This window comes from Sminthopsis crassicaudata, chromosome X, assembly GCF_048593235.1.
Source record: "Sminthopsis crassicaudata isolate SCR6 chromosome X, ASM4859323v1, whole genome shotgun sequence".
Lineage (NCBI taxonomy): Eukaryota > Metazoa > Chordata > Mammalia > Dasyuromorphia > Dasyuridae > Sminthopsis > Sminthopsis crassicaudata.
The window spans coordinates 1,405,122-1,538,662 of NC_133623.1; the positions used below are offsets into that span (position 1 = coordinate 1,405,122).

The window sequence follows — 133,541 nt, forward strand, 5'->3', positions numbered from 1 at the left end:
CTGCACATATATATTGTACCTAGGATATACTATAAGATATTTAATATGTATGGGAATGCCTGCCATCTAGGGGAGGGGGTGGAGGGAAGGAGGGGAAAAATTCAGAACAAAAGGGAGTACAAGGGATAATGTTGTAAAAAATTACCTATGCATATGTACTGTCAAAAAAAAAAAACCAAACAAACATTGAATGTCTGGTTTAAATCGAACTTAATCGTCAAATCCCGTTTGGATTTGACATAATAATAATACTATGACTTGTTATTTTACTTGGATTTTATTGAAAAGTTTTCAATCAGTGACTGAGTTTAGCAGCTGTGTAGTAACTGGCTTATAGAGGAGTAAGAGACTGGAAGGAGAGAGCTCCATTAAGAGGCAAAGGGGTCAAAGGGCTCTCCCAGATCACATCACTGTGGAACTTCTGGATTTCCAGCCATGAGTCTCTGGGATTCCTTCCTCTGAAGCAAAACAACATACACTGGAAAAGGTGGGGAGCTTTCCCAAAGATGAGCCCATCTCTAGCCCATCCACCCCAAACAAGAACAGAAGGACCCACATCATTTAGGAAAGTGAACAAGAAGGAAATAGTCCAGGCTGTTACCACTGGGGAAATGCCTTTTGTGGTCACTGTAGGCAGAGGAGGCTATATACAACCACTCCCCCTCCCGTGTGACCTCCAGATATTTCAAACCGTCTTGGATGAGCGCACTAGTGATGAGCACAAGAGAGAATTCTACCAAAGCTGGCAACAAATACAAGGCAGCAACCTTCGCAGAACACTGCCTTGCTAGACAAAGACTCCCTCTGTCTAAAGAAATCGGACTCACAGGCTCTCTGGTCCTTCATTAGCCAGACCCAGGTGGGCCTGTTCCCCCTGAGGAGATGCAGGCAAATGGCATGTGTGGTTGAAGAACTGGACTAGGCCAAGCAGTGGGTGGATGTCTTTGGGTAGAACAAGAGAGGGACATCACTGACTAAAGGCAAGTGTTCCAAAAAAAGCTATCAGCCACTGACTCCCCTGTGGTCCAGACTGGTCAGAAAGACTCCCACCTAGGCAGCCGATAAAGGTGAAGTGGCCCACCATGTTTCACCACAGTACAGACAAAACACCACACTGGAGAAGGAAGAGTGATTTGGCCATGGCCGATGCCAGAGCTTGGAAGAAAGTGTTCCTGGAGGGTCTGAACTAAGGCGGTGGAAAGAAATGGACTGACAAGAGATGTTAGGGATGCATATTGGGATCGATAGACTTCACAAAATACTGGATGCAGGGAAGGGGGAGAAGATTAAGGAAGATTCAAGTTGTACAATTGGGCTGGCCCCAACAGAAAAGGGCTACTGAGAGTAGAGGCAGACTTAGGAAGATAATGTTGAGTTTGACAGAGCAGTGGGATTTCTGAGAGCTGGCAAAACGAGCATTAAATTTGGAGGCAGATGGGGGCAGCTAGGTGGCGCAGTGGATAGAGCACCAGCCCTGAATTCAGGAGGACCTGAGTTCAAATCTGGTCTCAGACACTTAACACTTCCTAGCTGTGTGACCCTGGGCAAGTCACTTAACCCCAGCCTCGGGGGGGGGGGGGGGGGGAGGAAGATTTAGAGGCAGAGAATCTGGGTTAAAATCCCAGCTTGGCCACTTATCACTTGGGTGCATTTGAGCAAATCATTTTTCTTGGGCAAATTTCTCTAGGCCTGAACATCTAATATATTAAATAAGAAAGTTGAACTAGGGAAGGGAAAAGAAAGATCCAAGCATTTATAGAGGACCTATTATATGCTATCATGATTAGTTTACAAGTACGGTCTCATAACAACGACGAGGTAGGTGCGATGATGATCCCATTTTACAGCTGAGGAAACTGAGGCAAATGGCGATGAAATGACTTGCCCAGAGTCACACATCGAGTAAATATCTGAAGTTGGATTCGAACTCAGTTTTTCTTGACCACGGGCAGCTAGATGGTGCAGTGGACAGAGTGCCAAACCTGGAGGCGGAAAAGCCTCCAGGTCAACTCTGACCTCTGTTTACCTGTTTCCTCAGTTGTAAAATGAGCTGGAGAAGGAAATAGCAAACCACTTGGCAAAGTAGACACTGATCTACTTGGCTACAAGTAAACAACAGCTTTCTTGACTCCAGGCCCAGCACTTTATCTAGCCGGCCACCAAGCTGGCCAGGAGACTTAAGCTCCAAGGTCCTTTCTAGTTTTAAATCTGTGATCCCACGAGAGACATCCAGTAGGCACTGGTGATGCTGTAAGACAGGTCAGGAGAGAAATTCCATTTGGATGTAAGATTTCCCTCATCTATAGGTATGATCCAGAACCCACGGAAGTTCTCTAACTCCCAACTTTCCTCTTTCAGTAGAAGGCATCTTCCCAGTTACACAGCTTGGCAAGCCGAGTCATATTTGCCTTTTCAATCTCTCTCACTCCAGAGAGCTCATCAACGGCTCCACAACATCTTTCTAATCCATTCCCTCTTAACTCAAAGGCTACCACATCGGTTCAGGCTCTTATCCCTTCTCACCTGAAATATTTTGATAAGCTTTCTAACTGATCTCTCCATGGCAGCTAGCCTCTGTTCTCTCTCATCCCCAGACTCCACAGTTGCCAAAATATAAGTCTCATTAAATTACTCTCCTACTTTGGGTCTTCTAGTAGCTCTTTATCAGCTCTAGGACAAAATATGATCTCTTCTGTTTAACATTTTAAACCCTCCATTATCTAGTTGCAACCTATGTTTTCAGAAATAGTAGAGGAAGGACAAGGGGATATTTATATCCTACTATGTGCCTGGCACTGTGCTAAGTGCTTTACAAATATGATCTCAAGGCAAACAGAAGTTAAATGATCATTTGGGCTCATACAGCTAGTGTCTGATGATAGATCTGAACTCGTTTTCTTGACTCCAGGTCCAGTCCACGGTGCACTATGGCCTCCCCTAGCTGCCTTGTACCTCCATGATACTCACTCCATGTTTGGGCCAAATCAGCCTAACGCCTTAATCCCCATAAATATTTGGGTTCCATTTCCTTCTGCCTACATCCTTCCATCCCTAGTGGAATCCCAGTTTCTTTTAAACTACAGCTTAGGTGATACACGTGACAGGTCTCTCCTCACCCCATTTCCCTGAAATGACTCTGTTTTGGGAGACGTATGAGTCCCCTGCCAGAGGAGGGACTGTCTCAGGTTTATCTTTGTATCCCTAGTGCCTGGCACAAAGAATCCCTCAAAAAGTGCTTGTTGACTCAGATTGAGAAAACACATAGAAGAAAAGGAAAGAGGGGGGGGCAAAGACCATACTTATGAAGCCTAAAGGAACAGATGAGGAGAAAGCAAAGGACTCCCATCAGTCAGGTGGGAGGGAAACTAGGGGAGAATAGGGTCACCACTAGCAAGGAAGGAGGGCTTGTACAAGACATCAACAGAGTAAAAAACAGTACAGAGAAATCAAGGCTGAGGACTGAGAAAAGGACACTAACATTTATTGTAGAAAGATCATTGGGGACTGGAGGGGAGAAAGTCTCTTGGAGGGACAGGGAGAGTCAGATTACAAGTGGTTCAAATATGATTTGGGCATGAGAAAGTAGAGCTACTAAGTTACATAGTTACGTAGTTCTTGGAAACAGTTACACCTTGAAGGAACCACAAGCTAAGAAATTGAGACATGTTACAGGCGGCCTGGTGGGAACCCGTAGATATGCAAAAGTTGACAAATGGGGAGAAAGGAGAAAGGGATAATTGAAGGAATGAGTGAGGAAGATCATGAAGGGGGGATAGACATGTGGCTTGCATTAATTTGGAGGGGGCATCTCTCTCAGACACTGGAACCTCCTCCAAGTAAAGTGGGGAGCCTGGAGTCAGCAAATTTGCCGGCTGAGCAGAGGACAGATGGAAGTAGGGAATTCTGTTTTAGACACATTGTTGCGAACAAGTTTATGGGACAGGCAGCTCAAAATGTCCAATAGGCAGTTGGAGGTGGAAGACTAGAGAGGTTCAAGCACTGAGGAATTCACTCTTTCTCCCCAAACTCTTTCCCTAACTCACTTCACTACTACTGCCAAGTGCACCCATAGCCTATTTCTACATGGATGTCATCCCTGCCACTTCCTGCTTTGCCACCCCACCACTGATTGCCAAGGCCTGGTGAGGCTGTCTTGACAACTTCTCCTGATTCAAGTGGCTTCTTAGTACCCACGGCCCCCAAATAGCATCTTCTGCTGTTTTCTCTCTTACTTTTCCTTACTCAAGCCCCCATATGTGGGCAAAGCAGTGACACTATTCCCATTCATTCCAGGGCTTTATCGAAGATTAGCTCTAACTTCTCTCGCCTACATGGACTGGCTCGACATAGATGTATCATCTATGTATCATCTCTCCATTCCACTGGGAGCTCCTTGAAGATGGTATGGTGTCTGCCTTTTGCCTTCCTTTCTACCCCAAGCACTGGGCACACAGCAGGTACTTGCAAAATGCTTGCTACCTTGACTGAGTTGCTCTTTTCCCGTTTGCCAGCTTGAGCTGGGCTAAATTTCTCCTTAATCTGTGGATCCTTCTGCTACTGGTTTGAATCTTTGTTTCTGCAGAGTAAAAACCATTTGGTTTGTTGATTGTTGGAGATGGGATGGACCTTTAGCACATCGTCTAGTTCTCTTACAACAAAAATTAATAAAAAGAGGAAAAAGAAACGAGCGATTGTGGGTTTAAGATCAATCCAAGAGAGCCTAAGGGTGGCCCGCCAGCTCGACTGGCACGCAACTCCTGGCCCTTGGTGGCCTAGAAAAGTGAGAGCAATAGGAGTGGGGAAGGGGCTGTGGGGGAGGGGCCCAACGACCTCCTCTAATCGATAGGCGGAGGGGTAGCTGAAATTTTTCCACCTACTCTGCGCATGCCCCATAGCGCCAGCCGGCCCACCGGCCCGCTCAGCCCGCCCAGGCTTTAATAACGTCATCAAAGTACACGTCACTTCGAACCAGGGTGGATCTGCCGCAGTGGGCAGTGAGCTCTCGGTGAGGCTGGTAGCTCCGCGGCTAGCCGCAGAGTTCCGCGATGCAGAACAGGCCGTCGCGCCCGGACCCCCGCAACGGTCCGCTCCGTGGCAGCGATCAACCATCCCGTGGATACTGGTGTTTCTGGTAGATCCGGAGCCACCGATGATCCACCGCCGCCACGGTACCGCCTTCCACCGCGGCCGCCACCACCGCGATCGGCCACTGCCTAATGTTGCTACAACCCCCCCCCCCAGTTCTTCCCCCCCACTTACCACCTAGCCATGCCGTTTGGGCGATTCTCGGGCTCACGGGCGCGGGAAAGGGTCCGCAATGCCTGGCTAAGCTGCGCCAATCAATGGCGCATCTTCCATGTGCTTGCCGAGCCCCGGCCGCGGGCTAACCCCAACTTCACCTGGGAACGCGCTGGATGGTCGCCGCTGAGCCGCCACAACTACGAGAAAGGAACCAGGTAGGAAGAAAATGAATGGCCTGGAGGTTAGGGGGGGTACTCGGAGACAAAGCGGGAACCTAGAACAATGCCCGGGAAAGGGAGGGAGGGGGAGGGGGGCCGCCCTGCCCAAGGGGAAGGAAGAGGGGGCTACGCAAGGGGCTTTTCCAGCTCGTACAGCCGATCTGTGACTTGGCCCTGGACTACAGATGAGACTCGGGGCAAGGTGAGGTTCGAAAGGGACGGCTGAAGGTCCCCTTCATGGTGGGACTGAGCGGGAGGACAACACCCCAAAATGGCGCCGGCAAGCTGAGGGTCAGATCGTTCTAGAAAAAAAAAACAACTGCGCTGACTGCGGCATTGCTTCCCCTTGTGGTGGTTTGGAGAAGAAAGCATTTTGTGCGCATGCCCATTCTAGCTCTACCTACCCCTCCCTTTGGCCCGCCTCCCCAGGCGGGCCCCGGAGCAGGCCCCACCTTCCTCCTCATCCGTCACTCTCCCCGCCCCTGGCCAGCCTCCCTTGCTCCTCCCCCGCTCCTCCTTTCTCTCTCCCTCCTCCCTCCTCCCAGGAAGGTCCAATCCCTGTCTGGCAAAGGCATTCAAGGCATTCATTCGTTTTCTAGGGCCGGCTTCCCAAGGACTCATCAAATGGGAAGTCCGACAAGGTTTGTAGAAAAGCGAGTCTGAACGTTCAAAAAGAAAAACCGGTCACCTGCATTTCAGTCCGCCGGCTGTCCTGGAATAACATTGCCTTCTTTTTCCTCTCTTTATGGTCACGTGAACAAGTTTCTTGGTGGAGCAGGGGCATTCTTAGTGAGGGCGGCAGTCCGGGACAGACAGCAAACAAGTCCAGAGTCCTCCAGCTAAGTCCTGGGGTTAGGGTAGAAGAGGAGGCGGAACCAAACAAGATGTACCCCGGGGGAGGCAGGGTGCCGGGGGACAGCATGAGGCACACACCTCCAAAATCGAAAGCATATCTTGGATATCTTTGCTATTTAAAGAAGGGGCCCTCCCGGAGAGCGCTGCAAAAAACGCAAACCCTCACCCGGGACCAAGAGTGTCGTCCTCTGAGATGGCTTGGGAAGGAAATGTCCCCGAGGTCATCGGGTGAAGGGGTGGGAATCCTGACCTGCAGCACAAGGCTCCGTTGTGACTAGATTTCCGTGGGTTTGCACTTTCTGTCCCTCTCAAAAGGAGTTCATCTGCCACAAGAAAACGTTCTTTGCAGCACCCCGGGCAAACCCCTCCCATCCCTGCTGCCACTGAAACCTGGGAAAGAACGGAGGTTTCACATCAGACCTGGCAAATTGGCATAAGATTCAGGGGAGGCCTAAATGCACTGGGGGGGGGGGGCGTTCTAAAATGAACTGCTCATTCTAGAAGGCAGTTTAGAATTCTGCCAGAAAAGGGAGGCTTGCGCCCCAGAACAGCCAGGCCCAAAAAAGGTATCCAAAGCTGCAGAACCTTTGTAGCAGCAGCAAAGAGGCCGAGAGTCAGAGGCGGCCAACTGCCTGGGTAAGCTGTGGCCCCTGTAGGCAATGAAATATTCTGTAGTAAAGAGAGCATGCAAGGTGGTGAGGGAGTGTGCAAGCAGTCCATTCATCAGCACCCAGAGAGCACCAGAGGGACCCTGCAATAGAAATGCTAAGCTCACTCAGAGGAGTTTCTATATGAAATGAAGGGGAAATCAGGTCCCCAAAAGACCAAGTCCAGAAACCATTTTTCCTCCCTCAAACAAGGGGGAAAAGGGCATATAATGGGGTGGCTCTACATGGGGTGTTTGTACTCTGGTGAGGGGGGCTGTGAATCGACTGAGGTGAATATTCATGATATTTTTAAGTAAGTTTTTGATAAAAGTAGTTAGAAAATAAGGTGTTTTTTGTTTTGTTTTGCTGAGGCAGTTGGGGTTAAGTGGCTTGCCCAAGGTCACACAGCTAGAGAAAATTAAAGTTTTGAGGCTATTTTTCTTTGCAGAAAAGGAAGAGACTACCCACCACTCCACTGCACTGATCAGCAGGGCCTTCTGCTGAAGGCTCCTTGGTATACCGAGTTTCTCTGACTCTTTTCTCGTTCGCAGTTGTCTACTTAACAATTAAAAGAACTATGTCCATCTGGCTGTGTAACCCAAACAAGGTACCAGAGGAAAAACCGGAATGGTCCACTGAGGTCACAAAGAGCACCCCCCATCAGGCGGACTCCTCGCATCAATTTCTGAACATGGAGCCACAGGGCCAGATGTGCAGCTTCTCATGATCTGCCGTTTGCTTTGTCTCCATGTTTTGAGAGGTACAGCTCTCCCCCCCCATCTAAAGCCATCTTTTGTTTGGGAAGTCGGGGCCAGTATTTGGAGCAATTCTAGCCTTTGTCCTTAGGGGGTGGGGAGTCACAGTCAGGCCTCCACTGCCTTTGGGAGTAGGGAGGTGTATGACCTGGGTCCCCATCTGAAGCCATCTTGGGGTAGCTCCAGGCTGTGCCTCTGGCATGTGCAAATCAGAATCTGCCTTCACCTGGAGTCACCCTTCATTTGAGGAGGTCACCACTTGCGTGTCTGCTCCATTTGGGGAAGCAGCGCCCACGACTCCGTCTGTATGCTCGGGTCAGTATACACTCGTTTGGGAATGTTTGTGCTTTCACCTCTCTGTGCCTCTATCTTTCACTTGGGGAAATCGTGTCTTGGTTTTTCACAGGGGAAATTACTGTACAAGTTTCTGTCTTCTTTTTGCAGGCCGTGCCCACGGGACCTCTGTGGAATCCTACCTGTGCCTGCATCTTGGTTTTGAAGAGCTACCACCTGTGTATCCCATCACATGGAGATCTGTGGTGTATGTCTTCTGCTAATTACTCCCTGAGCCTGGACCCAGAGCCACCTTCTGGGAATTAATGCTTGGGCCTGCATTGCTTTTTGGGAATTACCACCTGTGTTGCCACTTCCTTTGGAATTACCACCCGTGCCTGCACATGGAGCCATCTTTGGGGAGCACTGGCCTGTGCCTCCATCTCTTTAGGGAGCCACAGCCTGTGTATTGGTCCTTGGGGGGGAGGGGAACTACAGTTGAGCCTCTTGTTGCCGAGGGCAAGGAAATCTATATGGCCTGGATTTGCATCTGGAGCCATCTTTGGGGAGCTAAAGCCTGTGCCTCTAGCATTTGGAAATGAGTCTGCCTTCACCTGGAGCCAACTTTGGGGAGCTCCAGCAAGAGCCAGTTTTCATTTGGGAAATTGCCACGTGGACCTCCACTAAATTTGGGGAATCACCATCCATTGTTCCATCTTTTATTTGGGAAATTGCCATTTGTGCTTGTACCTCATTTTGAGAATGACCTCTCCACGCCTCCATTTCTTATTTGAGGAATCACCTGTTCATGCCATCATTTTTCGTTTTGGGAATCAATCTCCTTGAGAATTTGCCACCTCCTTTTGGGAGTTTCCACCCATGCTTGCCTCTGGAGTCATTTTGGGGGAGCTGCAGTCTGTACCTCCAGTTTTGAAAGGGAGTTACAGCTTGTATATTTTTCCTTACGGGGAAGGAAACATAATCTTGAGCTTCTGTGGCCAGAGGCCTGGGTGGCTTTATGGCCTGGGCTTGCATCTGGAGTCATTTGGGGAGCTATAGCCTGGGCCTCTAGAGTCTGAAACCACCATTGGGAATTGCCACCTATCCCCTGAATGTGGAGCCATCTTTGTGGAGTTACAGTCTGTGCTTCCATCTTGGCAGAGGAAACTACAGCCTGTGCATTGGTCCTTCGGGGGAGGAGAGCTATAGTTTGAGGCTCTGTAGCCTTCGAGGGCAAGGAAACCTATGTGGCCTGGCTGTCCATCTGGAGCCACCTTTGGGGGAGCAGCAGCCTGTGCCTCTAGCCTTTGGAAAGGAGTCTGCCTTCACCTGGAGCCAGCTTGGGGGAACTCTAGTTAGAGCCATTTTTCATTTGGAAAATTGCCACATGTATCTCCAACTCATTTGGGGAATCACCACCCATAATTCCATCTGTGCATCTGGGGAATTACCACTGGTCACTCCATCTTTTATTTGGGGAAGCCATTTAGAAAATTGCCATTTGTGCTTTAGCCCATTTTGAGAATTCTATCTCCACGCCTCCATTTCTTATTTGGGGAATCACCTATTTGTGCCTCCATTTTTCATTTGGGAATTGCAATCCACGCTAATGTCTCCTTTTGGAAATTACAGCCTCTGCCTCAATGAGCTTTTGGGAATTATCCTGTGTGCCTCCTTCGTGGCTTTTGGAAATTAGTACCTATGCCCACGTACCATTTTGGGAATTTCTATCATTGCCTCCATCTTGCTTTTTAGGAATCATCTCCTGTACCTCCATCTTGGTCTGGGATATACAGGCTATATGCCCGCTTACCTTCAGGCAATTAGCTACATGTATTACAGGCTCCTTTTGGGAATTAGCAGCTGTACCTGCATGTGGAGCTATTTTGGGGGAGCTACAGTCTGTGCTTCCATTTGTGAAAGGGAGTCACATCCTATATTGGTCCTTGGGGGGAGAGGAGCTAAAGTCTCTGTGGCCTTTGAGGTTTATGGCCTGGGTGTCTATCTGGAGCCATCTTTGGGGAGCTCCAGCCTGTGCTTCTAGCATTTGGAAATGAGTCTGCCTTCACCTGGAGCCAGCTTTGGGGAGCTCCAGTGAGAGCCAGTTTTCATTTGGAAAATTGCCACATGGACTTCACCTCATTTGGGGAATCACCACCCATTGTTCCATCTGGGGAATTGCCATTTGTGCTTGCACCTCATTTTGAGAATGACCTCTCCATGCCTCCATTTTTTATTTGCAGAATCACCTCCATGAGCCTACATTTTCATTTCTGGAATCAATCTCTAGACATCTGCCTCCTTTTGGAAATTAAAGCCTGTGTCTCCATCGTGGCTCTTTGGGAATTTCTACCTGTGCCTTCATCTTGGTTTTTTGGGGAAGATATGTACACCCTGTGCCTCCCATTATGGGGAGATGGACTGTACATCTGTTGCTTTCTGGGAATTACCACCTCTGCTGCTGCCTCCTTTGGGAATTACCACCTGTGCCTGCATCTGGAACCAGCTTTGGGGAGCACCAACCTGTGCCTCTCTCTTTTCAAAGGGAGATGCCGCCTTTATATTGGTCCTTGGGGGGAGGGGAGTTAAGAGCTACAATTGGGCCTCTTGTTGCAATCGAGGGCAGGAAAGTTTGTGGCCTGGGTCTACATCTGGAGTCATTTGAGAAGCCAGCTTGCAGGAATCATCACCTGTACCTGCATTGCCTTCCTGGGAATTACCACCTCTGCAGCTGCCTCCTTTGGGAATTACTACCTGTGCTTGCCCCAAGTGGAGCCATCTTGGGGGAAAACCAGCCTATGCATTGGTCCTTGCGGGGAGGGGAGCTATAATTTGAGCCTCTTGTTGCCATTGAAGGCATGGAGGGTTATGGTCTGGGTCTCCATCTAGAACCATCTTTGAGGAGCTACAGCCTATGCCTCTAGAATCTGGAGCCATCTCTGGGAATTACCAGCTGTCTTACACCTTCTTTAAGGAATTACCACCTGTGCCTCCATCTTTTTGGAGGGAGCCACAGCCTGTGTATTGCTCCTTGGGGGGAGGGAGCTACAGTGGGGCCTCTTTTGCCATTGTGTTCATCTGGGGAATTGTCACTGATCACTCCATCTTTTATTTGGGAAATTACCATTTGTGCTTGTACCTCATTTTGAGAATTACATCTCCATGCCTCCATATTTTATTTGGGGAATCACCTATTTGTGCCTCCATTTTTAATTTGGGAATCAATCTCCATGCTTCTGCCTCCTTTTGGAAATTATAGCCTGTGCCTCTGTGCCCTTCTGAGAACTACTGCCTGTGTCTCCATTCTTGCTTTGGGAAATTACTACCACTGGGCCTACACATGCATTTGGAAATAATCTTTTGCCTCCATCTTGGTTTGAGAGGAGCCACTGCCTGTGCCAGTAGGTGGAGATATAGGTTGTATTTTTGTTGCCTTTTGGGAATTACCACCAGAGCCTGCATTGCCTTTTGGGAATTACCACCAGTGTCTTGCATTGCCTTTTGGGAATCACCACCAGAGCCTGCATTGCCTTCTGGGAATCACCACCAGTGTCTGCATTGCCTTTTGGGAATCACCACCAGAGCCTGCATTGCTTTTGGGAATTACCACCAGTGTCTGCATTGCCTTTTGGGAATCACCACCAGAGCCTGCATTGCCTTTTGGGAATTACCACCAGTGTCTGCATTGCCTTTTGGGAATTACCACCAGAGCCAGCATGCATTGCCTTTTGGGAATTACCACCAGTGTCTGCATTGCCTTTTGGGAATACCACTAGAGCCTGCATTGCCTTTTGGGAATTACCACCAGTGTCTTGCATTGCCTTTTGGGAATTACCACCAGAGCTTGCATTGCCTTTTGGGAATTACCACTAATGTCTGCATTGCCTTTTGGGAATTACAACCAGAGCCTGCATTGCCTTTTGGGAATTACCACCAGTGTCTTGCATTGCCTTTTGGGAATTACCACCAGAGCCTGCATTGCCTTTTGGGAATTACCACCAGTGTCTGCATTGCCTTTTGGGAATTACAACCAGAGCCTGCATTGCCTTTTGGGAATTACCACCAGTGTCTTGCATTGCCTTTTGGGAATTACCACCAGAGCCTGCATTGCCTTTTGGGAATTACCACCAGTGTCTGCATTGCCTTTTGGGAATTACCACCAGAGCCTGCATTGCCTTTTGGGAATCACCACCAGAGCCTGCATTGCCTTTTGGGAATTACCACCAGTGTCTTGCATTGCCTTTTGGGAATTACCACCAGTGTCTGCATTGCCTTTTGGGAATTACCACCAGTGTCTGCATTGCCTTTTGGGAATTACCACCAGAGCCTGCATTACCTTTTGGGAATTACCACCAGTGTCTTGCATTGCCTTTTGGGAATTACCACCAGAGCCTGCATTGCCTTTTGGGAATTACCACCAGTGTCTGCATTGCCTTTTGGGAATTACAACCAGAGCCTGCATTGCCTTTTGGGAATTACAACAGAGCCTGCATTGCCTTTTGGAATTACCACCAGAGGCTGCATTGCCTTTTGGGAATTACCACCAGAGTCTGCATTGCCTTTTGGGAATTATTCTGTGCCTCTATCTGAAGTCATCTTTTTTTTTTTTTTTTTTTTTTTTCTTTTTTTGGAGGCGGGGAGTAATAGCTTGAGTCTCCTTGCCTTTGGGCCATCACCACTTATGCCATTCTCCTTTTGGAAAGTTAAAGCCTGAGTCTCCCACTTTTAAGAAGGCACAAGCTGTACTTGGGGTGGGGGAAGTACAGCCTGTGCCAGCTTCTTTTGGGGGGTTACAAACTGAGTTTTATTCTTTGGAAAGATGCATCCTGGGCATCCTCTAGCCAGAGGAGGTACAAGTTGCATTTTTGCCTCTGGGGAGGTTCGGCTGTGGCTGCCTCCTTTTAAAAATGCCCCTCTGTGCCTATGTCTCCTTTTAGGAATCTGCACGAGTGGCTGCATTATTTTGGGGGAATCATTACCTGGTGGGGATTACAGCTTATTCCTGTATCTGGAGCCATCTTTGGGAGCTTCAGCCTGTTTGTCCATCTCCTTGTGGAGAATTGGAGTCTGTCTGTGCAGGTCTTTTGGGAGCTCTAGCTTATGCCTTTCTGTTTTGGGGAAGGTACAACCTGTGCTCCAACTGGAGCCGTTTTGGCAGAGTTACAGTATGAATCTCTCCATCCTCGGGGTGGTACAGCCTGAGTCTCTCCTTGTTTGGGGAGAAACAGCCTGTACTTCAGGATTTGGGGGGGGGAAATAAGATGCCTGCAACACCTTTTAGGGAGGGGGAAGTTTGTGAGGATACAACTTATTCTTCTCTTCTTAGACCTTAGTCTTCGTCTGGGCTATTGGGAAATATTGTCTGTGCCTCCATCTGGCCTTCTGGAAATACTACCTGTGCCTCCATTTTGTTTTTTGGAAGATATCACCAGTGCCTCCGTCTGGCCCTTTGGGGAAATATCACCTGTGCGTCCGGCTGGCCGTTTGGGAAATATCACCAATGTTTCCATCTGGGTTATTGGGAAATATCACCTGTGCCTCCGTCTGGCCTTTTGGGGAAGTATCACCTATGCGTCCGTCTGGCCATTTGGGAAATATCACCTGTGCGTCCGTCTGGCCTTTTGGGAAATATCACCTGTGCGTCCATCTGGCCTTTTGGGAAATATCACCTGTGCCTCCGTCTGGCCTTTTGGGGAAGTATCACCTATGCGTCCGTCTGGCCGTTTGGGAAATATCACCTGTGTTTCCATCTGGGTTATTGGGAAATATCGCCTGTGTCTCCGTCTGGGCTATTGGAAAGTATCACCTGTGCCTCCGTCTGGCCCTTTTGGGAAATATCACCTGTGCCTCCGTCTGGCCCTTTTGGGAAATATCACCTGTGCCTCCGTCTGGCCCTTTTGGGAAATATCACCTGTGCCTCCGTCTGGCCCTTTTGGGAAATATCACCTGTGCGTCCGTCTGGCCGTTTGGGAAATATCACCTGTGCCTCCGTCTGGCCCTTTGGGGAAGTATCACCAATGTTTCCATCTGGGTTATTGGGAAATATCACCTTTGCCTCCGTCTGGCCTTTTGGGGAATTATCACCTGTGCCTCCGTCTGGCCCTTTGGGGAAATATCACCTGTGCGTCCGTCTGGCCGTTTGGGAAATATCACCTGTGTTTCCATCTGGGTTATTGGGAAATATCACCTGTGCGTCCGTCTGGCCGTTTGGGAAATATCACCTGTGCCTCCGTCTGGCCCTTTGGGGAAATATCGCCTGTGCCTCCGTCTGGCCCTTTGGGGAAATATCACCTGTGTTTCCATCTAGGTTATTGGGAAATATCGCCTGTGCCTCCGTCTGGCTCTTTTGGGAAATATCACCTATGTTTCCATCTGGGTTATTGGGAAATATCACCTGTGCCTCCGTCTGGCCTTTTGGGGAAGTATCACCTTTGCCTCCGTTTGGTCGTTTGGGAAATATCACCTGTGTTTCCATCTGGGTTATTGGGAAATATCGCCTGTGCCTCCGTCTGGCCCTTTTGGGAAATATCACCTGTGCCTCTGTCTGGCCTTCTGGGAAATACCACTTGTGCCTCCATTTTGTTTTCGGGGAAATATTGCCTGTGCCTCCGTCTGGCCTTTTGGGAAATCTCACCTGTGTCTCTTAAATGGGTTCTTGGGAAGTATCACCTATGCCTCCAGGACTGGCCTTTTGGGAAATACCGCCTATATCACCATTTTGTTTTTTGGGAAATATTGCCTGTGTCTCCGTCTGGGTTATTGGGGAAATATTGCCTTTGCCTCCATTTTGTTTTGGGGGAAATATCACCTGTGCCTCCGACTGGCCTTCTGGGAATTTTACTGCCTGTGGCCCAAAGGAGAGGTCCTTTGGGGAAGGAGAATACAACCTTTGTTTCCAATCTTGTTTACAGCTTTTTGTCTTTTCTTTTTGTTGTGTTTTGGGAGGAGGGGGGTGGTTTATGTATGACTTCTGCCTTCTATATTTTGTGTCTTTTTTGTGGTCTTTACCTTCTGTCTCACTGTGTTTTTTTTTTTTTTTTCTTTTTGCAGTCTCTACCTCCATCTGTTAAGGATAGAAATTACATCTTCCTCGAATCATCTTACCTCCTGGTTAAACACCTTCAACAACCTTTGTTTTCACTAAGATGATTTCAAGTTTTATCTCCATCCTAAGAGACAAGGCATCCTTCCCAAAATGCAGTGCTGAATGAGAACTGAACATCGGATCTCAGATGGGACCTGAGGAAGGTGTGATTACCTTTTGTCAAAAAACATAGATCTGGAAGGAATCTTATGGGGCACCTAGTCCACCATTCCCCAGGCGAGGAAGTAAATCCAGAGAAAAGATTTGCTCCATCATCCCGGTCACTGAGATTCAGACATATCTTTTGACTCCAGGGTGCCCCTTATTTTCTGTGATATAGAAATAGCCATGGAAACAGAGCAAAATTATCAGTAAAGGTCTGGAAGTTCACAGTTTTATGCCACTGAATCACAGGTACCACCTGGGGCTTCCTTTCATTAGTTAATTAAGATTCTAATCTAAATCTAATGATCTGAATGGAAGAGATTATCTACCCCATTTGGAACTAAGTGTGGTTTTTATTCTAGGGGCAGACATGGACCAGAATCCCCCAAAAGAAGGAGGTGTGGAAAGCTGAACTGGGTCCCATTGGAGGGGGTATTCCGTCATGACCTGGGGGCGGGGGGGGAGGACGACGACAACGACTGAAGGACAGGTAAGTGCTGATGGGAGGGAAGGCTTTTGTCTTCTTTCGGTTTGGACAGCTGAGATCAAGTTCCCTTCTTTAGCCTCTAGAATTATTGGGCCAGAGTATTACCTGTGCTACCTCAAGCCAATTGTTTCCTATCTCTGAAACTTGGTTTCTTCACCTGAAAAATATGCTGATGAGTTAACCAGATGATCTTACAAGTTTCTTGTAGTTCTAAATCCTATGACTGTTCCCTGCTCAAAATCCATTAACTTTTTTAAACTCTTTGTTGCCCCAACATTATAAAGAGAACTCTCTTCTCCTTCCAGAGGCTGGGATCAAACACTAACTTTTTCTTTTTCTTTTTAGAAACAACCCAAAAAACGGAGGCGGGAGTACACTTTGCAAAGCCTTAAGACCACAGTGGCCCTCATGGATCAGCTTCCAAAAGACCTCTAGCCCCCACAACCGGACCAGAAGGCCTGGCTGGCTTTCCATCTCTTACTGCTGTTGACTGACTGGACTACCCGCTACCTTCTGGCCATATCCATTAAGTCCCAGTCTTGGAAGACTCAGCCTCTCTCTGGGTCATTCTTTCTGGCAGCATGAGGAGTCTGTTACAGTGATATTCCACAGGCTGGCCCCGTGGAATAGAAGCTTCTGGAAGAGATTAGCCTTCCCTTTCTGTCTTGGTAGCTCTAAAAGTTGGCACTGAATATGTGTAAGAGATACCTGTTTAACTGAATTGCATTATTAAATACATTGTTTTTATCTGACATTTATATAGTATGGCAATAAACTTGCTAATGTGGCCAAAACAAGCTTTTGTCCTGATTTTTAATGCTCTGATCAGCATGAGGATCCAGGCAGGCTACCAGGCTGGCCTCCAAAAGACTAGGCCAGTTCACATTGCTACCAGCAGGCTCAGGTGTCCCTCCCCTCCCCCTGGCCGCTACCACTATCACATGAGGTTTGCCAGTGGAAAGGGTAACAAACAAAAAAAGCCGGGAAGCCCTGGATTCAAGGTTGCCTCTGAGGCACAGCTACTAGGTGATTCTGTACCTGAGACAGCTGAGTCTGGAAGGTCACAGAGATGGTACCAACTTCTTGGCAGAGGGAGCTTCCTCACCAATCTCTTTCTCTTTCTCACACACACGTATCCAGTGATGCTTTTCATTTTCTGGGTGCTGGAGAGATCTACCACAAACATTCCTGGGCCATCTGGAGTCCAAGAAAAGTCTCCTTGGAGGTTCCCAGAGCCATCGTCTCTGCAGCCCAGAGAGCTCTAAACTCAGAGCTGCTGCTGACTAGATGTATATCAGTGTCAAGAGGAAATGGAAGCCCCCCATGGGATACACACACACACACACACTTCTAGTAGCAGAGCTCAGGACTCGCCTGTAGTTTGCCATGCCTCAGCATGGGCCAATGCTAAGGGCTCGCTCAGTGTTCTTTGTTTATATCCCTACCAAGCTGACAGGCTCTGGGAAGACCTCCAGGCTCTCTACCTTGGCTCATTCGCTTCTGAACCCGGGCAATGCTTCCTTCCTTGCCCCTCTCTGCTAGCTGCCTTCAAGGCATCCCAAGTTCCACCTTCCAGAAAACCAAGTTCACCCAGAGTTTCCTAAAACTAGGCCTCAAAGGCCCAAATCTCCTTATTCCCAATAACCCTGGCAGCACACTCTGCCAGGACACCGCACTGCCACCTTCGCATCCCTCTCAGTGCCCCACAACACACATGGCAAGCTTTAGGGGGACCGGTCTCACTACTAAGTTCTCCCCGCAGAAATCACCCCTTCCTGATACAAGAAGCTTTCCAGCTTGTTCTTTCCCCCTCTTCCCCACGGAAATAGAGCGAGGCGGCAGCCTCTACTTACAGTCCCGAGGAGGCAGTCCACAGTCTGTCCTGTCCGTCACAGACCCATTTCCATCTCGGGCTTTGGCCACCCCAGGTGTCTGTAGTTATGAAGAGGGAGGGGGAGGACAACGAGGGGAGGAGGAGTGTCAGATTCTCCACACTGAAGCAACTGTTAATGCATGAGACTTTAAAGTAATAGCAGCCTGTCTAGGGGCGCCTTGTTTGCCAGGAAATGTGACATCAAAACCCCAAGGGGTCAGGGCCAGCCGCCCCCATCACTCCCTTGAGATCCGGAAATAAACGTCTGGTTGGGCCCCTTTGAAAATCATAGCTCCCTCTGCCTCCACATGGGCCAGCGCAAAGAGGGAGGGGGAAACCCCAAGGACCTCAGTGTCTGCAAAGAGACGAGAAAGTGATCCCACGGGCAAAGGGCGACTGGGGTCATGCGAGAGAGCTTCAGAAAGCAGGGGAGCAACGGCAAGATCCCGGGGAAAGAGCCCGAGGCCGGATACGTAGAGGGACTGCTTCCTCAGGAGGCCCCGCCCCTCGCTGCCCTCACGCCACGGCCCCGTCTTTGGCCTAAAACCACGGCCCGGCCCGCCCCTCCCTGGGTAGGACCCCACGGGCCCAGCTTAGTTCTAGGCCTGAATACATGAGGCCTATCCCTTCCTAGGTCCGGGTGTGACGCCACTGGCCCCTTTTAGGCCTAAGCCTGAAACCACAGCGGCCTCCCTGAACCCGGGCCTGACACCACGGGCCCCCCCACATACACCCGGGCCTGACACCACGGGCCCCCCCACATACACCCGGGCCTGACACCAGGGCCCCCCCCCCACATACACCCGGGCCTGACACCACGGCCCCCCCCCACATACACCCGGGCCTGACACCACGGGGCCCTGTTTAGACCTAGGCCCGAAACCAGGGGGCCCGCCCCGCCTTATCCCCGACTCCTCAAGGCCCAGGCCCGACCCCGAGAGCCCACGGGACACGGAGAGGCTGCGGGGCTCGTGGAGAGTGAGGGGAAGGGGGACGAAGGGGGAAGACGGGGTGCTAAGCTTTATACTAACCCCCTCAGCGCCCCCTCACACCCCGGTTTTCTTTCCCCAGCCACACCTTTCCCCCCGCCCTTCGCAGCGCGCCGACTTACCAGGACCGGCCCCAGCAGCCGGGGAGGGCCGGGGGCACGCAGGGCTTCCGACTGCCACGCCCCTAGCTCCCCCTCCCCTTTTTGCCCAGTTTGGCGGGAGCCTGCGCGTCTCGCTACCTCCCGGAGGAACAAAAGGAGGAAGGGGCGGGGGAAGCGAGCGAGGCGGTTTGCCGATCGGATTTTTTGGCCGACAGTGCCATCTAGTGATCGCCTGGCTAACTGCCGCCTGAAAAGAAGTCTCCAGGCTGGCTCAGGCTCCCAAGGGGAAGGCTTCAAGCTTCCAGCCCAAGGCGGCCACAGGCCAGCTGTGCCCCGGCCCCTTCCTCGCCACAGCGGCGCGGCCACCTCCTCCCTGCTGGCTTCCTTCAAGGCCCAGCTCCCAGCTGGCCCTGAGCAGGAGGCTTGCTGGGACGTCCCATAATCCCCTCTCCCCCCTTATTTAAGCCTTACCGGCCTAACTCCCCGGCTCTCCGCCAAAAGAACCTGCCCAAAGCATCCACCAAAGTTGGGGGGGGGTTCCTTTCGATCTGATTTTTCTTGTGCAACACAAATGGCTTGCTGTCTGAGGGAAGGGGCAGGAGGGAGGGGGCGGTCTGGCAAGGATGAATGCTGCAAACTATGCATGTGTTTGGAAAAAGGAAAATGTGTGTGTGTGTGTGTGTGTGTGTGTGTGTGTGTGGTGTGTGTAGTGTGTGTGTCTGTGGTGTGTGTGTGTGTGGTGTATGTGTGGTGTATGTGTGTGTGTATGTTATGTGGTGTGTGTGTGTGGTGTATGTGTGTGTGTGTGTGGTGTGTGTGTGTGTGTGGTGTGTGTGTGTGTGTGTGTGGTGTGTGTGTGGTGTATGTGTGTATGTATGTTGTGTGGTGTGTGTGTGTGTGTGTGTGTGTGTGTGTGGTGTGTGTGTGTGGTGTGTGTGTGTGTGTGTGTAAACAACCCATCAACCAAGTCTCATACTATTTTTATGGACAAGATGGAGTCCTGTGGCTATACACACAGTGTAGAAGTCACTAAGATTTGATGTGAATTTGAAAGGAAGTATCAAGTGGCCAGGTCCAGGACCTGAGCTTGCTCCTGGGCTATTTAACATCTTTGACAACATCATTTGGTGTTGATGTCATTTGCTGTCACCTCACCTAAATTTCCTCCTGTCTCCTGCCCCCTCCCAAGAGAGCCATCCCTTAGAAGAAAGAATTTTGGTAAAGAAAAGGGAAAAAACCTCTCAGTTAGCCAAACCAATCGATACATTTAAAGCTCTTGACCTTGTACACAATATTCCTCACCCCGGGTCTCAGTTCAGCCAAGAATTGGGGGGAAGGTGGCCTTCTCCCCTCTTTCTTTGCCATTTGACAACAGTCTGGGTAGAGGGAGGGAGGTAAAGGGTTCTTTCTATTTACATTGTTGGGGTCATGGAGTCTAGTACATGGCCCTGTTTCTTCCCTTGGCAGCAGTTCAGGTAAGGGTTTCTATATATTTAACACTTTTTATCAGTGATCTGAAGAAAGGCTTCAGAGGCTCTCTCTCCTTACCAGATTGGAGGTGACACAGCTCAGCTTAAAGAAAGCTACCACACAAAAAGTTATCAGGGGCAGCTAGGTGGCGCAGTGGATAGAGCATCAGCTCTGAGTTCAAATCTGGTCTCAGACACTTAACACTTCTTAGCTGTGTGACCCTGGGCAAGTCATTTAACCCCAGCCTCAGGGGAAAAAAAAAAAGTTATCAAACTGCATACCCTTTCATTCAGCAGTCTCACTATTGGGTTTGGATTCCAAAGAGATCTACTCTTTTTAATTTATTTTATTTTATTTCTATTTTTTAAATTTCTTTTTTGCTGAGGCAATTGGGGTTACATGACTTGCCCAGGATCACACAGCTAGGCAGTGTTAAGTGTCTGAGGCCACATTTGAACTCAGGTTCTCCTGACTTCAGGGCTGATACTCTATCCACTGTGCCACCTAGCTGCCCCCCAAAGAGATTTAAAAGGAGGGAAAGGGATTCACATGTGCAAAAATGTTTGTGGCAGCCCTTTATGTAGTGGCTAGAAACTGGAAACTGGGTGCATATCAGTGGGAGAATGGCTGTTATGGTATGCGCATGTTGTGGAATATTATTGTTCAATAAGAAATGACCAGGAGGATGATTCTGGAAAGGTCTGGAGAGACTCACAGGAACTATGCTGAGTAAACTGAGCAAAGAAACAGGAGACCTTTATACACATCAACACGATATGACAATCAGTTGTGAAGACGGGGCTCTCACAGCCTTCTCTTTGGAGACTGGTGTGGATCACAACGTCATATTCTCACTCTTATTGTTGTTGCTCACTTGCACTTTGTTCTTTGATCTGATTTTTCTTGTGCAGCAAGAGGATTGTATAAATACCTATACATATATTGTGTTCAACATATATTTTAACATGTTTAACATATATTGGATTGTTTGCCATCTAGGGGTGGGGGGTGGGGGGCAAGGAGGGGAAAATCTGAAACTGAAGGCTATACAAGAGTCATTGTTGAAAAATGATCCGTGCACATGTTTTGAAAATAAAAAGCTTTACTAATAATTAATGTGCAACAAGAAAATGGGATTTACACACATATATTGTATCTAGGTTATATTGTAACACATGTAAAATGTATGGGATTGCCTGTCATCGGGGGGAGGGAGTGGAGGGAGGGAGGGGATAATTTGGAAAAATGAATAAAAAAAAAAAAAGAAAAGAAAAAGCTTTAAAAATAAGTAAAAAGGGGGGGGGAAGGAGCTAACACGGACAATGGGGAGAAGCTCGTAGCTTAGTTGGGGAGGGGGAAACATATAAAGAAATGAAGGTTAAGTAAGTGTCAAAACCAGCTTCACAAGGCCAAGAAAAATATAATGTATTCAATGGGAGAGATCAGAAAAGCCCCAGGTCAACTACGAAAACAGCCACCAGGGGTCAGTGTTGCCTCAAAAATGCCAAGTAAGGAGGCCTAACAATGGGACCAGTTTTCTGCCACTTGGGATTCAGCAGTACTGTAATGCTGAGGGTTCTGAGGGTGATCTAGGGCAGCTGTCTCCCTAACACGGCCTTCGGCCGCAGTTCCAAATGAACGCATGCGCCCGGATCTCTGCCTCCATCTCCGCCCCAGCTATAGGAAGCCAGAATCTTTCCAAAGTGGAGGTAGTGCTCCCACTCGGCCTTCCTCTTCAAGTGCTGAAGCTCAGACTAGATCAGCCCTGAAAGTGTTTAAGAGGTGGTGGTTCTGGGGTTCTTCTCAAACTGGAGATAGGAAGGAGGAAAAAGCAGGATTGCGCTCAGTCTGGGGGTAGAAGGAACCTCACAGACCAAGGAATTCAACCCCTTTGTTTTATAGACAAGGAAGCTGAAGCTCAGAGAGCAAAGTGCCTGGTCCAAGGTCACGCAAGTCCTGCATTCTCCCCACTACCCAGCTCCCCCCCACACTGTTTGAACCCCATTTGTGTACCAGGCCTCAAATTTGTGACTGCAAGGAATACTCCCTTTAGTGTGGTTTCAGTTTAATTAGATTGTTCTCCACTTGACAACTTACTGAAAACAGCTCCGCTGAGCTAATGAAAGCAACCACATTTGGAGCTATTTGGAAAAGAATTATCCGAGTTCTGTGCCGAAGAGGCAGAGCTTATTAGGGTATAGTCTGCCTGCCTTCTCCAAGGAAGCTTTGGGGATTTCACATAGGAGCATTAGAAATCGCCTAGTGAATCTCCATTTTGCAGAAAGGGAGGTCGAGGCCTAGAGCAGGGAAAGGATTTGCCCAGAGAGGTCTTTGGGTGCCAAATCCAATGACAAACCCCTTGGTACCATGTCCATTTCAAAGGTGCCAGTCACAAGAAGGTCAAGAAAACCAGGGATTCTTCTGGAGGGCCCATCCTTCCTGGCCATTGGATTGTGAGTCGGTGACTTCGCCTGCCCTATAGCTGCAAAACCCAGCTAATGAGGGTACTTCCCTCCTGGGGTTGCTGTGGGGAGTTTGTGGGAGTGAGATCATCTTTGTGAATCGCTTTGCCCCCCAAAAAACCCCAAGTGCTATGTCAAGGTTACTGAGCCCTGTGAAGCTGGGCCTCCCATCTGGCTAGTGAGTCACGTGACTTGCCTACGGTCCCATACTATGAAGTACTTGAACTCAGGCCCCCCCAAACTAAAGCCCAGCAGTTTATCCACTGTGCTTACCTTGTCTTTGTGAAATTTGCCTTGCTCCAGATTCTTAGTTATGTCACTTCAAGTGCCTCATGGGATCGGATTTAAACTTAAAGGAAAGTAAAAATGAACTTAAGAAACTTTCCCTTAGGCTTGTACCCTACCGTGCAGAATACTCTTTGACACAGGCGGTGGCCCTTGTGGGGAAGGAAGGTGTTTTGTCACGTTTCCAGGACTAGGGGGAAATTAGCTGCTGTGATCCTCCTGGGCCAGCACCCCACAGGGCAGCCAGAAAGCAGGAAGGGAAATCAGAAGCAGACTTGCCAGGTCCCCAAAGGGGAGGAAGAAGCTCGGACTTGCGGACTTCGCTGGGACTTGCCCACCAAGCTTCACCCTCACAGTCCCCCCCTCCCCCTTCCCCCCGCGGCATCAGCCTTTGGTTAAAGGTCTCTAGCGCCACGGACGGCTGGCGAGCCTTATGTCTCCGTGGGCTTCCTGGCAGCCTTCCCCTCTCGGGGCACACAGAGCTCGATCCACCCGGAGCGGGGCTCTTTGGGGCTTTGGTCCCATTAAGGGACTACTAAGCGCTGGGCGCTGGGAAACCAGAGAAGTGACTCACAGGAAGAAGACAAAATGTGGGATGGAAGCAGGAGCGGGCACCCACCGGGCCGGCCCAGCTGGCAAGGAGGGCGGCGAGCCGAGGAAAGGAGGCGAGGGGCGATCGGGGCCCTGGGCAGCCCCGCACCCTCTCCCGAGCCGGCAAGGGCCAGAATAGGCGCCCCGAAGTCCACAGAACGGGCCCGAGAAGCGCATCACGCTTCCGCCAGGGAGAACCGGGACCGTTCCGCGCCAAGACACAGTGGCGTCAACGGGGGCGGGGTGGGGCGGGGAGGGGGAGCGTCCCCTCGGCGGCCGCTGGCCAGTAGCCGCTCCGCGCGCTCATCTGAACCAATGGGAGGCGACCTTCGGCTGAGGAGGCGGGCCCAGACGTAATTGGCAGCAGTCGACCCGAGGTGGGGACCGATCAGAGGAAGGGGCGAGTTTAAAGACGACCAATGAGCGCTCGAGAAGCGTAACCGCTGCCGGGGGGAGGGTACGGCTTCCTGCCTCAGCGAATCAGCTCGGCGACGCCTCCTTTAACTTTCAGCTTTCAGGACCGCGGCGCTTTCGAAGCTATGGCGTCTGAGAGTGTTGAGGCTGCAGCTAAAGCCTCGGGCAAGTAAGCGGGCTGGGGGGGCGGGGCTGGCAGTGCCCGGGGCGTGCGAATGGAGGTGGGAGCAGACTGTCCGTCCCGACCGGGGATCCCGGCGGGGGCGGGGTGGATGTTTGTCCGGAGATGAGGGATGGGGGTCTGTCAGGGCCAGGGATCAAGGTGTGTGTGTGAGGGCCTATCAGGGCCGGGGTCCAGGTGTGTGTGTGGGGGGTTCTGCTTGAGCTGGGGATGGAGGTGGAAGGTGGGTGTCTGGGCTGGGGGTTGGATCTGCCAGGGCCGGGGTCGGGAATCTGCCCAGGCCGGAGATTGAGGTGTGTGTGTGTTGGGGGGTCTGTCCCAGCCGGGATTGAGGTTGGGGGGTGGGGGCTGGACTTCAGTTCCCGTACTCCAGGTTTTGTGTTCCCCACTCTAGGGCTCTGGCTTCAGCCTCCGCGGCCTTAGCAGCTCCCATGGCACAGGAGGATGACATATCCTCTGCCATGCTGGCAGACTTCTTGAAGGTGAGCACCCAGAAGGCCCAGCTCGGCCTCTCATGCCCAGAGAGCTCCAAGAGCTGATTCCCCTCCCACAGTGACAGTAAAACTCAGAGAAAACCACTCCCTACCCTTTAAGATTCTGCCTTAGGAGCAGCGCCCCCCCCCCCTCCCAGGGAAAGTGGAAAGGCATTTGTGAACTCTCCCCAGGACTCCAGGAAGAAGGAGAAGCTGCTGTGGAGCCAGCTGCAGGTGGCAGATGCCCTCCAGGGCTTCCTGGAGCACATGGACATGATGGTGGACCCCGAAGAAGAAATCCGTAGGCTCCTTCACAGCTGTAGCCTGAAGAACTTTGGGGGGGGGGGAAGAAGACTGGCAGGGAGAACTCAACTCGGTTTTTCTCTTCCCTGGCGCAGGCGCAGAAGCCACTACAGCCCAACAGCTCTGGAAGGACCTGAAAGCCGAGCATCAGAAGCAGGTGGAAGCCATCGAGACGGCACTGCCAAAGGCCCTACTGCAACTGGAGACTAGCCAGAAGAAGCAGGCTTTATTGGAGCGCGCACTGGGGGAGGCCCAGGCCAAAAGGCAGATTTTAGAGGAGCAGAAAGATTTGGCCCAGGCCTTGCAGAGGCATAAGCAGGTGAGGGCAGGCGAGGGCAGGTGAGGGCAGCCGAGGAAGGGAGGGCACCAGGGCAGCAGTCGGGTGGCGACGAGCTGATTTCTGTCCTCACAGAAAGTTCAAAGGCAGAAGCTAGTGGCTGAAACCCAAGCCCAGAGGGAGCGCCTAGAGAGTGCCAAACGGGAGTGGGAGAAGATGCTGGCCATACAGCGGGAAAGGCAGGAGAGCGCCCAGAGGTGGGAATCTGCGGCTCGGGGTCCAAGGGGGCAGGGGTGGAAGAAGGCCGGGCTGGAGTGGGGCAGGCCCACGAGCGGCAGCCTCTGTTTCTGCAGACTTGACACCTTCCTAGGACTTCTGGAGAAGCTGCATGAAGCTGAGGGAGATGGAGGAAACAGAAATCTTTCTGGAGCTGCGGCAAGCCACCTGCAGTAACCCCCCCCCCCCAAAGATACAGCCAATAAAGGTGTCAGCTATTTGTTCTCTCCCAAGATTCATGAGGGTAGCGCCCCATGTGTCCACTTGGATCACCAGGAAGAGTGGAACCGGACTCTATTAGACCGCCCAGAACTAAGAATTGTGCCAGTAATCACCGAGGTGTCCCTGGGGCCCCCTGGTTCCTATTCCTTCTCTGCTCTTTCTCCTCTGACCTCCCCCAGCCCACATCCCCAAAGCCAGACCCTGGACTACACTCAGAAAACCAGGCCAGCATAAAGCCCATATAGACCACCTGGTTCAGATCACCCCCACGCTTCGGGGACCCCACCTTCTTCCTCCTCCAGGCAGCCCTTCTCAGGCTAGTTGGCAGGATTGCCCTCCTCACTGGGGGCTACCAGGGTGGAGGTCGCCTTGAAGCTACGCTTGCGTTTTTGTACATTCTGCTCGGGATGGAAGATGATGATGTACACCTTGGGCACGTAGAGCATCCCCAGGGAGACCGAGGCACTGAGACTCATCGAAACAGTCAGTGTTGTAGTCTGGATGTATATCTGATCCAAAGAAAGGGATGTCACCTCATTCCCCATCCCATCCCAGGATGGCCCCCCTGGGGGCCAGAAAACAAGAGCTGGGTCTTCAGGAAGGGGTTCAGCCCAGAGGACAGATGGCATCTTAGGGGTCAGAAGGGCCGACTGGGCCGACAGGGCCTAATATGAGTGGAACGGAGAAGAAGGAAGAGGGATGAGCAAGCGAATACGCTCCACAAGCAAACACGGCATAAAATGAATGGTGACAGGACAGGCCGACAGCGAGCCAGACGGACACACGAAGAAACTGTTTGGCGACTACTCGGACGCAGAAGCGCCCAGATTCGAGACTCCACAGCAGAACGCTAGGTGGGCTATGCCAGCTCCTTACCTTCTCAGCAGACTGAGCTGTGCCAAAGAAGATGGGGACGAAGGCGAGCCACACGATGCAGGTGGTGTACATGGTGAAGCCGATGGGCTTGGCCTCGTTGAACGTCTCGGGTACCCCGCGAGCTTTGATCGCGTAGACGGTGCAGGTCACCATGAGCAGCAGGCTGTAGCCGAGGCAGCCGATCAGAGAGAGGTCTGACATATCACACTTCAGGACCCCCCGAGCTTGTTCCGGGTCCGGCGTCCGCTGTTCTTCGTAGTCGATGACACTATGAGGTGGCTGGAACCCCAACCAGGCTACCACACCTATGACCTGAAAAGACAAGTGGCTTTTAGGTGAAAGCTGGCAGGGAGAAGCTGCCTCAAGAAGGGCTGCTGAGCTACAGGGCTCCCTTCTCAGTCCTTAACTGTTGGGAGCGAGACCCTTCTCGGGAACTGAGTTTCCCAAAATGGGATTTTGGTGATGCTGCAAAAGACTCTCACCCCAACCCAGAGCCCCGGGAATTCTGGTCCCGCCCCACCAACTCGTAGGAGGCTCAGGGAACGAACCTGCACCGAAGTCAGGCTAAAGGTGATGACGAGCTGTGACGTGGGACTGATGAAGGGTGGGGGTGTGACAGACCTCTTGCCGCGCTCAAAGATGCGGTAGATGCGGTTGGTCTTGGTGAGCAGGGCAGAGTAGCTCAGGGCGGTGCCCAGCCCCAGAAGAAGACGTCGGGCGGCACAGATGGTAGGGCCCGGCTCGGCCACCATGAGGAAGGTGATGGAGTAGATGAGGAAAATCCCAGTGAGGAGGATGTAGCTGAGCTCTCGGCCAGAGGCCCGGACAATGGGGGTGTTGTGGTGCCTTATGAAGGTGGCCAGCACGGAGGCGGTGGCCGCGATGCCTGCCACGGCTAACAGGAGGGGCAGGATCGCCCAGGGGGAGGCCCAGTCGAGGCGAATGACGGGGGTGGGGCGGCAGCCAGTATGATTCAGCGTGGGCCTGGCTCCCAGGGGGCAGGCCTCACATGTAAACTCGTCCACCTGGTAGCGGTAGCCATCGCAAGGCTCGCAGTGCCAACAGCAGGGGACACCTTTCACCATTTTCTTGCGCTCCCCAGGCCCGCATGGGAGGCTGCACAGGGAAGTCGGCGGCAACAAGGGACTGCCTGACCACTCCAGTTCTTCTACCTGAGGGCAGGAATTAGAAAGGACCATCTGAACACAGGTCCTTTGGCTCTGGTGGGTCTCCTGGACCCCTTCCTAGGACCATGTTTTTAAATAGATCAAAGGAAATGTCCAATTAGAGGTGAGCGAAAATCAAGTGGGTGCATCCTTCCCATGGAGATCCTGACTGTCCACGGAGCCCAGCTGGAGCTGGAATCTCTGAGTTGCTGCATCTTTTCAGTTCCTTCCTCCTCAACCTAGGTCTCCCTTTCTTCTCTTTTTACTTTCTAACTCCCCCCTCCCCCCAAATCCCACTCCTGTTCATCATTCACAAGGAAAATGTCACCAACATCGTTAGTAGGGAAAGCCCTAACTGTCCGTGAAGCTCCCCCTGGAGCTTATTCCTTGAGAGGCCACAGGGACTGAAGTCATCTGATCATATCTCATATAAAGAGCTAGGCTGGAAGCCATTAGAAGGGACCATCCCCCTTCCCCCTTCCCTCTCCCTCAGCCCCAAACCCACTCACGTTGAGCTTCAAGGATTCAGTCCACTGGCCCACAGCACGGTAGCCTCCACTGCCATTTGTCACTTGGTACTGGAAAATGTCATAGCGCCCAGGAGCATCCCCGTTCTCATTGAACATCACCGGGGTCCCTGCACTGCCTGAAAGCAGAGGAGGAGGAGGAGGAGGAGGGAAAGGGAGGAGGCCCTAAGGCCTTGTCTCCCGGAGGTTTCCCCAGAGCTGTTTAATCTCAAGTCCAATGAAAAGTATCTGTTTTTGACTAATCCATTCCATCAATGATGAACCAGGAAAGGAGCTCAAGGTATAGAGGTCACAGGGTTCTTAGAAGAATCAAATGAGCATGGAAGACTCCATGCAGATCTTTTACAAACTCTATAGATAATATTAGGAGAGAGAGCTCTGGACTTGGAATAAGAAAGATCCAAATTAAAACCTGAGTGGCTGTGTGACCCAAGGCAGGTCACTTCATCTCTGCCTCAGTTTCCTCAGTTGTAAAATGGGGATCAGAATTCTAGCACTTACCTCCCAGGGTCACTGGGAGGAACCTAGAAGGTAACATTTCTATTGTATTTTGCAAATTGTGAAGAGCCATATAAGTATCCCACAATAGATAAGAGTTTTACATGCAGACATTAAACAAACCCAATGATTGGAAAAACCTTCCGTCCCAGGTCCCAACTCCAGACTCGGTTCAAAGAGAACCTAAAGTTCTTTAAAGTCAGCTTTGGCAGCATGGAGGCCTCCTGCACTAAGGCTTCCCAAAAGTAAGACACAGCTCTTGTTTTGTTTAGCAATACAAAAAGGTGCTTGTAAAGTCCTCATGGGCCCTCTAAGAGCAGATATTCCAACTGCCTCATTTAGCAGAAATGAGGCAGCAAATCCAAAACCCCTTCCTAAGATCATCTTTTTAAATAGATCAAAGGAAATGTCCAATTAGAAGTGAGTGAAAATCAAGCTGGTGCATTCTTCTGTGAGGGACACAGCCATCTGCATCCAGACAGAGGCCTCTGGGGACTGAATGTGGACACAAGATAGTTTTTCACCTTTTTTGTTGTCATTTGCTTTGCTCATTTTTTATTTTCTTTTGGATCTGATTTTTTTTCTTGTGCAGCATGATCAGTGTGGAAATAGAGAAAAACTGTACATGTTTAACCTATATTGGATTACTTGCTGTCTAAGGGGGGGGGGGGAGAATCTGGAACACAAGGTTTTGCCAGGGTGAATGTTGCTAACTGCATATGTTTTCAAAGTAAAAAGCTAAAGAAATAAATATTTTAAAAAGAAAGGGGAAAAACAAATGAGACCCAGAAATTCCCAAAGTCTTGGGATGGAGAGAGCCATCTGCACCCAGAGAAAGCACTATGGGGACTGAATGTGGAGCACAACAGAGCATTCGCACCTTTTTGTTGTTGTTTGATTGCTTTTTTTTTCCTCTTTTTTGATCTGATTTTTCTCCTGTGGCACAATCCATGTGGAAATACTTATAGAAGAATTGTATACGTTTAACCTATTTTGAATGACTTGTTGTCTAGGAGAGTGAGAGGAGGATCAGGAGGGAGAAAAATTTGGAATACGAGGTTTTGCAAAGGTGAATGTTGAAACTATCTTTGCATGGATTTTGAAAATAAAAAGCTCTTATTTAAAAAAAAAAAAAGAAAGAAAGAAAGAAAGAAAAAGAAAGCAATGAGACCCAGAGGAGAAAAGAACTTGTTCAAGTTCCTAACCCAAGGGACTTTAAAAGTGAGGACTTGAGGAACAATTCCATGTTCTTTTCACAGAAGGTTCTTGTGAAAATTCGAATAAATAACAAATGATCATCCCATAGTTCTCCTTTCTTGGAGACATGGGCATTCACCGGGAGCTGTGGGCCCAGCTTACCATTGAAGTGAACGGCTCGGATATACTGCAGGAGCGTCCGCCCATCTGTCGGGCTCATGGCAGGACAAAGGCCAGTGTAGCCTGGACACAGAGCCTGATGCATGCTGTGGAGGGCGTGGGCGATGGCATAAACGGCATCGATCACAAACTGCACCTTGCCCTCTTGCTTATAGGCTGAGTCTCGCCCAATCCTCTCTTCACCTGCTCCCAGGGGAAGACGAGCATTTGCATCTGTTCTTCCTAGAGCCACCCTGTGCTTTGGTGCCTGCCCCGCTCTTGGGCCTTCCCCTTACCTGTGCACTTCCGGGTGGCAGCATCATCAGACTGGGCACCAAAGCCTGTTGTCAGCTTGCAGTTAAAATTGTCCTCCCAGAACTCAGCAAACCAGATGTTCCGCCGATTATTCTCCAGGGAGCGGGTAGTGAAGTATTGGTCAAAGCCTGGTTGGCAGAAGAAGGAGGGGAAACTGATCATAGAGTAGCCCCAGACCCCAGGTGAAGGGGAGAGGAAAACTTGAGAAAACGCCCCAGCTGGGCCCATGGGAGGGGCTGCCACGGGCAGGCTTCAGGGTTATTAAGGTTGGTTCACTGCTCTCCTCAGGCTTGTTGGGACGGTGCCTTCTCTGGCTGGGGAGTGAGGGACGGTGTAAATAAATCAAGGGAAGGCAGAGTCCTGGCTGGGGAAACTTTGACTTAGACTGAGCTTAGTACTGAGAAAGGTTAAAATTAGGGAAGGCCCCCAATGGCCTGCTCCTTTGTTTGCTTTGCCAGTTTACTTGTGGGTCCCCTTCAGATGTGGTGAGACTAAGCTGAAGTGCTCTGCGTTATCTGACTTCCGATTTTCAAGGCTTATGCCTAGAGAAGCTGCCCGGGAAAGGCCCTTCCTGATCCCTTGGAGCCGCCTTTTCCAACTTCACCTTCAAAGAGCCCCCTCTCTTTTTCCAAGAGCCATCTTCTATGTTCATGTCCCAACTCCCTCATTTGGAGAATCCCTTTACATTTGAGTTGACTCACCATCAATGGAAGCCCGCTTGGGAAGGATGGTGATGGCCCCCACTGCCACATCCTCCACGTTCAGGATGGGTGAGATCTTGGCCCCCCAACTGTCTGAGCCAACCCACAGGAAGTGGCCTGTCAGGTTGGCCTGTTGGGCAGCTTCCAGGACTCGTCTAGGGAGGTGGGAGTTGAAAGGAAGATGAGACTGGGGGTGAGGGGGACTGCGGGAAACCTGAGGTCTGAATGTGTCGGTTTGTGGCTGTCCACTGGATTGCTCTTCCCCACTGGCTCGCTCGTTCCCTCCCTCCCTCCCTCCCGCACAGCTTTCTCACACCAAGCAGACAGAGCTGAATAATATGACGAGAGTCTCATCTCCTTACTTGATGTCGTCCTCGCTTGCAAATATGATGATGCCGCGGGCGTTGGGCGTCTCCATGAGCCTTTTGATGATTTTGTCAAATTCTCCGGGCCTTGGCTCTCGGGGGATTTTGATGGACTGAGCAATGCAGACGCCTCCTGCCCCCCCAGCAAGCAAGAGATGTGGCCCCATTCATTTCCCGGCTAGCCTTCCCCCACCTCCCGGTGTGCCACTTTCTGCTGTTCCAGTTCCTGTAGCCCCTGGTTCCCAGACACCTTAGCTCAGATATAGCCAGTACTGGGTAGCGATCCCTCGAGCCCAAGAATGAGGACGGTGGGGAGACCCTAGCCTCGAGAACTAGCCCGGCAGAAAAGGGCCAGCCACTTGCCCACTAGGGTCCTGTAGCTGTTAAGCTCCATCTAGTCTATATAGGAGGGCCGGGGATGGTCAAAACATGATCCTTCTGGGAACCAGCAAACCTGGCTGTGGGGGGGGGAGGGTCAAGCAATTCCCGGTTTCTTTGTGGTGCAGCCAGAAGCTACTTAGAGGGCTGTGGATTCGAACCACCTCTCTGCTGCTAGCCTCTCGGCATCCTGAGATGGTTGCTTCACCTCAATTTCATCCTCTGTGGGGGGGGGGGGGCTGGGTGGGTAGGGATTGCCCTAGGTGACCTCTCCAGTGGCTTCTTTTCCATCTCTGGGATGCTGGGATTCCCAGGCAGCTTCTCCCTCCCCCTGGCTCCCTGATGGGCTCACCCGCCTCTCGAGAGATCTGCACAAAGGCTTCCACCCCGCTCTCGCCATAGTTGCCCTCGGAAGCCAGAGTGGACACGTAGTTCCAGCCCAGGGCCCGCACGACGTCCACCATGGCTTGGGCTTGGTAGGAATCTGGCGGGACCACCCGCGAGAAGAAGTCGTAGCGGGCGTTGTCACTGAGTTCAGGGGCCGTAGATGCGTAGCTGATCTGAGGGATCTGGGGGGGAAAGTTCCGTCTCCATCAATAGGTAGGGAGCGATCCCCTCCTCCAACACACACACACACACACACACACACAGAAGCATCCTCCCCTCCCCCCACCCTGCTCCCAGCCCTGGTCACACACAGCGAAGAGTCTCAGCACGTTGGCCACCATGATGGAAACGGAGCTGGCCGAGGCGCCCACGACGGCAGCCACCCGCTGCTCGGGCAGGGCTCCGATGGGCTGGCCGCCGCCCGGGCAGCGGGCCGCAGAGGCTGGCCTCAGCAGCGCCTGCACGAAGGTGAGCGCTTGCTCCAAGGCATACGTGTCCCGGGAGCAGGTGTCTAGTAGCCGGGCTCCTAGGCGCACCCCGGGCAGGAGGCCGGGGTCGGCGTTAATCCGGTCCAGTGCATAGAGCATGGCCTCCAGCCGGTGCACACCCTGCTCCTTTTTCACCGGCCCACAGGTGGCTCCCGCCGCTCCCCGAGCGTGCACCGGGAACAGGCCGCCGAGCGTCACGTCCCCGGGGAGCCTCACTGCTTCCCCGACGGCACCCTGGGCGCCCATGCAGACCAAGGGGCCCAGCAGCAACAGCAGCAGAGGCAGCTGGTTTGGGTCACAGAAGCAGCTGGGTCCTGAGGGGACACAGCGAGACCTGGGATGCTGGGCTGGACCCCGGCGCCAGACTGCTGGCGGGCTGCCTCTCGGGGCCAGCTCTGTTCATCCCCCCCCCCCCCTTTCCCGAAGCTCTCTGCCCGAGGAACACATCTGGCTGGCCGGGTGACCTTGGAAATGGCTCCTGCCTTCTTGGGCCCTTACTTCCCTCCAGCTCCGAGATAGGTGGGGGCACATCTCCCCTGAGCCCGCCCAGCTCCTTATTAACTATCTCCCCATTGCTCCCCCTCCCCTTTTGCCCTTTCTTCCTCTTCGGGACCCCCCTGTGGTTCTTACCCGCCAGGAAAGTCGTGCCGCCTCCCCCGGGGAGCCTGTTCCGCCGGCCGCTTTGGCAGCTGGCTTCCCGACACTCTGCTGGGTTCATTTTTGCCCCCTCCCTGCTTCCAGATTCAGCCAGTTCTGTTTTCCTCTTCTTCCTGGACAGCCCTGGCTGACGGCTCCCGACACCCCCTGGCTCCCTGTCCTTTGAGCTCCCCCTCAAGACTGAGCTGCTTGGGGGGTGGGGGTGGCGGGCATTCTCTGGCCAGCTGGATGGGGAGGGTTCTTCCCTGGCCCCGGGGCTGAGTGCCAGATGTTGAAGAATATAAGGCAATGGGTTTAGGGTTAAAACCAGTAAATCCCCCTGAGATACAACCCGCGAACACTGCTCGTTTTGCAGGCAGGGAGAATGGGAAGTAGAGTAGAACCATTGGCTCCCCAGCCCCCAGCCCAGGTGTCTGGGGCCCGGGTCTCCAAGCCCTTTCCCTTCGGTCTATTTTCTCAGCCCTGGCCATGTTCCAAGGCTAGCTTAGATTCCTAATCTCGCCGGGCCTTCGGGTGAGTTTCACCTCACGCCCGGGGTTCTTGCTTTAACACAGGAGCAAACGGCTACTTGGCTTAGTTTAAGGGCGCTTTGTGATTAAAAACTACAGTTACTCAACTACCAAGCCCATTCAGACTGGCGCTGTGACCCCCAGCAAGTCCTCCGCTGTAAAATCAATTTAGACTGGGCACTTAAGAAATGGATCTCTCCCCCTCCTGGACCTACGTGCGCCGTCGCTCCAAGAACCCATCGTGGTTCCCAGGCATTTCTGAACCGCCCCTCCCCCCCCCATGGGCCAGGAAACGGACCAGGAAAATCTCCAGGAGCTTTGGTGGGAATGGGACAATCCTTTTTCCTCTCTCAGCTTCCGGTCCCGGGGTCAAAGGGCCCAGTGGATCTGAAGACAGCACCACCCTAGCCTTTGCTAGGGAATGTCTTAAACAGAGACTGGATGGGCAAACCCTGAGAAAGTGCCGGAAAGTTCCTCAAAAGCTTTTGGGACCTATCTTGGGACTGAAACCTCTGTCTACTCAGAGACTGCTCCCCCAGGCTATTCAGAGCCACAGGTCCTCGGGGTGCTATAGGAGAAAAAGCCGTGTAAAGCATCCAAGCCTACCAGCTGGAGCTTTCAATGAGATGATTATGTTGGCTCTTTAAAGGATTATCTTCCTAGCTAGAGGGAAGGCTGGGAGAGGATAGAGGCCTAGGATTAACAGGGGGCCTCGAGCCAGCAACCATTACCCCAGATTAAAGGGTGTGGGGAGGGTTAGGGAGGAGACAATGAGGGCCCAGAGGCTAAAGGAAGTGGCTTCTAAAGTGCAGAGAGGGTCTAATGGAGGAAGTTCCTTTTTGTTGTTTGCTTTTAGAGTGGGTGATAGCGATTTTAAAAGTTCAGCAAAAGTGATTAAGGAATACATTTTTAAAAGCCCAACTCACAAACCTAGACGTTATTTGCAAAGTTCTACACCTATTGACCTCCCACCTCCGCGAAAGGGGACTGTAAGTTTGCCTCCCAGATGCAGGCCGAGGCCGCCCCCCCCCCCACTTTTGTCTCTTCTTCTGGACCAATCAAAAACCTTAAGTTCGGACCACGTGCCTAAAACCCAATTTATTGTCCGTAATTTCGTTTATTATTTTGTGGTCCCGTGGTCGTAGCCGCTGGATGTGCCTTTTCCCTCATTTCTCTTATTTTAGTCCTCAGAAGTTCACGCAAACCTTCTCCTTGCCCCGGTGCCGGGGATCACGGGGGCCAGCAGAGGGCACTTGGTGACATCGCGATCGATGGGTGCTGCCTCCAAATGTCCATGTTTTTGCAACCACACCAACTCACGCGATACACTTTGCTTGGGTAAGTGAAATGGCACCCTTGGGATAAAGTCTAAGCTCTGGCAACTGAATCAAAGGGCACGGGAGCTAGTCTGGGTGACTTTCTACTCACGATGGCCAACGAAAGGCTTCCCAGAATGGCTGCGCTCATTCAGAGCTCCGCCAAGGGCGCTTTGCAGCTCCCGGCGCGCTCATCTTTCCGCAGCAACTCCAACAGAGCCACACCCGGCCCATCTCAGGGTAGCCGACCGGGCGGCTCGGGAAGAGCCCGGGAGCCGCTTGCGCGCGAGGCGCCGTCGGGCAAATTTGCGCCTTCGGGGACTCCCGCGAGCCCTGGCGGTCCTCGAGGGGCTAAGGGGGGGCGGTCCTAAGTCCCCGGGGGAGGGAAGGAAGGGAATGCTAGAGGCTGGGGAGAAAGTCGAGATTTTTCCCGCGCAGAGGGCGGGGCTTGACCGCTTACCAGCGCGCCTAAGCACGTGAGTGCTCGCGCACATACGTGAGTACGTCACCGTGCGTGAGCCTCCACAGCCGGCCGGAAGTCAGAGAAAACGGGGCAGTCTTCCGAGGCTCGCGCTTGCGCTCTCGCGGTTGTTATGGCCCTGCTACTCCCGCCCAGCCTCGCCTGATTGGCCGCCCCGCCCCAGCCTTAATGAGGGGGCGGAGCATTAATGGGCCAGACCTTGCCGGTGGGCTTCCTTTCTGGGCGTAGCCGCGGCCGACGCTCGCGGAGGCCCGGATGGCGCTGAGAGCGATGACTCCGGAGCCAGGCTCCGAAGGGCTTAGCGGGAGTTCTCCGCGGGAATTCGAGTCCGAGTCGGAATCGGACTTCGTGTCAGCGTCGTCGGAGGCGGGAGGGGAACTCGGAGCTGACGGGAAGCGGGTAGTGCCCGGCATCATATACCTGGGGCATATCCCGCCGTGCTTCCGGCCCCTGCATGTGCGGAACCTGCTCAGCGTTCACGGCGAAATCGGTCGCGTCTTCTTCCAGCCGGAGGGTGAGCCTCAGCGCACACGCGTGGCGGGAAGGGAGGGCGACCAGTGCGCAGGTGCGGCGGGTGGGGGCGACGGGAAGAGGGGAACGAGAAGGCGGAGCCTGGCCTCCGAACTCCACCCCCGATGCCTGGAGGATCTCCCAGAAAGGACTGGGTAGGTAGGACCCTCAGTGTTTCCAGCTGCAAAATGGGCCAAGGCCCCGCCCTCGCTCCCAGTGCTTGTAGTGGGAAGAGAGGGGCGGGGTGGGTGGGTAGGGTGTGTGTAGGTGTAGGAGGAGGAGGGGGGGGGGGCCGTTCTCCCTTTCCTCCAGGTTTTAGCCTTGACCTCTACCCTTCTGTTCATTTGGCTGACCGGCCCTCCTCCGGGACCCAGACCGATCTGGCCGATTCAGGAAAGTCCGGAGCTCCTCTGCTGGCCGCCGCTTGCGGCAGGACTACACCGAGGGCTGGGTGGAGTTCCGGGATAAGCGGGTGGCCAAGCTGGTGGTGGCCAGCCTGCACAACACGCCCATGGGCACCCAGCGCCGAAGTCCCTACCGATACGATCTGTGGAACCTGAAGGTGAGGCCGGGCAGATGGAAGGGCAGGGCAGAGAGGGCTGGGCTGGGCCACGTGGTGACCTGGTGGCGGCTTTCCTTCACAGTACTTGCACCGATTCAAGTGGAGCCATTTGAGCGAGCGCCTGGCCTACGAGCGGCAGGTCAGGCAGCAGCGCCTCCGGGCCGAGATCTCTCAGGCTAAGCGCGAAACAGACTTTTACCTGCAGAGCGTGGAGAAGAGCAAACGGTTCCTGAAGAAGGCCGAAGCCTCGCCAGCCTCCCGCGGGGAGGATTCTGTGGTGGCCGAGAAGAGCTGGGGCTTCATCCAGCGCCCCACGGAGATGGAGATCAGGAAGCACAGAGAGATTCAGAGCAGCCAGGCCAGAGAGCAGCAACTGCAAGCCCAGATCCACAAGTTTGCCAGGAAGGCTCAGCCAAACGAGCCGCTGCTGGCCAAGATCTTCCGGCCCGGAGCCTGAGTTTCTGGGAAACTGACCTCAGTGACCTCAACCTTACTAGCACATTGGGAATGACCCCGCAAAATGGGATGTGGAAATCTAGTTCACTTCTGGATTTCCTGCCCAGTTGAAGCCTTCCACTTACTAATTTGTTTCGACAAACTTTCAGGATGAAATTTTTAGCTTTCAAACAATAAAATCTTGCCATTGGGACTTGTTTCCCGTAATCCTGTCTTTTAAAGAATGCAGTTATTAAAAAAGTGTCTGGCTGTATATTGGCTTTTGGGGCAAGACCACCCAACTCTGGGCAGCAGCCTGTTTGTCACTGCCCCATTTTTGATTAATGGGTGGTTTGGGGGGGAGGAGGGAACCTTCCAGAGCTGGTGGAAAAGGGATGAGTTGCAGACGAATTTGACTCAGATCCAAGCTGAATCCAGGGAGCAGAACGTGCCGTTCAATCCTGTGGCCAGATGGCTAAAGCTCAGCTTTGCTCAGAGAGCAGGGCAGTCGGTACTCACAGGATGCTGGTGGCCAAGGGGAGCCCAAACCAGGGAGAGAAGGCTTAGCCTGAGAACCTTGGCTTCAGCCTAGATGACAAGGAGCTCCCCCCCCTCCCCGCCCAAATGCTTGTGAACTAAAGGACACCCTCCTTGGACCTGTAAGGGTGTTCTGCCCTCATTTGCTGACCACACCCTGAGGAAACTGGCACTGTTGTCTGTTAAATCATTGTCTCTCCCCAACCCCCCAAAGCCTCAAAGATGAGCCTCTCCCAGAACCCTTTACTGGCTAACCAGGCTTAACTGACCATATCCTCCCAGCCTCCTTCCCCCAGATGTGTGTGTGTGTGTGTGTGTGTGTGTGTGTGTGTGTGTGTATACACATGCGCCTCCCCCCCAAGAGAGTCCACTTTTTTCACAGAACCATCAATCATAGTTTATTTAGAAAAATAAAGGTAAGGCAACAAATACAGACCAGCTAAGCAGGCCACGGGGTACATAAAACCAATAAAGTTCCTTTTGCTTCAGGGATCTCTGTTTTGGGGGGGCACAGCAGAGAAAGGAGTAGCCCTTTGACCCTGCAGGTGCCCCTCCCTAGGGGCTCCACTTCCAGGACAAATCCAAGCATCCAGGCCCCTCACATTTCTATACATGGGCCCAGCCCATATCCCTGAGGTGAGCTCTATGTGTCAGAGGAGGGGTACCAATGGGGACAGGGACAGTGGTGATTCTTTTGGGAGCCACAGAGGGATGAGGCAGGCCAGAAGGGTGGAGATGCTCTGAGAGCAGTCCAGTGGGAGATGGTGAATGCTGGCTTCTGGGGGCACGGGGGGACGGGGGAAGGGGATCTGCTCTCACCTCAAGCCTTTCCAGTGTAGACCGACTCCTTCAGAGGGTAGTAGGGGAGAACTGGGGGAAAGGGGGCCCACACGCCAGCTCAGTGCATGGGGACCCAGGGAAAAGGTGGCTAACTTACTGCCACTCCTTGTGGGGGCAGGGGGCTGGTAGACAGCAGGCCTGGCAGCGCCCCTCATACACTAGGACATCACAGTCTGGAGAACGGGAGCCCTGCCCCCCAATGCCAGGGAAACCTGGGCACAGATGGTAGGCCTCCAGGTTGCAGATAAGCTCTACCACCTCATCCACAGTGGTGAGGCGCAACGGGTGAGCCGTATAGAGCTCATGGTTGGCCGGAACAGGGACGTCTTGTACCACTACGTGAAAGTAGAGGCCCGGCTGGATGTGGATAACGGCAGAGGCCATGGTGGACGAAGGGGAACGCTGGGTGATGCACAGGTCGGGCCCCCTCGGTGGCAGGACCTCCCAGTGAGCGGGCAAGGGCAGCTCATTCAGCTCCGCTAGGAACTCCTGGAGGACACTGTCCAGTACTCCACAGGACCCGGCTCTTGTCGGGGCGGCTCCACTCAGGCTATAAATCTCCATGATCTGGAGGGGAAAAGTCCGATTACAACTCCCCAGCTGCCATTTGTTCACTTCCTCCCTCCTTATGGGCCACCCAAGGCCAGCCCGCAGTCACTCACCACAGGAGTATCTGCATTCATATCCTCCTCTTCCTCACTCCAGGTTTCCTCTTGTTTCACAGCAAGTGGTAGCTGGGCCCGATCAACACCCTAAAAAACACAAACCACTAGTAAAGGACCTATTACGCTTGAAAAACGGGCACAAAATGCAGCGGGCCCGGTCTGGGGGAGATGGCACGACTCCCCCCTCCCGTCCCCCCCTTCCAGGAGTTTCCAGGCTGGAGATTCGGAGCCAGACCAAGGCAGAATCCTGGGTCTTCCGTACACAGTTAGCAAGACCCACAAAGGCGTCATGGCACAAAAGCGACCTTCAAACTTCCATCCGAGAACCGGGAAGGGCGTCAAGCAGCCTTTGTACGTGGGAATCACGAGTGGCGGCAGAGGGTGATGTTTGGGGAGGGCTGCGGGAGATCAAGTTACCTTGATGGGGAAGCCAGGAGGGAATTCTGAAGAGGGAGGAAAGGCGGCTCCAAAAGTGTGGTCCCCATAAGCCTCAACCTCCTGCTTTATCGGGGGGGGCGAGATGAACACCCCAAAGTTTGGACACTCCTTTGCAGGGAAGAGGGAAGACAGAAGCCTTAAGGGCCTCTGGCCAGGAGACCGGCACAAGGCCCCCCGCAGGCTGGCTCCCCACGGTGACAAGAGACTTCTACCCTCCAAAGCTTTGCTTGGCCCAGGACGCCAGCTCCTAAGCCACACTTCTCCAAGATCACCCTTAGAGTCGAACAGCCTCCCTCTAAGTCCAGCCAATCTCAACCCAGCCCGCAGGGGACTCGGCTCCATCGGCCCTCTGACAAAGTGACCGCCGGCTTCGACGCCAGGGAGGCAGTGAAAGGGGCCAGGGAGCCTGGGCGCGTCAACCACTGCTCACCTCTATGACGATGCAGCCGGGAGCGGGAAACAGCGAGCCTCGTGGCTTGCTCCGGGGCACCAGCACAGGGACGCCCTCACGCCCCTCCTGCTCCTGTAGGATGACGAGGTCGGTCCCCGGGGGCATTGCAAAGCCAGGATGGAACTCCTCCATGATCACAGGGACCCCTTTCTGCTGAGGAACACGGGGACTGGGGTCAGCATGAGTAAAAGGGGTGATAGCCTCCAAGGGCTCAGGGTACACAGGACTGAGGCTAAGGAGATCAGAGGAAGGCAGCGATGCTTCCAAAGCTGCCATGCAGGGGTTGGGTCCAGCTCAGGATCCCAGGGCAGTAGGGAGGGATGGAAGCCATGGGGAATTAGGGTTACCTCAAGCCCACTGCTGAGAGCCTCAGTGACCAGCCTCTGGCCCCGGAGGCCCCCAGATTTGGCCCGCTTAACCAAGGTGCCCTTCCTATGGCGTGGCCGGCAGAGGCAGAGCTGCCCCCTCTACGGCAGGGCTGTCCCACCTGGCTGTAGGCAGCAGATGTTTCTGTAGGCAGACACTTGGCTGAGCACCTTAAGGCGCCACTGCCTACCCAGGACCGCCCCACAGCCGGCTGCCACACCCACCATGGCAAACTGCAGGCACTGCCTCCATCGGCACTTCTGGTTACAGCCCCCAAATTTGGGCTTGTCCCGGCAGAAGTCGCACTGGCCACAGCCCACGCAGCGCCGGCACGCCGCACACACCTCACATTTGCGGCTCTGCCGGTGACTAGAAGAGTGCTGGGCGGCAGGTGAGAGAGACGAGATCACCTGGGCTGCCAGCGCTCCCGCTGGGGCTGGACGGCAGCCCTTCCAGAGGCAGGCTGGTGAGCAGTGGGACGGTAGGGCCTTCTAGACGGCTCTTTGGACAGACGTGTCCAAACCGACTCTACCTTGGCCCCCCGTGTGATCCCACGTCTGCCGTAGGAAGCTTCCTTGAGCGTTGCAACCCCAAGCCAGCCTTTCACACTTCTACTGGCCCCCAGGAGTCTCCAGGAAAACCTCTGGCTTTGTAAAGCCCTGGGCTCGGTGGCCCCTTGACTGCACACCTTGGGACAGGCATCGGGCAGGGGGGCGTGGTAGGAAGGGCCTCCAAACTAGCACCAGAAGGGTCAAAGAGCCAAGGAGAACCTTCCTGTCAAGCACCCAGCTTAGAGGGGCAGCAGAGCTACTAATTTATCAGCCACTGAGGCTGTCGGTGGCCAAGTGGGCCGGGGGGGAGGGGAAGAAAAGAGAGACTTGGACACTCACTAGAAAATCAGAGCCTACACAGTAATACAGAAAGCCCTTGGAGAGGAAGGCAGGGACCACAGGCAACTGCAAGGAAAACAGGTGGGAGGGACAAGGGGGGGGGGGGGTGCACAGCGGCCCAAGTGCAAGGGTTCCCTGGGAGGTGAAGGGGCCAGGCGGCAAGACCCCAGCCAGACTCCGAGGCGCCAAGCCTTTCCCCTCACGTCATCCCTCTGTGTCTCCAAGCAACCCCCCAACTCCAAGCGAGGCCCAGACTACCCAGTAGCCCCATGGCCAAGTCAGGGCCTCACCAGCTTGGAAGGTGCCAATTTGGCTCTTTGGCCTTATAACCAACGTGGAGCTGCAAGGATGGGGAAGGGAGCGAACAAGCCGGTGAAGGAGCAGCTGGCAGCTAGAACCTCAAATTCTACCCCCTCCTGCTCTCTCCCTGCAAAGTGACCGGATGACCTGAGCAAAAGGGGCTCCTTCCCCGAGCTGCACGTGAACGCCTGCTTGCGCACACAGCCGACAGGTGGGCATCCCCCTTTTATTTCACTCGCTCTGCTGGGTTCCAGAAGCAACTTCCATTTCTGTGGGACTGGAGGACAACAGCCCTCTAACAGGAAATCACAGGCCTGGCTCGGGGGAGGGGGCCTAAGGCCAGCAAAAGCTTGACCACCAAAGACAGAGCACACTCCTGCCGGGGACACCCTTGGGTGCAAGAGTGGCCCAGAACTGTGCTTAGGAACCCATGGGCCTTCTCAGAAGTATTCCAGGAACGGGTCCAAATGCTTCCCTTTCCCTACAAGGGATGTTCCATGTGCGTGTGCACGCGTGTCTGTGGCGGGGAGAGACGGGAAAGACTGGCGTGGATGGGCCAGAGAAACTCATGAGGTTTCTCTCAAACCTGTTCTATCGTGCCAGTTACCAGACATCTGTTCTCTTCCCCTTCCAGCTGGGATTCCGGCTCCTCATTTGTCAAAGGGGAAGGGGAATAAGGCATCACAGCCACACATGTCCCCATCCTCCCTCATGATACAAGCCAAAGTAGGTGGGGGGTCCAAGGATCTGCCCATTCAGAGCCAGGACTCTATGGTCTTCCCACCACGGTGCCCACGGTGCCCACTTCCCCCCAACTCCTAACAGCTCCGACAGAATAGGGAAGAAACGCATGATCCTCCCCCTCAAAAAAGCAGTGATAGGGGGGCGATTGTGAACATGGGATAGACAAATGACACAGCCAGGTCAGAACAAAGCAAGTGGAGATATCTATACTCACACCGATGCACACGCACGTGCGCGCACACGCACGCAGGCCCCAGCACGGACATGGGGTTGGTCTTCATGAAATAAGGGAGTAGGGTTCGCTTACATGCAGGGGGGGACAAGACAGGATGGGGCAGGGCCCCCCAGGGCCAGGAGGACGCCACCCCCAGTTTTCAAACCAGACACTGAGTTTAAAATGCCCTCGTTGCCGTAGCTGCCACAGTGGGACCTCTCTGCCAACCCCGGAGGCCTTCGCGGGAGCAGCCTCCTGCCAGCCAGGCCAGGGAAGAAGGGGACAGAGGATCATAGGAGATCAGGAAGGGAGAGGAAGGATGATGAGGAAAGGCAGGGAAAGAGATGAACCTCTGGAGATCTTCCTGCCTTCTCTCCTGTTCCCCTCAAGCCCTCCACCCCCTTCTTGGAAATCAGGCCTTCTCCACCAACAAAGTGATGGCATCACAAGGCTCCCATTGGGGCTTGGAACCTGGGCTTGGCAGGCAGGCAAGCAGGCAGGCGGGCGGGCAGATCACAACAGGCAGAGGGGCCACTCCCAGGCTCTGAGGGCCTCCCACTCACTAGGCTAGACAGACAGCCAAGACGGACCTGGCTTGGGGAGCTAACAAGCTCTGTAGGGTGGCCCAACCCCAGGGGTAGGTAGGAAGAAGGAGGCAGCAGAATCTCAGTGACTGGCTCAGTCCTGTCCCCACATGCGCCATGCGTGCCCTCACCCTCAGGCCCCCACTCACTGTCACCACTGTGGGGAGCCTTATCAGACATCAGACTTGGCTCCTGGGTAGCTTTGAAGGTGGCCTGTCCTGAGCGGGGCAGGATGGGGCCCAAGGGGATTGATGGAAAAAACAGAGAGCAAGGGCAGACTGAGACTGTGGAGGAGCAGGACCCCCCAAAGCTCCATGCATTTCTGGATGACGCTGGGAAAGAGACCCTGTAGCCATGCAGGTGCAACCCTCAGTGCCAGGAGAAGTCAGAGGCACAGCAACGGGGCCAAGGAGGAAGAGAGAACAAGCAGAAGAAAGAAACTAGTGGGCACCGTGCCCCCCACTCCTAGTCGGAAGTTTCTTCCTACTGTGCTCAGTGGGGAAGTCAGGGCAGCGTAAGGGAAGCTGGAAGCCAGCCCAGAAGAGTCAAGGCCTCAGGTGCCTTTCTACCTTTCTACCCCACCCCCCATTCCCTAGGTTCCAAGCCCTCAATACCAAAGCAGATGCCCGACCCCTCAGGAACAAAAAGCCCCCAGGACGCAGCCGAGTACCTCCACTGGTATGGCTAACCCAGTCTGACAGCAGAGGCAAAGAGGGAGGAAGAGGATGGAGTGGAGGCAAAGGGGAGAGGAACCAACGACAAGAACTACACGGGGACCGTGGCCTGCTGCGCCCAGGTCAGAGGCCAAGAAGCCCTGCCCCAGCTCTCCCCACACTCATCCGAGCTGCAGTGCTCCCCACCTTAGTAGTGCTGAAAGGGCCATAGGCTTGAGGGGGGGGGCGGCGGCATCAGGACTCGGCGGCGTCTGCCCGGGAGCTTCCTGGTGGCCAATCCTCGGGTTTCTTCTTGATCCGCTTCTGGGAGGCAAGGACTTTGTCAGTTTCGACGAAGTGCTTGGGCACCTGAGGCTTCTTGAGACCCCCACACTAGGGGAAGAGCTAACTCCCCAGCCTCAGACTCAGTGAGGCCACTCTGGGTAGCAGAAGCCCCTGGGGTTCAGCTTTGGGACCTGAGCTCCATTCCAAGACCTGTCAACTGTGGAAGGTGCAAGCCGGTCTGCGACCCCAGGGCCTTTGGGAGTGTTCACCTTGAGGCAGCGCCGCAGAAGGCATTTCCATTGCCTCTTGAGCTCTGGTCTTCCCCGGCGCTCACAAATGCAGCAGGTCCCACAGTCCTCCTTGACTTTACAGCCAGAACAGACACCGCAGCCAAAACTCTGAGAAGCAAGGGGCGTTAAATAGCATCGTGAGGGCCCAGCCCCGGGCCCAGTCCAGCCCCAGGAGTCCCACTCACTTTCTTCACGATCTTCAGGCAGCGGCGCTGGGCACACTGGCTTCCGGGGAGCCGGGGGGGCACCAGGCCGGGAAACCCTCATGGTACAGTCGGGGCACGTGCCACAGTCCACGGTCAGCTGGCAGGCCTTGCACTCACCACAGCCTACTCGCTGCCAAGGAGAAAGGAGATGCCCGGGTCACCCCCCCCCCCAAAAAAAAAAACTCCCCCCAGACTGTCAGCCCCTTGAGGGCAGGGGCGGGGCCCGGGCAGGGAGCTCAACAAGAACTAATACCTTGAACATCCTCTGCTCCCGGTTGAAGGCATTCCTCTGGGCTGGGGGAAGAAAGGAAAACACTGATCCCTGGCCACAAGGGCCCCCAGCCAAGCTCCGCCCCAATTCCTAGAGACAAGCCAGTGGGGGGGTGGGGGTGGGGGTGCGCCAGCCCAGACCCACCTCGGCAGCCTCGACACAGAGTCCGGAGCCGCTGGCGCTGGGCGTCGTCCCCCGAGATGCTGGCGCCGCAGTTTTCACAGCTTCTAAGGGGGAAGGAGAGCCTAGCCAGTGAACCCCAAAGGAGAAGTTACAGCGGGCTGGGGGGGGGTAATTTGGGGGCAAGAAGGGCATTGGTGACTTACTCCCTCACAGATCTCATCCCTTCCCATCCCAGAGGTGCCAAGGGGCCCCGCACTGGAAGTGACCTTAAAGAGCAGGGTGCCGCCCCGACCCCCCCGAAGCCCCATCCCTGCGTAATTCGAAGAAGACTGGGCTGGGGAGCCCCCCGGCGGGATGAACCAGGTAGGTCTCCCACTCACATAGCCAGAGTGGCCGGGGGGGGAGGCTGGCAGAATCTGGGGGCTGACCCCAGAGACTGCTTCTCTTTGAGGGACGGTTCTTTCTTCTTGAGCCAAACTCGTCTCTTCTTCTTCTTCTTCTTCTTCTTCTTTTTTCTTTTGAGAAGCTCCCTGGGAGGGGGGGTGGAACACGAGCAGGACTCCAAAAGGGCCCTCACCTTCTTGGTCCCGTTCCCTCCTCCCGCAGTACAACATACCTTAGCGGGCAAATACTGGAGGACACCCCGTTTGAAGTCAAAGCGGCTAAGGTCACAGTCGGGGCCCAAGAAACGCCTCAGCTCAACCTTACTGCGAATCCGCTCTCCCGTAGGGCTACATTGGGGGGAGGGGCCAGGAGAGGGGGTGAGGCTGGTGGGGGGCCGTTTCCGCAAGCACACCCAGCCCAGGCCCGGGACCAGAGAATACAACAGCTCCCCGGATGCCCAGTTTGCAGCCACTGCCCCGTCCTCCCTTGGGTTCCAACCTCGCTGGGTTCCAAATAAAATAAAAGTTTTCACTCGGAGGCCTCGAGGCCCGTGTCAAATTTGGCCTCGGACACTTGCTGGCTGTTGCGGCCCTAGGCAAGTCACTTCCCGGTCTGCCTCATTTTCCTCAGCCGTAAGTCGGGCAGCACAACAGGACCTACCTCCCGGGGCAGGCGTGAGGATTCGAGAAAAAATATGTGTAAAGTGCTTAGCACAGGGCCTGGCACGTGGTAGGCACTATAAAAATGATCCCCACCCTCCTTCCCCTTCTCTTCCCACCGCTCTCTCAATCCAAATGAGAGGCTGGGGTTGGGGGGGGCCACTTCACTGGAAAGAGGCTGGCAGACTAGACCCAGCCGTCCCTGCCCCACCTAGGGTACCACCCGGGTGGCTTCAACATGTGGGCCCCCGGGGCAATGGCACTGTTGGTGCCCCCCCCTCTGCAGAGTTGAGAATCTCTGTCCACACCTCCCCAGAACCATCACCTGCAGCCCAAAGCTTTCAATCCCTTCCCCACCTCCAGCAGCGCCCCCTCAAGACCTCGGTGCCTGCCTACCTCTGGTAATAGGTGTCTGAACGACCGCAGGTAGCTCCGGATTTCCGGAAGGATTCACGGCGCTTCCAGCCCGGGCCCAACACGGGGCAATCCAGCCAGTCCTCAGCCATGGAGGACGGGGGTCAGGGGAGGGGAGAGAGTGATGGGCGCCAGAGGTGGCCGCCTGCAGGGGGGGGGGGCAGGTCAGTGGGGTGCAGGGAGCCCAGACAGGGCAGGTCAGCAGGCCAAAGGAAGAGGCAAACCGGAGGCTACACACTCCAAGTATAGGCCTGCCCCCCCCACCCTGCAGTGGAGTTGCAGGTTTGATCAGTAAGAATCGCCAAGAGGCCATTTCTCTAAGGAAGGGGCTTTATTGTCCTCAAAGCAGATGGAACCGCACAGCATCGGGGACCTGGGTAGTCAGAGAAGGGGGATGGCAAGATATTTACCGAATGAGACAACGCTTGTCTCCTCCCAGGAGAGAGTGCTGTCCAACCACTGGTTGGGATTAATGAGTCTTTGAAAGTACCGAGGGTCTGTGGAGGCCCCAGCTTTTGAAACGTCCAGTAGGACCCCAAACTTCCTGCACCGAGCCAAGCGGGAAGCTGTGTCCTGCTTACCACATGCCGAGACCCCCGCACTAGGATGCCTGGGCAACCACATCCTGTTTTTCTGTTCCCTGTGGTCAACTGCCCAAGCAGAAACTAACGAAGAAGCCCTGCTGGGGCTTGTTCAAACCTTCAACCCTTAAGTAAAGACCAAGATCTTCCTAGGAGAAGGCAAACCCAGCTTGCCTAGAATCATAGCCTTAGGGAGAATCGTATAAAACTGGGGAAACTGAGGCCAAAGAAGAAGGCAGTCGTTCAAGGTCAAAGGATCAGCCAGTCCAGACATTGGAATAAAACCCAGGTCTGCCTCTCAAGCTACAGCACCAAAGGCTCAATAGGGAAAGAGTGTGCCAAGGGCACTTGGTGTAGGAAAGGAAAAAGGAGAGGAGAGGAGAAAGGAAAAAGAAGAGGAGAAGAAAGGAATGGACAACAGAAAAGGAATGGAATGGAAAGGAATGGGAAGGAAAGGAATCAAATCGAAAGAAAAGGGAAAAGGGAAGGAAAAGAAAGGAATGGAACAGAACAGAATGGTAAAGGAAAGGAATGGAATGCAACGAAATGGAATGGAATGGAACGAAATGGAATGGAAAGGAATGGAATGGAATGAAAAAGGATGGAACAGAAAGAAATGGCTTGGAAGGGAACAGAAAGTAATGGGAAAGAATAGAATGGAAAGGAATGGGAAAGAATGGAATGGAATAGAAAGGAACAGAATGGAATGAAAAAGAATGGAACAGAAAGGAACAGAACAGAAAGGAATGGCTTGGAAGGGAACAGAAAGTAATGGGAAAGAATAGAACGGAAAGGAATGGGAAAGAATGGAAAGGAACAGAATGGAACAGAATAGGCAAAAAATGGAACGGAAAGGAAGGGAATGGAAAGGAATGGAATAGAACAGAAAGGAAGGGAATGGAACAAAAAGGAAAGGGATGGAATGGAATGGAACAAAATGGAAAGGAATGGAATGGAACAGAATGGTATGGAATGGAATGGAACGGAACAGAATGGAATGGAATGGAATGGAAAGGAATGGAATGGAATGGAACAGAACAGAACAGAATAGAATGGAATGGAAAGGAACAGAATGGAAAGGAATGGAATGGAACAGAAAGGAATGGAATGGAATGGAATGGAACAGAACGGAAAGGAATGGAATGGAATGGAAAGGAACAGAATGGAATGGAACGGAACAGAATGGAATGGAATGGAACAGAATGGAATGGAAAGGAATGGAATGGAATGGAATGGAACGGAACGGAACGGAACGGAACAGAATGGAATGGAACAGAACAGAATAGAATGGAATGGAACAGAACGGAAAGGAAAGGAACAGAATGGAATGGAACGGAACAGAATGGAATGGAACAGAATGGAATGGAATGGAATGGAACAGAACAGAATAGAATGGAATGGAACAGAATGGAAAGGAATGGAAAGGAACAGAATGGAAAGGAATGGAATGTAATGGAAAGGAACAGAATGGAATGGAATGGAACAGAACGGAAAGGAACGGAATGGAATGGAATGGAACAGAATGGAAAGGAACAGAATGGAATGGAACGGAACAGAATGGAATGGAATGGAACAGAATGGAATGGAAAGGAATGGAACGGAACAGAACGGAACAGAACAGAACAGAATAGAATGGAATGGAACAGAATGGAAAGGAATGGAATGGAATGGAAAGGAACAGAATGGAATGGAATGGAACAGAACGGAAAGGAATGGAATGGAATGGAAAGGAACAGAATGGAATGGAACGGAACAGAATGGAATGGAATGGAACAGAATGGAAAGGAATGGAATGGAATGGAAAGGAACAGAATGGAAAGGAATGGAATGGAACGGAACAGAATGGAATGGAACGGAACAGAACAGAATAGAATGGAATGGAATGGAAAGGAACAGAATGGAAAGGAATGGAAAGGAACAGAATGGAATGGAACGGAACAGAATGGAATGGAACGGAACAGAATGGAAAGGAACAGAATGGAATGGAACAGAACAGAATGGAAGAGAATGGAATGGAATGGAACGGAACGGAACGGAACAGAACAGAATAGAATGGAATGGAACAGAATGGAAAGGAATGGAATGGAATGGAAAGGAACAGAATGGAACAGAATGGAAAGGAACAGAATAGAATGGAATGGAACAGAATGGAAAGGAATGGAATGGAATGGAAAGGAACAGAATGGAATGGAACGGAACAGAATGGAATGGAATGGAACAGAATGGAAAGGAATGGAATGGAATGGAACGGAACAGAACAGAATAGAATGGAATGGAACAGAATGGAATGGAACGGAACAGAATGGAATGGAATGGAACAGAATGGAACGGAATGGAACGGAATGGAACGGAATGGAAAGGAACGGAACAGAATGGAATGGAACGGAACAGAATGGAATGGAATGGAACAGAATGGAAAGGAATGGAATGGAATGGAAAGGAACAGAATGGAAAGGAACGGAATGGAAAGGAACAGAGTGGAACAGAAAGGAATGGAATAGAATGGAAAGGAACAAAAAGGAAAAGAATGGAATGGAAAGAAATCCTAAAATGGGGCTGTTCCTTTTTAGAACCAGAGGTAAAATGGCTGCCCTGGAAAAGAAATGATAAAGGATCCAAGATGGAAGGGGCTTCCGTTCTCCCAGGAGCCCAACAGGTTGAGGGTCCAGCCCAATCCTGCCCGCTATTCTGGAGTGCTAAGATGCCACCGCTGCTACCGCCACACCTGGAACTTAGCTCAGTGAGCCAGGTAGAGGGAAGGGGTAGACTCTAGGCTGACCTACCCAGGGATGCCTAGCCACACCTGAGGGGCCTGGCCAAAAGCAACAGCAAGCTTGGGCCTTCAGATCCGGGCTCAGCCTTTGGGCCACCTGGGAAAAAGTGTCCTCTTGCTCCTTGTCCTCAATTGTCTCCTGTAAGCCCAGTAAAGCCCCCAGCTAAGCCAGTGCTCTGTAACTGGGCAGAAAGGGGCCCACTGGTTCTTTAATTTCTCATTCCAACCCACCCAAGCCTCCCTGGCTGCGCCACAAGCAAATCTGGTCAGGTATGACTGAGAGTACAGAAGCACAGGCCAGGTAGCAGCCGGGCTTCTTCCTGCTTCTCCATGCCCCCCTTTCCTGGCTCTGATGGGAGCCCTAGGGCTCCCCCTCACCATAAGGCCCTGAAATCAGAAGCTGGAGGCCCGCCCTCTTTGGCTTAACAAGGGCCAAAACCACCCTTCCCTAACAGCTAGAGAAAGCGAAAGCCCCGGGGCGCCCCTCCCCCCTCCCCACGAACCCCTTTTCCTCCTCGCCACACAAGGGGCAGGAAGAGATCTGGCCCAAAATAGCGCCGGATCGGATCTTGCAGGCAACTGAAACCCACCCCCTTATTTTCCAAAGAAGGAAACCGCGGCCGCAAAGGGCTGGCCGGCTTCACCAGTGGGGACCCCCCTCCCCCCGCCCCCGGTCTGCTGTCACCTCAAGGGAGCGCCATCTACTGCCCTCTTAGCCCGCCTTGCAGTTCTGGGCGCTTTTCCCTCCACGTCCCCCTGGGGAGGCAGAAACAAGGCCTGTTCTGGCCAGGCTGGATGGACTGCTGAGGGGGAGGAAAAGGAGAAGGGAAAGCGAAGGAGGCGGTGAAAAAGAAGGGGGGAGGGGAGGAGCTAGCCGCCTCCCCGCCTCAGTCCTCCTCGGAGCCCCGGGGCAGGCTCCGGATCCCTCTCTCGCTCGCCCTCCCCCTCTTCCCCTCCCCTCACGGGCCCAGACCCGAGGGATGCGAGCCAGGCCCGCCGCCTTTCCAAAGCTCGGAGGCCGGGCGCCTCAACTTTCCGTCCCTTCCCCTGAACCGTCGCCATCAGCCCGGCGCGCAGGCTGCCATTTTTTAAAGACTCGCTCTTTCGGTCGCCTCAGCGCCTTTGCCTGAAATGGCCGGGAAGCGACCGCCAGGGGCCCGCGCTTTTGCCTGAAGTGACCGGGGAGCGACAGCCAGGGGCCCGCGCCCCGGCCCCTCCAGCTCGGCCCGCATCCACCCCCGCGGCCCAGCTCCCTCCTACCTGCTCGGCTCCCTCCGGCCCGGCCCGCGGTCCTCGCCAGTCAGCGAAGGCCTGCCTGACTGCCTGCCCACTGCGGTTGCAAGCGTTAGTTCCGTTGAACCCGGAACCGGAAATCCGGCCCGACCACGCCCCGCCCAAACGCGCTGCAGAGACGCGTCCGGCTCCGGGAGAGGGGCGGGGCCTGTCCGGGGGGCGGAGCCAGACCCGCCAGTTAAGCTCGAGGGCGGGGAAAGGCGCACCCGGCCACCCAGCCTTCCTCAAAGGTGGGGTCAGGAGGGGCCTCCAAGGTGGCCACGGGGGAACCTGCGCCTCTGCCTCGGGCACCAGCTACCAGATGGGAGGAGGGAGCCTGGGACGAGCTGGGACTCCGGCCTTTCCCCCCTTCCCAGGTCAAATCCTGATTCAGTCACTGACCTAAGGTTCCTTCAGGCGGTTTCCCCATGGGACCACAGGGGCCAAGAGAAGCACCTGCCTCCTGGGGAGCTAGTGAGGTTGCCCTGGAAAATCCCCGAGTCCCACTCCTGTCAGCCAGTGTGGCGGCCGCAGAGGAAGCACCCCCAAAGTGGGCCCTCCCCTCCTGCTGAGCCAGCAGCCCCCCACCCCCACCCCAGGAAGCCTGGCCATCTTGAACCTCAAGACTACCCTTATACCCCCCACCCAGGGGAGTGTCAGGCCTTGAGGATTAAACAGCAGGTGACGCAGAAGGAAGCCAAGCACTCTTTTTTTCCAAAGTTTATTGTGAATAAGCTTGGAGGCTCAGCCCCAGATCCCCCCAGATGCTTGCCGGACTCCCCTCTGGGGCCTCAGTCACTAGAAAGAGTGTGCTACTGAGGTCAGGAAGGGATGGCTAACAGGAACAGAGCCAAGGCTCAGGGCAGGTGGAACAGGGGCAGACAAAGGGCAGAAGCAAACGAGCAGGGACTCGGTGGGAGGGCAGGTCCACCAGAGGAGAACACTAGCTGCAGGGCCCCACGCGCCAAGGCAGGCACGGGGGCACAATTGAACACTTGAAGAGAGGAAGGCAACAGAGCTGAAAGAAGGGAGGGTTGGTCACCACCCCTCTACCCTTTGGGGCCACGGGGCCGACTCAGCGGTCGGCGTTGGTCCGCAGGTCGGTGGTGAGGGGGTCGTGCTGGATGGTCTGGTGCAGCATCAGCGCCAGCAGGCCGGCCCGGTTGGTCATAGCCATTCGAACATTTCGCTCCTGCTCAAACAGCTCATCCAGCTTGTACCACTACAAGAGAGGGAGCAAGGAAGGCACTCTGGAGCCACAACCCAGGTCTCTCTCAAGTGGAGTTTAGTGGTGGCTGTGGCCGGAGGTGGGGGAACTTTGCCTACACCAATTTGTAGGCAGCTTCTCCAGGTGAAGAGCACCCCTTTCCACCAGCCTTCACCTAGCGCCCCACCTCCCCGGGGGAAGAGTGCATTTTCTTCACCTCCAAATTTGGCCTCTCCACCAGTTCCAAGGGCAAGGCCACATCGCTAGCCCAACCTCACAGCCCTTATGCAGGGGAAAGGCCAGCCTGCCGCCAGAGCTAAAAGAATGGAGAGTACCAATTTCTCTAGAACCTCCAACTGGGACTAGCACTCTGTGCCGGGTACTCGAGCCTGCTCACTGCCTGAAGCCCACGTGGACTCGGGGAGGAAACCTGGGCCAAAGCAGAAAATCCTCACCACTCGCACTCGCTCCAGGTCCACCTCAGCTCTCCGAAGCTTCTCCCAGCAGTAGTGCCGATTGCACTGTCGTTTGGGCAGGCGACAGAAGTCCCCGGTCAGCTCAAACACATCCCGTACCAGGGGGCAGCCACACACTTCATCGGCTGGCACCTGCCCCTCCCCGAAACGGGCACACGAGCCCAAGAGATTATTAGAGCCACGTAAGCGAGCTAAGGGCCCTTCAACCACTGGCACTGGCTTGGACAACTGCCCCCCAGAGAAATGAGGGCAAGGACTGCATCCCCAGGCAGGGTGTGCTTCAAACACCAGTGTCCCCTCCGTCTTTACTCACCTTAGGGTCCCTGGAGTGCTCAGGGCATAATACCTGCAGGCGTTTGCAATATGTCTTACTCTGTGGGTTGTAAACGTCACAGAAGAGTCGAGTGGCCCTAGTAGGGTAGGGGTGAGAAGCAAGAGAACAGGATGGCTATCAGTGACTGAAGAAGAAGAAGATGGTTCGGTCTTCCCCACCCCTCCTCCAAAGTACCCCTTCTCACCCCTCAATTCTGGTGGGGTACATGGATCCGAAGGATGTCTGGCTCTCGTACTGTGGAAGACATGGGGGCCGAGGATGACAGACGTTCCTCACAGAGCCAGCTCGGCCAAGAGCCATCACCTTTGTTAGCAGGCATCTGCTTGCTGTAACCTGGTCAGCTGGGGCCCACTTCCTGCCCTCCCTCCTCCCCCCTGTCCCCCAGGTCAAGAGTCTGTCTGACCTCTGTTGTTCCAAGGACAGCCACCATTCTGCCCTCCGCCAGGTCAGACAGTTCCCATTTCCTTAAGCCGAGCAAGCCTGGAGCCTGGCCTCCGAAGGATAAGTTTACCGCCCATCTTCCAAGGCCTCCTAGGATCAAGCCTCAGCTCCTGCCCGACTAGCCGACACCTCGCTGCCCCCAACTGCCCTCCAATAGACCAGGAGGGACCACCCACCCCCTCCTCTTCCCCAAACGGCTGAGGGGCCACGTACCTTGGCATAGCAACGCTCCATGTGCCTCAATGCTACCTTGGGGTTGATGGGATGGCCACAGGAGACACAAAAGATCTGCAGATCTGTGTCTTCACTGTCTCCCTCATTACTCTAAAACAAACAGAGGCAAACAGGAAGTGAGGCTGAGAATGGTTCCTGTTTCCTAAAGGTTCTCCTCTCTGCCAAGGCTCCTCTCACCTCCTCGTCCTCCCGAACCACCTGCTGCTTGGCCCTGAGAATGACAGCCTCCAGCTCGTGAAAGCGCCGTTCCATATCTTGCAGACGCATCCGAGCCCCCTGCTGCTCCCTTCGGATGCGCTCCAGAAGCTTCTTCCCATGTTCTTCCGCAATACATGGGCTCTGCTGCCACTGCTGAATTCTCTGGGGTAGTATCTCATAGATTCGACTGTCAGGGCAAGAAGGCGGGATGTGTATGTCAAAGGACCCCAGAGGGCTTGTGGCCTCTGGGGTCCCTCCCAGGGGTCACACGGGCTAAAGCCAGGAAGGAACAGAATGGGGAAGGAACTAGGCCATGTGTGAAGTGGGCAAGGAAGGGGGGGAGGGGAGGGGAAGGGGGAAGGGGAAGAAGGGCCACGTGGCTGGGGGGAGGGGAGGGGAGCTGGCTTCCTCACTTGGCAGCCAGCTTCATGCCACAGTCATCAGAGCAGTACTTGGAGCCTGGCTGGGCAGGCTGGACACAGCTGGGGCCCAGGCACTGGGGCAAGGAGGCCGGGTCCTTGACATCTGGGCGTTCAGGATGTTTCCACTTATCTTTGTGCCTCTGTTTCTGCCGATGACGTTTATACTTCTCTTCCTTCTAGGGCGATAGGGCAACCCCGTGAATCTCCTGGACAGCTCCCCGAGGCCCACCATCACCAGCACCTCTCCCGCTGTTCACCTTCTTCTCCGACTTCTTCTCCCGTCGCTTGACATGTTTCACTTTCACTGCGCGTTTCCGAAGAGCTGGGTCCAGGAAAGGGGCATCCTCAGGGTCACTCAACCACGGCTGGGGACAGGAAGGTAGAGGAAACTGAGCCCGTGACCACAGTTCCCAGCAGATGAGGAGGGAGACAGCAGAAAGGCACTGTCTAGGCCTTTGGGGAAAGTGGGGTCTCAGTTAGCTTCTCCTAACCAGCAGAAGCTCCAAGCTATGGAAAGAAGGCCGCTTTTTTCCCCTTTGAAGACATAAAATCCAAGACACAGAGACCGTTAAGGCCATAGAAATCCAACACTCATTTGCCACGGAGGGGGAGATGCGGCCCCAAGACCCTTAGGGGGTGAAGGGTAGAGTGCAGATTACAAACTGCATCCTTCAAGCCTGAGTGTAGCACCTGGTCCACATCCCATGGTGCTCAGGCTAGAGAAGAGGCTCAAAGACTCAGAGCAAATACACAAAGGACCCAACTGGGGATCCCAGGGCCCAGAAGGATCTTTCATCTCCTTACCATAAGAAGGAACCTCACCAAAGTATGGTCATCAAAAGCGCCAGCACAGAAATCCTGATAGAGCTCGGGATCCAGAGGCAGGTCCTCATCAGAGAGTGCCTCAGGTGTGGCCACAGCCTCTGGTGGCTCCTTTAACATCTGGAAATGTTCTTCCCGTGTCCGGAGAAGTTTCTATCAGGAAGACAGCAATGGGCCGAACACTGGCTCACAGAGCCTGGAGCCGGCTTCTAGGATGGGTGAGGAAGAGGAAGGGGCCAGCTTGCAGGTCAGAACTTGAGGTTTTCCCCAGGGGTCCTTTCAGTCTACCGCGGGGAAGGTGGGAGGAAATGGGACAGACAATGGTTCTGAGGCATTAGCAAGGATATCTCCATTCTAGCAACTGGCACCTCAACTTCACAAGGTATTTCAGGCCCAGGCGGCCTCTCCTCTCTAACTCTGCCTAAATGTGGAGCTATGGGGGGGAGGGGGGGTAGCGGGGGGGGGGGGGGGGGGAACCAAACGGGGCCAAGTCCCAAACGCTAACACTCACCACGGCTGATGCCAGACTCACCGAGGAAGGGAAATACTTATAGGATTCCTATGGATAAAGAAAAGCAAAGAATGCAGAAGGTCAGGGGAAGACCCGGGCTGGGCGGACAGCGGGCCCAAGCGGTCCACGGCCAGCTCCGCCTCTCTCACCCGGGCCCGCAGCTGGCACTGACGCAGGCGGCACTTCTGTCGGATTTTGTTGGGGCCCCCAAATTTCTTCATGTCCCGGCAGAAGTCACAGTGGCCGCAGTCCTCAGTCCGTCGGCAGGCCTCGCACTCCCCACACATTCGAGCCGACCGTTTTATCTGCTGTCGGGGGATGAAGCAGGAAAGGAGAGAAGGGGGAGACCCGATCGTGCGATTTAGTGTTTGAGAAGCTCCTTTGTCATCACAAATACCCTACGATAATGACAAACCCTAATGGCCCCGGACCCCCAAATGCCTTTCCAACCCAAAGCTTCCTCCTGCAATAAGCCCTAAGTCCTCCAAGTCTATTTCTGAGGGGCAGGCTTCTAGGTGGCCCTTACCTGACTATGCACCTCCCGGACAGGCCCAGGTGGGGGAGGAGGGGCCTTATGAGGAGAACTGAAGCCCTTGCCCATGGACATGGATCCACTTGGCATGGGATCTACAAGGAGATCGGGACCAGCCTTCCTCCGTGGGGTGCTCGCATCATCCCTGGATTCGCCCTCGTGCTCCCCCTCACGCTCACGGCCCGGTTTTTTGTGGCGGTATCTGATCTCCAACTTCGGGTCCTTTTCTGTCCGGGGAAGGGGCAGAAAGAGACTGAGAGACTCCTCTGGCGCTGTCCAAGCCTCCCCCCGCTCCCGAAGTCCGCCCGCAAGACCTACCGCGGCAATCCATGCAGTACCACTCCCGGATGGCCTTTGCCATCTTCTCTGTGATCTTGATGCAGTCACCATGAAACCACTCATTACAGTTGTCACAGCCGCTGTGCAAGGGACGGAAAGAAATCCAAGTTGAGATCCGTTTGGTCCCCCCGTGTGGAGGCGTGGCAACCAGGGAGCCCCTTCTCCAGTGCATTCAGGCTTCTCCTGAAATCCGTTCCAGTCCTGACCCCACGCTCCTTCCGAGGAGCTCCCGGGCGCCCTGCCTCCTCCGGTAAGGGATATCTTGGGATCTTGGCACGGGCTCTAGTGTGCCTCTGTTCCCCCAAACTCCAGCTGGGACACACTGGGCCTCCTTGGGAGAACCCAGCCCCATCAGACTTCCAAGGGGGAGCCTTGTCATGACGCCAAATCCGAGGTCCTCCCCCCCTTCAGCGCACATCCCCATGTGCTTCCTGGCCCAGCCTTGGTGACCCCAGAGGCCCCCCCCCCCATCTGCTCTCACATCATGAAGCAGTTGATATCAGGCTTCCGGCAAACACAGTAGATGGGTGCATTCTCTCCATTATCCGACTTAGTTTCTTCCTCTGCCTCTCCGGCAGCCTCTGGCTCTGGGTCCGAAAACTCACTCTCCTCCTGTTCAGTCATGAGAGCACAAGGGATCACAGCCTCTTTCTCCCTCCGGGAAACTGGGCCGCCCCCATTTCGAAGCCCCCCCCATTTCTTTCTCCTAAAGGGCATTCCCCAATCTGACTCTTCCCTCCAGGAATGGCCCCTCCCCCCGGCCCCACTCAGGCTCCCCCCCAGGCTCCTGGGTCCCGGGCTGAATTGCCCTTCCCAGGTGGAAGCGGCTCCCGTTTGCCAGCTGAGGGTTCCAGGGGCCGGCCTCAGAGCTTCCACAGTTCCACCACCATTGTCCTCCCTGGAACCTCTCGGTCTCGCGCCGCGCCCCCCCAGCAACTCGGCCCATCCAGCCACCTCCTTCCCGAGGAGGAGGAGGGGTGGCCTCACAGCTTCCCCTTCAGCTTCTGCCTCTTCTACCGGGGGGCAAGCCTTGGGAGCAGTTTCAACTCCTTTCCGCGGGAAACCGGGAGGGTGTCTTGCCCCCGGGCTCCCCCCGTCACTGTCCGGAGGCCTTCAAGACGGCCTTCCCCTTCTAAACTCTGAGGGGAGGGAGGGAGCCCTGGCCTAGCCTCTTTGTTATGGGGCAGGATAGGGAAAGGTCGGCTGGGGAGATGGAGGGGCCCGTCCCCTCAAGCCCCCACCCCGGCTCCGCTGCAAACCCTTCTGTTCACCCCGCCTCTCTCAGCGACAACCTCCCTCCCCCCCCCCCCCCAGACCGGGAGAGCCAAGAGATGCCTCAGCCACTGCGCCGCTCCCCTTCCATGCTCCCCCCTCCCCCCCCCCCCCCCCCGTGCCCCTCCTCCCCGACGGAGACCAAAGCCAACCAAATGGGGCCCCCCAGCCACCTCGTCCAGTAGGAAGGCCCCCAGGCTCGTCCCGGACCCGCTCAGCCTCCTCCCCCGGGCCGCCCCCCGGGATTGCCCCGGGCCGGCTCCGCCCCTCGTTCTCACCATGGCGGCGCCGGGATCTCGAGACTCCTTCGAGACAAAAACGGGAGCTTTCTGAGCGAGAGTTGTCCCCGGATTAACTTCCGCTTCCGGTTCCTTCCAGGCCTTTTAGGCCTTCAATATCCGTGCTCTGCGCAGACTCAATACGGCCTCCGAAGCCAGCGAGTTCCCCCGCTTCATCTAGGTAGTGACCCTAGCAACGCGCAGGCGCACTGGCCAGGAACTACTAAGTAGGGGCCCCGGTGGGTCCAACGCTCCGGGTTCTAGAACGCGTCGCGCCGCCGCCGCCGCCGCCGCCGCGAGGAAGCGCGCGTGCCGGGACGCAGGCGCACTGCCACCTTCCTGCTGAGACCCGGGAACCTGCCGTCTCCGGCGGGACGGGACGGGACGGGACGGGACGGGGCGGGGCGGGGCGGGGCGGGGTGGGCGGGGTGGGGCGGGAGCTTTGGGATTTCCTGGAGCTCTTCCTGCTCTCCCGGAGCCCTTCTCTGGCTGCTTAGGGTCCAGTCCCTTCCCGGGGCAGACAGGGTCATCGAGGTCCTGTCAAATGAAGTGACTAAGCCAAAGCAAAGCAAGTGACGCCAGAGCGAGCCCCAGAGATCATCTTTTAGGAAAATGTAATAGTATTTTGTTTTTCCAGATACATGCCAAGCTAGTGTTCACCATACCCCCTGGCAAAAACCTCAGGCGCCAATTTCCCCTCCCCTAGAGAACTAGGAATCCAATGTGTGTACAATGCTCTGGAACATGGGCAGTTCTTCCTTACGTATTTCCACATTTACCCCGCTGCACCAGAAAAATCCCCCTTCTCGGGGGCACATGGCTCTCTCTGATGAGGTGTAGGAATAAGGGGGAAGATCCCCCCTGCTCCGAGACGCAAACCGGAAAATCTGGGGCAAAAGGGGAATTTTATGGGTCACTAGGAAGGAAGCTTTCTTAGCGGGCAAAACTCCTCATTAGGAATTTGGCAAGACATGGATTGACAAATCATGATTATATGGGATACATCTTGGCCTGGGGCGGGGAGATGTCTGGGCTACCATCTGACAGAGAGCTCCTCTTGATTAAAATCCCTTAACTGGGGGATTTGAAGGCTTTTCCCAGAGTCTGGAAACCTCCTGAAGGGGATCCTGGCCACCCCCAAAAGATCTGCCCAGTGAGGTGGGAAAGCCAGTGGGCCTCTGCATGGGGTAAGCCCACCATTCTCCGTTTCAGCGGAGAAAATGTCCCCGCCAAGTCATTTCTGGCGAATGATTTGATGTCTGCCCAGTTTTCTGATTTGTAGAGAGCAATGATAATTGTGAAGATCGGGTGATTGCAACAGTGCTGCGCATAAAAGCTGCTATAGGAAGGGGAACTGCTTTCTTGGATGTAACTGCTTCACGTTTGATCACTTTCGGGCTTCTTTTTTTGACGTGCCCGACGTCAACATTGGGATTAAGGATTTTTTCCTATGTGTGTGTGAAGTAATTTGGAAATTTGTTGGAGACTTGAGAGTAAAAGCAGTTTGGGGGGCACTCTAATCAAAGCCCACTAGAGGGCTATGGAAATTGGGATCTCTTTGCACCGACTGTGGTAACAGAAGACTTTGGGAACTTTAGGAAAACCGAAAAGCAGTTTGCTGCTACGCTAAAGACTCTGGCTACAAGCAGCCTGCTTCCGAGTTATCTAGAGTCAGACTTCCCAGGGCCCGGCAGGAAAAACTGGCACCTTAACCCTCTCTGGGCTCACAAAAGAGACTGGTTTGTGTGAATTGGACAATAACCAAATGGCAATTCAGTGGGTCCAGAACATTTCATCAGAATCTAGGGAATCTCATTAACTACAGTGGGGACAATTTTTTTTTATTATAGCTTTTTATTGCGTGGGTAATTTTTCAACACTGATGGGTAAATGTTTAAAATCTGTTCTAACTCAATTTTCAAAAATGTCTTGTTTTTGTCCCCTAAAAGAAAAAGGGAAACTTACTTAAGGGAATAGGAATCCTCCCTGAGAAGTTCCAAAACTGCAACAGCTTGGGAACAGAATAAACTGAACAACTAAAAGAAGGTGGAAAATTGACTTAGCCTTGCCAATCCCATTTTATAATATTTTGGGAAAGTAATTTAGGGAATTCGGTATTTTCACCTTTCCTAGAAAACTAAGATGAAATGACAGCTAAAATTATTTGGCTGTTACTTAGGAAAATTCTAAAATTGTGAATTAAGTTATTGGAGTCACTGCCATCACGTTCAACCTAAAATTGGTCATTACTGGGAGTGGAACAAGAGGGAGGAGGTGAAAGCCTTCTCAGTTCACCTCCAAGTATGAGGAGTGCAATGCCTTTTCCCCCTTCACAGAGTGGGGGGAGGTGTCAGCACAAGCCACGAAGAATATTTGGGGTGGGCAACAGCTAGCTCAGCCCCTTCCCTGGGCTCTCTGTCAACTCCCCTTCATTTGTGAGCTTGCTAGTGTTCATGAAACCATGGGGGTAAGCCAGATCATCAGCCCTGAGACCAGAGCCTGTTTAGGATGTGTAGTTCCTAATCTAATCTTTGACAAACCCAAAGATTCCAACATTAGGGATAAAAATTCATTATTCGGAAAAAACTGTTGGGAAAACTGGAAATTAGTATGGCAGAAATTAGATATGGATCCACACTTAACACCATATACCAAGATAAGATCAAAATGGGTCCATGATTTAGGCATAAAGAGGGAGATAATAAATAGATTAGAGGAACAGAGGATAATCTACCTCTCAGACTTGTGGAGGAGGAAGGAATTTATGACCAGAGGAGAACTAGAGATCATTATTGATCACAAAATAGAAGATTTTGATTACATCAAACTAAAAAGTTTCTGTACAAATAATACTAATGCAAACAAGATTAGAAGGGAAGTAACAAATTGGGAAAATATTTTTAAAAACAAAGGTTCTGACAAAGGTCTCATTTCCAAAATATATAGAGAACTGACCATAATTTATAAGAAACCAAACCATTCTCCAATTGATAAATGGTCAAAGGATATGAACAGACAATTCTCAGAGGAAGAAATTAAAACTATTTCCACTCACATGAAAGAGTGTTCCAAATCACTACTGATCAGAGAAATGCAAATTAAGACCACTCTGAGATACCACTACACACCTGTCAGATTGGCTAAGATGACAGGAACAAATAATGACAAATGTTGGAGGGGATGTGGGGAAATTGGGACACTGATACATTGCTGGTGGAGTTGTGAAAGAATCCAGCCATTCTGGAGAGCAATCTGGAATTATGCCCAAAAAGTTATCAAACTGTGCATACCCTTTGACCCAACAGCGCTACTACTGGGATTATATCCCAAAGAAATACTAAAGAGCGGAAAGAGACATATATGTGCCAAAATGTTTGTGGCAGCTCTTTTTGTTGTAGCTAGAAACTGGAAGATGAATGGATGTCCATCAGTTGGAGAATGGTTGGGTAAATTGTGGTATATGAAGGTTATGGAATATTATTGCTCTGTAAGAAATGACCAGCAGGAGGAATACAGAGAGGCCTGGAGAGACTTAGGTCAACTGATGCTGAGTGAAATGAGCACAACCAGAAGATCACTGTATACTTCAACAACAATACTGTATGAGGATGTATTCTATGGAGTGGAAATCTTCAACATAAGAAGATCCAACTCACTTCCAGTTGATCAATGATGGACAGAGGTAGATACACCCAGAGAAGAAACACTGGGAGGGGAATGTAAATTGTTAGCATAATATCTGTCTGCCCAGGTTGCTTGTACCTTCGGATTCTAATGTTTATTGTGCAACAAGAAAATGATATTCACACACATGTATTGTACTTAGACTATATTGTAACACATGTAAAATGTATGGGATTGCCTGTCGTCGGGGGGAGGGAATAAGGGAGGGGGGGTAATTTGGAAAAATGAATACAAGGGATAATATTATAAAATATATATATATAATAAAAAAATTAAAAAAAAAAAATAAGGACTGTGTTTTCTAAGAATCTCTAAGCTTGGTTCATGACTGATCCTTTGCACCAGCATAAGTTTAAACATATAAAACATGTTCAACAAAATCTCTGTGTGTAAGTCCTAGTAAAACATTTACAATAATGGATCTAGCCCTAAGCTGTGGCTTAGTACAATTTGCTATTAGAGATAAAATCTCTTGGGCCTGTAAGTAATATTTTCTTGAGTTTCGAACTTGATTGCAGGGAAATAGAAAGGAGCTGGACTGTGAAAGGTTTATATTTCATCTTGGAGGCTATAGGGACTCCCTGGAGTTTATTAGGTGGCTGGGAGGACAGACCACTTTAGAAAATCACTTTAGGAAAGAACTAATAGGGGGTTGGAGCTAGGATGGAAGAGTATAGGCAGCAACCCAGCTGAACTCTCCCAACATTCTCCTTCAAACAATTTTAAAATAACATCTCAAATAGCTACAATTAGGGTCACCTAAGAGCTGTCACAGGCTACAATAAAAGACTGCCGGTTCTGGAATATCATATATTTACAATCAAAAGAACTAGGGTTGTGGCTGACGATATATCCAGCCAAAATACTGAATGAAAAAAAAATGGACACTCAACTGTCAAGAGTTTCACAGTTTTGTTGCAAACAAATCTGAACTTGATAGAAAATTTAACATAAATAGCAAAATCATCCAGGAAAAGGTAAAGATCGTAATTATGCTATATGATGAGGTGCGAGAGCAAGAACCCATACAGAGGAATTAAATTGGGGAAGAGGGCTGGTAGTTCTGAAACCCTACTCTAATCATGAATGGGTTAGAGGGAACAATAGATCCACACACAAAGAGATCATTAAAAAAGGAAAAGGAACCATGTGTGCAAAAATGTTTGTGGCATAGTGGTAAGGAAGTGAACAATGAATTGAGGAATGGCTGAATAAGTCATGCTATGAATATAATGGAATATTATTGTTCTGTAAGAAATGATCAGTGGGATGATTTCAGAGAGACCTGGAGAGACTTACATCAACTGATGCTGAGTGAAGTGAGCAGAACTAGGAGATCATCGTACACTTCAACAACAATACTATATAAGGATCAATTCTGATGGACTTGGCTCTTGTCAACAATGAGCAGATTCAGGACAATTCCAATAGAAATGAAATGGAGAGAGCCATCTGCACCCAGAGAGAGAACTGGGGGGAACTGAATGAGGATCACAACATGGTATTTTTACCCTTTTTTGTTGTCTGCTTTTTGTTTTCTCATTTTTTCCCCTTTTCATCTGATTTTTCTTGTGCAGCAGGATGTGTAAATACATATAGAATAAGTGAACATGTTTGACACAAGGGTGAATGTTGAAAATTTTCTGTGCAAATGTTTTGAAAATAGCTTTAATAATAATAATAAAAAAGAAGTCTAGCCAGAGCAAGAGAAGATAACAAAGTTTTTTTATTCAGAAGATCATACCATAGGGTCCCCTATGGTTGAGATGGGGCTGAAGGGCCCATCACTGTCTCTCGGTTTGGTTCAGAACAGGCTGAAGTTCCTTCCTTGGGCAACTGTACTCGGTTACTAGCTTCCTGGGAGGTTCTAGGACAAGACTTAGGCTTGCCCATCAGGACGTTTTCCTGAGCTGAAGTCAATATTCTGCTCCTTGTCCTCTGTGTTTGGGGACATCATACACTAAAGATGCAAAACCAGAAAAAGACCCCATTGGAACAAACTTCCAATAACATCCCTGCCCATCTCAGTCCCTTCCTTTCTCTTCTCTCATCCTCAGAGATTTCCTGAATAAACCGGAAAGAAAAGCTCCCGAACCCGTCTTCTTTGGGATCTTTACCTGTCCTGTGGCCCCCTCAGCAATCATAGCACTGGCTCCTTCAGCAGCTGCCTCTACAACATCCCCATCAGCTCCTGTGGGTTCATGTTGGCCAAAAGTTTTCGTCTCCAGATTTGCACTGGCAGGGAAGATATTAGGAAGGTCTGGATTAGGAGGCTGGGCCAGAGAGGGACCCACACTCATACACACATAGAGAGACATACACAGGCACAGAGGCTGGCCCAGAGAAAGACAGGAAAATAAGGGCCAAATGAGAAATAAGAGGGACAAAGATGTATGGAGGAAAAGCACATATAAAAATGGAGAGATACACACACCCCAAAAGAGAGAGATGCATCAATGAAAGAGAAACACAGAAGCAGAGAGGGGGAGAGGGTCACAAACAAAACACATAACAATATCAAAGAACCTAATGAAAAAATAGAAAAGAAGGAGGTTTAGTAATATGGGATCTGAAGAACTCTGTTCTAAAGCATTAATTAGCAAAACTATTTGGTATTGGCTAAGAAATACAAAGAGAGATCAGTAGGACAGAGTGGACATACAATACACAACAGCAAATCATCAGAGTAATCTTAGATTTGACAAATATAAAGCTTTTGGGATACGAATTTATGATTTGGTAAAAATTGTAGGGAAAGCTGGAAGACAATCGGGCAGAAATTCGACATAGACCAATATCTGACAACATTTACCAAAATAAAGTCAAAATGGGTACATGACCTACATATAAAGGGAGATATAACAGGAAAACTGAAACATGGGACATTATTACCTATCAGGCCTATGGAGAGGAGAACAATTTATGAACAAACAAGAGCTAGAGAGCAGTGTGTGTGTGTGTGTGTGTGTGTGTGTGTGTGTGTGTGTGTGTCTAATGGTAGGACAGGGTGAAGTGGGAGGGAGAAAATAAAAAAGGACACAGCAGAGAACAAAAGGAAGCACTGAGAAGCAGGGTAGCTTTGAAAATGTACTTACTACAAAGTTTTTTCAGAAAAAGTAAACTGAAATGGAAACTCCCAGTTTTATATCGAATGCTCTCTATGCTATGCTGTGTACGTGGAAATGTTCTTTTTTGTCTTCATGTATTTAAAGTCAAAATCAAGAAACTTTTCAAAAATAAAAAACGTTGCTTGTAGTCAGGGAGACACAAACATGGGGGGAGAGGGAGAGAGGGAGGAGGAGAAGGGATGGAGAGAGGAAAAGAGAGAGTGCCTTCTTCTTGCTATTCCTCACATAGGACAATCTACTAATCTATTTCTTGGCCCTGTGCCTTTTTGTGGGCTGTCCTCCATGCCTGAAATACTGTTCTCCACCTTCTTCCACTCCCCTCCATTTCTTGGCTTCCCTCCGGTCCTTCATGACTCAGCTCAAATTCTCCCTTCTGCAAAAGGCTTTTTCTGGTCTCCTGCACTGCAAGTATTTTTCCTCCAAGGTTGTCTCCCATCTATGCTTTTTCAGATGGGAATACTTGTCTGTACGTACTGCTTCCCTCCCTACATGGTGGTCAGTTTTGGGCAGGGACCAGGGAGTGCTTAGCCCACTTCCTGGCACATAGGAAGCCCTTGAGGAATGCTTGTCACACTGACACAGGGAGAGAGAGAGGAAACATCCATCTGTACACATTGGTAGCCAAAGGCATATCCCCCCCCCCCCAGGGATATCCAATCACCTACACACCTGCACGTGTCCGGCAACATATGAACACACACGGAGCTAATCAGGGATACCCACATCCACGCAGACACAAACAAATCCCTCCCATCCCCAATCAAAATCCCGTGGGTCCATACACGGAAGTATAAATGCACACCTACCCCTTCGCCACTTCTGGCTGTGTCAACATCAGGCACATTCCCCTTCTTTCCCCAATGAGTGGCTTGCAGTCTCTCTTCCCCAATCCAGCAGCCTCCAGTATATGTAGTTCCCTTCAACATCCTGCCTCCTAATTTCTCAGTTTACTCAGATTTCCCAGCCCTCAGCCCCAGCACTGCTACCCATAGACCGGCATGTCCCAGACCTCACAATCCCTCGCCAAACTCATCTTTTCTCCCAATTCTCCCCTTTCTCCCTTCCCTACTCCTGCCCGAGCCACTAGCAATCTTGGCCCTGCAACTAGATGTCCCCTTTCACTCATTCTCTCACCTCCCAGATGCAATCAGTCACCAAGTCCCACCGTTTGTGGGTTTTGTGACCAAAACTGGATATGGCTCCCTGCTCTCTTCTGGCATTGCCCCAGCCTGGTGCAGGCCCTCACCACTCACACCTGGACCACAGCAGTAGCTGCTGGGGGGGCCACTGAGCTCTAGGTCATCTTCCTAAGTGCTGCTTGGACTACGTCACCCTCGATCCGAAAAACTCCCTACTTGGCTCTCCCTTCCTTACTTGGCCCTTTCTAGCCATTCCCTTGTTCTTGAATGGGACCGCTCCCCATGCAGTCTGCAATTCAGTAATGAGAGCGGGCCCCCATCCCTCATCATCATTCCACTTTCTTAAAAAGAGGCCATTTACACTCTCTAGAGCTTTATTAGGATATGTGTCTCCCCCATTCAACTTGGGGGGGGGACACAACTGGCTTTTGGCTTGCTTTGCATCCTCAGTGCTCAGCACTGCTATTCCCAAGGCTCTTAAGTTCAGGGTCCTGGGCTTTCTCCAGGAAGGGATGTGTGTGTTTTGCCTTGTGGGATGTGCGGTATGGGAAGAAGTCCCACCTTCCTCACCATCGTGAGCAACTGCTAACCAGTTGCCACCTGTAGAAGCCCTAGGAGGGGCAGCACCCCCAGAGTGGTCCACGGCTACTTAAAAACTGCCCCCAAACCAGGCAAAAACAGATGCCCCCCTGCTCTTCCAGGCCTTCTCCTGGCTTACCCGAGGGATTTCTGCAGCAACAGCTGGTAGTTTTGAGAAGCTGCCTCCAGGAATTCCACAGCTTTCTTGTTTTCATCTTCAAAAAGGCGCCTGGGAAAGACGGCCCTCATGTCACACCAGCCGGTACCTTCTTTCCCTGGTACCTTTTTTCCCCTGACCATCCTTTCCCCCTGCGTCACTCACACAGCAGCAGCAGCTTCCTTGCTGCGGAGGAAGGCACTCTCCGTATTCTCAGCCATCATCGCTTCCTTAGTCTTGAAGGAGGGCAGATTAGCAACTTGCTTCCCCAGAGCATCCAGTTTCTCCTGAGCGATCTTTTCTGTTTACCAGGATGTGGATTTCAGACATCTCCTCTTAGATTTCACACCTCTTCCTCTCCCCATTTGCTCTTCAGCTAAGGACCAGCTCCTTATCTCTGGTCTCCAAGAATAGGTGACCACCCAGCCTGAGTCTTGCTTGTCCCCAGAGATGAGCTCACTAATTCACAAAGGCGTCCCCCCTCCACACTCCCTCCGTCCTCTCGCCCAAGGACCCTTACCTTCCTCCAGGAGCTGTTCCTTGGTAATCATCAAATCGTTGATTTCTTTAAGCAGCCTCTGGGGTGTCTAATGGAAGGAAGGGCAGCTGGATCTAAGGCTTCCTCCTTCCTCTGAAATTCCCCCCAACTCCAATTACAGAATCTCAAGAGTTGGAAGGGACCTCAGAGGCCGTCTTATTCTACCCATACCTCAAAACCAGTCTCCACTTGACAAGCCATTTCCTTATATGCAATGAATCTAGGGTTTCTTTGGACCAGCTAGCCCATTCACTTAGTGACCCCATAGGAGCCATATTGCTCCAATTCATCTTCTGCTCCAGCTGGACCGGGTCGTCATTGCCACCCCCCCACTCCCCAGTCACGTTGGTTTGGACCTTTGCCCGCACGTTCCTACACCCACCATGACCTGGAAGGCTTTCCACCCCATTTCAACCCGAGGATCTCCCTCACATGAAATTCCATTAGATCCTTATGCTTTTGCATCAGATCCTCAAGCTGCTGTTCAAATTCCATTCTGGGAAGAGAGAAACAAAGAATTTCCCTGGGCCACCCTCCAAACCTAGTCTCCCCCATAACAATCCCAGTCATTGCAAACCTCCTCGGCCTAGTTCTGCTCTGGCTCTTCCTGGCTCCTTGCCACATGTGGAACTTCACAACTGATCATTTCATGTCACTACATTTCAGGACTGAAAAGGGACTAACCAGCAACGTTCACCCCTCTTGTTTGACAGCTGGGGAAATGGAGGTCAAGGGAAGCAAAGGGAAGGCTTTCTCTTAAGGTTCCATGGGGAGTCAGTGGCAAGACTAGGACAAGACCTCAGGTCTCTTGCCTCTTGATCTAGGGCTCTCTGCGCTATTTATTATCCTCTGAATCTCGGTCTGCACTCTTGAAGGTGAGAGGCCACATAGTACAGTGGAGAGCCCTGAGGTCAGTGCATAGCTTATGTGAACCCCTCCCTCCCTCTCTTACCCAGCCCAGCCCAGTAGTTCAGTTTCTTTAAACAGAAAACAAGGAGTTTGGGCTAGATGAACTCCAAGATCCCTTCTAGTTCCCTATCTTCAGAAGGAAAGGGTAGATCTATTTCTGTTTCATTCCATGCAGGGGCTCCCTGTTGGTTCGGGGGGCGGGACTTGACTGCCCCTTTGATGTCATGGACACCTTCCCAGCTCTGAGATGCTTTGGTTTTAAACACCATTTGCAACTGAATTTAGAGGCTATGGAATACCAGCATAAAATCAGTAAATCCTTTACCTCAGCTTCTTTCTTCGAAGTTTCTCTTCCTGAATCTTAGCATTTAGATTTGCTATATTCCATCTCCCTCCTCCGCACATCCCACCCCTTACAGCTTGGATCTTCTAAGAGTCCCTAAACTAGAGGTATTGTTTTAGGGGGAATCTGTGTCCCTTTCAAACTGGCTTTGAATTGTTCCTCAGATTAGAGATTTCCTTTGTTATTGGACAGGTGACTGGATTCAAAGTTCCCTAACCCTCAGACCCTATAGAAATCCTGCCTTCTAAAGGAAGCCTTTGATTTTTTTCCCCCTGAGGCAATGGCAGTGAAGTGACTTCCCCAGGGTCACACAGCAGAAGCTTCTGATTTCAAAAATGCCTGGAAAGACCAACATGAACTAGCACTGAGTGAAGTGATCAGAGCCAGGAGAACACTTTTCATAGTAACAAGATATTTAACATGTATAGGTCTACCTGCCATCTAGGGGTGGGGGTGGGGAGAAGGAGGGAAAAAGTTGGAACAGAAGGTTTTGCAAGGGTCAATGTTGAAAAATTGCCTGTGCATATGTTTTGTAAATAAAAAGCCATTAAACACACACACACACACACACACACACACACACACACACACACACACACACAAGAGGATGTGATGATCAATTGTGATAGACTTGGCTCTTTTTAACAATGTGGTGATTCAAGTTAATTCCAATAGACTTGGGAGAGAAAATGTCAATCACTTCCAGAGAGAGAACTATGGTGATTGATTATGGATTGATAGTTATTTTCACTCTTTTTTTCCCCATTTGGTCTGATTTTTCTTGTATAACATGACAAATATGGTAATATGTTTAAAAGGATTGCACATATTTAATGTATAGTAGATTGCTGTCTTGGGCACAAGGAAGGGAAGAGAAAGAAAAATTTGGAACACAAAGTTCTACAAAAATGTATGTTGATAAATGTGGCGATACATATAGAAGAATTACACATGTTTAACCTATATTGGATTACTTATTGTCTATTTTTTGTTTGTTTACTTTTTTAAAGCCTTTTATTTTCAAAACATATACATAGATGGTTTTCAAAATTCGCCCTTGCAAAACCTTGTGTTCCAAATTTTTTTTCTCCCTTCCTTCCCCCACCTCCTCCCCTAGATACCAAGCAATCCAATATATGTGAAACATGTTTGCATATATTTTGAAAATAAAATGATCATTTTTAAATGTATGTTCAAAACTATCTTCTTTACATGTATTTGGGAAAATAAAATGCTATTAACAGTATAAAAAAATTAAGGAGTCCTTTCCTAATTCCTCTTAATTCTAGTGTCTCCTCTCTATTCTGTTCACCCTGCACACAACTTATTGCGCATACATGTTTACATGTTGTCTCCCTCATGAGACTAAACTTCTTGAGGGCAGGGACCGTTTTTGCCTCTTTTTGTATCCCCCGTGCTTAGCCACAGTGACCGACATGTGGTAGGTGCTTACACTAAATGCTTACTGCCTGCCTGTGAGCTGCTATAGGTCAATAAGTAGAAGCAGAAGGGAACATTTCTATTTAAGGGTTTATGGCTTCTTGAGTCCCATTCCAAATTATGTCATCTATGAGAGGAGAATTCATTCTCCAAGTCAGGGATGGAAGCCGACACCTTCAAAGTACTGTGACTCCAAGTCTAGAAGCCAAGCTTATCAAGGAACACGGACAGGATTTTAAGATCCTTTGAGAGCCTGGAATTTTTCACTGCTTTTGGTCATGTACCTCTTGAGCTGGCTCCTTTTCAGAATGTTTTAAAATAATTAAATTATAATGCTATATTTCAGTTACAAGTTAGTGAAATTAAGATATCATTTTTTCCCATTCCAATTTACAGACCCCTGGAATCTATCCATGGATCCCAGCTTAAGGGCACTTATTCTCTAGTCAGGCCATTCTGGAAAGCAATTTGGAACTATGGCAAAAAGCTATTAAACTCTGCATGCTGTAACCCAGCAGTTCTGCTACTAGGGATATACACCAATGAGATCAAAGATAAAAGGAAAAAGACACATATGGACAAAAATATTTCTCACAGTTCTATTTGTGGGGGCAAAGAATTGAAAACTGAGGGAATGTGCGTCAACTGGGGAATGGCTGACTGAGTTATGGTATAGGAATGTGAAGAAATACTGTACTGTAGGAAGTAATGATGGGCATGCTTTCAGAGAATTCTGGGAAGACACATATGAACTGATGAGAGCCAGAACAATGTACATCATAACTACAGTGTAAAGGTCAACAATTACTAGGAATGATTTCAGAACTCTGATCAATGCAATGACCAACCATGATTCCAGAGGTATGACAATGAACCCTGTTCCCTGTCTCCTGACAGAAAGGTGCTAGACTCAATTTCAAGTTGAGACATGTTTTTTTTATATGGCCAACGGGGGAAATTTGTTTTCCTTGACAATACATATTTGTAATGGGGGAGGGGGGAAGGGGTTCTTTATCAGCAGGGGAGGTGAGAATTGCAAATGGCAGATTTTTTATCAACTGATTAAAAAAAATTATTTTTAGTTTAACAAGTCAAAAAACCCTGTCCTACAATTTAACTTCCAGAAATGGCTAATGGAGAGAACATTTCAGATCCAGTGGGAGAATTGGGAGACCCCATGCCTTAATCATCACTTTACCAGAAAGCAGATCTAATCCTTGTTTCTGGGTTCCTTCTGCAAAGATCTAAATATCTTACCTTAGGAGTTTCTTCTCCTCCTCTCTGCGGTGCTCTTGAAGGAGCAGCAAAGTTCCTATGGTGAGAAGGAGGTTAATGGGAGGCTAAAGCCACATTCAAAAAGGTACCTGCATGAGACAGCTCACCCTCAACAGTTTCCCCTACAGGGGAAGAAGTTCTCCAGCAAGAGACTTACCCTGCTTCATGCTCAAGGTTTCCTCCAACTGAACTGTTTCCAGGTTCACTGCAAAGGGGTAGAAATTTGAATGATCTTTCTCACCTCCATTTTGTACGGCCTACATTCAATGAGGTGACAGTGACCCCTTCAGTTTATAGATTGGGAAACAGAGAACCAGAAAGGGAAAAGGGAGTAGTTGCCTGAGGTAGTCAATAAGACATCTACTAAGCATGGACTACGTGCCAGGCACTGTGTTGTGTAAAGAGGAGTTCTACTTTACAACTCTAGCATGTTTTTGCCATGTTATCTTAAGTAGGTCCCAAACCTTCCCTGGATTCCAGTTTTCCCCCCATTAATTAAAAAAATAATAATAATAAAAGGGTAGATGAGATGATCTTCAAAGGCTCTTTTTAGCTCTGACATTCTGAGTCTATGAACCAAAAAAGGGCAATGAATAGAGATTACACTTAGGCGGGGCTATTTCTTCAGTTCTTGTATATTTAGAGGGTGTTTTATCAGTCACAGGGTTAGACTAAATGGTTTCAATTACCTTTCCATCTTCACTAGTCTGATGCTATTATAATGAATTGTGTTTTACCTCTCCTCACTACTGTGTCAAATGATTCATTTAATCCCTATTTTATTCCCATCAGTATTCTTCAGTTTAGTGGGCTTCCGTAAGCAGTGATTATTTCTGTCATACTTGTCTATTTCCAGACATTTAGTCAGTTAATATTAGTACATATTTTACATATATCTCATATTTAGGGATTAAGGCAAGGTTACACAGCAAGTTAACTAGAGGACTTCCACCTTTTCTGCCTGGTGAGTAAGTGACCAAGCCCAGCATGGTGGAGATATCCTAACAATATGGAAAGAACCCCAGCTTTCTTTAGTCCCTCTGTCCTTCATCATCCTTCTCTACTGCCCAATGTGGGGAAGTGGTTTTTGGGCACTTAGCCAATGGCTGGGTGACTAAATCTTGTACAGAGAACTGCTATTTGCTGAGCTCAGTTCCTTGAAGTATGTAATTCTCAATGTCTCACTGGCTCTTGCAAACAAAAAGTGGGATAGGCACGCGTGGAGAGCGACACAGCTGCCGCCCGGACAATTCTGGGACCAAAGAAGTGATCGGTTAGCTCCGTTAGGACTTACATTTATCTAATTCTTCCTTCAATGTTTCCATTTCATGTCGGTTTCTCTGAAGCTCCTCATTTGTACATTTTTGAGCTAGAAAAAAACAGAGAGCAAGGAAGAGATTTTGAGTGGAGGTCTTAGCCTAGACTGCCCCCAAATGGTGGGGGGAATGCTAAGACCACTAATTTTACAGAGGAGATGATCAAGACTCAATAAGGGGCAGGGACTTAAGATCCTCCAGCAAATGAGTATTACAGGAGCTAAGTTTAAGAAATGTTTTCCTGAATGAGGATCTAGTAGTGCCTTCTCTTCTGGCCTTTTTGTCCATCTTTTAAAGTCCAGCTCCAGGGTCACCTCCCAGGGGAGGACATTTTCCTCAGATGTCCTACACAACCAGATTTCATCTTCCTCTGATGGAAGAGAAAGGAAGGAGGATGGAAAGAAAATTAGGGTAGAGGGCCACATTTCTAGAGGGAATTAGTTTTACCTGGCATCCTGAGCTCCCCAAAAGGCTTAAATTTGGGCCTTCCTCACTCCCCAGCTCACCTTGTTGCAGCTGGTTAATTACGCTGATCATTTCTTGCATTCTGAAACTATAATCCTCTGTTATGGGAGAGGAGAAAAGTTAGATCTTTGAGTTAATAAAAATAAACATTTACATAGTGCCTTAAGGCCTTCAAAACACTGTACATGCTAACCCAATGGATTTTCACACATACACCCCTAGGAGATAAGATGCTATTTTTATAAGCCCCATTTTACAGAAAGTAACTTGGCAAAGGTTAAAGGGGGAGTAAGTGTCTGAGGCTGAATGTGAACTTGGGAAGATGAATTTTCCCCACAATACCATAAAAAAAAAAAATCAAAATCAAACAAATCCCAAACTCATCAGTGTTGTGCACAGGATTTGGAGTCCCCAAGAGCTGTCCCCAAAGGAGAGGGAGAGATGCGGTTTATGGGAAGGTCTCCCCCCACCTTGCCCCATTTCCTCTTTCTGTTTAAGTAAGAGGCCTTTGTTGATTCCATACACTTTACTCCATGTTAACAGAGAAATGTTCAGGGCAGTCCATGGGCAAAGAAGTTCTAAACCCGGGCTCTGTGAACTTGCTGTCTTTTCAGGGTTTTGGTAACTGTATTTCAGTCTAATTAGTTCTCTTCTTCATTCTATGTTATTTGATTTTGTGCATTTAAACCTTCTGAGAAGGGGTTCAGAGGTTTTACCAGACTACCAAAGGGGTCTATGACACACAAAAAGGCAAAGATCCATGGATCCCAGGGCTATAAGATTTTGATTCCTTGTTCAATTGTTTTTTTTTTTCAATTATGTCCCACTGTTTGTGACCCCATTGGGGTTTTCTTGGCAAGGATGGTAGAAAGGTTAGCCATTTCCTCCTTCAGATTATTTTACAGATTAGAAAACTGAGGCAAATGGTGAAGTGACTTGCCTAGGGTCACAGAGCTAGGAAGTATCTGAGGGTGGACTGGAACCCTGCTCTTCCTGGCTCTAGGTGCTCTATCCAGTATTCCATCTAGCAGCCCATTCCCTGTCACCATGCACAAATCACCGTAGACCTATTTGTTTCCTTCCCTGTAAAATAAATATGTCCAAAATGAAGACCATCATCAGACCCTTGTCTCCATTCCAGGAAGATCTCCTTACTGCTTTAAGGTCACTCACAAGCCAACACTAATTCCTCAGAGGCTTGGGTTGATCTTAGAGGAAGATTTTCTTCTCCTAAGTGTATCACTAGGCCTGTATTCCTACCTATAAAAGGAGAAAGTTGGCTCTAATGATCTCTCTAACATCTTTCTTGTCTCCTGAGGAATCTGTATGTTGATCAAGAAGCAACAGCTGGAACCAAACATGGATCAATTGATTGGTTGAAGAGTGGAAAAGAAGTGTGACAAGGCTATATATTGTCACTTATAAGTAGAGTGCATCATAAGAAATGCCAGGCTGGATGAATCCAAAGCCAGAATTAAGGTTGCTGGGAGAAACATCAACCATCTTAGTTATGCAGCTGATGCCATAGTGAAAAAGAATGAGGAAGTCTCTGATGGTGAAAAAGGAGAGTGTAAAAGTTGGCTTGAAACTTAATATAAAAAATAGTAAACACTAAGATTAGAGCATCTAGTCTCATCATTTCCTAACAAATAAAGGGAGAAGAAGTAGAAGCAGAAGCAGTGTCCATCTTATATTCTTGGACTCAACGATCACTGTGGATGGCAACTGCAGTAATGAGATTAAAAGTTGGCTGTTTCTTGGAAGAAAAGCTCTGGCAAATCTGTGCAGATTAAAAGCAGAGACATCACCTTGCCAGCAAAGGTCGGGCAAGTCAAAACTATGGTTTTTTCAGTAGTGATGTAGGTCTGTGAGAGTTGAACTATAAGGAAAGCTGAGTGCCCTAGAATCGATGCTTCTGAATTGTGATGCTGGAGAAGACTTTTGAGAACCCCTTGGACAACAAGGAGATCAAATCAATCAGTACTTAGAGAAATGAATTTATACTATTCACTGGAAACTGGAAGTATTTTTTGGCCATAAAGTGAAAAGACATGACTCACTGGGAAAGATGCAGCCCTGAAGTTAGGAGGACCCGAGTTCAAATCTGGCCTCAGACACTTAACCCTTTCTAGCTGTGTGACCCTGGGCAAGTCACTTAACCTCAATTGCTTCAGGAAAAAAAAAAGAGAAGGATGTGGCAGAGCTGGATAGAGTACAACTAACATGAGCCTGGCCAGACTTTGGGAGGTAGTGCAGGATAAAAAGGCCATAGATAAGATCACTAAAAGTTATAAACAACCGAACAGCAACAACCAACCTTCCAATTCTGAAATCCTAAGAAATTGTACCTCAATGATCTGATAATGATAAGGTTAGTGGCAGTCAGAGAGTTGTTAAAATCCCCTTTTGGTCGGCACAGGTTCTTTGTGAAGGAATTCACTAAACGGAAATATTATTTGGCAAAAATAGAAATTTATTGTTGGATAGGAAGCCAGTTTTGATAAGAGACTGACTTCTTTAGTGGAAAAGTACTATTAGGGAAATGGAGGCTGGCACTGAGAATTCGATAGGAAGCCAGTTTTGCTAAGAGACTGACTTCTTTAGTGGAAAAGTACTATTAGGGAAATGGAGGCTGGCACTGAGAATGCTTTCTCAGTGGGCAAGGTCCTAGCAGTTTTACCAAAGAGGCAGAGCAAGCTGCTTTGGCCATTCTGCAAAGAAATGAGTAAAAGGAAACTTGTTATATGAGTAGTTCTTAGTAAGGAGGGGGTGCAGTGCTGGGGCAACCTGAGCTGATCAGACTAGAATTTCTCAATTAAATGAGAATTTAGAATTTCCTGAATAAGGATGTGACTTTTCCAAAAGATCAATGGGAGTTGATTTGCCCTTAAATAGTGTTGCTTCTCTCATCCTGGGAGGATGGGCCCTCTCTCTAGACCCCTTAGAGCCTGGGAGAGCCTCATCTCTCAGAGCAAAAGCGGACACAATTTCAGAGTGATAATTTTAAAGAAAACACAATTTCACTTCCCCTTCCATAATAGTTCACATTTTGATAGTGCCATAAGGTCTATAAAGAATTTTACAAATCCAATTCCAATTGATTAATGATGGACAGAATCAGCTACATCCAGAAAAGGAACACTGAGAAATGAGTGTAAACTGTTATTTTTACCTTCTGAATCCAATTCTTCCTGTGCAACAAAAAATTCGGTTCTACACACATATATTGTATCTAGAATATACTGTAATATATTTAACATGTATAAGACTGCCTGCCATCTGGGAGGGGGTTGGGGGAGGAAGGGAAAAAATCTGAACAGAAGTAAGTGCAAGGGATAATGTTGTAAAAAATTACCCATGCATATGTACTGTCAAAAAAAAAGTTATAATTATAAAATAAAATAAAAATTAAATTATAAAAAAAAATAAGATTATGTAACATAAAAAAAAAGAATTTTACACATATTATCTCATTTTATCCTCATCACCCCATGAAGTGGGTGCTATGATTATTCCCTTTTTATAGGCAAGAAAACTAAGACTTAAGAGGAGTTAAAGTGGCGCTTCCCTAGTGTCTGAGGTAAGATTAGAACTCGGTCACTCATTTCCCCAAGCCCAGAAATCTCTCTATTTCCATTACACTGCCTCTGATACGGAAAGGGAGTCCAGTCAGCCTCACTTGCAGCTTGGCTGAGCTCCTCCATTTCCACTGCTCTTTGGCAATGCTTTTTGCCATGCTTCCTCTTTAACTCCCTGTGCTTCCTTTTGACTTGGAATCTCATTTGAGATGAACCCTTTGATTGTCATTCAGGGGCTGTTACTGATTTTCCCCCTTTAGAAAGATCTGAATTGCTCAAAGGAAGAGTGCTTGCCAATGATCTAGTCAAGGGGGTCCAGAGAGGGGTCACTCAGAGTCAGTAACCTGTGGCAAAGCTACAAAATGAGTAGGCATACAATTACCTTCCTCCATCCTGTTGAACAGCCAGAGCAGGTCTTCTGCTATCACCAAATATGTGAATTTCCTAAGGAATAAACAAAATATAGTTACGGAAAAGTAAGGATCAAATCTCACTTTATACTTAGAAAAAGGCCTGCCAGTAAATTGCAGAATTTAAATGGGGGCATAGATTTGTTTATTTCTTTTGTAAAGGGATTTCTTAACTATCTCAGCCCTTTCTAGGGGCCCAAAGACCTGGAGAAAGTAGTTTCTTTCCAGAGTGGTTCTACATTATTTTCCGGATCTTCATCACTTCTTTCAGAGAAATGAAATAGGGAGCAAGAGAAATCCTGATGAAGGGAGTTACCTAGCCAGGACCACAGAAGGGATTAAGGCTAGGCAGTTCCTCAAGTCCATGGATGCTTCTGGAAGACCACAAGAAATGTAATGGAGACTCCCGGTGATCCATGATTAAATTAAGAAGCAACAACAAAGAAGGGGACGCATTTCAGGGACCCCTGAGCAGCATTTAAAGAGATTGGGCCTGGTTTGTTGCCCCTGGGGGCCTGCTCCTCCAGGCCAGGCCTTGGCCCCTCAGGGCCTGCTCCCGCCACACCTCCTGGGGGCGCCTCTGCTCCGGGCCATGCGGCCGCCTCTGCTCCTCCCCCCCTCCTCAGGCTCCCTGACGCGCCACAGCGCCCTCTCTCCGCCTCCCACTCCCGCTCCCCGCCAAGACGCCAACCTCCTTAAGGCCAGCTCCGGGCTACCACCGCCACCTCTGCTCCCCCCCAAGCAGTCACCACCCTGCTGTGGTCCATGCCGCAGGCTACCACCCTGGGGGCGGGGGGGGGGCTCCAGCTCCCGGCTGTGCAACAGCTCAAGGCTGCTCCCACCAACAAGCCACCACCCCTGTTCTCTCTCAGCCATGGGGTCCTGTGGCCCCTCAGGTGGCCCCTCTCCCAACAGCCCCTCCATCCAGGCTCCTGAGCTCAGGATGCACAGCCCTTTGGCCTGCGGATGGCCTGGGGGAATAAAGCATTTGGGGGTTCCCCAAACCCGTTTAACCCGGCCCTGCTCCCTCACTCACCCTTCCGCGTGAAGCTCCCGGTCACAAGTGTGGAGAGCAACCCCCTTTCCCGCTCTTTTTATTGCGGAGAGCGCATGCATGGAGTGAAGTGGTCTTACTGAACCCTGCACAGTGCTGCACCCCGGATGATACTGCGCCTTCCGCCCAAGAAAGAAGTTCGAAGCGCCCAGCCAGAGATGCGCACGCGCACCCCGCCTCACCTCGCCATGCCCTTTCACCCCTTTCTCCCTCCTTTTCCCGCCACCCCCTGCGTCACCTCTTCCCTCCTCAGCCCTCTGCGCCCCCCCAAATCTCCAAGTAGTTACACTTTTATGCTTGGAGAAGGGATGGAGCTGCGCTCCCCTCCCGCCCTAGAGTAGTGGCGGTGCCGCAGCGGAAGGCCCAGAGGAGAGCAGGGCCCTCCCCGCCACCGGGGCATCGAAGACCAGGGTGAGTAGGAAATTCTGGCCCTGGGGGTGTGGAAGCAGCAGGCAGTTGGGCGGCCCGGGTACTACCCCGGACCGGAGCCGAGTGCTGGATTCCCATCCGGTCTCAGGTACTGCCTGGCGGGTGGCAGCCTTAACTTGGGCTTCAGTTTCCTCAATTGTGAAAGGATTTGCCTCCCAGGGTTGGGGGAGGGATCTAGTAATGGCGGAGGAACTGAGCAGGATAGGGATTACAGAGCATTTAATACAGGATTTATTCACTGGACAGATTTACTGGGACCAGTGGATCCAGGGTTGGTCCCGGGGCTCCAAGAATCCAGCCCTGAATGGCCCATACAAGGTAACTAGGAATGGTGGAGGTACAGGATGAGGATGACGTCATGGAGGGAGGTACTGGAGAGGCTCCTGGTATTCTACTGATGTCCAAAATGGATAAAGACCTTTATCCCTTCAAACATGAAGAGGGAATGACTGTAGCCTAAGGCCTAAGATAGAATGAGAGGGAATGGTGCTAACCTGAGGCAGAGTCACTGAATGGGACAATCAGGGAAACCGGGTCAGGACAGTAAAAGGGATTTGTGGCCCAACACTTGGATGAGATGATGCTTTTTTTTTTTTTTTTTTTTTTTTTTTAATTTTTTATTATATATATATTTTTATAACATTATCCCTTGTATTCATTTTTCCAAATTATCCCCTCCCTCCCTCCACTCCCTCCCCCCATGGCAGGTAATCCCATACATTTTACATGTGTTACAATATAACCTAGATACAATATATGTGTGTAAATACCATTTTCTTGTTGCACATTAATTATTAGCTTCCGAAGGTATAAGTAACCTGGGTAGATAGACAGTAGTGCTAACAGTTTACATTCACTTCCCAGTGTTTCTTCTCTGGGTGTAGTTATTTCTGTCCATCATTGATCAACTGGAAGTGAGTTGGATCTTCTTTATGTTGAAGAAATCCACTTCCATTAGAATACATCTTCATACAGCATTGAAGTGTACAGAGATCTTCTGGTTCTGTTCATTTCACTCAGCATCAGTTCCTGTCAGTCTCTCCAGGCCTCTCTGTATTCCTCCTGCTGGTCATTTCTTACAGAGCAATAATATTCCATAACCTTCATATACCACAATTTACCCAACCATTCTCCAACTGATGGACATCCATTCATCTTCCAGTTTCTAGCTACAACAAAAAGAGCCGCCACAAACATTTTGGCACATATATGTCTCTTTCCGCTCTTTAGTATTTCTTTGGGATATAATCCCAGTAGTAGCGCTGTTGGGTCAAAGGGTATGCACAGTTTGATAACAGCATTTATGTAGAGGCAGTTCTGTTAGTGTTTGAGGGGCTATGATAATGGTTTTTTGTTTAAAGTTATTTTTTAAATTTTATAATTATAATTTTTTGACAGTACAGATGCATTCATATTTTTTTTTTAACATTATCCCTTGTACTCCCTTCTATTCCGAATTTTCTGTCCTTCCCTCCGCCCCCTCCCCTAGATAACAGGCAGTCCCATACATGTTAAATGTCTTATAGTATATCCAAGATACAATATATGTGTGTAAATCCAAATTTCTTGTTGCACAGGGAGAATTGGATTTAAAGGTAAAAATAACCTGGGAAGAAAGACAAAAGTGCAAACAGTTTACACTCATTTCCCAGTGTTCCTTCTCTGGGTGTAGCTGATTCTGTCCATCATTGATCAATTGGAACTGAATTAGCTCTTCTCTATGTTGAAGATATCCACTTCAATCAGAATACATCCTCATACAGTATTGTTGTTGAAGTGTACAGTGATCTTCTGGTTCTGCTCATTTCACTCAGCATCAGTTGATTTAAGTCTCTCCAGGCCTTTCTGTATTCCTCCTGCTGGTCATTTCTTACAGAACAATAGTATTCCATAACCTTCATATACCATAATTTACCCAACCATTCTCCATTTGATGGACATCCATTCAGTTTCCAGTTTCTGGCCACTATGAAAAGGGCTGCCACAAACATTTTGGCACCCACAGGTCCCTTTCCCCTCTTTAGTATTTCTTTGGGATATAAGCCCAGTAGTTAACACTGCTGGGTCAAAGGGGATGCACAGTTTGATAACTTTTTGGGCATAATTCCAAATTGCTCTCCAGAATGGTTGGATTCGTTCACAACTCCACCAACAATGCATCAGTGTCCCAGTTTTCCAACATCCCTTGAGGGGCTATAATAGCCTTTCTCTAGTAAGAGGGTAGGGTAGCCAGGTATCAAAATGCAAGACCTGAGTCCCACACCCTGCCTTCAGAAATTTCCTGACTCTGGGCAAGTCCCTTAGCTCTCCTTGCCTCAGTTTCCTCATCTGTCAAATGAGCTGGACAAGGAAATGACTAATCACTAGAGGATCTTTGCCAAGAAAGGCCCCAAATGGGGTCATGGAGAGTTGGACAAACAACAAGGACAATGGCGGGAGTTGAGAGAGGAGGGTGTGAATCTGGGCCTGACCTTATTGATGAAGAATGTTTGCAAAAGCAGGGAGCAGTTCTAGATAATGGCCCCGGAGATTGGGATTAGCTGACCAATTTAAATTGATTGTGAGGGAAGATGCTAGAGAACTCAAGGCAGGAACAGCAGTGGGTATTCTGCCTCCCCAGACTTGACCAGGGAGGTCACAAAGTGCAACCAATCTGCATAAAGGGCAGCCAGAAGCTGGAGTCAGAAAGGTCCAGATGTTCCTTCTGGTACACAGTAGACTAGGTGGGCAGAGTTGACATGGGGCATGGAGTGGCGGAGGCTTCAGAAGTGAAGGTGAGTGAAGACTGTTGGGAGGGAGAATGGGAGTTTGTGGCTGGGGGCACCGAATCATTGGGATGGAGAGAATATGAGGTGGGGGAGAAGCTAACTCCTGAGAAATGAGTTCAAATTTTCCATGAATGGAGCTATATTCAGGATTCATGTTCATAGTCTTCCCTCCCACCTCCTAAGAGACAGGTAGGACCTGGGTGGCTGTGTGAAATGCGTCTGGGCCAGAAATGGCCCCTAGGGCAATGGAGGAAGCTCTGGGTGCAAAGGTGGCTCGTTGGGAAGGCCTTGGAGAAGAGTCTGAAGGCAGGACTCCCTGAGAAATCCCAGCGGGAAAGGGGGGGGTAAGGGGTGAATGAACTCAGAGTTAATATACATCAGGGCTGAGGGACATCCAGCCCAGTAGGGCCCCTAAAATCATTGAGTCTGGCCCTGCCAAGGCAACAGTAGGTGGCAACCACCTCCATCTGATTGCTTTGTGTGGCTCCCAAGTGCTGTTATAAATATCCCAAAGGCTCTTGGCAGAAATAAATCTACCTCACCCCTGGTGGAGGTGGTGGATGAACAGCCCACCAGCTTCCTAAAATAGGGCTCCTTGTGATGCTCAGTGAGCTACATTGGTATCTTTTATGGGCTCAGCCCAAACCCCAGAGTATCCGCATGGGGCTTGACTAAGAAGGCCGGGGTTCACAGCAGATGTTCTGATCACAAATCCCATACTTCCTGCGCCCTAACTGCCTTCCCTCCAACCCAAGGTTTCTCAAGAGACCCAAGGGAACTGTGCCTGAATCTGGGGATGAGGGTGGGACAAGGATTGAAACGTGCGACCAAGAGGAAAGGAGCTGGGAGAGGGCATTGGCCCAAAAGCTCTGCAGGAGGTCACTTGGGTCCATGGCCACTGTGAGCTTAGCATCCAATCCAGATGCTTTGTATTTCCTTTCCTTTGTCGGATTGCATGCCCTATGCCTGGCATCCCCCAGGTCCATCCAAGTGCCACGGCTACTGGCAATCCTTCCCTGCTAAAATGGGGGATGAGCAAGGGGGAGGCCTAGAGCCAGGGCTGCCCTGAGCCTTCCCAGCAGGTGAAAATTCATGTGGTATCTCTCACTCCTTGGTCCAGTGTGGGGAGCAGGAAAGCGGCTGGGACAGAGTCAAGGAAAGGGGATCTTTTTTTAAAATCTTTTTATTTCTGCTCTCATTGAAGTCAAAGCCTTAAGGTGGCGAAAGAGTGCCCCTCGGCAAAGGCCAGGCAGATGGAGGGGGGGTGTGAAAAAAGGGGGGTGACAGGTTGGGCAGGGGCCAGGAGGAACTGTTCAGAACACGGAAGCTATTTCTGGCTGAGCCCAAGGAGAGAGACAGATGACGCCTCTCCGTGACTCACACAAACCGCAGCTTGGGACGACAAAAGGAAGAGGTGCCGATGGACGAGGGGCCCCCCTTCCCCGGGAAAGCCCAGCGTAGCCGGACATAAGGACTCTTCCAGCTACTCCCAGAGCCGCGATCTCCGAGCAACCCACAAAGGCTTGATCCTCCCACACAGCTCTGCCTCCCCACCTCCCCGAGACACATTTAAAGTCACCGACACATGGAAAAAAACTGACTCTCGTGGACATAGACACAGGCCCTCACAGCTTCCTGCTTAGCCTTTAGGGAGGAACAGTAGGGAATAAGCTTCCTCCCCTAAACCCTGCTCAGGGAATAGGGCCCTTCTCAGGTATGTGGTAGCTGCCCCACTCCCATCCCTGATCCCGTCCAACCAAGACAAGCCAGAGAAGGGATCAATAGAGCCACGGCCCTCTCGTTCCCAGGGCCAGCAGATTAAGGTGCAAAGAGGGGCATGGACTTGCAGCAGAATCTCAAAGGCCGTTCTCCAGGGCGGAATCAGTCCTGTTGGGCCCGTGGCGGGCTGGGCCAGGGGCAGTTGAGTACTTTGGAGGGTATCGGATGAAGAGTCGGTCCTCTTCCCTCTTCACCCAACGCAGAAGCTTGGTAACAGCATGGATGGCACCTGATTTTGTCACCAGTGGGTTAAAGCAGGCATAAAGTTCAAATTTTGGTGTCACCTGGGAGGAGAAATCAGGGTTCAGAAGGGCGCTCGCCAGCTCCAGGGGGCCTGGCTGCCCTGCCTGGGCTCACAGAACCAAGGGCTGCAGTTAAAAGCTGCCCTGAGTTCCTAGCCCAGCTACGGCCCCTTTGGAGCGGTGTGAGCCTTGAACCGGGACCCCCAGTTTCTTCCTCCACGAAATAAGGTTGGATTCAGTGACCTCTCAGGTCTCTTCCAGCTCCAGATTGCTGCCAAGAAGCGGGACTCTTGTTGTCTCTCTATGGAGCTTCACCTGACTCCACAAGGAGCTGCCTTCCCCTTGGATGAAGCTCTAGCTCAGATGGCGGGGAGGCACGGGCTCTTCCCACTCGCTGTAGCTCATGAGCGTTGGCTAAGGCCCTGCCCCTCTCTAACACCAGCTATTCTGGGTGTCTGCGCTTTCCCTGGGCCAGGGGTGGAGCACTCTGGTGAACAGAGCATTTGGGGCTCTAAATTTTACTTTAAAACATGACTCAGAAGGTGAAGGTGTGGCATTTTTATTACTAAATACTCTTCCAGTTCTGAGCCCCCTACTACTAGATCGCTGGCGAACCCTCCCCAGTGCCCTAAGCAGCTTAGGGCCCGTAATGGCGGGGTGACCTCCCTTGGAGGGCAGGTTCTCAACCCTCTCTCTCCTCGCTTCCCCTGGAGCGGTCCTTGAACCTGTGCAAAGAGCCTCAAGTGCATATCCTCAGAGTTTGGCATTTGCTTAACTTGAATGCTGTGAACCCCAGAAAAGCCCAGAACGGGGAAACCTTATCCTTCTCAGGGGTCTCTGTCTCAGACTTGCTCCGAACCACGGCAGGAACCCAGCTCACCCAAGCAAGCAGGGTCTCCTTCTCAGCCACGTGGTAGATGAGCCGAAGGGGCCTCGATGGGGAATGCAGACGCCCGTGCAGGTGATAGTAGAGGTCGAAGAGCCTCTGGCGTTCACACTCGCTGGCGTACGGGCCCTCCATCTCTGGGCTGGCGGGAGACAGGGGTCAGAAGGATCTGTCAAAAGGGATCCTTCTTCCCTTTTCTCCAACTCCTCTTCCCTTCCCTTGTCCACCTTCCCTCCACACCCCCCTCGTTCCCTCCCTCCAAAAACCCTCCCATAACTGATGCCCCACAGTCAGTCACCTGGTGAACTGCGGCAGCTGTCGATAGTTGTCAGGGACGTCAAAAGGCTTGTAGAGGAAGTGCCGTAGGTCAGGGGTGCCGACCGCACTGACCCCATAGGAGGGCAGCCCCACCCCCCCGCTGGCAAGAACCCGGGAGGCACCCAGGGCTTGCAGACCCTCTTCAACTATCCGCTTGCAGCCCGCCAGGGCATGGAAGGCCTCCCGGTCAGTTGAGAGGAGCACGAGGCAGATAGCGTAGTCAGTGTTGTCACCTAGGTAACTGACGTAAGCGTAAAAAAAGCCATCGGGGTTGAAGCGAGGCAGGCAGACGGGAGCCCAGACCTCCCCGGCCCGGAAAGCCGAAGATGCTCCCACCAAGTTCAGGAGAAGGTGGAGATCCGCCGGGTCAAGGCGGCAGTCTTCCAGGACAGCCCTCTCTTGCGCCGCCGTGACCAGGTGGCGGCCAGCAGCCAAGATGGAGAAGGCCAGGCTGGGTGCCGTGGCCCGCTGCAGGAGGGCACCCAGGCTGTCCCGGAATGGCGCCGGCAGGGGCAGGCAACGCACAGCGCCCAGCAGGAAGCCCGGCTCCCTTTCGGCCCCATCAAGCAGGCTGTCGAGGATCCGTTCGGAGCCGGCCAGGAGCCTGCGCAAGTCATAGCTCCTCTGGCGCTCAAACACTCGAGCCACGCCGGCCCGCGTGAGCACGCTCACAATCTGGGCGTGCACTCCGAGGAGTTCACAGCGGAGCTGTGCTGCCGACTGGGGGGTCCTGGACACCGCGACCAGCACCAGCGGGCCTTGCTGCAAGAAGACCAATGTTCGGTCATCTGTCGTGAAGGAAGGAAAAGCAAATGAAAAAATGGAGGAACTCGGGCCCCCCGCCAGGGCAAATACGCAAGTCCCTTCATTCTCTCCCCAAGCAAGTTTAGCCTGTACCTGCTCTGTCAGTGACTCACTGCGTGAGCTCGGGCAAGTTCATTCTTCTCACTGGGCCTGCCGCCTCCTTGGGAAAATGGAGGTGATCTTTAAGTCTCGTTGTGGGTCTGATATGTGATTTTCTGAGTTGGAAGGTCCCACTGTACTTGGGAGTTTAGATTGTGCTCTAAGCTGAGTCTCGTATGGAAACGGAATTCAGAGTAGCTTTAGGAGACAGCCTGGTCTGATTCAAAAATCCAAAAAAAAGCCCTGGTTTGGGGGTTGGTGGACTTGGCTTCAAACTGGTCCCCAATTCAGATGCTGACTACCTGTGTGCCACTCGGGGCCTTTTTCAGCTGTCAAATGAAGGGCTCGGCCTAAACGGTCTAGGAGGTCTTTCCAGCTTCAGAAGGAAAGGGTGAGAGCCATGACTTCATGACTCCGGATGGAAATACTTTGGGCCTCTCCCAGATTGGCTAGGAAGAAAGGGGAGGGCAGCAGGGGTGTGTGTGTGTGTGTGTGTGTGTGTGTGTGTGTGTGTGTGTGTGTGTGTGTGTGTGTGTGTGTGTGTGTGTATGTATTGGAGGTGTATAGGTGTGGGGGTGTTTGTGGAGATGTATATGGGGTATATGGATGTGTGTGTATATGTGTGTGTGTGTGTGTATGTATGTGTGGGTGTGGGTATGTTTGTTTATATGGGGGTGGATGGATGTGTGTGTGTTTGTGCATATGGGGTTGTATGGGTGTAGGTGGGTATGGATGGATGTGGGTGTTTGTGTGTCTATGGGAGATATATGGGGTATGTGTGTCTATAGGGGTGTATGGATATGTGTATGTGGGGGTGCGGGGGAGTGTGTATGTGGGGGCATGGGGTGTGTGTACAGGGGTATATGTATATGGGCACGTATGGGGAGGTGTGTATACGGAGGTGTACGGGTGAGTGTACGTGTGTATGTGTGTAAAACTGTGGGGAAACAGGATAAGGTGGTACCTGAGTAGATAGAACGGATGGCATTGTCCCCACTTTGGATGAATGAGACTAGGGCCATCATCACACCCATGGTGGCAGACAGGGCCTCCTCATTGCCATAACGGGAATAGATGGGCTTCCCAGCCTCACTCAGCACGAACACATGCTTTCGCCTGCTTCTCCAACCCTCAGCCGTCACATCCTCCTCATCTCGAGGTCCAGGAGCCGCCAGTTCCCCTCTTTGGCTGCTGTCGCCAGTGCCAGGCATTTTACCTGCCCTTCCTGCGTCCTTGCTTCCTTTATTATCCTTTTTCTCCAAGGAGGTCTGGCCTGAAAGCTCATGCACACCTGGAACACAAGGCCTCCCGTAAGTCTCCCAGGGACTGGCCCGGCTGTTATGCAAGGCCACCAGTTAATCTCTCCCCCCCTCCCCCCACCCCCTGCCTTTCTGGGTCTGCTGTAATCCCAGACTGGCATGAACAACAGGCCTGGTCTGAGCCGGTTTGGGGGTGGCACCAAAGCCCCACGTGCCCCCTCGGAGGGGCCTAAGCCGAGCTCACCTAGGTGAGTGGGGGCCTCTTTCTCGGGCCCTGCCAGGGCCCCCGGAAGCTCCTCATCAGCCCGGGGGGGCCCACCAGTCTCCGAACTGCCGGCGGCTCCCGCGGGCTCCTGAGCACTGGCAACCCCGAAGGGCCTCGCTAGGTCGCCGGAGGCTTCCGGGGCTGGAGCGGAGCCGCCGCCGCCGCCGCCGCCGCCTTCTCGGGCCTCCATCTCCGCAGCCCTGGGTTTGGGCAGAACAGTCTGGTGAGCGCTTGGACGTTCCTCCGGCTTGCCCGTCTGCCTGCCTTCCACTGACCCCCTGGATCCGCCGGAGGTAATGGGGCCAAGAAAGGCCACTCCCAGCCCGGCCCCGGCCCGACCGCCTTCATCACCGCTCCCCCCTCGCCCGGGCCTCCGGGTCCAGGACTCACCCTGGGGCGTCAAGGCCGCTGCCCGGGGTGGGGAGAAGGCAGGAGCGGCGGGCCGGGGCCGGGCCGGAGCCGGGGCCGGGGCCTGGGCCGGGGTCGAGGGCGGGGCCGGGGCCTGACTTCGTAGGCGCCGAGCCCCGCCCCCCGGCCCCTGCTTCTCCCTCCTCCAGCCCCGGGGAGAAACTCCAAGGCCACCTATCCTCGAGCTTCGGGGGCGGGGTTACGCGAATTAAACGTTCTCTCGACCAATACGGTGCCTAGGCTGCTGTCTGTCCCGCCCCGGGGCCTGACAGACGCCTGCTGGGAACAGAAAAAACTGGCCTGGGCTCCTCAGCCCGCCGCCTCCCCTCTCCTCAGGGCTGCCGGACCTATTTCGCCCGCCTGGCGCTCTGCACGGCGAGTGATATCGTGGGCCAATGGGCAGGCCGGGAACGTCCGTTCTGTCTTCTTGCCCACCCTCGGGTCTTCCTTCCAGAAACCTCGCCGGCCAATGAGAGCTCCGAGTGCCCGGAAAGCATCCGTTAGCCCTTCCCTCTCCTGCTCCTAGGGACAGATGATGCGGAGGGCGGGTCCGCTCCCACTTCTGGAGCAGCGGACCCTAGTTGGTCGCAGACCTCGGGACGATCTCCGGGCCGTTGCGTCCGGGAGGTGCTGTGGTGTCCATGCGCAGGGTTGGGCTAGGTAGAGCCCCCGCGGGCTAGGGGCGGGGCCCCGCGCCTTCCTGCGAGTCAACACCACGCCAGCTTCCTGGGAATGTATCCTCTCAGGCCTCGTCTCCCCGATTCACGGTCGCAGACGGCCGCTGTACCCTGCTCAAGCTCCCGGAACCTTTTACCGTTCTTCCTAACTCTCCTTACTTGATACCTGATGGGTGTTGACTGGCTGAACGCCTCCCACAGTCCTTTGGTCTCCTCCCCTCCCCCCCCTCGCCTTTGGCTCTTTCTCTCCCCTTGCCCCACCTCGTTTCTCCTGAACGTCCCCAGACTGCTAGGCCATTTTCGGACACCCGGGCTCTGTTCTGCGATCCTAGAAAAGCCCAAATCCAGCTTGCCTGAATGCAAGAGACAGAAGCGGGGAGCTCCTGACCCCAGGGAGTTTCCCAGCCACACTTGGGAATGGGGCATGGGGTGGGGAAGCGGCCGAGAGGCACATTGCTGACTGCCACCATTCTAGAAGCCAAAATGGAAGAGATCCCCACCCCAAGAGTTTCCATTCTACTTGGGGGTGGCAAAATGTTCAGTATCCTTACTAGCTAGTGCCAAAAAAGGCCAGCACAACATCCAGACGGCCAAGAAAATTCACTGAGGGTGACACACCTGACCAGCAGGTGAGGGACGTTCGTCTCACAGCTCCGCAGATGACAACATATTTACAAGTCGAATAATATCGAACCAAATACTATTTGAGAATGTCACTTAATGGATATCTTCAACATAAAGAAGATCCAACTCACTTCCAACTGATCAATGATGGACAGAAACAGCTACACCCAGAGAAGGAACACTGGGAAATTAATGTAAATTGTTAGCACTACTGTCTTTCTACCCAGGTGACTTATACCTTCGGAAGCTAATACTTAATGTGCAACAAGAAAATGGGATTTAAACACATATATTGTATCTAGGTTATACTGTAACACATGTAAAATGTATGGGATTACCTGCCATGGGGGGAGGGAGTGGAGGGAGGGAGGGGATAATTTGGAAAAATGAATACAAGGGATAATATTATTTTAAAAATTACTCATGCATATATACTGTGAAAAAATTATAAATAAAATAAATAAATAAAAGCCACAAAAAAAAAAAAAAAGAGAGAGAGAGAGAGAATATGTCACTTAAGAGTCACAAGGTGGCCGTCAAACCATTCACACCCTTTGATTCAGCAGTGTCTCTACTGGATCTTGTATCCCAAAGAGATCATAAAAAAGGGAAAAGGACCCATCTGTGCAAATATGTTTGTGCATCACTTTTTGTAGTGGTGAGGAACTGGAACTTGGGGAATGGCTGAGTAAGTGATGGTATATGAATGTATATGAATGGAATCGTATTGTTCTATAAGAAAAGAGTAGATGATTTCAGAGAGGCTGAAGAGACTTAACAGGAGCTGATGCTGAGGGAAGTGAGCTGAATCAGGAGATCATTGTACACGGCAACAATTATAGACGAGCAATTCTGATGGCCAGGGCTCTTTTCAACAACCAGATGATTCAGACCAGTTCCAGTGATCAGTTATTTTCTGTCTTCTTCTTTATTTATTTATTTTTTTTCTGAGGCTGCGGTTGAGTGACTTGCCCAGGGTCCCACAGCCAGGAAGTGTTAAGTGTCCGAGAACTCGGGTCCTCCTGAATTCAGGGCTGGTGCTCTATCCACTGCTCCACTGAGCTGCCTATTTTCTGTCTTCTTAACCTAATTTAAATGACTTCAAACCTGAACAATTCAACTGAAACTGCTCTTTTTCCAAGCCATCAATGATCTCTTAATTGCCTGATCTAATGGCCTTTGATCAATCCTTATTTTTCTTCCCTCTGTGCAGCATTTGACATTATGGATCATCTTTTCCTCCTCACTGGGCTCATCTCCCTCTTGATTCACAGTCCCGCTGCTCCATCTCATTCTCCTGTATTGGTTCTTCATTCAGGTCATACACAAATATGGATCTCCTCCAAGGTTCTGTCCTAGACGGTCTTCTCTCTCATACTGTTTGCTTGGTAATCTCATCAGCTCCCATAGTTTCTATCATTTCTATGCAGATGAGTTTCAGCTATTTCGCTAGTCCAAAGCTTGCTTCTGACCTCCAGTCTTGCCTCTACAACTTCCTTTTGGTTATTTCTTTTCTTTTTTAAAAAATTTTTTTTATTTTTCTTTTTTCTTTTTTTATTATTAATTTTTATAATTATAACTTCTTTTGACAGTACATATGCATAAGTAATTTTTTTTAATAGCATTATCCCTTGTACTCCCTTCTGTTCCGAATGTTTCCCCTCCTTCCCTCCACCCCTTCCCCTAGATGGCAGGCATTCTCATACATATTAAATATGTTATAGTATATGCTAGGTACAATATATATGTGCAGAACCGAATTTTGTTGTTGTTGTTGCAAAGGAAGGATTGTATTTGGAAGGTAAAAATAATTTGGGAAGAAAAAAAAATGCTCACAGTTTACACTCATTTCCCAGTGTTCCCTCTCTTGGTGTAGCTGATTCTGTCCATCATTGATCAATTGGAATTGGATTAGCTCTTCTCTATGTTGAAGATATCCACTTCCATCAGAATCCATCCTCGTACAGTATCATTGTTGAAGTATATAATGATCTCCTAGTTCTGCTCGTTTCACTCAGCATCAGTTGATGTAAGTCTCTCCAAGACTCTCTGTATTCCTCCTGTTGGCCATTTTTATTTTTTTATTTTTTTAATTAATTTTATAATTATACATTTTTGACAGTATATATGCATGAGTAATTTTTTTTTATAGCATTATCCTTTGTACTCCCTTCTGTTCCGAATGTTTCCCCTCCTTCCCTCCACCCCTTCCCCTAGATGGCAGGCATTCCCATACATATTAAATATGTTATAGTATATGCTAGGTACAATATATATGTGCAGAACCGAATTTTGTTGTTGTTGTTGTTGTTGTTATTGCAAAGGAAGAATTGTATTTGGAAGGTAAAAATAATCTGGGAAGAAAAAAAAAAAATGCTCACAGTTTACACTCATTTCCCAGTGTTCCCTTTCTGGGTGTAGCTGATTCTGTCCATCATTGATCAATTGGAACTGAATTGGATCTTCTCTATGTTGAAGATATCCACTTCCATCAGAATACATTCTCATACAGTATCATTGTTGAAGTGTATAATGATCTCCTGGTTCTGCTCGTTTCACTCAGCATCAGTTGATGTAAGTCTCTCCAAGACTCTCTGTATTCCTCCTGTTGGTCATTTTTATTTTTTTATTTTTTTATTTTTTAAATTAATTTTATAATTATACATTTTTGACAGTATATATGCATGAGTAATTTTTTTAATAACATTATCCCTTGTATTCATTTTTCCAGATTTTCCCCTCCCTCCCTCTACTCCCTCCCCTAGATGACAGGCAATCTCATAATTTTACATGTCTTAGAGTATAATCTAGATACAATATATGTGTGTAAATCCAATTTTCTTGTTGCACATTAAGTATTGGATTCCGAGGGTATAAGTAACCTGGGTAGACAGACAGTAGTTCTAACAGTTTACATTCACTTCCCAGTGTTCCTTCTCTGGGTGTAGTTGTTTCTGTCCATCATTGATCAGCTGGAAGTGAGTTGGATCTTCTTTATGTTGAAGATTTCCACTTCCATCAGAATACATCCTCATACAGTATCGTTGTTGATGTGTATAATGATCCCCTAGTTCTGCTCGTTTCACTCAGCATCAGTTGATGTAAGTCTCTCCAAGCCTCTGTGTATTCCTCCTGTTGGTCATTTCTTACAGAACAATAATATTCCATAACCTTCATATACCATAATTTGCCCAACCATTCTCCAATGGATGGACATCCATTCATCTTCCACTTTCTAGCCACTACAAAAAGGGCTGCCACAAACATTTTGGCACATACAGGTCCCTTTCCCTTCTTTAGTAGTTCTTTGGGATGTAAGCCCAGTAGTAGCACTGCTGATCAAAGGGTATGCACATTTTGATAACTTTTTGGGCATAGTTCCAGATTGCGCTCCAAAATGGCCGGATTCTTTCACAACTCTACCAACAATGTATCAGTGTCCCAGTTTTCCCACATCCCCTCCAACATTCATCATTATTTTTTTCCTCTCAGCCAATCTGACAGGTGTGTAGTGGTATCTCAGAGTTGTCTTAATTTGCATTTCTCTGATCAATAATGATTTGGAACACTCTTTCATATGAGTGGAAATAGTTTTAATTTCATCATCTGAGAATTGTCTGTTCATATCCTTTGACCATTTATCCATTGGAGAATGGCTTGATTTCTTATAAATTAGAGTCAATTCTCTATATATTTTGGAAATGAGGCCTTTATCAGAACCTTTAACTGTAAAAATGTTTTCCCAATTTGTTACTTCCCTTCTCATCTTGTTTGCATTAGTTTTGTTTGTACAAAAGCTTTTGAATTTGATGTAATCAAAATGTTCTATTTTGTGATCAATAATGGTCTCTAGTTCTCCTTTGGACACAAATTCCTTCCTCCTCCACAAGTCTGAGAGGTAGACTATTCTATGTTCCTCTAATTTATTTATGATCATGATGGACAGAAACAACTACACCCAGAGAAGGAACACTGGGAAGTGAATGTAAATTGTTAGCACTACTGTCTGTCTACCCAGGTTAGTTATACCTTCGGAATCTAATACTTAATGTGCAACAAGAAAATGGGATTTACACACATATATTGTATCTAGGTTTTATTGTAACACATGTAAAATGTATCTGAATGCCTGTCATCGGGGGGAGGGAATGAAGGGGGGGGATAATTTGGAAAAATGACTACAAGGGATAATATTATAAAAAAATTACTCATGCCTATATACTGTGAAAAAAAATTCTAAATTAAAAAAATAATAATTTATTTATGATCTCGTTCTTTATGCCTAAATCTTGGACCCATTTTGATCTTATCTTAGTGTGTGGTGTTAAATGTGGGTCCATGCCTAGTTTCTGCCATACTTTTGGTTATTTCAAACTAGATAGTTCATCTTAAACTAGCATTCCAAAATTGAACTCACCTTTCTCTGCCAACTTTCCCCTCTTCCAAACCTCCCTATTACTGTGGAGGGTACTGCTCTCCTCTCAGTCACCCAGGCTCTCATTCTCTGTTGCCCCCCTCCCCCATATATGATCAATTGACCCTTCCTTCCCAATACCTTTGGAATAAAGATATATGGAGTAGAGACCCCAATACATTTAAAGAAACCCCAGGTCACCTTGCCTTGGGAATGATGAAGTCACTTTAGGAATGTAGCTGTTGGGAGTGATGGGGCACAACCTTGGAGAATATGTGTGGAAAAAAGGAGTTGGAACTCATATTTTTATTCCATTAAACTGCTCTTCAAGGATGTCTGGTTTGTCGTCCAAGAGTCTGGGCTTCTCTCTCGTTCTTTTTTTTTTTTTTTTTTTATAGCTTTTTATTAACAAAACATATGTACGGATAATTTTTTTTCAACACTGACCCTTGCAAACACTTCTGTTCCAACTTTTCCCCTCCTTCCCCCCACCCCCTCCCCTAGATGGCAGGTAGTCCCATACATGTTAAACATGTTAAGATATATGTTAAACCCGATGTATGTATACATAAATAAACAATTATCTTGCTGCACAAGAAAAATCGGATCAAGAAGGGGAAAAAATGAGAAAGAAAACAAAACACAAGCAAACAACAGAAAATGTGAGAATGCTCTGTTGTGGTTCACACTCAGTTCCCACAGCCCTCTCTCCATCACTGAACAATCGGAATTGGCCTGAATCAACTCATTGTTGAAGAGAGCCACGCCTCAGACCCACTTCCAATCCCAGAGGCCAGCCAGTGGAAGCTACTCACTTGGGAAACAAGGCTCTCCAATCCCTTGTGAAACCTATTTTCACCGGTCACAAGCTGGGAGAAACAATTAACCCGATCAGTCGGGCCTGCCCGAGTAAGTCTGTATGGCCCCCAAGCCCTTCCAAAAATGGGGTACAAACCCAGGGGAGGACTGGCAGATGGATTTTACACCCCCCTTCGGGGCTTCAAACTGCTTTTGGTTTTTCCTGTCACCTTTACTATTTGGGGAAAAGCCTTCCCTTGTGAGACTGGAAAGGCTCAGAGGTTTTTTGCTAAAGGAGAGCAAACCCATTTAAGAGAATTATGATCTCCACTCTGCATGTGGAGTATCTCTCTACCCAGTGCTTAATGCCTTGTAAACATTATGATGCGGGGCAGCTAGGTGATGCAGTGGATAGAGCACCAGCCTTGAATTCAGGAGGACCTGAGTTCAAATCTGGTCTCAGACATTTAATACGTCCTAGCTGTGTGACCTTGGGCAAGTCACTCAACCCCAGCCTCAAAACAAACAAACAAACAAAAAAAAAACATTATGGTGCTTGCACCATAGACCACCGGAGCCCTCCTTTCCCTGTGTATATATATTACCATCATTCTGCCCATTGCCCCAATTCCTTTGAAGAGACAAAAGCAGGGATTGGGGGAAATGTCTTTGACATTTACCTATGTCATCTACCTATGAGAGACATTCATCTGCCCCCCCCTCGTTTTCCTCTGGGTGGGGTTCCTGGTTACTGTCTCTAGTAATCCCCATATTAACTCCACTTTTAATTATTCTTTTTTGCTGAGATTTGGCCCCTGTGTTTTTAACCTCCTCATGAGATCTGTTTCCTCCAGACTCCAAGCCATGAACTTCCAATTATTTATTCACCCTGAATGCCTTGGGCTAACTGCTTGTGACACACAGCACCCCCAGGTGCTCCTGCCACCATCTTAAGGGCCTGTGCCTCCCCTCCTCAGTCTGGACCCCACTAGGCAGGGGTAGCTCTACACCCCTTATCAGCCTGAAGCAGCTCACAAAGATGAGAGCCTTTTCCTCAGAATATCAAGGATTGTCCCCGGCAAAGAGTACGATTTCGGATTTGAAGCTAGTTGTTGTGGGGCACATCAGCGGGAGGAAGAAAGTCATCTAATTTGATCTAAATATCTAAGTTCATCATTCCCAAATTATCAAATACAGGCCGAGCTTATTGTTGCCAACTCAGGGCATTTTCCAATATATGTGGTTTGGGAGCTAAGTGGCTTTCCCTAAAACTGGGCTATTAAGGAAGTGATTGCAATCTGTATCTACTCTTCGATCTGGTTTTGGGGAACATGGCGACTCTCGTGCTCCTGTGTAGAATGCCAGGAGTGTTGGGGGTCTCTCTCTCTCTAAAATCTTCCATCCCGCCTTCAGAACTGAGCCCGATTCAGAACATTGGAAAGATGTTTGTGAACAGGTAATGAGTTGAAAGTGCTTCTGTTGTCAATCAAGCTGAAGGGTTCCACTTCCTGAGCCACCCTGTCTCACATGTCTTGGGCCAGAATGGCATTTTGGGTGTTGAAAAGGTAATTTTGACTCCAGAGGATGTGACCAATTCAAAGAAGGAGCTGTTTGGAGCACATGAAAATAGTTAAAGGATGGGGGGCCGCTAGGTGGCGCAGGAGCAGCCGCCCTGAAGTCAGGAGGACTTGAGTCGAATCTGAACTCAGACACTTAACACTTCCTAGCTGTGGGACCCTGGGCAAGTCACTTAACCCCAACTGCCTTAGGAAAACAAACAAAAAACCAAAATTTAAGGGATTGAATATGGTGGCCTTTTCAAGTAGGGCAGATCCAGTTCAGTAGAAATTATAAAGCTATAATACTAATGCAAACAAGATTAGAAGGGAAGTAACAAATTGGGAAAATATTTTTAAAAACAAAGGTTCTGACAAAGGTCTCATTCCCAAAATATATAGAGAACTGACCATAATTTATAAGAAACCGAACCATTCTCCAATTGATAAATGGTCAAAGGATATGAACAGACAATTCTCAGAGGAAGAAATTGAAACTATATCCACTCACATGAAAGAGTGTTCCAAATCACTACTGATCAGAGAAATGCAAATTAAGACCACTCTGAGATACCACTACACACCTGTCAGATTGGCTAAGATGACAGGAACAAATAATGACAAATGTTGGAGGGGATGTGGGGAAATTGGGACACTAATACATTGCTGGTGGAGTTGTGAAAGAATCCAGCCATTCTGGAGAGCAATCTGGAATTATGCCCAAAAAGTTATCAAACTGTGCATGCCCTTTGACCCAGCAGCGCTACTACTGGGATTATATCCCAAAGAAATACTAAAGAGCGGAAAGAGACATATATGTGCCAAAATGTTTGTGGCAGCTCTTTTTGTTGTAGCTAGAAACTGGAAAATGAATGGATGTCCATCAGTTGGAGAATGGTTGGGTAAATTGTGGTATATGAAGGTTATGGAATATTATTGCTCGGTAAGAAATGACCAGCAGGAGGAATATAGAGAGGCCTGGAGAGACTTAAATCAACTGATGCTGAGTGAAAGGAGCAGAACCAGAAGATCACTGTACACTTCAACAACAATACTGTATGAGGATGTATTCTGATGGAAGTGGAAATCTTCAACATAAAGAAGATCCAACTCACTTCCAGTTGATCAATGATGGACAGGGGTAGCTGCACCCAGAGAAGAAACACTGGGAGGGGAATGAAAATTGTTAGCACTAATATCTGTCTGCCCAGGTTGCATGTACCTTCGGATTCTAATGTTTATTGTGCAACAAGAAAATGATATTCGCACACATGTATTGTACCTAGACTATATTGTAACACATGTAAAATGTATGGGATTGCCTGTCGTCGGGGGGAGGGAATAGAGGGAGGGGGGGTAATTTGGAAAAATGAATACAAGGGATAATATTATAAAATATATATATATATATATATATAATAAAAAAAAAAAGACATGCAAAAAAAAAAAAAAGAAAAAAAAAAAAAGAAATTATAAAGCTGCAGTTTCCTCCTGAACTGAAAATAGGGGGTTGGTGGAAGGCAACTCCTTCAGTTTGTTAAACCTATGGTTCCCATATCAAGGCTGGGTTTGTATAATCTGCAAATGGTTGTGGGAAAGTGGAGCCAGCACCCCACATGTCCCTGACGGCCTTCGGTGTGCTCTGGAACCTTCTCAAGGGAGCTTGTTTTGTCTAATACAGACATATATATGCACAGATGTCCACCTATGTGTCTACACCTGCAGCAATGCAAACAGTTCCGGTGTCAAATACTGAATAAATCATGAGCAACTGATTTAAAAAAAAAAACAAAACCCACAACAACCAGAATGGCTGGCTTGATTCTTAGCTCCACCAAAGGAAATCTGCTCTACTTGTTTTGCTACAGCCCCTCCCACCATTGCCATTTTCCTTTTTTCTTGTTAGTGCTGTGTGTAACCTCAGAATTGCCTTAATTTTCTTTCTTTTTTTTGCTGAGGCAATTGGGGTTAAGTGACTTGCCCAGGGTCACACAGCTAGGAAGTATTAAGTGTCTGAGGTCAAATTAGAACTCAGGTCTTCCTGAATTCAGGGCTGGTGCTCTATCCTCTGCGCCATCTAGCTGCCCCTTCATTTTTCTATTAGTTATTTGTGCCATTTTTATATAGCGATTGATAACTTTACAAGTTATTATAAGTGATAACTTTCTTTGAAAATTGTCTTTGACCATTTTCAGACTGATTTAAATGTCTGTTCCTTCTAAATTAGACCATGAAATGTTCCCTAGATTTGATACTCTTCTCTTGCCTCAATGTATTTATCTCCTTTTTCCCAGCCATTTTTTCCCCTGAGGCAATTGGGGTTAAGTGACTTGCCCAGGGTCACACAGCTAGGAAGTGTTAAGTATCTGAGGCCAGCTGGTGCTCTACCCACTAGCTGCCCCGAGCCTCTGTCATGCTTAACCTTTTTTGGTGTCACAAATCCCTCCGGCAGTCTGGTAAATCCCGTTTCCAGATGCACCAAATAAAATACACAGTAGTGCACAAGAAGCCAATTTTATTGAAATAGTTGTGCAGCCATTTTCTGAAAAGCCACTGTGGCCCCTAGCTTGAGAACCCCTAAGCCTTAAGGCTTAGCTCATGTGCCATCTCCTCCAGGAAGGCTATGGATATCAAATTACCTCCTGTTTGCCTGGTAACCGTGGGAGCTTCCTGCCACTAAGGCCGGAATCGGATCCACCACCCACTGTCCCTTATTATGACTCCACAAAATATAGAGTAAAACCTGCCACCAGGAACTGACTGTGAGCCATGGGAACATTTGTGGTGGGGGTCTCCCAGCCTGGCAGGTGGAGTTCATTAGTAGTCAGGCTTTAGGCTAGGGGGGAGTTCTACAAATGGGAAAGAAATCTGGGCTCCCAAATCCATGCCTGAGCCACGGGCGGTAATGGGAGGCTCTGACTGGACTACACCCGTGCCTGCCCAAGGTCTTCTCCATGGTGGAGGTCGGGAAGGTGTTTGCACAGGGCTGAGCATAGTGACTGGTACGTAGTAGGCCCAGAATAAAGGTTTGTGTGTGTTCCCTCTTCCCCCCCCCCCCCCCCCCCCCCCAGTAAATGTGGTTCTCGGGCCTCCCCACCTATTCCTTTGGAACACATCTGTTACCCTCCTCAGCCAGGACCCAAATGAGCTGAGCTTTTTCTTCTCCCTGAAGGCTGCTTTTGTCAGCTCCTGGCTTCCTCGCCCCCTGTCCCTGCAGCCATAAAAGCCCCAAATGCAGTGCTGCTCCTTGAACTACATCAACAGAATCCTGTGCTGAAAGCCCACGCGGGAATCTGCTGGGAGATGGGAGACTCCTCAGCTTTCCCGGGCCTTCCTTGGGCCTCTGCCCTCTTTGAACTGGCCTCCTCCCACTTTCAGCGCCCCTGCCATCTGCGCCTGACAGAGCCAGGAAGGCTCTAAAGTTCGGGCCCAGGGCCTCCTCACAGCGGGGCAGCTTCACGTCATCGCCTGGGCTGGGCTTGGCTAGGCCACACTTCCTGAGAGGAAGCTCAGGGGCCCTGGAGCCTCATTCTGTCTCCCAGTCTTCTCTTCCCCCAAAGCTGAGGAGTCCTCCCCTCAAAGCTTCTGTTAGCAGGTACAGCTTCTCTTACAGGTTCTCTTTGAGTCTGTCTCAGCCTCTGAGGGGTGGGGCAGCAACAGGTTCTTGGCAGGTTCTGGGGCAGCTTGGCAGCTCTTCTCCTCCCCCCCCCATCCCTGTCCTCCCTACCCCGCCATGGCACTGGGCACTTTCTCTTCCTTCTGAAGGCTAAGCTAGATCTGAGGGAGGCCCCCTTTCCTTCAGGAATTAGCCCCCTCGGCCTGGCTCTGCACAAACAACCCTTAATGGCCACCTGCCCCTTGCCCCATTTCTCAGGTCCCTAGAGGGGGAGGTTGTATTTTCAACCCTGGGGTCCCTGAGCAGGATGGAGCCATGACTTGCCAGCTGCCTTTCCTTTCCCCCTTGGTTTGAGGCAAGGTGGTCCCATTTCTCGGACTGCCCCCCTGCCCGATCCCTGAGACAGTGGGGCAAGCGCCAGGCGGCTAGAAAAGCCTGCATTCAAGCATGGCTTTGGCGAGGGAAGCATCTGGGCCAGAGAGTGCGTGCCTTGCGGCCTCTCACGTTCTCCCCCTCTTGAAGGAGAGCTCAGCTGAGCTTGAAGCTCCAGATGTGGGGCTTGGGGAGCCGTAAGTGCTATCTGGCTTCTCCTAGAGGTCGGGGTCCATTTCCTGCCTCTGAGCCCAAGTGGCAGAAGGCGCATCTAAGGTTAGGGTTAGGCTGCTTTCAGTTCCTCGCTGTCAGTTTTCTTCCAGGGCCTCGGCGGTGCTGGCCAAACCGGTCATGGCTGCGACGTACGCCTCGGTGCAGAAGCGAAGCCACGCTCCGGTCCCGGCCGCAGCCTGCGACTCCGCCGAGGCAGAGCCCGAGGGGGCCGTGTACAGCACCGTCAAGCCCAGGGCCCTGCGTGGGGGACCCGCGACTCCCACGGAATACACTGCCGTGGCCTACCCTGGCTCAGCAGCCCTAGAAAGCCCAGCGTGCTCCTCCCCAAGTTCTGGGAGGCCCCTGCTGTCCTCGGTAAGTGGCGAAGCTGGGGGGCTGGAACATGCTGGGCAGCCCAGTTGCCTGGGCCTCCTTCCAGTCGCTGCCTTTCTCCTCTCTAGGTTGTTGCCCCCAGCATCACAAGGAAAGGTAAGTAGGGATGTGGCTGCAGGTAGAGCTTGGTGGAGGCCTGATGCAGGGGCTGGGAGTGGGGATCTCCCCAGGAGCTTCAGGGTTTTGAACTGGGCTTTCGTGGCATCTTGTCCACAGTCAGCACCCCTCCCAGGAACTGCCCCGGGCCCGAGGCCTACGAAGACGTGACAGACATTGCAGCTCCAAGCCTGGGCCCCAGCGGCCTCCAGCCCAGCAGCAGCCTTGGTGAGTGGTAGCAGAGAGAGCACCCAGCTTTTCCTCTGCCCCCTTTCCTGTTCTCTCAAATCTTTCTCAGGTCCCAACCCTTCCCTCTTCCCACAGGCTTCAACATTCGAATCGGGAAACCAAAAGGTCCCCGGGATCCTCCAGCCGAGTGGACTCGAGTGTAGGAAGCCTGTGGAGCTTCCTTCCCCGGAGCCCAGGCCCAAGGCAGCTTTGGCTGCGGTTCCTTAGGCCGACATTAGGCAGGTGGGCCCCCAAATTAGAGTTCTTTTTGCAATAAAAATTTTCCCCATCCTGGATGAGTTGTCCTTGTACCTCTACCTCAGTGTACCCCAAGGTGTCAGGTGCTGAATTGGCTCCAGAGGGGGAAGCACAGAAGGGTTAAACTTGTTCTGCCCTTCAAAGGCCCCAATCAGCAGCACTGAAGAGCAGAAATTGGGTTTAACTGAGAAGGAAGCCTTCTTAAGGGTAAAAAGTTTCCAAGTGAAATGGGAAGAACAATGGCCCTCTTTCCTGCAGAGGGGGGATTCCCAGATGGAGATGGATTGTACTAAATGGCTATGCTAAAAAAGAACCTCCCCGCCTTGGCTAGATAACACCTCAAGATCCATTCCCCAAGGTTGTCTGAGGCCTAATTCATTGCTGCCCAAGGAAACATGACAAAGCTTAGACCCAGCAGATAGCTACTCCGGGTTCCCGTCCTCAGCGGAGGAAGGCTCCACAGCCTGGGTTCAGGGACCTGGGCCAGCTCCCTAATTCCCATCCATCCCTGACCTCGTGATCGACTGTGGTGTGACCACTTAGGGCTCCCGGCCTCAAAGGGCCAATTTCCCCTGGCTCCCGTTGCCCGAACCCAAACCAGCATATGCCAGAGAAGAGTTTTCAGTGTGTCCATCACAGGAAACATAGAAACCTTTAGCATTGGCTGGCTGTAATGCTCATCCTGCTAGTGCCTCGAGCACAAGGTCCCAGAAACACAAAAGCGCAGATGGGGCTACAATAGAGCGGCCCCCTTGTGGGCAAGGCTGGTTTCACCTTTTGCCTTGGTCTGTGGTCCAGCTTGTAAACAGAATTTTAACGTCTTGGTCTCTAAATGTGGATAGCTGGAGCCGCACCAAGCAGCCTAGACCTGCATTTTAGAGCTCAAGTCATGGTTTAATTCATATTGAGGAAAAGTCTGTAATCTGGAAGCTCTCCAGGGCAGGGGACCTCCCCCTGTTGCAGCAAAAGGTACAAATCATAAATCGGAAAGTAGATTCTAATACAATCAATACTGTTAAAATACAGGGTGTGAGTGGTTGCCCATGACAAGCCTGAAGATGTATGATAACAGGGGTGTTTCCAGTCCCGAATGCCAGGAGGTTGTTATTGGGACCACAGTTCAGTGACAGGAACAAGAGTTCTCCAATCTTTGATTCACTTCACTTAACATACGCAAGCGGGTGTTGTCAAGAACTGACTGTTTCAAGCTGTGTTGTAAGTCCCATTCCCAAGTCACTCTGCTGGGAAAATGGTAAAACTTTTAAAAACCTAGGCCATTAGTATATTTCATTCCACGTATCACGCTGACAATTATGAAAATTATGATCGTTTTCCCAAGGGCACGATCCGATGCTAGCTCTGCAGATGCTTTCTCGGGGGCCTGCTAGACGCTGAGGAAGGTCCTCTTGCGGGCCGTGTGGGTATACGGGTGCCAGCGCCACTCCACGTCGGCGGTGGCTTCTTGTTCTAGTGTGCCCAGGCGGATCATGTACACTGCAAAACCAGAGAGATGCGCGTGCTAGACCTCAGGTCAGGTCCGGTTAATCTTGCCTAACTTTGGTTGTTTCAAATTTGAAACCACGGGCTCAGTTCCGTGGCCTGCTTCCCCCAGCCTCTGTACTCACATTTCATCTCAAATCTTGGGCCCACCTCGGTCAGCTCCACCGTGTTATGTTCTGGCTTCCGGTACACATGATGCCTAGAAGGACAAAAAGAATGTTGCTAACTTTGGCCCGTAGGGACACATCTCCCTTCTGCCCTCTGGGGATGGGCCTGGATTTACCGGAAAGAAATGAAATCATCCTGGTTGGCAAAAGTAATGACCCGGCGGCTCTCATCCTTGGGTACTGGGAAGAGGTATCGGAGAATGTCTGAGACCTGGGAAAGGGCAACAGGCAAGAATAAGAGTCCCGGGCTGGAGATTGTGTGCGTGTGCGTGTGTGGGTGTGTGTGTATCTTCCCTTTGAGGTTGCCAGAGAGGTGACCTAGAGAGCATCCCCTTGACTAGCAAGTGATCCTCCAGGTAACGGTCCTCCAGCCCCAGGACTTACTCGCTGTCCAAGGCGGGAGGAGAATCCGTGAAAGATAAGGTGGGGAAAGGCCTGTGGGGCAGTGCCAAGGTCGGGGACATCATGTCGCATCACCACATTACACAGCGTGAAATATGCAGTAGGCCCAAAGGGCAGATGGCTCACGATGAGGCCAACTGTTGGGAAAGGGGGGGTGGGGTAGAATCAAGGAATGACTTCGACAAAAAGGCATCCAGCCCCCCCCAGGTCCCCCTTGTGCTTGCCTGGGGTCCCCCGATGCTCATGCACCAGCAGCAGATCGGTCACTCCATTGGCCTTACAAGCCCGGACCAGGGCCCCCATTTCATGGCGCCCCCGGTTCATCTTCTGAGCACCAGGAAATATCAGCTTCAGTTCCTGTGAAAAAAGAGGCTCAGAGCTAAGGAATTGGGTTCCCCAGAATCCCATTTCCCTGGCACCAGCCCTGACTCACCCACCTTGGCAAACATCTTGAGGCGAGAGCTGGGATCCCGAGAAGTGGTGATCATGATCCTCGGGTCTTCCACGCCTGCCCAGCGGTACTCGTCATCTTGGTGGTTCAAGACACCTTTGGGGGGGAGAAGGAAACAGCCGCAATGGAGGAGGGCTTCCCGGAGGGGGAGGGGGGGATGGCCAGGCCACCGGGGATCTCCTCTTACCTTCACTCCCGGCGTCATCAAACTCCAAGGCCTTCTGGAGAGTCAGGGCTTCTCTTCGGAGCTCGGTGGGAAGCGGCTGATTTTCTGCAAGAGCAAAGGGCCAGTGAGAAGCAAGGGGAGGAGGCGGGAGAGGCCAGGAGGGCTCCCGGGTCCGTCCCTACCATCGAGGGCTTGCTTGAGCTTCAGCTTCTTCTCCTCCAAGAGATGCTGCTTCTGCTCCTGGGCCTTGCGGTACAGATACTCCCGGCGCAGGCGGGCCTCACGTCGAAGCTGCCGAGGGACCGGGAGGGGGCACAGGGGATCGCGGCCTCAGTGTCCCGTATAGCTGCGGCCAGGCGATCCCCGGGCCCCTCTCCGTACCCCGCTGCCCCTGCCCCTCCTTCCCGTCCCCACCCCATCCCCCAGCCAGGGGCTCCCATCCAGCCCCCAGGGCCCCAGCTCTGACCATGGCAGCGGCTAGACAGCCGCCACTTCCAGCAAAGCAACGCTCCTCGTGGGGCTAAGGAGATCCAGTGCGCGTGTGCGACCCCGCCCTTCTGTCGAGGTAGGGGGCGTGACCCCGGACTCCAGCTTTCGGCTTCGCCCCACGCTCACAGGCTCATTGGCCCGTGGGCCAATCAATCGTCTCTTGGCCTACAGTCGGCCGGCAGGAGGCGGGCCCGAAAGACCGGAGAACGAGGAAGTTCCGGCCCCTTTCATCTGGCCGCGGCCCGCCTCCAGCGCCAGCTTCCGCTTGGAGCTGCCCGGACCCTCGGCTCGCTTCTCTTGCCCTCCTTCATAATGGCGCTTAGGTCGTCGCGAGGTGGCTGACGGGAACACGCTGAGCACGTCGATTTGCTAAGGTTTCCAGGGAAGGGGTGGGGCCGGCAGAAGAACTTTTGGCGGCGTCTTGCGGCCATGGCGACGGCCGCCGACTCCCGGGCCGAGTTCTTGCGAGCCCTGAGCACCGAGCTCGATGTGTGCATCGTGCAGATATTCCAGGAGCTCGAGCAGCTGGAAGAAAAACGGGCGACACTGAACGCCCTAGTGGAGGAGGTGTGGGGTCGGCCTCGAAGTGGAACCTGAAGCGGGGGTGGGGAGTGGGGAGGAAGAGGGAAGGGAAGGGGCACTCCGGGTCCTCTCCCTCCCTGTCCCTTGGCCTTAATTCTGTCCGCGGGCCTTGGCCTTAACCCTGCTCCCGGCCCCCTGAAGGGCTGGTTCTCCCTTTCTAAGTCTCGCTTCACCATGGGTACCAATGCTGTCAGCCCCCTTCAATATGCCTCCTCTATGACTCCCCTCTTCCGTGTCTGCACTAGGTAAGCTGAGAAAGTCGGGGCGCCCTCGGAGGGAAAGGGCGCAGGAGGCACCAGTGGGGCTCCTGATCCCACTCTGAACTTCCTTCCTCAGTGAGCCCGAGTCTGGTTGGCCCCAGTTCCAGGTGACTTACACTAAGCCCCAGGCCGGGAAGGATTCGAGCCCCCAGGAGCCCCATGTCGTGATTGACTGTGAGGAGGCCTTGCTTCCCCCAGTGCCTCACGGGCAGCCGCAGCAGGAGGGCTCTCCTCTGCTGCCCAGCCCACCGCCTTTCCCCGAGCCAACTCCTCAGCAGGATCCCCTGAACTGGTTTGGTATCTTGGTTCCCCAGAGTCTGCGGCATGCCCAGGGAATCTTCCAGAAAGGTGAGCCACCCCGAGGACGCTCCCAAACTTAAGGGATTGCCCATTTGTTAGAGAGAAACCCAACGGGCCTTTGCCCTCCAACGTAGGATGAGAGCGAGTTACAGCATTTCCCATTGGCTCCCCAGAGATTCTTTTGCTTGCTTTTTCTTCATTTCCATGGAGGATGTGTTGGGGGCAGGGGTCAGGAAATGCTGCTTGCCTGTAACCATCTTTCTTTCTTCCTCGCCATTCTCCCCACCCTTCCGTTCTGTACTGTCCAGCTCTGCTGATGGTCGGGGAGATCGCTGAACTTCAGAGCCAAATCAAGTGGAGAAGGGCCAGGATTCAAATCCTACGACAGGAGAAGCAGAAACTCCTCCATCAGCTGAAGCTGGCTTGAAGCCATCAAAATCTGGAGTGCGAATAAACGATCAGTCTCAAGTTTCATGACCGCCTGATTGTGTTTCTTGCCTTTTGCCTTCAAGTCCTTTGTATACCTTGGCTTTCTAGGCCCCTGTAGCTTCAAGGCCCCCCTGCACTCATATCTGTCGACCCCTCTGGGTTTGATTCTCCTAGCTTCTGACCCAGACAAATCGTTTTCTGCTTCCTCTTTTCTGGAGTGTATCCCAATCAGCTGAGATCTTCTAGCATTTCACCATGGGGAATGTCAGCCTTCCGTGTCCTATTGTAATGCCCTAAGAAACTGAGGCAAGACAGAGATTGGGTTTTAATCTTTTAATGTGGGGAGTCTAGCTGACCGATGGGACTGGGGTCCAAAGCATTCCTTCTAGAGTGACTGAGGTACAGTGTTTATATAGGATTGTAACTAGCAAAACAAGCAGGTGATATAGAAGCAAAAAGAATGCAATTAGGTCGTCAGGCAGCTATTTTACCAAAAGTTTTATTTCTCACAGCCTAAGGTAATTTCATAAATATACAAATTTACATAAATAAAACATAATTTTTACAAAATAAAAAAAAAAACATGCCCACAATGATGGGGCAAAGAGGACTTTGCAGGTTCAGTATTTTTTGAGAACAATAAGTGACTGTAGAAACGCCTCACTGATGTGATGCCCAAGTAAGCAGAAGAACAAAATTAGGCAAGGTGCCTCTGTGGTCATGCTTGTCACTTTGATCTAGTGTGGGAGGCTAAGTTCAGATTCTTATGAGAAACTCAAGGAGTCCTTTTTGGTTCCACACTATAGTGATCTTGGGCTGGGGGTCCAGGGTGACGTGGGCATGATACTCCGCTATTTACTGTCTGAATGAATAAATGTGGGGCAGGAACTGGGACTCGAAGGATTTCTCCAGAAGACATCAATGAGTTCACTAAGCAAATATTAAGCTTGATTCCCGTTAACACTGGATCCGAAGCTACCAAGATAACTAAAAAGGATAGAAAATGAAAGTATAATCAGAGAAGGACTTTGGGAGTTGAAGAACTGGGAGATAGGTGATAGCAAACTATTCGTACTTGAGGTGGGGCGGAGGGCGGGTCCGTGGGCTAAAGTATGAAACTGTAAAATGGGTATAGCAGCATTTTCCCCCCACCCACCCACGCACCCCGCTCCTGGTCGGTGTGAGGCTCGAATGACGCCAGATGTGGTGAAGCTTAGGAACGCCGGCTTGTTCTCGTCCCAGTTTGGGTCTCATGCCCCTCCCCTTTCTTTCCCAGCTCGGCAGAGCACAGAAAAGGTTTAGGGACGAGCCCCTGCTCGAGAGACTCGAGAGCGAGGCTCGACGTATCAGTCACTGGCTGGTTCCCCCAAAATGCCCGCGAGGTTCGGTCGGAGGCTATGTGGGGGGGAAACAATGGACGAAGTTGGCGCAGGCGCAGAAGTTCCGAAGTAATGAAGTTCTTTAGAGGGCGTACTAGACCAGCGACCTATGACTATGATATAGATCACAGAGGCCTGCTGCCTCGACACTCCCATATGGTCTAGCGGTTAGGATTCCTGGTTTTCACCCAGGCGGCCCGGGTTCGACTCCCGGTATGGGAAGTGGTCTTTCTTTTCAATTTTATTTCTTGCCCCGTCAAAGTTCTTCCTGAGGTATTCTGGGAGCGCCACATTATAGACGGAGGTTTGCGAGAGGGTAGAGCTGTTTCTGTCTAGGTAACAAGGAGTGCGGAGCAGGGCTGTGCGGTAGGGCTGCGACTCGTGGAGGAAGATGACTTGAGGCAGAGCGCGGGGCCCTGGGGAGCCCGAATGTGGAGCTCGGGTTGGGAGAGGGGCCCGGGCCGCCTACGAGGCGACGAAGGCCACGCGATGCTGGACTCCATAAGTCCTCAGCTCAAAGCCCTCTTTTTTGTCAGTCTGGACAAGTTTCCTCACGTGCAAAATGGAGCATCATTGGCAGTAGCGGCCACCTAGGGCGGTAGTGAAAAAGCTCACCCGGGGCCCCGGCTCAGGGATGTTGGGGGAAGGGAAGGAGGAGAGGCCAGGTCCGCCCCCCCCCCACCAAAGTCCCCAGTCTCGGGCTCTTCTCCGCACCTAGCAACCAAAAAGTAATTCTGTTCTTCCCATACCGGGAGTCGAACCCGGGCCGCCTGGGTGAAAACCAGGAATCCTAACCGCTAGACCATATGGGAAGCCTCTTCACACCGCCCCCTCTCTCTCCCTAGAGTGTATAGACACTGGTTTCGCAACGCCCTCTGCTGGGATCACTCCGCCGTGACAGTAGTCCCGGCTGTGGGGCCCACTGGAACGATAGGCCCGCCCTCAGCCCCGACTGCGCGGGAAACCCTTAACCCCAATGACCTGCGACCCCTGCGACCTCTGTACCCTGAGGAAAATCAATCCTCTCTGAAGAAGCTCCTGCTAAGTGCCAGGCCGCCTGTGAAGCGCTGGGGATGCAAAGAGAGGTCAAAGGCAGGCCCCGCCCTGGGCGGGAGGGAAGGCCCGAACGGCCTCGGTGCCCTCCCGAGTACCCGCCGGGGCGCAAGGCTGAGCAAAAGAAGTCTTCGCAAAACGCTCCATGGCCCCTGTCCAAGGCCACCCTTTCTCCCTGCACAGGGAGGCTCTCCCCGCACGGCGGCCCTTCTGCCGACCCCCCTCCCTCACTTACTTTTATCTCCCCTGTCTCCTGGCTCTTTCCTATCCTGAAAAACAGCCCTCGCTTGGGCCTTCTTTCCCCAGGGGTGTAACTCCTGATCTCTCCTTCCCTTTGTTGCTAAACTTCTGGGCCAGCCCACTGAAGGGGGGCCTGCATAGCTTGCCCTCTCGCCTTCTTCTTACTCCCTCGGTCCGGTGGCATGGGATGGCCCTCTCCTACCCTCTCCCACACCGGAGTGGCTCTGCCTCTCCGTGCCCGCAACACTTCGGCGTGACCCCTCGGCCCAGTCACGCAACGCCTTCCGTCCCTTCTAGGGTCTGCTGGGCCATCTCTTTGCCTCCGGAATCTCTTCCTGCTCCAGTGGCTCAATCGACCCTGAAGCACCGAGGGTGTCAAGTACCCGGGAAACAAACGAGGTAAAACTCAGCCCCTGCCCTCGAGGCACCCGAACTCCGGTCCCTAAGAAGGGGAAGAGTTGGGTCCAAATGAACCTTGAAAAGGGGCAAGCGGGAGCACCTCCAAGCGTAAATGCAGTTTAGCAGGGAGACTAGAAAAAGCAATCAGGACGACTTTGCTTTTGTATAATTATCATCGAAAAGCAAGTTATGTAAAATGCAGCTATTTCTCAGAAGTGATTTCAGTGCTCCTCCCTCCCCCCATCATTTCTCCTTCAGTAACTCACCACGACCCTGTTGGGGGGGGGGGTAGCTTGGGCAGAACAAAGTCGGCTTCAGCGTGTGCGGGCGCTCTCGCCAGGAGGTAAGGGATTCTCTTCCTCTGGCCCTCGCTGACACTGGGCCCTGCTACCGTTGAGTCCTATCCCTCCCAAGGCTCCCTTCTGAATACTAGATTCTTGAGCTGTGCGCTTCTTTATAAACTTGTACAAATTCGGAAAGCTGTAGTACAGAGGAAAGCAAGGGAATTGATCCTTGCACGGTTCTGAGAACACTCAATTCTGCTGTGAGGGGAATGGCTCTCTTTAGCTAAGTAAGCCGAGTTTTTAGTTTTCGTGCGTCAAACCCTAAAAATGGAGCACTTGGAGCAAATGCTCCCTTCGCTGAGGCGGCCGCTGTTGGTGAGCGCAGTGGGTTGCTGCTTTCCAGTCTGCAGCGCAACCTTGCAGCCATATTCCGTGGCTTGCCTTGGGCTCTATCTCTGCTCAGCCTGAGGACCCTAACCCTGCCTGGGCCTCCTCCGGCCACTGCGTTTTAGAGTTGTTTTACGGAGGAGGTGGGTCATTTCCGCCTTATCTTTTCATTCTAAACCCTCTGGCTCCGTATTTTACCAAGTTTAGCATATATTGGATTACTCTCCATCCAGGGGAGAGGAAAAGCGGGAGCACCAGGCTCTGCCAGGATCCATGGTAAAAAGTGACCCATGCATGTGTTTTGTAAATAAAAAGCTAGGATAAAAAATGTAAAAAAAACAAACAAACAAAAAAAAAACCACATGCATGGATCATTTTTCACCATGGATCCTGGCAGAGCCTGGTGCTCCAGCTTTTCCCCTCCTTCCTCCACCCCCTCCCCGAGCTGGCAGGGAGCCCCATACATGTTAAATATGGTAAAGTGTATGTTAAATCCTATTTATGTATGCATACTTCTACAGATCTCTTGCTGCACAAGAAAGGTAAACATAACCTGAGAAGAAAAAACAAAAATCATGCAGATATTTTGAAAATAAACAACTTTAATAATGATAAATAAATAAATAAAATAGGAATAAAAAAAAAGCACGCTTTAAAAAGTTCTTGACGATGAAACTTGAGATCTTAGAGTCAGTCACTAAAAATTAAACAACTTTAATAATAAAGAAAGAAAGAAAGAAAGTAGGAATAAAAAAGCACGCTTTAAAAAGTTCTTGACAATGAAAACAATCCTACAGATGAAATCCTCAATCCAACTTGAGACCTTAGAGTCAGTCACTAAAGATTAAACAACTTTAATAATAATAAAGAAATAAATAAAGTAGGAATAAAAAAAGCACGCTTTAAAATGTTCTTGACAATGAAAACAATCCTACAGATGAAATCCTCAATCCAACTTGAGACCTTAGAGTCAGTCACTAAAGATTAAACAACTTTAATAATAATAAAGAAATAAATAAAGTAGGAATAAAAAAAGCACGCTTTAAAATGTTCTTGACAATGAAAACAATCCTACAGATGAAATCCTCAATCCAACTTGAGACCTTAGAGTCAGTCACTAAAGATTAAACAACTTTAATAACAATAATAATATATAAATAAATAAATAAAATAGGAATTTAAAAAAAGCATGCTTTAAAAAGTTCTTGACAATGAAGCAGTCCTACAGATGAAATCCTCAATCCAACTTGAGACCTTAGAGTCAGTCACTAAAGATTAAACAACTTTAATAATAATAATAAATAAATAAATAAGGTAGGAATAAAAAAAAGCACGCTTTAAAAAGTTCTTGACAATGAAAACAATCCTACAGATGAAATCCTCAATCCAACTTGAGACCTTAGAGTCAGTCACTAAAGATTAAACAACTTTAATAATAATAATAAATAAATAAATAAGGTAGGAATAAAAAAAAACATGCTTTAAAAAGTTCTTGACAATGAAAACAATCCTACAGATGAAATCCTCAATCCAACTTGAGACCTTAGAGTCAGTCACTAAAGATTAAACAACTTTAATAATAAATAAATAAATAAATAAAGTAGGAATAAAAAAAAAAAAAGCACACTTTAAAAAGTTCTTGACAATGAAACAGTCCTACAGATGAAATCCTCAATCCAACTTGAGACCTTAGAGTCAGTCACTAAAGATTAAACAACTTTAATAATAAATAAATAAATAAATGAAGTAGGAATAAAAAAAAAAAAAAAACATGCTTTAAAAAGTTCTTGACAATGAAACAGTCCTACAGATGAAATCCTCAATCCAACTTGAGACCTTAGAGTCAGTCACTAAAGATTAAACAACTTTAATAATAAATAAAGAAAGAAATAAAGTAGGAATAAAAAAGCACGCTTTAAAATGTTCTTGACAATGAAAACAATCCTACAGATGAAATCCTCAATCCAACTTGAGACCTTAGAGTCAGTCACTAAAGATTAAACAACTTTAATAACAATAATAATATATAAATAAATAAATAAATAAAATAGGAATTTTAAAAAAGCACGCTTTAAAATGTTCTTGACAATGAAAACAATCCTACAGATGAAATCCTCAATCCAACTTGAGACCTTAGAGTCAGTCACTAAAGATTAAACAACTTTAATAATAAATAAATAAATAAATAAAGTAGGAATAAAAAAAAAAAAAACATGCTTTAAAAAGTTCTTGACAATGAAACAGTCCTACAGATGAAATCCTCAATCCAACTTGAGACCTTAGAGTCAGTCACTAAAGATTAAACAACTTTAATAATAAAGAAAGAAAGAAAGAAAGTAGGAATAAAAAAGCACGCTTTAAAATGTTCTTGACAATGAAAACAATCCTACAGATGAAATTCTCAATCCAACTTGAGACCTTAGAGTCAGTCACTAAAGATTAGGCACTAAAAGCCATCCGAGGCCGGTGTATTGGGGCGTTCCTAGGAATAGACATCCGTGGACATTCTAATGCACCTGAAAGGCATTCTGTAGTCACATATTCACCCCGAACAATGGGAAAGATCTCATTTAGGACCTTTCTCTTTACTGGCTCTTTTCCCCGGGGGTTTTTTGAGTTGCAAAACAACTGAAGTTCTAAGGCTGCTGATAGAATTACAGCTCTCACAAATACTTTTAAGTATATTCTTTAATCCAGTGGGAAATACTTGAAAACCAATTACATATTTGTTTGTTCTCTAATGGAAACGATCTAATCTCATTGCATTTCCCAAAGTGAAGTTTCCTAATCCATCAGACTTGAAAGCCTAAATGTTTTACCCAACAAGGTGTGAATCTTTATCTTATCATTGGATTAAGATGAGATACTACGGGCCGACTAGGTGGCCCAGTGGATAGCGCACTGGCCCTGGAGTCAGGAGCATTTGAGTTCAAATGTGGTCTCAGACACGTGGCACTAGCTGTGTGATACTTGACTCTGATTGCCTGACTTCCCCCCCCCCCAAAAAAAAAAAAAAAAAAGAAATATTCTATGGGAGCAATCTTCTACATGAATATTTAACTTTCAAACCAATGTGCAAGAAGATGGCAAGCCTATAATTGATCTGTTTTAGTTGTCTGGGCCAGGAAGTTGAAATCAAGAAAGGTCACAAATTCATAACTGTCAAATTCTAGTTTCCTTTTTATTTGTTACCCCTTAAAACAGTCCAGAAATCCCCGATTGTAACAATGAGACCCGTGATAAAACACTTACAGTTCTCCTGCCATGGTCAGAGAAATTTGCCAAGGAACAAGGAAGGACACAATTGGGACAATTATCAGGCCTGCTCCCTCAAGCTTAAGTGTAGTCACAAACTGACCTTTCACAGATAGACCAGGCACACAAAATCCCCTTGGTTTTGTTTGACTTTAGCTAGAAGTCATAAAAACCTTTTGGAACAGCCAAACATTATTCACAGAAAGTCACAGACAGACAGTATTCCTGTTGGAAAAGAAAACCACATCAAGAAGAGATTGCCATGATTTTCATAAGTAAGATAGATCATCTCCTCCTTCTCAGGTACCTCCATCTTTCTACCTGTAACATCTCCAGATTGAACTTCCTTTGGGTAGCTCACGCCATTTCCCTGAAAAAGTGGATTCCAAACAACTGTACTTGAATTTAAAACTCAGAGCAAATGCCAAGAGATTTTACCTCACTCAGCAAGTTTCGAGAATCCCAGTTTAGGGCAAGGAATAGTTCCTATTTCTTCCAGTTGCAATAACAGTTAGCAATAAATACAAGCATTCATCCTGGGGATAAATACCGAGTTCTTTCCAAAAATATTCATTCGAACCCTCTCTTTTCATTTCCAATTTAAACACTTCCTGATGTAAAAAGCAGACCTTACACAGGGTTCTCATTAATCACACATATTCTTTCATGGAACACATAAGATTGAATAAGCTTGTTGAGAATGATAATCCAGACAACCTGGCAAAGTCTTCAAAAAACTTTACAGATGATGAAATCTACAAGGTTTTTTTTGGGGGGGTAACTTTCCCCAAGGATGAAGCATTTATCATTATTACTTATTTTAAAGCAAAATACACCCAAATAAATACTTTTTAAAAATTAATTTTATAATTATAAAATTTTTTGTCAGTATATATGCATGAGTAATTTTTTTTTATGACATTATCCCTTGTATTCATTTTTTCCAGATTTCCCCCTCCCTCCCTCTCCTCCCTCCCCTAGATGACAGGCAATCCCATACATTTTAATGTGTCACAGTATAACCTAGATATAATATATGTGTGTAAATCCAATTTTCTTGTTGCACATTACGTCCAAATAAATACTTAAGACAATTTCTCAACTATAACAACAAAAGTGTCTAATTAGGTCAGATTTATATTTCACAACATTCACAACAAAAGAGGTAGTTTCCTGAGAATAAAAAAGCAGTACACTCTAGTTATCATTTTTCAAATTAACAGCATTTCTTATATGATAGCTCCCCAAAATCATCCTGCAAAACGAGCATGGTCATAATATAAATACAATATTTCAGACTTAAATCAGGAAAAAAAAATGCCAGTCAAATAATATCCGTTCAGCTGAATGCATTTGTAAATAATCTCACCTAGAAAATTATTTCACTGGAAACTGAGGGGTTGCCCATCCATTGGAGATTGGCTGAATAAATTGTGGTGTATGGATGTTATGGAATATTATTGTTCTGTAAGAAATGACCAGCAGGATGATTTCAGAAAGGCCTGGAGAGACTTATATGAACTGATCCTGAGTAAAATGAGCAGGACCAGGAGATTATTATATACTTCAACAACAATATTATATAATGATCAATTCTGATGGACGAGGCCCTCTCCAACAATGAGATGAACCAAATCAGTTCCAATAGAGCAGTAATGACCTGAACCAGCTACACCCAGGGAAAGAATTCTGGGAGAAGATTATGAACCACTCCATAGAATTCCCATTCCCTCTATTTTTGTCTGCCTGCATTTTGGATTTCCTTCCCAGGCTAATTGTACACTATTTCAAAGTCCGATTCTTTTTGTACAACAAAACAACCATATGGACATGTACACATATATTGTATTTCACTTATACTCTAACATCTTTAACATGTATTGGTCAACCTGCCATGGGGGGGGGGAGAAGGGGAAAAATGAGAACAAAAGGTTTGGCCATTGTCAATGCTGAAAAATCACTTATGCATATATCTGGTAAATAAAAAGCTATAGTTAAAAATTTTAAATTCAAAATTCAATTAATGAATTAAATATTCATAAATTTTATTATAAAGATAAAAACATTATCTCATCCATCTTTCAATTTTGCTGTTCTTTTTTTTATTTGTTTGTTTGTTTGTTTATTTGTTGCTGTTCTTTACTAGTGAGAGGATTGTGGGAACTGAGTGGATTTAGTCCATGTTATGATTGAATTGCCGAGCCTGTTCGCTTCCCTTTGAATTCCTTATGGGGCTGGTTCAACAGTCCTGTGCCACAAGTGCCAGTTGTGGGGATTGGGAGAAAACCTTGCATGGTTTGAACCTGCTGCTCCTTCACCGGGAGCCCCCACAAAGCCGGTGGGCCCGAATGATGGGTGCAAGGAGCTTCCTCCCAATGGTCATCGCAAACGAGCCCCGTGCCTTATCTGGAAAGTGGCCCCTTGTGGGCCAAGCGGTGTGTTTCTTTGTTCCTTTGCTCGACTACAGGCACCCCTCTTTCTGATTTCAGGGCATCTCACCGTCCCCAATCCCAAAGCCTCTACTCTTTGCTCCCGTGAGAAATCTTCGTCTTGTTTCCCGCTTTGGATCGGATTCTCTGTCACCCCGTTTGGGGTTTTCTTAGCCCCACTTCGGGAGTGTTTGTTATTTCCTTTTCCAGGGGATCGAGGTTAACAGAGGTTATGGGGCTTGCTCCCTTACCCAAGCGAGGCTGGGTCTGAATTCAGACTCCCCTCACTGTGGCCACCTCGCTGCCCGACGGTGGTTTGTAACCATTTTTAATGCGTAAAAGCCCATCTCCCGCCGTGCTTGGGCTCCAGGGGCGGGGCCGGGGAGCCCCGGTCCTGCTCTGTCGGGCGATCGGCGCGCCTGGTTTAAGAAGCCGGCGCTGGGCACCCGGAGCCTTTGTCCTCCGCCATGTCATCTTCCAAGCTGCGCTCGGGCTGCGTTCGGCGGAATTTAACTTAGGCTTAAGTGCAACCAAGGGATCGTCAGCAAAACCGAGCGATCGCTGCGGAGGGGACTTCCCCTCCTTAACTTAGCAAAGCCCGGGAAACATTAAATGCTAAATTGCTCGATTTTCCCTTTTGTTCCGGGGCTGCGGTCCCTTTTTTACGCAAACAAGAATATCTCCAAATCCCCCAAACTTGCGGATCAAAAGAAATGTCTCCGTTTATTTTAACTCTCGGAGAAAGAAACTTCTCCAAATCGCCGGATTTTTTTTTTCTTCGAGCACGGCCTTCTTCCCATCCGCTTCTCTACAGGAGAGATGTGCCTTCATTTCAACTTTTCCGCCATGCGGACGTTTTCGCTCGGTCAAGATTTCCCATACTTCTTCACCTAACATTCCCACTCTTCTTGATGGTCTTCGGCTGCATTTTGGTTTCTTACTCATTTTCTGTCTTAATTTTTTATCTGATTTCTTTTGTGCAGCAAGAGAATTGTATAAATATGTTTACACAGATTGGATTTAACGTATATTTTACTACGGTTAGCATACATTGGATTGCTCGCCTTCTAGGGGAGGGCAAGGAGGGGAAATCTGCAACACGGTTTTGCAAGGGTTAGTGGTGAGAAATTATCCCTACATATGTTTTGTAAAACAAACAAACAAACAAAACCCCAAGATTCATGACACAATTGGAATCAGCTGTAAAACAGACTTTTCCCTGGCCAAAAGTTACATGTCGAGGTTCCCGGATGGCTACTATTGTCTGCACAAGTCGTTTTTCAGCTCGTTTTTTTCTGGAGCTGCAGACGCCCGGGCTGCTCTGTTTCCCTTTAGGGAAACTTCTAAATCCTCCGCAATTACAGCCCACAGAGCCTTCCCAGAACACTGAGGGCTTAAAATGAGTTTTTGCTCCCTGGTTCAAACAAGATGGAGAGGAGAGCCTCGCTCCGCCCCCAGCCTCCTTTCCCCAGTTCTGCCCCCCCTCGCTCCGCCCCCTCCTCCCTTTCCCCAGTTCTGCCCCCCCTAGCTCCTCCCCCTCCTCCCTTTCCCCAGTTCTGCCCCCCCCTCGCTCCGCCCCCTCCTCCCTTTCCCCCTCAGAGGAAGGGGCTCTGGTTCAGTTTACGGTCTGTCCAGGCGCCGCCATAACTTTCTTTCCTGTCCCAGAAAGGAGAAATCCGACCTTCCCCCGAGGGAGAGAGAAAGGGATGGGGGGGGGGCGCGCGACTGGGGGCCAGCGATTCGGCCATTTCCGCAAAGAGCCTCCTCCCCCTTCCCTCTTCCTCCACATCCCCAAGCTGGCTCGGCTCGCGCCCTTCAAAAGACAATGGGGCTCCCCTCCCCCTCTTCCTGGCGATAGCTCCGGGGAGTCGGCTGGGGGCGGGGGGAAGAGAGAGAGGGGATCAAACACTGCGGGAGGTCTCGCCTAGAGGCCTTAAGGAGCGAGGGGACATTTCTGGAGGGAGCCTCCGCGCCCTGACGGACACATCCTCCCGCCAATGGAGGTCGGCGCAGGAGAGGCGAGAGGCGGGGCCTCCAGGGGGCGGGCCTGTTGTCTAGGCAGCGGCCCCGGCATCCCGGAGCCGGGTTCCCCCTTCGGACTCCCCCACAGTCTGGGCTGAGCTCCATCTCTGCGCTGCTGGGGGACGGGGAGTGTCGGGGGAGGGAGGACAAGGGAGAAAAGAAGAGGAGGGGGAGGGGAGGAATATCTCACCCCAGCTGGTAGCCGAGTATACAATTTTGAATGAATAAAGCATTTATTAAGCACCTCCAGTGTCCCAAGCACCGTGCTAAGCCAGACGGTCCCTGCCTCTGGGAGCTCCCGTTGTAAGGGCCAAGGCGACGCCAGCCTCAAGTTCCTTGGAAGTAAAGCCTCCATGATCCTTAGGGTGGAAAGCAGGTGCTCAGGCCCCTTTGCGGAGTCTTTTAGAACTCCAAGGGAGCTTCCGAGTCTAGTCCAACCCTTTCCAGAAAGATGGATCCAGGAGCAAAGGCTTCCCTGCAGTCAGACAGTGAGCCAGTCAGATACCTGGGCCTTGCTCCAGGTTCCCTGAGGACATCTCCAGGCCCAGAGGGTTCTAGGCTTCCCCCCTGAGGCTCAGTTTGCTTCTTGGCCAAGGCCCCATCACAGGCTGAAGTTTTACATCCCAAGTCCCCGCTTCCACCTTCTGGGATCTCCTGGGTCGCAACTCACAGACAGGACGGGACAAGCTTGTCTCTCTGCGTCCTTGCAGCAGGGACCTTTTCTGATCCTGCGATTGAAAGGACCCAGCAGGCCTCAAGCCTGGAATCTTTTGAGTAGCTGGGGAAAAGAGCATGTTGAAGGCTTGGGCTTACACCCTAGCGGTGGTCCTCACACTTTTTAAACAGGGGCCAGTTCCCTGTCCCTCGGACTGTGGGAGGGCCGGACTGTAGTAAAAACAAAAGCTCACCCTCTGTCTCCGCCCCTCAGCCCATTTGCCATAACCCTGAGGCCACATAAAGGTCCTCAGTGGGCGCATCTGACCCGCAGGCCTTAGTTTGAGAACCCCTGCCCTAAGGTTTAGGATGAGGCCTCCAGGATGAGGAATGGCCCACAATATCCTTCCACAGGAGCTAAAGAGCAGTGATTTCTTTTCTTTTCTTTTTTCTTTTTTTTTTTTTTTTTAATTTTGCTACACACATATATTTTTATTTTATTTTATTTTTATTTTATTAATTTTATAGTTATAGATTTTTTTGACAGTACATATGCATGAGTAATTTTTTTATAACATCCCTTGTATTCATTTTTCCAGATTTCCCCCCCCTCCCTCTACTCCCTCCCCTCGATGACAAATAATCCCACACATTTTACATGTGTTACAGTATAACCTGGATACAATATATGTGTGTAAATCCCATTTTCTTGTTGCACATTAAGTATTAGATTCTGAAGGTATAAGTAACCTGGGCAGATAGACAGTAGTGCTAACAATTTACATTCGCTTCCCAGTGTTCCTTCTCTGGGTGTAGTTATTTCTGTCCATCATTGATCAACTGGAAGTGAGTTGGATCTTCTTTATGTTGAAGATTTCCACTTCAATGAGAATACATCTTCATAGAGCATTGAAGTGTACAGCACTCTTCTGGTTCAAGAGCAGTGATTTCTTGATTAGGGGCATCAGCTGCCCAGGCCCCATTCTGGGCCTACTTTCAGGAGCATATTCCTGCCACCTGGCAACATCCACCTCCTTGGTCAGTTCCCCCTGAACGAGATGGGAATCATGTAAGGCCACGGGATCCACTGTATGACATCTCCCCCAGCTTCTTTTTCTCTTTTATTCTCTAAAGAGCTATTATTGTATGATAGACAGGGCCTTGGGCCTGGACCTTGGGAATAATGAAATTCAAATCTTGTATCAATCAATCCCCAATCTTCAAAAGGAGACAAGACAAATTGTTATGATCTTGGAGGCTACACATCTACACGCTGTCTACAAGAGCTTCTGGGCCATGGGGGTGCACGTTCTTCAAGACAAGCTTGACTTGTGAGGTAGCTTTCCCCTGCACCTCCCTCTGAATCGAAGCAGAATAACACCATCTATGTTCCACCTTCAGACATTTGAAGGCATTCTCTATCAGTTTTTCTTTTCCGGACTAGCAGGGGTCACTTCCCCTACCAGAGTCTCTTGTGGCCCTTTACTATCGTGGCTGTTCTTCTTTAGAGCTTAACGGCTTCTCAATTCCTTTCCGAAACTCTGAGACCCAGAACTGAACACCTGCCCAGATGGGGAATGAGGGATGAAAGCAGAGGGTGGGCGTTCTTGAGCTTGGAGCCCACCAAAAGAACTTTTTCATATGAACTGCTCTCCAGCGTTCCATGCCTACACTTAGAACACTAACATTTTGTACCCAAAGGGTTTTCAGTAATCCCAGATAATCCCTGAGGCAGCTAGGGAGCACCCCAGTGCACAGAGCCCTTGACCTAGAGTTAAGATCTGCGTTCATACGATCATACAAATATTGGAGGGGATGTGGGAAAATTAAAACACTGATATACTATTGGTGAAGTTGTATATGGATCCAACCATTCTACAGAGCAATTTGCTTTTTTTTTTTTTTTTTTTTTTTATGATGCTGAGGCAATTGGGGTTAGGTGACTCCCTCAGGGTCACACAACTAGGAAGTGTTAAGTGTCTGAGATCTGATTTGAACTCAGGTCCTCTTGACTTCAAAGCTGCTGCTGCTCTACCCGCTGCACCACAGAGAGATCATAAAGGAGGGAAAGGGACCCACACATGCTGAAATGTTTGTGGTAGCCCTTTGTGTAGTGGCAAGGAACTGGAAACTGAGTGGATGTCCATCAATTGGAGAATGGCTGAATAAATTATGATATATGAATGCCATGGAATATTATTGTTCTGTAAGAAACGATCAGCAGAAGGATTTTGGAAAGACCCAGAGGCCATGAACTGATGCTGAGGAAAGTGAGCAGAACCAGAAGAATATTGTCCACAATGGCAGCAAGATTCTGTGCTGATCAGCTTGTGCTGGCTCTTCTCAGCAATGTGGCGATCCAAGACAATTTGTTATTTAATATTTTCTTTTTTCCTAATTACATGGAAAACCAATTTTAACTTAATTTTTTCAAATTTTGAGTTCAAAATTCTCTCCTTCCATCTTCTCTCTACTCCATTGAGAACACAAGCAATTTGACATAGGTTGTACATGTGTGGTCATATAAATCGTTCTGTAAAAGAAAACAGACCAAAAACAAAAAACAAAAAACAAAAACAAAAACAAAACCCAAACCCCTAGAAGTTAAAAAAAAAACAAAAACAAAAAACAACCCAACAACCCATTTTTCATCTGTATTCAGACTCTATCACTTCTTGCTCTGGAGATGGCCAACGCTTTTCATCAGAAGTCCTAGAAAATTGTACTGCTGAGAATAGCTAAGGTATTCAGGGCAGACTATCACATAATGGGCTGTCCCTTTGGCCAGAGTTCCAAATTGCTCCCCAGAATGGTTGGATCAGTATACAACTCCACCAGCAGTGTATTAGTGTTTTAATTTTCCCACATTCTCTCTGACATTTGTCATTTTCCTTTTCTGTCACATTAGCTAGTTTGACAGGTGTAAGATAGCAGCTCAGTTTAAACAGCATTTGTCATCAATGGTGATTTAGAACATTTTTTTTTCATGTGACCATAGATAACTTTTGATTACTTTTGGCCATTTCTCAGTTGAAGGACGGCTCTTATTTCTATGGATTTGACTCGGTTTTCTATATGTTTGGGAAATGTGACGAGAAAGTCATCAGAGAAAGTCACTGTAAAAACTTTGTTCAGGGTAATGATTACCAACTATGTATTTCCCTCCATCGATTTATTCTACTTTCTGTCTCCTTTTGCCTTGCCCGCTTTCTAAATTGTTTTGCTTCTACCTTTTACTTCCCTCAAACTGCCCTCCATTCTATCAGCTCTCCCCCACCCCTCCTTTCTTGTATCCTCCCCTTCCTAATTTCCTGTATGGAAAGATGGATTTCTACACCCAATTGAATGCCTATAACTTACCCTCTTTGAGTCAGTTCTAGTGAGAGTAAAATTGTTTCGCTCCTTCTTTTTGTGGGTCCTGCCACTGTAGAATTTGTTTAGAGTCATTATTTAGAGATATTTGGAAGGGGTTGTTGACTCTGCCATCTTGGATCCGCCTCCAATCCAAGACAATTCCAAAGGATTTGAAAAAATGCTGTCCACTTCCAGAGAAAGAACTGAACTGAAGCAAACTTTTTTTTTTTTTAAAACCTTCTTTATTATTTTTCTTATGTATTTTTTTGTGTGTTTTCTTTCCCAACATGGCTAATATGGCAATATGTTTTGCATGACTGCATGTGTATAATTTGTCTTAAACTGTGTGAGGGAGAGAGTTTTGAATTCAAATGAAAAAATTGCTTTTCCATGTAAATTGAAAAATAAAATTTAAGAAAAGGAGAGGAAGAAAGATCTTAACTCAAATATGGCCTCAGACACTTCCTAGCTGTGTGATGCTGGGCCTCAGTTTTCTCATCTGTAAAATGGAGACAATAATAATACTCTGAGTACCGCATGAAGTCATCTTTGTAAAGGGCTTCATACAGTGCCTGATACACCTACTAAGTACTATTTGATGATGACGATGATCTGTTCTAAGAGTGTTACTGTAGTATTATTGTTATTAGCCTCCACTCCCTCCTCTCTAAAATGGTGAGAATCAAACGCTGTTGTGTAGGGAGAGCTACCCACATGGTAGGCAAGTCATTGGGCTTATCTTCTTGGACTGTTTCCCACTTCCCCCACAGCGTTCTCCCTAAGCCTTTTACCTTCCCTTTACCATGTGATCTTGCATCATTGTGAGCATGGTGAGCTCCTCTCCACTTCCGAGTCTCTCCATCTCTGTCAGACTTCTCATTCCCGTCAGCCTCAGAAGATAAAGTGGCTCTGCGATCTGTTGTTTCCCTCGTCCCACCTCTCCCCCGTCCTTTGATCTGCAGCGGTTCTTGCCCTGCTGCCAACAAACCCGGCCAGGTAGCCCTGAGTTGGAAAACCCTAATCCTTTGACTTTGAGCCCCTTTTGGATCTCCTCATGGGCAAACTAGCAGAAAATAGACTGTCCTCGATCCTTCTGCCTCTCATGCATTTCTTACTCTCCTTTGATCTGCCTTTGGACCTCAAGCCTCTACAAAAACTCAGCTGATGGCTGAGGAAATCCTTGGACTAGGGCGTCGTGTCTTTCTGGGTCGCTCGGAATTGCCCCTCCATCTTCCTCCAACTTCTCTCTGTTCTCCCGGGACTCGCCACCCGAGTTTGCACTCTAGGCTTTTGTCTTTTTCTCCAAGGCGAGCTCCCCACTCCCTGGCCCCATTCCACCTGCCTTGCTGGACACGTTTTGGAATCAGAGGAACTAGGATCCCACTGTGCCTTTTACTACCTGGTGAGCTTCCCTGAGAGCCTCTGATGAGCTCAGTGGGGCCCAGGTCACCACTGCAGTCTGGTTCTGATCTCTGTAGTCATCAAGGTCCCTCAGAACTGGAATCCCACCAGACCGCTGGCTTGGCTCGGAAAGTTTGCCTGCCACATAGGAGCAAGACCTCGGCATGCCCTCTGCCTTCCCGAATGTTCTCCCCATGGGCATAGGAAGAGCTTTCTGTCTAGCTCACCTCTCTGAGAAGAGAATGAGCTCCCTGGCCTCCACTTTTCCCATGCAACCCTGTATTCGTCTTGTTTTCTATTCTGTATCCACTCAGTAGATTGTAAGCGCTTTGAGGATGGAGCCTGCCCTTTATACCCTTTTAACTCTTGGAGGAGAGGGTCCTTGAGCACCAGTGAAGGGATAGTGTTTGTGTTCATGAACTAAGGAAGGGGTAGGCGCTCAATCCCCCACCTTCCTCAGTCTCCCTTCTGTGACAACGGAAATTTTACAAAAGGATAAATTGAGGCAATTATCCAAGCAAGATACCATTAACAGTACATGCTACCTGTCAATAAAGGGTCAACGGTTTACCTCCACTTTAAAAAAAATTTTTTATTGACAAAACATATGCATGGGTAATCTTTCCAACATTGACCCTTGCAAATCCTTTTGTTCCAAATTTTCGCCTACTTTCCCCCCCTTCCCCTAGATGGCAGATAGTCCCATACATGTTAAATATGTTGAAATACATGTTAGATCCAAATATGTATACATATTTATACAGTTCTCTTGCTGCACAAGAAAAATCAGATCAAGAAAGAAGGAAGAAAAAAAAAACCTGAGAAAGAAAATAAAATGCAAGCAAATAACAACAGAGAGTGAATGCTATGTTGAGTTTCCCACTCAGTTCCCACAATCTTCTCTCTGGGTGCAGATGGCTCTCTTCTTAGGGCAGTTCCCCTTATATAGGTTCAGAACAAAGAACACAACAGGGTAGATGATGTCATGGGATTGAGGGCAACACGACTGGTCGCAGAGCACAAGATTGGTTAGAAGTTCGGTAAAAGGGGCCGCTAGGTGGCACAGTGGCTAGAGCACCAGCCTTGAATTCAGGAGGAGCTGAGTTCAAATCTGTTCTCAGACACTTAACACTTCCTAGCTGTATGACCCTGGACAAGTCACTTAACCTCAGCCTCAGAAAGAGGGGGGAAAAAAAAAGTTCGGTAAAAGGGACTAGCAACAACCTCCTGTCTTTTCTCATAAGACTAAGAATGACTCATTATTCAAGTACAGCTTCCAAGTTTAGAGATAAAGGACCGGACAGCCTTGAAGGATAGTTTGGTAGTATTAAGATACTAGGCCAGCCTCCCCTATGTTCACAGGTCTCCCCCAAGCTCAATTCACTTCCTTGAGGCAAGAATGGATCAATGATTATTAGCAGCAGAGCTGGATTTTTTTTTTTTTTTCTTTGACAATAGCTTTTTATTTTCAAAATACGTGCAGAGATAGTTGTCAACATTCACCCTGGCAAAACCCTGTGTTCCAACGTTTTCTCCCTCTCTTTCCACTTCCCCCCTTCCCTAGACAACAAGTAATCCAATATAGGTTCCACATGTGCAGTTCTTCTATACACATTTCCACATTTATCATGCTGCACAAGAAAAATCAGATCCAAAAGAAAAAAAAAAAAGAGAGAGAGAGAAAGAAAGAAACAAACCAAAAAAGCAAGGAGACGATAACACCAAAGGTGAAAATACTCTGTTGCCATCTACATTCAGTCCCCAGAGTTGACTTTCTGGGTGCAGATGGTTCAGGAGAGCTGGATTTTAACCCATTACGTACCTGTTGAATTCTGAACCAAATTCTGAGGCAGAAAAGCATGGCTTAAGCCATCCTGAGATGGAAGCAATTAACTGTAAATCGAATCAAAAAGAAAACAATCTGGGAGCAATTCACTCCCTCCAGACGAGACTTCTCTGGTTGATGGGAATTTTGTGCCCTGGCTTTATTAATCTTTCTACCCATTTCCAGGCTTTTTACTCTGGGATGGAACACCTCCTGGGCTCACAGGGGGGCTACCTTTTTATACTTCTGTACCATACGGATCTGGCTGTGAGGAGCCCCCCCCCCCCCCGCCCCAGCCCTGCCTTCCCTATATTCCATTTTTCTTTTCTTCCTCCTCTCTCAGACACGGTCGTGGACCCCGAGAGCCCTGTGTTCAGAGATTTCTTCTCTGATTGTCAAAGTTGGAAGGGACCTTCAAGAGTGTTGGCTCTGAAGGCCAGAGAGGGGAGGCTCCATGCCCCTTCTTCCTTTGCAGCTCTGGGCCTGGGTCCGAGTGGCCTCATGTTCAGGCCAGGCTGCAGCTGCTGGCTAGATTGGCTTTCCCATGGTCTCCCTCGCCATCTCTGGTGTTGCGTTTATATTGCCAGCATCCCCAAGAGATTCTTCTCTGAGAGTTTGCTCTCTACGAGGGAGGAGAAGGAGTCAGGGAGGTTGGAGAAGAAGGATGAAGAGAAAGGATGAGGATGCAGGAGGCTGGGGGATAAGGTGGGTAGACAGAAGTGACAGAAAAGGAAATGTTGGAGCTAGCCAAGCCCTAGGGAAAAGGAGGCACACTGTGCAGGAGAGAAAGAAGGAGAGACGAAGGCCTGTGGTTAGAGCCTGTGGTGCAGAAGAATCAGCTCTCTTCTCCCTGACCTGGGGTCTTGGGGGGCGAGGGAGGGCTAGAGAGCCTGATTGTCTCCTCCTTCACCCCCGGTTTCATTTGTAGTAGATCTTCCACCCGGTGGTGGTTGGCACAGCCAGTATATACATGGACAGGGACAGCTCTGCACCTTCTGGTCTTCCCTGGTCAATGACCCTGTGCTTTACACCTACTCAAGGGTCGCAAGGCCCTGCATTCTCCCCAAACCCCTGCCTCCTTGGTCTCGGCCCTTCAGGTCTTGCTCTTGTCCATTTTTGTCTTGGCCTTCTTGCTGCAAACACTTGAGCGCTTTGGTCTTCAGCTGTCTGTTCTGCTTGCTCTTTAACCCCTCAGTCTCTCTCTGCCTCCTGATTGGAGTGACGCTTTTCTGTCCCTCAGCAAACCTGACCTCTCACAGCCTCACTTTGCTGGGTCTTGAGAGAGGCTGGGGACTCAGGTATTCCCTCTTGTGCCGCCATCCCACTGGCTTCTTACTGTCCCTCTCTGCTCTAAATGTCCCTGGGAGGAACAAGGTGCAGCTCCCCCTCTCTGGGCCCTTGCCACTCTCCTTCTACCTCCATTGCAACCTTTTTTGAAGGCTCCATGTTTTGCTTTTTTCTTTTCTGGTATCTTAGATTCGCCCAATTAAAGAAGTTAATTTTCCATCTGGGCTTTGGATGGAGTACAATGATGACTGGAGGACATGTGGATGGATACAGTGGAGTACACACTTAACTCAAGCACGTAAAGCACGTAACACGTGAAACCGTGACCGAGTTAACCTAAGTAAAGCTCTAGCAGTCCCAGTGGTTGTCAATGTTGCTGTTGGTTTTTTCCTTCTCAAAGCAACTGGTCTGGTAGAGCTCGGAGAAAGCGTCAACAGGATCTTCCTAGATTTCTGGAGAGCCTTGGCCAGACTTTTGTGCTTTCCTTGCGAACCAGCTCTGGGTAACTTGATGACTTTAGAACGGAATTCTAAGTGCCACAAGCTTTATATCAAAATGGGGGGGGGGGTCCAGAGTAGAAATCCCCTTGGCTCTGGATCGTCGAGTTGATCGTCGCTAATGGCAGGCTATATATAAGCACAGATAGCGGGTTTGTCAAATTTGCCAATCACGTGAAACTGGCAAGGAAAGCATGCAGATTGGGTGACGAAGTCAGCATCCCCAAAGATTTTGTCAATGAGCTGAATCTAATATGAAATTGAGAAGGAAAAGGAGGAAGTCTTTCTAGAGGTCCTACTGTGTGCCAAGGACTGTGCTAAGCACTTTTTACAAATAGGATCTCATTTGATCCTCATAACCACCACAGGAGCCAGCTGATGATGTTATCGTTCCCATTTTACCGTCAAGGAAATAGGAAGACTGAGGTTACAAGACTTGCCCAGGTTGAGGCCAAATTTGAACTCGGATCTTCCTGACTTTGGGCTCAGCCCTCTGTGTACTGTTATGCCACTTATCTGCCCTAGAGAGGAAATCAGAGTAAAATGTTAGGCTTGGATTAAGAAAAAAATGGACTTTCCCCACTCATCCAAGATGAAAAAGGTGTAGCTGGCTGACTGACAAAGATCTTGGGCGGGTGGGGGTGGCTATTAAACTGCAAGCTCAATGAGACTAGGCAGGAAAGGTAATGTCAGATGGTTCATGTGTTGTAGGTTTCTGGGAAAGAGGCCGGGTGGGAGCAGCCTATTGGATGTCCAGAAGAGTGGAAGAGGGTTCGGTGACTGGGAAGCCTTCCAGTTTGCCTCAGGTGGCAGCACAAAGATGGCAGCCCAGATTTCCCCTTTTGTATAGGACGAGGCCTGGTTGACGTCTTCAGGGCCTCCGTGGTGGTGACTGAGGATGAAGGGAGGTCTTCTCTCCTTTCCCCTTTGCTTCCAGATCTATCTGCACTGGACAACCAGTATTGTCATTGGTTGAGAGGACAAGGAAGGAAGAAGAATTAGGGAGTGGAGTCAGTGAACCGGATCCTGCCATCAAGTTGGAACATGCCCTTCCTGGCCTTGGTCTGAATTTAAAAGTGTGCCCAATGCGTGGGGTTCTCTCGAGATATAGCTCTAATGGGCAGAAGGGAACAAATATGGCCAGAGGGAAAAGGAAGATCTGAAGGAGATCCTGGAGGGATCAGAGTTCTGGGGGACTTTGAGGTGTGAAGGGACACCTGTGAAGGGTAAGGAACAGAGCCTTGGAGGGAGCCCAGGGATGGCCCCCATAACACCAGTACTCAAGAAGGAAGTGAAATAGGAAGGTGGCAAGGTCCTGCCATTCTGCCCTGGGTCCAGGCTCCTCTAGGCTCTGACTAGAGTTTGCACAAGTGAACGGACCATTGATGTCATAAATTCACCCCATGTTCAGCTCATACTTGGTTCTCTCTCCAAAGAAATTTCCAACTGGAACTCATCTCTCATGAAAAGCTCCATATCTCCACGCCACTTCAGCCCAGGAGGGAAACAGGCTCATGGTATGCATTGGGTACACTGCCAGAACTCCAAAGATCATAAATGGAGAAACCATGGACAGCATGTGAGGTAATTCAGGTCAGCAGCAAAGCATCAACCATTTATTCTTCTCAGGGGGCTGCTGGGAAAAGAAGTATTGGGGCAGCTACAGTGGATAAAGCACTGGTCCTGAAGACAGAAGGACCTGAGTTCAAATGTGGCCTCAGACAGTTAACACGTATTAGCTATGTGACCCTGGGCAAGTCACTTACCCCCAATTGCTGAGAGACACAGAGACAGAGAGAGACACACCGAGAAAGATAGACAGACAGACACACATACACACACACACACACACACACACACACACACACATATATATATATATATATATATATATATATATATATATATAGAGAGAGAGAGAGAGAGAGAGAGAGAGAGAGAGAGAGAGAGAGAGAGAGAGAGAGAGAGAAAGTATTCAAGTCACAGGAAGATGAAGCAAGTCAACTGCCTTAGTCATGGCATACTAGCTGCAATCAGGCCCAGCTGGTTTTCAGTGGTTCTGTCTATACTTCTCTGGCAGGAGCATCTAAAATCGCTAGTGCCCACCACTGTACCTCTGACTCAGTTCTCTGCTTTTACCCCAGCAAAAGGAGAGCAGCACAATGATAAAGGAAATCACAATTACAGTGTGCCTCTTCTTTCACCCCCCGGCCTTCAAAGAGTCCCACAGAAGCTTGCAGGGAGGAGAGCAGAAGGGCAAGGGTCCATCCTCAACGCTAGTATCAGCTCAGGACATGGCTGCCTCCTTTAAGGATCGGAGACTCTTCAGAGCCATGTAGCCTTCTAGGCTCTGGGTCAGGAGGCATCTAGAGGGAAAGGATATGCTTCGAAAGCACAGTGTGGTCAGAAAAAATCAGAGTGTTTGGAAACCCACTATGGAGACTTTGGAAGTCACCAGAAGTGGCGGCAATCAATGCAGTACAGCATTGTTCCGATGGAGACGGCCCAGCTCTGGGATGGAGTGGGAAGCAAAGGGAAGCCAAGACCCAAGGTGAGACGAAAACAGGGCTAACTACCCCACCAAAAAGTAGAGTAAGGGGGGCAGTAGGTGGCCCTGGTCCAAAGATCCGAGCAGGAGATAATAAAGACTTTGACCAGAATGAAACATTACTGTAGATATAAAAATGAAGGTAAGACTAACTCCGTAATTACAAGCAGATGCTCAAAGGGAAAAAAAAATAGATTTTCCAGAGGGACTACTAAATACCTAGAAGAAATAAAGCAAGACCTAAAAAAAAAAAAAAGAAATGAAAGTTCTGAACGAAAGAATTGGAACTAGAACAGGGAGCTTAGAAGAGAAAGTGGCCAAGCTCATCCAAACAACAGAATTCTCTCAAAATAAGGCCTGCACAAACATAAATCGGTGACTCCATGACGTAACAAGAAATGTAAAATGTGAGAGAGCTGATGTCAAAAACAACTAACCTGGAAAACAAGGTAAAAAGAGAGAACTTACGAATCTTTAAAATTGCGATTAAAAAAAATAAAAGACCAGTCACTGTATTTCAAGAAATCATAAACTAGAACGGCCCAGCTCTCTCAGTCATAGATTGGAGAGAAGATAGGAAAAATACACTGATCACCTCCTGAAAGAAGACTCTAAAGGAAAAGGCCCTAGGAGCACCGTTGCTAAAACCCAGATTTCTCATGTCAAAGAAAAAAATGCTGTAAGCATCCAAGTGCCAAGGAACCACAGTCATGATCACAAAAGGTTTGTGCAAGTGTGGTGATCCTTACTTTTCAAAGGGAACCAAAATGATGTGCTATACTGGGATCACTGTACAGCATGTTCAAGTGTGGCTGAGCAGATCAGTGAGCGCTCCAAAGGCCTTGCCACAAGTCGGGCACAGATAGTCCACATCAACAGCGGGAGTGGCTCAACATTCGCACGTCTCATTTCTTTTGAGCTACTGCAATTCTGCTTTGCTCGTAAAGTCCAGATGCCTTCTTTGATGTGGGCAGGTCATGCTTGGACAGTATATCCACGGCTTAGGATCATGGAGCTCGCATTATAATTGGGGAGGCCACATGCAAACAAACTGGGTACCAATGAAATCTATATATGGTAAATGGGAGGTGATCTCGGAGTGAAAGCATTAACGAGAGCCACAGAAGGTTTCTTGCAGAAGGTGGGATCTTAGGTAAGGCTTGAAGGAAGCTAGGAGGGGGAGATGAGGAGGGAGAGCATTTCAGGCATGGGAGACAGCTAGGGGAAAGGCAAAGAGTTGGGAGGTAAAGTGTCCTGTGTGAAACCACCGGTTTATGAAGCATTTACAAAACCAGCCATAGGGATTTTATGTTCGCTCCTGGAGTATAGGGATCCATGAGTTTATTGAGTGGGATGACATGATTAGATCTGTTTTAGGAAAATCACTTTGGTGTTTCACTGAAGGATGGACTGGAGCTGGGGGGGGGGAAGGGGACTTGGGGTAGGCAGACCTCCCCGCCTCCATCCTCCAAAGATATTGCAATAATCCAGGTCTGAGATAATGAGGGTCTGCACCAGGTGGGGACCGTGTTGGAGAAGAGATGCTGCAAGGGTGAGACTGACAGGTCTTGGCACTGTCTTGGATATGGGGGGTGAAGGAGAGTAAGGGGTCCAGGGTCCAGGATGACTGATCTGAGGGACCGGGAGGGTGATGAGGCCCACTAGAGTAAGAGAAGGCAGGAGGAGGGAGAGTTTGAGAGCAGAAGGACGAGTTCAGCTTTAGACATGTCGAATCGAAAACATCTATGGGGCATGCGGGTTGAAACGTCCAGTCGGCAGTTGGAAGTCAGTAGAAGAGAGAGCTTAGTATATAGGGATGAACATAGAAACTGATGAGGTCACCAAGTGAAAAAGAGAAGAGAGTCTAGTCCCCGACCCTCCAACATCTCTGATGAAAAGAGCAGAGAAGAGTAGGAACTTTGAAGAATGAACCACATGAGTCTAGAGACATCTAGAAAGGTGAGGTGGGCTCATCTGAGCAACGGGAAAGGGCTGTATGATGTATGGTGGCCAATAAAAGGCAAAAGAAAAGGGTGCTACCTATCCCCAAGGAGCCTACAGTCTAATGGGGGAAGACGATTGCGGTACAAGCTAAGTAGGAAATAACAGAAGAAAGATCTTCGAATTAAGAGGTACTGGGCAAGGCTTCCTGGAGAACAAGACTTCTTAAACTGTGGCTTTTGACTTATTCTCAGTGAATGTTTGCTTTGTATGCCTATTTTATATCCCTAGATACCTGGGGTCATGTAAAACTTTCTTGGGTAAAAAGGGGGCACAAGTAGAAAAAGTTTCGGAAGTTCTGCTATAGATTTTAGTCGGAACTCAGGGAAGCAGGGGGTTGAGATGAGGTGGGAAAGAATTCCAGGCATGGGGGGGGGAGGAGGGGAGGACGCCAGAGAAAATGCTCGGAATCAAGAGGTGGAATGTTTTGTTGGAACAACAACCAAAAGGTCACCGGATCGAAGAGTACACACGTTTCAGGGGAAGAAGACTACCAAGGCTGGGCTGGGTGGTGCCGGGTCAGGAAGGACTTTGGAAGGCCACAGTAGTTTGTGTTTGATCCTGGAGATGACAGGAAGTCTCTGGAGTTTGCTGGCAAGGGGAGGCCATGTTTATGTGTGACGTGGTTGAACTGGAGCCGTAAGAAAATCACTTTGGGTTTTGAACGGAGGACGGATTGGAGTAGGGAGAGATTTGTGGCCAGTCACCTGACCCAGATCTCTGCAGTAGTCCAGGTGTGAGGAGATGAGGGCCTGGCCTGGGCTAAGGGGGAGCCGAGGAGAGAAGGGAGAGAATTCTAGGGGTGTGGAGAGGTGAGGTCCACCTGCTGAGACTAAGGGAACGAAAGGGAATGTTAAGGGAGGCTGAAGAAAAAGAGTCCGGAGCAGATGGGCCAGGAACACTCCCTTTAAGGGTCCGAATGGGGAGGTCTCTGAAAGGAAGATTGTTCAGTGAGGATTGGAGTGACCTTAGAAAGGTCAAGAGAAGGTGGGGAACATCAGAAGACCTGAGCATGTTTGTAAGCAAAGATGGAGGAGTCACGGGCAAGGAAAGACTAAAAATGCAGGAGAAGAAAAAAGGTCTGTTCTACTTAGTTGGGAAGAGGAGCTGGGGGGAACAGGACTGTGTGCCAGGAGTCTCAGCGGGTGAGAGCAGCATGCTTTGGTTCACTTCTCCATTGACAGTGGCACAGAAATTGTGTGCATCGGGCTTCCAAAATATGAGGAATTCGAGATTGGGAAGAGTTGAGTGGGTTACTGATGGCACAGCAAAGTTGTAAACGGAGGGGTTGAGCCTGGACAGAGGGGGTCACTTGCTAATAGAAAGAGTCCCAAAGACCTGGGTTCCAGGCCTCCCTCGGCAGGGCTCCAGAAGCTGTGTGATTCTGGGCAGGTTGTTTATCCTCGGATTCCTTCTGTGGAAAATGAAGCTGAAAATGTCTTTACATGAATGCCACTATTTTGGAAAGTTTCCATTTATTTTCAGGTCCTCTCTCTCTTAGACTAACTGCCTGAGGACCAGATATGTCCTCATCCCCATTTAGTCATTCCCCCCCCACCCCGGTTTCTTTCTTTCTTTTCTTTTTTTTGAGGCTGGGGTTAAGTGACTTGCCCAGGGTCACACAGCTGGGAAGTGTTAAGTGTCTGAGACTAGATTCGAACTCGGGTCCTCCTGAATTCAGGGCTGGTGCTCTAGCCACTGCACCACCAAGCTGCCCCTCCCGTTTCTTTTGAAGAGGTTTGGGGGTATCTGGGCTCTTTGCAAATGTCTCCAGCTCAGTCCCACTGATGTTAGGATGACCTTTTACAAAGAAATATTTACTTCAAAGGTAGAATCACAAACAAGGAAATTTCCTCTCCCAACATGTGGGCTTTCATCTTTTTCCACATAGGGGGCAAGATTTAGATTTAGGATTATCTGGATCCCTCTGGAACACAACCCGAAGTTCCAAGGCCCACACCTGCTTTGTGTCTCGTTTCTGTGGGCTTCCTCCTCCGGCTGGCTCCATGCCAAGTCCTGTCTAGAATTCTGGTTGGAAGGTCCCCTGGCTATTACTGGGCTGGTGGAACCACTGCCACTGCTTGCAACTGAGGACACAGAATCGAAGCAAGCAGGTGGCCTGGTGGAAAGTATTAGTGATCATCACCTCCTAGGCCCATCAGAAAAGAGAGCCACTGTGTCAACGTGTAAAGATATAGGCCATTCTGGCTACAGAGCCAATCGAAGGATGGGACTCCTCCTCACAAGGATGTTTGGTTCTCTTCTTTCTTTTTGAAAAATCAAATTGGCTTTGATGATAGTTTATGTGTGTGTGTGTGTGTGTGTGTGTGTGTTTTAAACGACAGATCAAATTCTTATTTATTCAGTGTTTTGAATTTTAATTGCTTGGATTTTCAGGATTTCTGTTTTGGTGGGTTTTCAAAATTTCTCTTGGTTTTTTAAGTGTTGGGTTTTTTTAGCTGCATGCCCAATTCATTCATTTGTTCTCTTTTGCCAATGAAAGTTCTTAAGAGCCACAAATTCCCCTCTAAGTATTTCTTTGGCTATATCCTAAAATGTTGGTATTTATTTCATCTCATCATTTTCATTCTCTTTTTTTTTCCCTGAGGCAATTGGGGTTAAGTGACTTGTACAGGGTCACACAGCCAGGAAGTGTTAAGTGTCTGAGAGCAAATTTGAACTCGGGTCCTCCTGAGTCCAGGGCTGGTGCTCTAGCCACTGTGCCGCCCAGCTGCCTCTCATTTACATTCTCTTTAATGAAGCAATTGTTTTTTGACTAAATGTGAGCCATTGTTATTCAAGTGACAAGTTGTGTAGTCAAGTTGAAGTTGCTGAGGATGATGGCAGAAGATGGGAGAAAACACTAGAATTTAGGTTAGAAAGGCACTGACAAGTCGGAGATGAACGTAAGTGAGAGGTGAACCCAATGCAACAGCTAACATGCAGAGAGAAAGGGTTCCCTTGGGCTGGTGGGAGATTGGTGATCTGGGAGTGGGGTGGGAAAGAAGGAACGAAAACAAGAGAAGGGAGGACTGGAAAACGAGAATCGTCGGCAGGAGCCAAAGAAATCGTCTTTATAAAGTGTTTA

General features: G+C 49.8%; 14 protein-coding genes, 1 long non-coding RNA gene and 2 other non-coding genes across 34 annotated transcripts in view; 7 read left to right on the top strand and 10 right to left on the bottom strand.

The window, feature by feature from the left end:
* The first annotated feature begins 6,299 nt into the window (after window positions 1–6,299).
* On the top strand, window positions 6,300–13,086 carry LOC141548262 (uncharacterized). The gene is made up of 3 exons (XM_074277023.1): window positions 6,300–8,031; window positions 8,161–12,537; window positions 12,927–13,086. The coding sequence occupies exons 2-3, from the start codon at window positions 11,330–11,332 to the stop codon at window positions 13,084–13,086; spliced, it is 1,368 nt and encodes a 455-aa protein (XP_074133124.1). The 5' UTR covers window positions 6,300–8,031; window positions 8,161–11,329.
* Window positions 13,087–13,549: 463 nt separating this feature from the next.
* LOC141548496 (uncharacterized) lies at window positions 13,550–16,522 on the top strand. Its single transcript, XR_012483979.1, has 3 exons — window positions 13,550–15,237; window positions 15,601–15,728; window positions 16,071–16,522. It is a non-coding gene; the product is annotated as an uncharacterized LOC141548496 (long non-coding RNA).
* A 5,149-nt stretch (window positions 16,523–21,671) lies between these two features.
* Window positions 21,672–35,721, bottom strand: LOC141548538 (metabotropic glutamate receptor 6-like). The gene is made up of 14 exons (XM_074277492.1): window positions 33,330–35,721; window positions 32,523–33,013; window positions 32,177–32,393; window positions 31,444–31,579; window positions 31,082–31,236; window positions 30,362–30,508; window positions 30,069–30,269; window positions 28,194–28,330; window positions 27,067–27,690; window positions 26,519–26,830; window positions 25,929–26,307; window positions 23,480–25,538; window positions 22,894–22,969; window positions 21,672–22,682 (listed from the first exon to the last, which is right to left on the bottom strand). The coding sequence occupies exons 1-11, from the start codon at window positions 33,415–33,417 to the stop codon at window positions 25,960–25,962; spliced, it is 2,856 nt and encodes a 951-aa protein (XP_074133593.1). The 5' UTR covers window positions 33,418–35,721; the 3' UTR covers window positions 21,672–22,682; window positions 22,894–22,969; window positions 23,480–25,538; window positions 25,929–25,959.
* ZWINT (ZW10 interacting kinetochore protein) lies at window positions 23,945–25,640 on the top strand. 2 transcript variants are annotated; one of them, XM_074277499.1, is made up of 6 exons: window positions 23,945–24,079; window positions 24,465–24,573; window positions 24,757–24,865; window positions 24,963–25,186; window positions 25,280–25,401; window positions 25,498–25,640. In XM_074277499.1, exons 1-6 carry the CDS (start codon window positions 24,036–24,038, stop codon window positions 25,595–25,597), a joined length of 708 nt encoding a protein of 235 aa, XP_074133600.1. In that variant the 5' UTR covers window positions 23,945–24,035; the 3' UTR covers window positions 25,598–25,640. The 2 variants fall into 2 exon arrangements, with proteins under 2 accessions (XP_074133600.1, XP_074133601.1); XM_074277500.1 differs by having other exon boundaries at window positions 23,976–24,079; window positions 24,486–24,573.
* Window positions 35,722–35,826: 105 nt separating the features above from the next.
* LOC141548540 (activator of basal transcription 1-like) lies at window positions 35,827–37,394 on the top strand. Of its 2 annotated transcripts, none has more exons than XM_074277497.1 (3): window positions 35,827–36,176; window positions 36,547–36,734; window positions 36,817–37,394. In XM_074277497.1, exons 1-3 carry the CDS (start codon window positions 35,918–35,920, stop codon window positions 37,189–37,191), a joined length of 822 nt encoding a protein of 273 aa, XP_074133598.1. In that variant the 5' UTR covers window positions 35,827–35,917; the 3' UTR covers window positions 37,192–37,394. The 2 variants fall into 2 exon arrangements, with proteins under 2 accessions (XP_074133598.1, XP_074133599.1); XM_074277498.1 differs by having other exon boundaries at window positions 35,887–36,327.
* Window positions 37,395–38,077: 683 nt separating this feature from the next.
* On the bottom strand, window positions 38,078–44,177 carry LOC141548539 (uncharacterized). 3 transcript variants are annotated; one of them, XM_074277493.1, is made up of 5 exons: window positions 44,059–44,177; window positions 40,080–40,250; window positions 39,629–39,757; window positions 39,209–39,298; window positions 38,078–39,113 (listed from the first exon to the last, which is right to left on the bottom strand). In XM_074277493.1, exons 2-5 carry the CDS (start codon window positions 40,230–40,232, stop codon window positions 38,640–38,642), a joined length of 846 nt encoding a protein of 281 aa, XP_074133594.1. In that variant the 5' UTR covers window positions 40,233–40,250; window positions 44,059–44,177; the 3' UTR covers window positions 38,078–38,639. The 3 variants fall into 3 exon arrangements, with proteins under 3 accessions (XP_074133594.1, XP_074133595.1, XP_074133596.1); XM_074277494.1 differs by having other exon boundaries at window positions 40,080–40,253; window positions 44,059–44,174; XM_074277495.1 differs by lacking the exon at window positions 39,629–39,757.
* Window positions 40,260–51,245, bottom strand: LOC141548625 (methyl-CpG-binding domain protein 1-like). Its single transcript, XM_074277637.1, has 13 exons — window positions 51,098–51,245; window positions 46,466–46,628; window positions 45,643–45,757; window positions 45,276–45,556; window positions 45,048–45,130; window positions 44,886–44,926; window positions 44,688–44,762; window positions 44,612–44,647; window positions 44,406–44,534; window positions 44,119–44,175; window positions 41,357–41,422; window positions 40,999–41,202; window positions 40,260–40,957 (listed from the first exon to the last, which is right to left on the bottom strand). The coding sequence occupies exons 2-13, from the start codon at window positions 46,573–46,575 to the stop codon at window positions 40,568–40,570; spliced, it is 1,587 nt and encodes a 528-aa protein (XP_074133738.1). The 5' UTR covers window positions 46,576–46,628; window positions 51,098–51,245; the 3' UTR covers window positions 40,260–40,567.
* A 569-nt stretch (window positions 51,246–51,814) lies between these two features.
* CXXC1 (CXXC finger protein 1) lies at window positions 51,815–58,312 on the bottom strand. 12 transcript variants are annotated; one of them, XM_074278124.1, is made up of 15 exons: window positions 58,176–58,312; window positions 57,107–57,237; window positions 56,605–56,705; window positions 56,281–56,513; window positions 55,904–56,062; window positions 55,755–55,802; window positions 55,244–55,396; window positions 54,679–54,786; window positions 54,413–54,597; window positions 53,979–54,186; window positions 53,781–53,891; window positions 53,311–53,360; window positions 53,106–53,202; window positions 52,772–52,924; window positions 51,815–52,331 (listed from the first exon to the last, which is right to left on the bottom strand). In XM_074278124.1, the coding sequence occupies exons 1-15, from the start codon at window positions 58,176–58,178 to the stop codon at window positions 52,185–52,187; spliced, it is 1,887 nt and encodes a 628-aa protein (XP_074134225.1). In that variant the 5' UTR covers window positions 58,179–58,312; the 3' UTR covers window positions 51,815–52,184. The 12 variants fall into 12 exon arrangements, with proteins under 12 accessions (XP_074134225.1, XP_074134230.1, XP_074134226.1 ...); XM_074278129.1 differs by having other exon boundaries at window positions 58,071–58,255; XM_074278125.1 differs by having other exon boundaries at window positions 51,817–52,331; window positions 55,904–56,059.
* Window positions 58,313–63,563: 5,251 nt separating this feature from the next.
* On the bottom strand, window positions 63,564–68,695 carry LOC141548866 (synaptonemal complex central element protein 1-like). Its single transcript, XM_074278130.1, has 7 exons — window positions 68,635–68,695; window positions 67,833–67,896; window positions 67,383–67,449; window positions 67,028–67,163; window positions 66,845–66,934; window positions 63,977–64,094; window positions 63,564–63,819 (listed from the first exon to the last, which is right to left on the bottom strand). The coding sequence occupies exons 2-7, from the start codon at window positions 67,893–67,895 to the stop codon at window positions 63,739–63,741; spliced, it is 555 nt and encodes a 184-aa protein (XP_074134231.1). The 5' UTR covers window position 67,896; window positions 68,635–68,695; the 3' UTR covers window positions 63,564–63,738.
* A 2,635-nt stretch (window positions 68,696–71,330) lies between these two features.
* On the bottom strand, window positions 71,331–78,252 carry LOC141548867 (synaptonemal complex central element protein 1-like). The gene is made up of 6 exons (XM_074278131.1): window positions 78,173–78,252; window positions 77,109–77,170; window positions 73,190–73,246; window positions 72,662–72,736; window positions 71,525–71,572; window positions 71,331–71,404 (listed from the first exon to the last, which is right to left on the bottom strand). Exons 1-6 carry the CDS (start codon window positions 78,250–78,252, stop codon window positions 71,346–71,348), a joined length of 381 nt encoding a protein of 126 aa, XP_074134232.1. The 3' UTR covers window positions 71,331–71,345.
* A 4,291-nt stretch (window positions 78,253–82,543) lies between these two features.
* On the bottom strand, window positions 82,544–89,236 carry MON1B (MON1 homolog B, secretory trafficking associated). Of its 2 annotated transcripts, none has more exons than XM_074278274.1 (6): window positions 87,430–87,682; window positions 87,019–87,239; window positions 86,480–86,806; window positions 84,593–85,400; window positions 84,289–84,436; window positions 82,544–83,450 (listed from the first exon to the last, which is right to left on the bottom strand). In XM_074278274.1, exons 2-6 carry the CDS (start codon window positions 87,227–87,229, stop codon window positions 83,244–83,246), a joined length of 1,701 nt encoding a protein of 566 aa, XP_074134375.1. In that variant the 5' UTR covers window positions 87,230–87,239; window positions 87,430–87,682; the 3' UTR covers window positions 82,544–83,243. The 2 variants fall into 2 exon arrangements, with proteins under 2 accessions (XP_074134375.1, XP_074134374.1); XM_074278273.1 differs by having other exon boundaries at window positions 82,546–83,450; window positions 86,732–86,806; window positions 87,430–89,236.
* An 8,999-nt stretch (window positions 89,237–98,235) lies between these two features.
* Window positions 98,236–100,728, top strand: LOC141548886 (tyrosine-protein phosphatase non-receptor type 18-like). Of its 2 annotated transcripts, none has more exons than XM_074278146.1 (6): window positions 98,236–98,518; window positions 98,895–99,111; window positions 99,828–100,092; window positions 100,179–100,206; window positions 100,327–100,434; window positions 100,531–100,728. In XM_074278146.1, exons 1-6 carry the CDS (start codon window positions 98,401–98,403, stop codon window positions 100,596–100,598), a joined length of 804 nt encoding a protein of 267 aa, XP_074134247.1. In that variant the 5' UTR covers window positions 98,236–98,400; the 3' UTR covers window positions 100,599–100,728. The 2 variants fall into 2 exon arrangements, with proteins under 2 accessions (XP_074134247.1, XP_074134248.1); XM_074278147.1 differs by having other exon boundaries at window positions 98,263–98,518; window positions 99,817–100,092.
* Window positions 100,729–101,565: 837 nt separating this feature from the next.
* On the bottom strand, window positions 101,566–103,958 carry IMP4 (IMP U3 small nucleolar ribonucleoprotein 4). The gene is made up of 9 exons (XM_074278145.1): window positions 103,845–103,958; window positions 103,561–103,669; window positions 103,400–103,483; window positions 103,199–103,308; window positions 102,986–103,118; window positions 102,744–102,898; window positions 102,476–102,570; window positions 102,318–102,391; window positions 101,566–102,186 (listed from the first exon to the last, which is right to left on the bottom strand). Exons 1-9 carry the CDS (start codon window positions 103,845–103,847, stop codon window positions 102,077–102,079), a joined length of 873 nt encoding a protein of 290 aa, XP_074134246.1. The 5' UTR covers window positions 103,848–103,958; the 3' UTR covers window positions 101,566–102,076.
* Window positions 103,959–104,190: 232 nt separating this feature from the next.
* Window positions 104,191–105,483, top strand: LOC141548887 (coiled-coil domain-containing protein 115-like). The gene is made up of 4 exons (XM_074278148.1): window positions 104,191–104,434; window positions 104,591–104,694; window positions 104,786–105,057; window positions 105,318–105,483. Exons 1-4 carry the CDS (start codon window positions 104,297–104,299, stop codon window positions 105,434–105,436), a joined length of 633 nt encoding a protein of 210 aa, XP_074134249.1. The 5' UTR covers window positions 104,191–104,296; the 3' UTR covers window positions 105,437–105,483.
* Window positions 105,484–106,967: 1,484 nt separating this feature from the next.
* On the top strand, window positions 106,968–107,039 carry TRNAE-UUC (transfer RNA glutamic acid (anticodon UUC)). Its single transcript has one exon. It is a non-coding gene; the product is annotated as a tRNA-Glu (tRNA).
* Window positions 107,040–107,557: 518 nt separating this feature from the next.
* Window positions 107,558–107,629, bottom strand: TRNAE-UUC (transfer RNA glutamic acid (anticodon UUC)). Its single transcript has one exon. It is a non-coding gene; the product is annotated as a tRNA-Glu (tRNA).
* Window positions 107,630–123,702: 16,073 nt separating this feature from the next.
* RBM10 (RNA binding motif protein 10) overlaps window positions 123,703–133,541 on the bottom strand; it is a 35,284-nt gene continuing 25,445 nt past the window's right edge. The window contains exon 25 of the mRNA XM_074277202.1: window positions 123,703–126,425. The gene's annotated coding sequence lies outside the window, so the exon portion shown is untranslated. The remainder of the gene's footprint in view (window positions 126,426–133,541) is intronic.

Bases quoted from the DNA above. Each gene is read 5' to 3' on its own strand.
- LOC141548262 (XM_074277023.1), top strand. From the start codon at position 11,330: ATGCATTTGGAAATAATCTTTTGCCTCCATCTTGGTTTGAGAGGAGCC. The intron at 12,538-12,926 runs GTCTGCATTGCC...GTCTCCTTTTAG, and splicing joins TTTTGGGAATTACCACCAGA to GAATCTGCACGAGTGGCTGC.
- ZWINT (XM_074277499.1), top strand. From the start codon at position 24,036: ATGGCGTCTGAGAGTGTTGAGGCTGCAGCTAAAGCCTCGGGCAA. The intron at 24,866-24,962 runs GTAGGCTCCTTC...TCCCTGGCGCAG, and splicing joins GGACCCCGAAGAAGAAATCC to GCGCAGAAGCCACTACAGCC. The intron at 25,402-25,497 runs GTGGGAATCTGC...CTGTTTCTGCAG, and splicing joins AGGCAGGAGAGCGCCCAGAG to ACTTGACACCTTCCTAGGAC.
- LOC141548538 (XM_074277492.1), bottom strand. From the start codon at position 33,417: ATGAACCCAGCAGAGTGTCGGGAAGCCAGCTGCCAAAGCGGCCGGCGG. The intron at 28,331-30,068 runs GTAAGCTGGGCC...CTCTGCTTTCAG, and splicing joins CCGAGCCGTTCACTTCAATG to GCAGTGCAGGGACCCCGGTG. The intron at 26,308-26,518 runs GTAAGGAGCTGG...CACTCATATTAG, and splicing joins CAGCTCAGTCTGCTGAGAAG to GCCCTGTCGGCCCAGTCGGC.
- LOC141548540 (XM_074277497.1), top strand. From the start codon at position 35,918: ATGGCGCTGAGAGCGATGACTCCGGAGCCAGGCTCCGAAGGGCTTAGC. The intron at 36,177-36,546 runs GTGAGCCTCAGC...TCCGGGACCCAG, and splicing joins CGTCTTCTTCCAGCCGGAGG to ACCGATCTGGCCGATTCAGG. The intron at 36,735-36,816 runs GTGAGGCCGGGC...TTTCCTTCACAG, and splicing joins ACGATCTGTGGAACCTGAAG to TACTTGCACCGATTCAAGTG.
- LOC141548539 (XM_074277493.1), bottom strand. From the start codon at position 40,232: ATGGAGGAGTTCCATCCTGGCTTTGCAATGCCCCCGGGGACCGACCTC. The intron at 39,758-40,079 runs GTGAGCAGTGGT...TTCCCTGCAAAG, and splicing joins CCGGCTGCATCGTCATAGAG to GAGTGTCCAAACTTTGGGGT. The intron at 39,114-39,208 runs GTGAGTGACTGC...TTTCCCCTCCAG, and splicing joins TGAATGCAGATACTCCTGTG to ATCATGGAGATTTATAGCCT.
- LOC141548625 (XM_074277637.1), bottom strand. From the start codon at position 46,575: ATGGCTGAGGACTGGCTGGATTGCCCCGTGTTGGGCCCGGGCTGGAAG. The intron at 44,535-44,611 runs GTGAGTGGGACT...CTTGCTTCTCAG, and splicing joins GCCTGAAGATCGTGAAGAAA to AGTTTTGGCTGCGGTGTCTG. The intron at 44,176-44,405 runs GTGAACACTCCC...CTTGCCTCCCAG, and splicing joins TTCTGCGGCGCTGCCTCAAG to AAGCGGATCAAGAAGAAACC.
- CXXC1 (XM_074278129.1), bottom strand. From the start codon at position 58,178: ATGGTGAGAACGAGGGGCGGAGCCGGCCCGGGGCAATCCCGGGGGGCG. The intron at 56,063-56,280 runs GTAAGGGCCACC...ATCCCCCGACAG, and splicing joins TCCGGGAGGTGCATAGTCAG to CAGATAAAACGGTCGGCTCG. The intron at 54,787-55,243 runs GTGAGGTTCCTT...TCCTGTCCCCAG, and splicing joins CTTTTGATGACCATACTTTG to CCGTGGTTGAGTGACCCTGA.
- LOC141548866 (XM_074278130.1), bottom strand. From the start codon at position 67,895: ATGGAATTTGAACAGCAGCTTGAGGATCTGATGCAAAAGCATAAGGAT. The intron at 67,450-67,832 runs GTGAGGGAGATC...TCCTTCCATTAG, and splicing joins AGGATCTAATGGAATTTCAT to ACACCCCAGAGGCTGCTTAA. The intron at 66,935-67,027 runs GTGAGTGACGCA...CGTCTTTCCCAG, and splicing joins AAGGAAGCTGCTGCTGCTGT to GCGCCTTTTTGAAGATGAAA.
- LOC141548867 (XM_074278131.1), bottom strand. From the start codon at position 78,252: ATGCATGCGCTCTCCGCAATAAAAAGAGCGGGAAAGGGGGTTGCTCTC. The intron at 77,171-78,172 runs GTGAGTGAGGGA...TTTATTCCTTAG, and splicing joins CGGGAGCTTCACGCGGAAGG to GAAATTCACATATTTGGTGA. The intron at 71,573-72,661 runs GTAAGTCCTAAC...ACCCCTTTGCAG, and splicing joins GAAGGAAGAATTAGATAAAT to TGAACCTGGAAACAGTTCAG.
- MON1B (XM_074278274.1), bottom strand. From the start codon at position 87,229: ATGGAGGCCCGAGAAGGCGGCGGCGGCGGCGGCGGCGGCTCCGCTCCA. The intron at 86,807-87,018 runs GTGAGCTCGGCT...CTTGTGTTCCAG, and splicing joins AGAGGCCCCCACTCACCTAG to GTGTGCATGAGCTTTCAGGC. The intron at 84,437-84,592 runs GTGACTGACTGT...GTCTCCCGCCAG, and splicing joins CAGCTGCCGCAGTTCACCAG to CCCAGAGATGGAGGGCCCGT.
- LOC141548886 (XM_074278146.1), top strand. From the start codon at position 98,401: ATGCCTGAGCCACGGGCGGTAATGGGAGGCTCTGACTGGACTACACCC. The intron at 98,519-98,894 runs GTACGTAGTAGG...TCCCACTTTCAG, and splicing joins AGGGCTGAGCATAGTGACTG to CGCCCCTGCCATCTGCGCCT. The intron at 100,435-100,530 runs GTGAGTGGTAGC...CTCTTCCCACAG, and splicing joins CCAGCCCAGCAGCAGCCTTG to GCTTCAACATTCGAATCGGG.
- IMP4 (XM_074278145.1), bottom strand. The intron at 103,484-103,560 runs GTAGGGACGGAC...TTGCTCTTGCAG, and splicing joins GCTCAAGCAAGCCCTCGATG to AAAATCAGCCGCTTCCCACC. The intron at 103,309-103,399 runs GTAAGAGGAGAT...TCCCCCCCAAAG, and splicing joins TGATGACGCCGGGAGTGAAG to GTGTCTTGAACCACCAAGAT.
- LOC141548887 (XM_074278148.1), top strand. From the start codon at position 104,297: ATGGCGACGGCCGCCGACTCCCGGGCCGAGTTCTTGCGAGCCCTGAGC. The intron at 104,435-104,590 runs GTGTGGGGTCGG...GGCCCCCTGAAG, and splicing joins TGAACGCCCTAGTGGAGGAG to GGCTGGTTCTCCCTTTCTAA. The intron at 104,695-104,785 runs GTAAGCTGAGAA...TTCCTTCCTCAG, and splicing joins CTCTTCCGTGTCTGCACTAG to TGAGCCCGAGTCTGGTTGGC.